Source organism: Phoxinus phoxinus, assembly GCF_949152265.1.
Source record: "Phoxinus phoxinus genome assembly, chromosome: 8".
Lineage (NCBI taxonomy): Eukaryota > Metazoa > Chordata > Actinopteri > Cypriniformes > Leuciscidae > Phoxinus > Phoxinus phoxinus.
Window position 1 is genome coordinate 21,791,183 of NC_136883.1, and position 144,179 is coordinate 21,935,361.

Below are 144,179 nucleotides of genomic sequence, written 5' to 3' on the forward strand. Positions count from 1 at the left end.
TAACTTTAAAAAAGAAAGATTACACTTGAAATATTGTTAAAATTGTAATTGTTGTTGATTTACATGTGAACACGTTTTAATAAAATAGCAAAAAATATATTTACAATGTAGATGTAAAATAATCTTTATAGGTCAATATAAGCATTCTCATTAAATTATTTATCATTGTTTTTTATCAGTGACACATTTGGGCAGAGGATGTATTCCAAAACTTTCTGAAAAAAAAACAGTATGAGAATTAACTGCACAATTACTAGAAATGTTTACCTTGGATATTATACAATTTGCATGTATACAAATATTGTGAGAAAAAAAATATTTGCCTACATATAGCCTATTTGAACAGGATTTGTTTCCAGGTATGACTATGTACTAAAAATGTGCTTTTGACTTTAATTTATATTTGGATTATATATATATATATTTTGTCCTCACATTCTTTCTTGTGTGACACACCTGAACAAAAGGCTCATTATGCAAGCTCATTATTGCGGGTCATTATGCGGGTCATTGTCTTCTCAGGTGTGAACGACTTACTATTCATGATGGTGTTGGATCATCCACGCCCCTGCGCATATTGCCTTCCCAAACAAAAAGTGTTTTACAAAATGTAAATCAATGTATTGTTTTATGTAAATGATTAGGCAGGATGATTTTCAGATCATTTTGAAGGAAAAACTCTAGGCGACAACTTCCATTACTCAAAAGTATTGTGAACACATATTTACTATGTGTTTTGTGGGTTATTTCAGACACTTTTGTTTTTTGAATAACCATGCATAAACATTATTCTCTCACAAATACAAACATGTACATGCATGTTGCTCACAAATTATGGTAGCCCTGTTTGTGATAAATAGAGTGTAATTACACCTTTGCCATTAATATGTTTATAAGCAATTGAAAAAAGCACAAATGTCAGAACATCTCAAGGACCCCAAAAACACCTTGGTCCCCAGAGGGTTAATGATTCACGGTCTGTGATTTGATTGGGATTTCAGACACCTGTCACGCCTGAGGCCTTCCCCGTTTTTTGTTTGGGTGAAGAGCACGCCCAGGCAGTTCTCGAGGGAGCTGCCTGTGCAAACTGTGAGCGTTTTCCCTTGAGAACGCTCCGCTCTCGTCTGGCCCTCTTCTCGATCGAAGAGGGCTCAGCATCTGGACCTCGTGCTTTGGGTCCTGCTCTTGCTGAGGCAGAGCGGCGACGCGCATCATGGGGTTCTCAGATGGAGCTCGCCGATTGCCTTGAGAAGGGGATAACTCTCTCAGATGATTCGGCGGCTGACGAGGGTGAGCTGCATTGGTAGTAATTGGCAGTAATTGGTTACGTATATGTGGGTGTGCCAAACCATGAGAAAGAGGAGCAGAAAAGTGGGATTATGTGTGTGTGCTCAAGGACAGAAAGTACTGTGGTTCTACTCCTAGAACCTTAAAGGAAATCAGCCATCTTGGTGGAGTTTACTGGAGTTCAAGGACATGAAGAGGTGGACAGCTTGCACCTGCACGGCCTTGAAAAGGATCTGGGAAACTTTGGGAAAGTCACAACCTAACGCCTGTTGTAAACAACAGGAGTATAAAAGCCTGATGAGCTGATTTCCTCTTGGGATACTGATACGTCAGTACCCCCGACGCCTAGAAGCCCAAAGCTGAGGACAAGAAACCCCAAGCAGAAGACAAGAAGCCCAGAGCTTACTACACATTTGATTCAAAACGTGATTATTGTATTTTATACTTTAATGATGAGGTTTTATTTGCTTTTACATTTTTGTTTATTATAAAAAGAAAAGTAACCAATTAAAATTAATTCAATTGATTACAAAAACTGCCTAATGAGACTTAGATTTATGATGCCGTAAGACTTTTAATAAGAACATACCACAGAGAAGTCTTCTGACCAAATTATAAGTGATTTTAAAATGCTTATAATTTAGGCCAGACTCGACTTACTTTACCTAACCTGCGAATAATAAATTAATATGTTAAAGGTGTCAAGATCAAAGTACACACCATAAAACACCACTGGGCGAGAAGGGAGGGAATTTCTAACCTTTACTTCGTCATGGTCTACGAAATACTCTCCCTTGAATCCAGAGCATTGCCATGACCTGACGTCCATGCATATAGATGGTAGGTCCCTGGATCTGGGGCCTCCACTGAGGCAGAGTTGCGTATGTTGTAGTCCTGACGTTGTGGGACATTGTGGAACATACATTATTGCTGTGACCAGGTAGCTCACCTTGTTAGGCTTCCTGTGGTTGGCCTCAATATTTGTGTTGGTGTAGTATGTTTCCCAGCGATATATGTTTGTAGCAGATTAGACTGGCTATCAGCTATTAAGCCTCCCTGAAGGGGAGTCCCCAACAGTATGGGTAAATTGTCTGACAGCATGGGCTCTCAGGCCTAGTAGGCCATTCGATCCTCCAAGTGGGTTTCGAGTGTCGGGGTACACAGCCAGCAGTGTTGTTGGTCAGGCGGTGGCCTTAGCAGGCCTCCCTGAACCTGAGTAGCCCAACATGGGGTGATTGGCCTTTTAATGAAGTACCAGGACAAGCATCAGTCTGTGAAAAGGACAAGAGCGTGCAAGTGTTTTTTTTCTTAATATTCAGTTCTCTTGTTGTTCAGTGTATTATTTTCCAGAAAGTCTGGAAAAGACAGAAAGGCTATTTTCGATTATTTGGTTATTTGTACATGTTTACCTTCAAACAAATCTGTATTTTAATTAGACGCGTTACTACTTTAAATAACACCCGCGTCTGAAAAGTATTGCAGTTTGAATTTTATAGCACTTAAGTGTAGCGCTGTCCAACAGGCAGTTTCGATTTCTCCCATTTTCGGATTATTTGCTTGGAGAGACAGCTGTCCTCACTCAGGCATTTAAAAGCACTATATTTCTGTAGTGTGCCCGCTGTAGAGACTGACTCGGTTAAAGACCATCGACTCTACCTGCGCGACTCCACCGAGCAAGGACACCTAAAAGGCACTTAAGTATCCTCTTCTCCCTCTTCCTTTCACATTGGTATAGTATTTCCCTTACTAAATATGTGCTTTCAATACATTCCTGTTGTCTCTCGACAACGCTCTCTCATCACGTACAGAAGGCAGCGCAATACTGCTAATCTGAGTCACATTCTCACATCCTCACACACACCTCTCTCTCTTTCTGTGGGTCTATGGAATTGTCAGTCAGCAGTCAACAAAGCTGATTTAATTCCAGCCTTTGCATCTCATTCTACTTTTAATATGTTAGGCTTGACTGAGACCTGGATTCGTCCAGAAGACTCAGCAACCCCTGCTGCTCTCTCAAACAACTTCTCTTTCTATCACACTCCTCGCCAGTCTGGGAGGGGTGGGGGCACAGGTCTTCTCATTTCTAACAATTTGAAATACTCAACCCTCTCCTCTCTATGCAATAACTACTCGTTTGAATATCATGCGATTACACTTACAATTCCCATTAAGATCCATATTGTAGTCATATATCGCCCCCCAGGTCAACTGGGAAGCTTTGTAGAGGAGCTGGATGTGCTTCTTTCCCTGAGGATGGCACCCCACTTGCAGTCTTTGGTGATTTCAACATTCATCTAGAGAAGTCGAATGCAACAGACTTCATCTCTCTCCTAGCCTCATTCGATCTCAAACAGCTCATCACTACAGGTACTCACAAATCAGGCAACCAACTGGACCTGGTTTACAGACGCAACTGCATCACAGACAACATTTTGGTGAAACCTCTCCACGTTTCTGATCATTTCCTCATTACTTTCAATCTACAACTCTCAACACATGCTCCACCAACCCCCCTACCAGTTACTTTCAGACGAAACCTGCGCTCACTCTCTCCCTCCCATCTTTCCTCTGCTGTGTCATCTTCTCTTCCCTCACCCTCACAATTCTCATCTCTGGGTGTTAATACCGCAACAGATACTTTATGCTCCACTTTAACTTCTTCTTTAGACAATATCTGCCCTATCTCCTCCAGACCAGCACGCACTTCTCCCTCTAACCCCTGGTTATCTGAGGTTCTTCGTGAACACCGGACCAAACTCAGGGCAACAGAGAGGAAATGGCGCAAATCAAAAGACACAACTGACCTTAGTATGTATCAATCTCTGCTCTCTTCCTTTTCTGTTGATGTTCATGCTGCAAAATCTTCTTATTTCCACAACAAGATCAACAGCACCGCTAACACACAAACACTTTTTTAAAGACATTCAACTCTCTCCTCTGTCCACCTTCACCACCACCCACCTCCTCTTTAACTGCTGATGATTTTGCTAACTTCTTCACCAACAAAACAACAACCATCAGCAGTCACACACAGCAGTTCTCAGCTCCACACACACAGGAACCCAGTCCAACCCCTCCCACTCCCAAAAACCTTCTCTCCTCCTCCTCCTCTCCACTAACCGAGGAAGAAGTATCTAAACTTCTCCTCTCCAGTCACCCTACCACCTGCCCTCTAGATCCCATCCCCTCACACCTTCTACAAGCCATCTCTCCTACACTTCTACCAGCACTCACACACATCATCAACTCATCCCTCCACACTGGCACTTTTCCTACAGCATTCAAGCAGGGTCGGGTAACTCCACTGCTTAAGAAACCGACATTAAACACATCACTCTTAGAGAATTACAGACCTGTCTCTCTTCTACCATTCATTGCGAAAACACTTGAACAAGTTGCCTTCAACCAAGTATAATCTTTCCTCACTCTGACCAACCAACTAGATGTAAACCAATCTGGCTTTAAGAAAGGTAAATTTAACCGAGACTGCATTGCTGTCAGTCACAGAAGCCCTAAGGATCGCAAAAGCTGCCTCCAAATCATCAGTTCTCATTCTCCTGGATCTGTCTGCTGCCTTCGACACTGTGAATCATCAGATCCTTCTGTCCACCCTCCCATCACTGGGCATCACAGGAACTCCTCTCCACTGGTTTGAGTCCTATCTCACAGGTAGGTCCTTCAGGATCGCTTGGAGCGGCGAGTGACTACAGGGGTTCCTCAGGGTTCAGTTCTTGGACCGCTCCTCTTCTCCATTTACACCACATCACTAGGACCCATCATACAGGCACATGGCTTCTCTTACCATTGCTAGGCTGATGACACCCAGCTCTACCTCTCATTTCAACCTGATGATCCCACAGTAGCAGCACGTATCTCAAACTGCCTGGCAGACATCTCGGCATGGGTGAAGGAACATCACCTGCAGCTCAACCTGGCAAAGACTGAGCTTCTCGTCCTCCCTGCCAATCCGTCTCTACAGCACAACTTCAGTATCCAGCTAGATTCAACTTTAATCACCCAATCAAGGTCGGTCAGAAACCTTGGAGTAACATTTGATTAGCATCTGACCTTCACAGACCACATCACAAAGACAGCTCGATCATGCAGGTTTGCACTGCACAACATCAGGAAGATCAGGCCCTTCCTAACGGAGCATGCAACACAACTTCTCGCCCAGGCTTTGGTTATCTCTAGGCTTGATTACTGCAATGCTCTTCTGGCTGGTCTTCCATCATGTGCAACTAAACCTCTACAAATGATCCAGAATGCTGCAGCCCAGGCGGCTGACGGTCTTCAACGAGCCCAAAAGGGCCCACGTCACTCCTCAGTTCATCTCTCTGCACTGGCTACCACTCGCTGCTCGCATCGAGTTCAAGGCATTGACACTTGCTTACAGATCGACCACAGGCTCAGCTCCCTCCTACTTTCACTCGCTCCTACAAGTCTACATACCTACCAGAAGCATGCGATCGGTCAATGAGCGACGGCTCGTGGTACCATCACAGAGAGCTACAAAATCACTCTCCAGAATATTCTCATTCACGGTTCCATGCTGGTGGAATGATCTCCCTACCCTCGTCCGGAATGCAGAATCCCTGACTACATTCAAAAGACAACTGAAAACTCATCTCTTCCGTGAGCACTAGACATAAAAAAAATAAACTTAATCCTCCCTTGTTTGGCTTATGCTACTCTGAGCAATGCCTGAACTTTGTATTCTGAGCACTTCTTGCGTTATTTTTGCCTCTTCACGATGACTCGCTTGCTGTAGTCCTCAGTTGTAAGTCGCTTTGGATTAAAGCGTCTGCTAAATGACTAAATGTAAATGTAATTCTCACTGGCCAATCAGACAGTTGGCTTCAGTGGGCCTCTCTGGGGCTAGCCCCAATTTTGATCAGCCAAATAAGATTTTTCAATGATTGGCCGCTTCATGCCTCCCCAGTAGGCAAACCACCAACAGCGTGGGCAATTTTTGCCAGCTAGCAAGACCACTGTCAGGCGGTTGGCATTGAAATTAGGCCACCATGAAAGCTCATTCGTTAAACAACTGGACAGCTAGCCTTACCAGCTACCAGGTTGTATACCTAACCTGGCCTCCCTGAGGGCGAGTTCTCAAGGATGGGCAACTGAACAACTAACCTGACTGTTCAAGCAGCCTGGCCTCCCTGTAAGTGGTTTCCCAGTGGTACTGGGTTCTGGCAACTGTGGCCGCTTTGCTTTCAGTTCAGCTGGCCTTAGCAGACAGCTTCTGAAGGCGAGCTTGCGCAGAGGCATGACTAAAAGTGTTTCTGCAAATGGTTCCTTCTCTATCTAGCCTATAGCCTGGTTTACCTACCAGGCAGGCCTTGTGCTCCCCTCACTGAGGGTCACTATGAGTACTCAGCCTCCTGTGTCTGGTCAGACGGTCGTAGGCATCTTGTGAAGCCTCCCAGTTAGATCAGTCCTTAGGCCTTTTTCAGGCCTCCTCAGTGCATTGAAACATAAGCGCTGGGTAGATCCGTGGATCGAGCAGAGAAACTAGCAACGGTTGTAAGTACTATGCTGAGTCATGATCTCCAGGATACCCCGTCTCTGAGATCCAGGCCGAGTGGTTCACTGCCAGCTTTGTAGTCCCTCGGGTTGGATGCCTTACCTAAGGGCAAGTGTCCAGAGGCTTGGTCTCCGGACAGACAGGAACTGGACTGAAGTGTCCAATGTAAGTAATATCAGGTCAGGCCTTCCTGATGGCATTTCGTGTGAGTATGTTCCCCTGAATAGTGACTACAAGGGAACCCTTCTAATTTGAAGCTGTGGTTCTAAGCAATTGAGCAGGCCCAGGTAGGAGTTACATTAAACAATGTTTATGGAGGTTTTCCTGTGGAACTTATAGCTTGGGTTATGACCGTAGGGAATGCTGTCACTGACAGCCCAGTGTGACCTGAAGGTAAGTGGTTCTGGCATTCGAAAGCGTCATCGATAATCATTCACGTTAATGATTCATGGGCTATCGCCGGTCAATGTGATTGCCGTGATTTCAGACACCTCACGCCTGAGGCGTTCCCTAAAGCGTCATCAATGCAGACTCTCATAGGTTACAGTCGTAACCTAGACGTTTTCTTAATAATGTTTTATTAAAGGTGGGGAGGAGAACGTTCAGATAACCACTTACATACAGGGGGAGTACTCTAGGTACTCTGGGTAAAGAGGAGAAGACAAAACAGGTTTTAACAAAGACACATGAAAAGTAGGGTTAATTCTAAGGGAACAAGGAAGGTACAAACGGTAAGACACAGTGTTTACTTTCCTGGCAATACGGAAAGGGCTAATGAACTTCTGGGCAAGTTTCTTAGACTCAACCCGAAGAGGTAAGTTCTTAATAGCCAGCCAGACCCGTTGGCCGGCCCGGAAGCTGGGAGCCCTTTGTCGATGACGGTTAGCCTGATGCTGGTACCTCATGCAGGTCTGGAGAAGCGCATGTCTAGCCTTCTTCCAGGTTGACTGGCAGCGTCGGACGAAGTGTTGGGTGGATGGGACAACAACCTGTGCCTCATCCTCAGGAAACAGTGGAGGGAGATAGCCAAACTGACACTCAAAGGGGGACAGTCCCGTGGCAGATGATCGGAGGGTGTTGTGGGCATATTCTGCCCACACGATTAAGGTGGACCATGAGGTGGGGTTGTTGGCCACCATGCAGCGCAGTGTGGTCTTGAGGTCCTGGTTGACCCATTCTGTCTGGCCATTAGACTCAAGATGGAACCCAGATGACAAGCTGGCAGACAACCTTACCAATTTACAAAAGGCCCCCCAGAATCGAGATGAAAACTGGGGGCCTCGATCGGAGACGACATCCTGAGGAATTCCAAAGACTCTGAAGACGTGATTCATCAGGAGCGCGACAGTTTCCTTGGCTGAAGGCAGTTTGGGTAAAGGAATGAAGCGGGCGGCCTTCGAGAACCGTTCCACAATGACCAGGATGACAGAGTTGCCCTGGGATGGAGGAAGGCCTGTGATGAAATCCAGAGATATGTGCGACCACGGTCTATGGGGAACAGGCAAGGGGTGCAGGAGTCCTAAAGGCCGCTGACGCCTCGACTTCCCTTGGCAGCACACTGGACAGGTCTCCACAAAGCTCCTTACGTCCTCCTTGATGGAAGGCTACCAGAACCGCCGTTGGAGGAAGTCCAGAGTACGTGCAATACCAGGGTGGCAGGTCAGGGGAGAGTCATGACCCACTGTAGAACCCAGGCTCGGACGGATCGAGGAACGTAAAGGCGACCTGGGAATCACCTCCTGGGTTTGGTTCTTGAGCCTCACGTATCTCCCTCTCCAGTTCCCAGCACAGTGGTGCGACGATCCTAGCCTTAGGGATGACCAATTCTAGTGACTTGTCTTGTGACTCAGGAGAGTAAGCTCAGGACAAGGCATCCGGCTTGACGTTCTTGGTGTCAGACCTGTAGGACAGAAGGAACTGAAAACGATTAAAAAATAAAGACAATTGAGCTTGGCGAGGGTTGAGTCGCTTAGCCTACTGTAGGTACTCAAGGTTCTTGTGGTCTGTGAGAACCTGGAAGGGGTGTTGAGCCCCCTCAAGCCAGTGGCGCCACTTCTCCAAGGTGAGCTTCACCGCAAGAAGTTCCCGATCCCCGACGTGGCAGTTGCGTTCCACTTCCGACAGGCGACGAGACATGAAGGCGCAAGGTTGCATCCTACCATCCTCCCCTCTCTGAGAAAGAATGGCCCCAACTCCCACGTCCGACGCATCTACCTCTACCACAGAAAGTATTTCAGGATCGGGAACTGAGAGTATAGGTGCCGATGTGAAGCAACGCTTGAGGTCATGGAAGGCTCCTGCCTCAGAGGACCAGCAGATCTTGGTAAACCCTCCCTTAGTCAGTGCAGTTAAGGGTGCAGCCACCGAGCTGAAGTTTTTGATAAACCTCCTATAGAAGTTAGCAAAGCCGATGAAGTGTTGAACTTCCTTGACTGTCGTAGGGGTAGGCCATTTCAGGACTGCCGCAACCTTCTTGGGATCAATCTCAACATGACCTGAGGTGATGATAAAACCGAGAAACTGATCATGAGTGACGTGGAACTCACATTTCTCAGGTTTCACATAGAGATGGTTATTAAGGAGGCGTTGGAGAACAGCACTGACATGCCCTTCATGCTCCTCGAGAGACCTCGAAAAGATTAAAATGTCATCCAAGTAGACGAAAACAAACTTGTTTAGCATGTCCCGGAGTACGTCATTTATAAGGGCCTGGAAGACTGCTGGAGCGTTGGTGAGCCCGAACAGCATCACCAGGTACTCATAGTGACTGTTGTGTTGAAGGCCGTCTTCCATTCATCCCCTTGCTGAATCCGCACAAATGGTAGGCATTGCGTAGATCCAGTTTGGAGAAAATTGAAGCCCCTTGCAGCAGCTCAATGGCGGATGCCATCAGAGGAAGGGGGTAGCGATTCCGAACCGTGATTTTATTAAGTGCCCGGTAATCGATACAGCAGCGATTCTCCTTAATGCGGCGATCCCTCTCGGCAGGGGAGAGTCTGGAACGCCCCAACTGCATGTCCTCCGGGGGCTCGAGTCTCTCAGAACTGGGTGAGGAGATGCGTTCAGGATAGGGTTTCCTGTTTCCAGACGAATTGCCATGGTGATCAAGGACTCGAGATCAGTCGCGGGTTCGCGAGTAACTAGCTCATCCAGAATGGGTCCGGACAATCCTCCCTGGAAGCAGCCCATTAGAGCTTCACCGTTCCATCTACTACCGGACGCCATGGTCCGGAACTCTATAGCGAAGTCTGCAGTGCTACGTGATCCCTGCTTAAGGGTGAATAATTGCCTGGAAGACTCCCGACCACTCACTGGATGGTCGAACACCCACTTGAATTCTTCCACAAATAGAGCATATGTGCCACAACATACATTTTGAGATTCCCACACCGCAGAGGCCCAGGACAGTGCCTTATCTGCAAGGAGAGTGATGATGTAGGCAATCTTAGAGCGGTCAGTAGTGAAGCTTGACAGCTGGAGTTCAAATGTCAGGGAACACTGAGTCAGGAATCCTCCACATGAATTGGTATTCCCCGAAAAGGGCTTAGGAGGTGGAAGCCGAGGCTCAGCAAATAGTTGGGCTCCATCAATGGGAGGCGGATGTGGTGCTGGAGGAGGTGAACTCCCTGGAATCCGTTGAAAAAGCTGTCCAATGGATTTCATTACATCAGCGAGAAGGTCAGAGTGCTTGGCCATCAGTTCCTCCTGACGGTTGAGAACTGCTTCATGGCGTTGATACACTACCTCATGCTGAGCCATCACTGCCACCAGGTCCTTATAGGTGAGTGTTTCTGGATCCATGTCTGACTTGGTCTTTCTGTCACAACCCAGCCTAGAATTCGGGTCTCTGGTGTAAGAGCTAGGTGGTAATACCACTAAGCCACCAGAAAGCAGGGATCCATTGAAACACAGGATACGAGGTCTCAGGTAAGATGGTTTAATAACCAAAAGAATATGTCAAAAACTCCAAAAAAGGTTCTTCTCAAAATGGAGGTAGGAAACAAAAGGAAGAAAACAAAAACAAAAACAAAACTCCACGAGGGGAGAAAAATAAACAGATGCAAAATAATTGATTTAAATAACTTAAACAAAAAGTCTTACTATTTCGCAGGGTCTCAATAAATCCTAAGAAACTCAGGGCGCCAATCAGACATCTCATACAAAGACCAAGTAACAAGGGAGAACAAAGACAGAGCTAAAATACACAGAGGGAAACAAGGTGCAGGTGAAAATGATTACACAAACGAGAGACCACAGGTGAGTGACATGACATCTAGTGGCAGAACTAAGGAAACAGCAGTCCCAAATGCTGACAATTATGCATGTTTATTTTTGGTTTTAATTGTTTTCTCTGTAAGCACATAGAGACGTTTACTGTTATGGTGCTATATAAAATAAAGTTGTTATGGTCACACTTTAGTCTAGGGTCTAATTCTCACTATCATGCATTGTCATATTATGTCATAGTTATAATCACTATTATAACAACCTATGACATGAGGGCGAATTAATTCTGAATCAGACCAATTGCAGTAAACCCTTCACAACAGCTCAGTTACTAAGAGAAGGCCAACTATCTTACTGTAACTTCTACTTTGACAACAAAAGACAACATAAGCTCAAACTCTGTTGAGTTTCCTCCCATCTCTTTGTGTTGTATCTGACTGACTTAGAGCAGTTTAGATTAATAAGTAATTAAGTTGTCAAAAGAGGCCTTTTCTTTTGAATTGCACTAGTGTGTATATTTCTGTCTCTTTACTCTCTAAACTCATCATTTTTGGCTATTAGCTTAATTCTTATTACGCAAAGTGAGCACAGATCCTTGCATTGTTTTTATTACAGACCCAAAACCCCTTTAATGTGCAAGATCACTGCTCTGATGTGTGGAGAAACAATTAGCTGTGATCCGCGCCAGTCTCCATTCAGTAATGGGCATGTAGATTTGATTGACAGGCTAAAAGCAGGAATAATGTCATCAGAGAGGAAATAAGTAAACATGAGAGGATTGTGATGAAGGGAAGACAAGAAGGTGGAGACGAAGTGTCTGGACAAATGGAGCCAAGCTGTGATGATGATTTTTTTATAAATGGTTAGCAATTAGAGTGTAACATGTTGATTGTTGTTTTGTTTTTTTCATCAGTTTTAGCTCAAAGTGAAAGATTAGTTTGGTTTATTTTATCATGCTGAAGCCCAGTTCCTCATTGTGCTGGTCACTGAACCTTGCAGCTCAGGACAATGGTTCTTTGATTTAAATTTCATGAACCATTTCTTATACAACATTCTGACCTTTCACTACACCATTTATGACATTTGCTTGATATACAATAGCAGATTTTATTGTACATTGTTCTCTTTTTCATCATCAGTGGCCTGTGTAGAAAGTCTTCATTGCTAGTTCTGTATTCTGTGTGCAATGTTTATAGTGGTGCACTGGAAAACCTCACTCTTCCCTTGCAACGTGTGTGTGTGTGTGTGTTCCTGGTAAACCCTGTATGTTATAGGACAAGATGTCCCCATAAAGATGGCAATATATGTAATCCTTGTGGGGAAATTGTTTGATCATCATGAGGGAAACAGCTTATAAATCATACTAAGTCAAGTTTTTTTGAAAATGTAAAAATACAGAACTTTTCTGGAATAGAATATAGAGTTTTTCAGTTTAAAAATCTATGGAATATGGAATAATATATATTATATATGCTAAATGTATGTACTAATTTTAATTTTGTATTCATGATTGTTTACTTTATTGTCTACTGATTTTTTGTTTACTATATTTTTATTTACTTATATTCACAACTCTGCTTGTAATTCTGGTTAATTCTGAAATAATGAAAAATAGGATCCGAGTGCAGAACACTGAGTGTATGAACAAAAGTACATCCAAGCACAGGGAAACATTTAGGCAAAACAAAATTATTTCATCCATTCATCCATGAAGGACAACACCAAACACTGAACAAGGGAAACATGGGTTTATATAGGGGTAATTTGCAAAACAAGACACACCTAGGAATAATCAGGGAACTAATCAACAAGAAAGCTACAAATACAAAAAAAAGAGGAAAAAAAAGAGAATAACATAAAAGTCCAAACAACCTGGAAACATCTAACAGTTCTAAATTAAATTGTATTTAATTTTATTATCATCATTATTTTTATTATTTATTTGAACATTGATTGTAATGTAGCAACTTATGAACATTTTGACATTTTACATAACTGAACCACTGACGAAAAAATAAGTAGACAACTTCTTGGCGTCAAGGCCTGATATATTTTTTTATTTATTTGTACATATTTTGCTGTTTTGTTTTTATTTAATTTATAATTCAATCATGCTGGCAGAGACAATTATTTTTCATTATACATTCACAGCTAAATTAAGTTTCCTTTTGCTGTGGCACTGGTCACAACACACAACATAGACTGTACTCAAAAATGTATACCGTTTGACAGATTTCTATATTGCCAACCCAAATCTCTGAGGGTTAGAGCACATGAGCGAAACATCATTTCCTGCAGCAGCTGTTACTTTGAGTTATTGTAATGTGTGAAGAAGTAGATTAGTCCACTGTTTAACAAAACCATGGCAACAGCCTGCAAATAGCCCTCACGCTGGTTTGTCGATTGACTTGCTAAGTTCAGCATGTGGTGGGAAAATGAAGTGTGCTACACACACCTCCTTGCCAACCCGGTTCACCCCTGCCAGAACAATCTAAGAGCTTGGTTTCCCCCGAGTTCATTTTCCTGGAGGCATTTTCGTCTCAGCGAGGTGGATGTCGGCAGGTGAAACAATCAGTGGTTGGTGGATGGACAGGATTTAAATGAGATGACAAAGCAATTTTTCAATTCCTTCCCGCAAGCTGTCAAAGTAAGTGGAGATGGAGTTGCTACCAATCTGCACAAATGACACATCTGAGCGGGGGTCAAAAGTCAGTGTCTTGTTCTAACCCAAGAACTGTTTATCTTAAAAAAATAAAACATTTATGTTCTTAATAATATTAACGTAAGCATATAAGTGAAGCAGGACTGACAGACAGAGAAGAAAAAAAAACGTAATGAAAGATGTTGAAGGCAAAACATTTTAGAATATTACTTATATTTGTGCATTTTAATAAATACATTATAAAATTATATATATAAATATATATATATATATATATATATATATATATATATATATATATATATATATATATACACAGTGGGGAAAACAAGTATTTGATACACTGCCGATTTTACACTGCTTACAAAGCATGTATAAGTCTGTAATTTTTATCATAGGTACTCTTCAACTGTGAGTGATGTATGTATGTATATGTATGTAACAAAAATCCAGAAAATCACATTGTATGATTTTTAAGTAATTAATTTAGATTTTATTGCCTGACATAAGTATTTGATACATCAGAAAAGCAAAACCAATATTTGGTATAGAAACCTTTGTTTGCAATTACAGAGATAATACGTTTCCTGTAGTTCTTGACCAGGTTTGCACACACAGGGATTTTGACCCACTCCTCCATACAGGCCTTCTCCAGATCCTTCAGGTTTCGGGGCTGTCGCTGGGCAATACGGGCGTTCAGCTCCCTCCAAAGATTTTCTATTGGGTTCAGGTCTGGAGACTGGCTAGGCCACTCCAGGACCTTGAGATGCTTCTTACGGGGCCACTCCTTAGTTGCCCTGGCTGTGTGTTTCGGGTCGTTGTCCTGCTGGACCCAGCCACGACCCATCTTCAATGCTCTTACTGAGGGAAGGAGGTTGTTGGCCAAGATCTCGCGATACATGGCCCCATCCATCCTCCCCTCAATATGGTGCGGTCCTGTAGCATTTCCCAGCCTTGTGCAGGTCTACAATTTTATCCCTGATGTCCTTACACAGCTCTCTGGTCTTGGCCATTTTGGAGAGGTTGGAGTCTGTTTGATTGAGTGTCTTTTATACAGGTAACGAGTTCAAACAGGTGCAGTAAATACAGGTAAGGAGTTAGGAGTTAAATACTGGTTGGTAGGTGATCAAATACTTATGTCATCCAATAGAATGCAAATTAATTATTTAAAAATCATACAATGTGATTTTCTGGATTTTTGTTTTTTATTTTAAATTTTTTAAATGTTCTGTGTATTTTTTTATTTGGATGACATCACATTTGAAGTGTAAACACAACCATCCAAAATAACTTCCACTTAAGTTCATTTTAGCATGTTAATTTCAGGTGTGAAAAACACTGACCACTTCTGACCTTAACCTGAGATTAATGTAAACAGGGTGAATAAGACCAGAAACGTATAATAATAAAAGTAAATAGAGTCAGTATTGATTTCTTGTTAACAACAGAGAAATACTAAACACCACTCCAAGTCTCCAGCTGGGAAAGCCACCTGTTTCAAAACATGTTTTCTTTTTAAATCTGCACCCAGTTAGATGGTTAGTAATTTTAGCATGTTTTATGCCTCAGTGAGTACTATGCAAAGAACTTCACAGCAACATAAATAATACAAAATGCTTAGAAAAGATCTCACGCAGGATTTGGCAAAGGCTCACGATTCTCACACCTTTTGTTTTTGGCAGGTTGGCACCTTGGTGATGCGTAGGACAACCAGTATGGCACAGTAATTGGCTGTGTGTCGTGACATCGACTCGGCTGGTACCCAAAGAGAGAGCCAAACCACCCACATGATTTCTCAAATCAAAAACAGAGCACGGTGGTGATTGAGTAAGGATTATTTCATTAAACCCATAATCCCATCCGAAGCATCTAGGAGGTCAATTCCATTAGCACGTCTATTGTCATTTTTCCATGCGCCTCAGGGTCGGAAGTCACCTTTAGTTATATTTATTTATAAAATTATAAACTTTACAGTGATAAACAGGAAAATAACATAATAAATAGATGCAAACATAATTTTAAAAAAAATGACAAAAGTGTCATTATTCAGCTCAGTGCAAGTTCATGTTTTGTTCTTATCCAATAGTGTCAGTGCAGTAAAATTAATATATTACTGGATATTAAATGTCCTTAACCAAGCCAGCAAAGTGACAATGGCAAGGAACCCAAAATCCATCAGGTCACATAGAAAAAGAAAAAAAAAAACTTGGGAGAAAACAAGCTCAGTCGGGGGGCCAGTTCTCCTCTGAATGTGACCAGTGTCTGAAGGAGGTATACAGCAATTGAGGAGGCACAAAATAAGATTTTTTTTAAGAAAATGACACAGCAAGACAACTAATATAATTTCCCTCACCTATCACTTGAAGCAAAAATCCCTCCTTCTCATCCAAAAATCCAAACCCGCTTTCAGAATATTGTGCTTCATATTATTATATTACTTTCTAACCCGTGGGGTATTTAGCAAATCTGCTAAAGTGATTACAATTTAGTGATTAATTACAAACTCTTATCCCGTCTAAAAACAATCTCGGGAATATGTATGTATGTCAAGGTCAAGGTCACTTTTATTTATATAGCACCTTAGAACAACATTACTGCTGACCAAGGTGCTTCACAAAAACACAAAAATACAAAATTAACTCACTAAGACTACATATCCACAATTATGAATAGGCCTGAGAAAGAAAGAAAAAATATATGTTTTCCGAGATGACTTAAATGCATATGGAAGAAGATAAATTGAGGTAACAAATTCCACAGCTTAGGACCAAATACAGAAAGCGCTCTGTCACCTTTAGATTTCAAGCGAGACAGTGGGATGCTTAATAATTTGTCAGAGGATGATCTAAGAGATTTTCAGGGAAGAGTATGTAAGGTCTGAGATATAAACTGGAGCCAGACCGTGAAATGCTTTAAATACAAAAGTCAAAAACCTTGTACTCAATTCTGCATTTGACCGGAAGCCAATATAAATGTGATAAAATAGGGGTGATATGCTCACGTTTTTTCTTTCCCATTAAGAAGCGAGCAGCAGCATTTTGAATCAGTTGCATACGCAATAGTGAAAACTGGTTTATACCAGCATATAGAGTGTTGATATAATCAAGCCTTGTTGAAATGAAGGCATGAATGATAGAAAATATTTTAATTTCCGTAAACCCCTAAGCTGGAAAAAACTGGCTCTAACAACAGAGTTTATTTGCTTTTCAAATTTTAACTCAGAATCGACAACAAAACATAGGTTATTTACATGAGTGCGGGTATTCGCTTGCAGAGGTCCTAAACTAGAGGTCAGGCCATCTACCAAATGGGGGGAGCCAAATAAAATGACTTCAGTCTTGTTTTCATTTAACTGAAGAAAATTATCACCCATCCAACTCTTAATGTCAATTACATAGGCTAATAAATCAGATAAGGACTTAGACCTAGGTTTTATTGACATGTACAACTGGGTATCATCCGCATAAATGTGATACGGACCCTTGTTTAAAAATGTAAAGAAGAGGGAGCATAAGGAAAATAAAATCGGGTCCAAAATATAGCCTTGAGGTACTCCACCCACGGGGAATAGGACTCAAACCACTTTACGGCTTAATCACAGATACCAGCCTCAGATTTTTACCTTTAACAGATTTAAGGAATGCAGTGATCCACTGTATCAAAAGCTGTACTTAAATCCAACAATACCATAACTGCACAATTTCCAGAATCCACAAATAACAAGTCGATCTATGCTTAAATCTAAAACCAGACTGAAACGGATAGAATATATTATTCTCAATTGAGTAAGGGATAACTGATTTAAAACCGCTTTCTCCAATACTTTCGATAAGAATGGCAGTTTGAAATAGGTCTGTAGTTATTAAGATCAGATGGAACCAGGTTTGCTTTTTTAAGCAGCGGATGAACTACTGCACGTTTAAAACAAGATGGAACAGAACTTGTTTGTAAGAAACTGTTGATAACAGAGTCCAAGACTTCCTTTAGTAATGTAGTTGGTATAATGTCAAGTGAACAAGTGGTCGATATTAAACTGGACACTATATTCAACAGATCAGAATGTGAGATCGGATGGAAGTGTGACAATTTAGCTCTACTTGAAGGCAAACGCCAGACCTTCTGGGATGAATTCAGCACAATCTGGGATTTAATGCAAATTATTTTGTTTATGAAAAAGCTGCAAAACTTCTCGCACAACTCTGGGCTCTGAGCAACACCAATCTCGGTGGAAGGGTTTAATACTGAATTTATAATAGAAAACAAAAACGTTGGACAGTGGGAATTTTGAGAAATCAAATTTGAACAATATTTAGACCTTTGCAAGGCAACCTCCTCTTGAAATTTGGGCAACAAACGTGTACATTGAAATCACATAGAAGTAGAACATTGTCAACTTTTGTGGCCAAATTAGATAGAAAATCAGAGAACTGTTAAAAATCCTTATTGGATTTTGGCGTTCTATATATTAAGGCACAAAGCACAGGTTTTGGTAAATCAACTTTACAAACTAAAGCCTCAAAACTGGAATAAGAATCTATGTAAAGAGGCTGACATGAAAACAAGTTCTTAAAAATCACAGCGACACACATTTACAGATATTTCGTAGGGTAGAGTACAGACAGAGAAATTCGATCATTTGGAGCAACCCATGTTTCAGTGATAAACAAAAAAATCCAAGTTATTTGATGAGAAAAGGTCATTCAACAGAAAAGTTTTGTTTGTAACAGATCTGGTGTTTATCAAAGCCATTTTAAGTGGCATCACATTGTTTCCCAGTAAAAAGGTGTCATGAAGGCAAGTTTTTGATACGAATTGGGAGTAAAAATTTACACCACGCTGTCATTTTTTCCAAAATGGGAAATGCCGCTTTGTAGACCATATGACAGGTATCAGCACAGGATTTGTAGTGGAAGCTGGACAACTTGACCGGGAACCCCGATGAACATATTTCGGATGATGAAGGATCCCCAACTCAACACACCGAAGATGAGTGCTTGGCGTCAGATCAGATCGGATCATTAGCCAATCAGGACACGGTGCGTTTACATTTGTTCATATTCAGTAGACTCTGTATCTGGATAACCGATCGGATTTCTGTTTCCTGCATAATATTTAAATGAGGTGTTAAGCAATGTCCCAATTGCTTTCACTCACTCACTTTACTTTCCTATGCAATCTCTAGTCTTGGATCAAATTACGTTTTTTGAATGAAGGAATACTTCCAGAGTTGATCATACAGAAATAACTGGGTTGATCATGTTAAACAAGTAACATCACCGATCATCGGGGTTTAAGGTTAAAGCGTGCAATGACTATATGTGAGATTAATAAACATGCTGAAACTATAAAAACATTCAACATTTAAAACATTAAAAAATAAAAAGTTTATTCCCATTATTCCTCTGGCAAAGCAGCGCACGCTCTTCATTAAGATCTCATGACTGATCACAGCTGTGATTGTACAGACGATCGCCTCGTTTAGATAATGTTGCACTATTAAAATGAAAAATGACACACAGTATGTAAGTCTAAATAAACTATTTTAAATATTGACGTTTATTGTAAGGTTCAAATAAGTTTCATGTCTTGTCTAAACTGCGTCTGGCCATTATTTTCTGACAGCCACGTGGGGAGACTGGGCGGGGATTTATATGACGTCCACCTGTGAATGTAGACACGACGGCTGGATTGCGTTTACATTACACTGAGATCCGATCACAATACGTCCTCGACTACCTCTGGACCAGGACACGCTGATCGGATAACATTCCGATCAGAAACGCGTTTACACTTGTCTTTTCAATGTGTATGTGGACAACATCCGTATATATACAGGTCGCATGTTAATGCCAAGTGTAAACACAGCCTAATACAAATCCAATGACAGTCAATGATATGAATCCAATTCACATATGACACGTTATTGATTCTGCCAGTATTAATCTTCTATATTGGTTAGAGGTTTCTTTTTCCAGGGAAATAATATAATCAGGTCTTTACTAAAATTCACTATTCACAAAAAAAATTTAATGATTTATTCCCACATCATGTCTGCATTGTTTTAGTGCCCAATTCACTAAAATCAGGAAATCGCACAAATTAGTTTGCAAGTTCAGAGCTGAAATAAATGTACACTGTGCAATTTTGTATCTTGAAGGTCGGCTCTGATTGCTTGGTTGTGGAGGATCCGCTATCTGACGACTTTACTGGGGCCATAACGCATTACTCAGTCTGCTATCCAGACACTTGAATCGGCTCTTTAAAATGGCAAAAGCGCACTCGTCTACACGGCGTGTCTGGATGTGTGCCTGGACTGGTTATAATGCTGTTCTCCATCATTTGATCATCAGCAGAATTACTGCTGGCATGATCAATAGAAAATGTGCACAAACATCTCTTTTAAACATAATTTTGTTTACAGCCTGATTTCCATTGGTGGAGTTACAGCAATGCTAATTGGGAAAATAGTGTGTGTTTATTAAGGCACAATCTACAGTGAAACAGAAATGTGACAATTTTTTACATGTACAAGCAGATGCTTTACAGACAAATTACAGCATTTCAATCTCCTATATATAATATATGATTTTAATTACACCAAAATGTTTATACATCTTTATTCCACATGTCTGTATTAGTATACATCTATATACATTTCATAATGAACAATTCTACCAAAATTGTAAGTCTAATTTTGCTCATATATGGCATTCACTATACTGAAAGGGAAATGAGTGAACAATTTTGGACAGAGAACATACATTAATGTGCAAATATTTGTAGAAGACAACACATACTTTGATGCTTACGGTAAGTCATTACTATGGAAACCACAGTAGATATACCTGATATTAACTACACATTGTCATTAGTTTTGTATCCTAGTATCCAATATAATTGCACCAATATATATACAAGCAACATCAATGGAAACTTTTGTCTCTGACCTATTTCCCGTTGCTGCAGTTTTATGAAAGCAATAAACCACTCGAAGCCGTGTAGAATGATTTTACGTGTTGGAACTAATAATGTCCAGTTTGTCAGGGAGTGAAAAAAAAATCTGACATGGTGCACAGGATGTAGGATGAGTTTTTTTGTGAGTGAATGATTGTGTTCTTTTTTTCTCTCTAGGGGATGAGAACAGAAGGAAAGAAACACACATATAACAAGCGCATTTTGCCCAGCACACAGCATTGTTTTGGATGTTTGGTAAGTTCCGTCGCAAAATCATTTTTGTTGTTGTTTGTTTGTTTGTATCTTTAGGTTCGGTCTTAACAATGACTGTGAGAATGCTGTAAGTGAACTAAATGCATTATTTTATTTTTTTGGTCTGGACCGAAAGAACCAAGAGAACCGAACTACAAGTATGTGCACACCCTTATACAGTATATTGGGAGTGAAGGCAAACCAAAAACCTAACCATCCATGTTCAATTAATGCTTGCTCGGGACATTGTGTTAATGACAGCAGAGCAGGACAGGCAAGGAACTCCATGCAAAAGCCAAAAATATATATTTTAGGTTTTTAATTCAGATTTCAAATGCAGTTTGCACGCCTTTATAGTGGCTGAGCCTTGGCTGGGTTAGAGCTATTTCTGTATTACTTATATATTATTATAGTATTTATTAATTTTTTGAATGAGCTTTTATTTTTAAGTTTTCAGTTTTGATTTCAAATTTGTATTTCTAAAAAGTTGAAGTTTTTCATCTAATACTATTCATAATATTTTAGTTGGCTTTGTTACCATACTTTGGGCAAATCCAGTTTACATTTGTCCAGCTATAATCTTCCATAAATGATTTAGTGTGTGTGTATTCAACCCGTTCACACTAAATGCGTCTCTATAGCACGCAGTGTGTTTATCGTGTAATTTTTACATGGAAATTTGTTTTTAACGTGCATAGGATACGGATGGGTTGGTTAGGGTAGGTTTAGTAGTGGTGTGGGGTGCGTGTGTATTATACGTTTGGGTCGAATTAGTGGTGTGGGATGCGTGTGTATTACACGCAATGAAGTGCGAATCAAAATCAACGCGAAAACTGCGTATCTTATGCAAGTAAAAACTAATTTTCGCGTATAAATTGCACGATAAACACACTGCGTGCTGTAGAGACTCATTTACGTGAGAACAGGCTGGTGTATTGCAAACAATCATAGACCATACTGGAGACAGTAACCGCTAACAGTAAATTTTTCAGCATCTCAAACCAGCTACTGTTTAAAATGTATACAAATCAAGACCCTGCGTCCTGTCTCATTCTTTTGCTGTCTTTTACTGTTTTTGAATGCAAGATGTTCAGTGTAAACATACTTGTTTGAGGTGTCTTTTTATGCATTTACTGTATGTACTGTATCAACTAAACTACATCTAGGATATAAGGTATTGTGAGGATCTGTCTTGCCTCAAAACATTGTTGTTCTCACCACTGTGTCAGCAGCTCAGGTCCAGACTCATTAGACGACTGCTGACAGATCATGATTACACACATGAATTCTCCATGTGCTTCGTCACCCAAAAATCCATGTCTTTCCTGAGCTGAGACTGCTCTACTCATGCTGTAGAAACCTGAACAATGCAGAATATACTGTACCATGAAAAGTTTGGCCTGCCGTAGTGCAGTAAAACTTTTGTAAGTGGAAATCACTTAAGTGCACCTTTAAGTTAATCACCCCAGAATCTAAATTAAAGAAATTAAACATGGTTTAGAAGAACAACTTTTTTTCATGACAAATAAGTATTTTATATAAATTCTCATTTTACAGGCTATTCACATTACCGTAGTGTAAAAAGAAGAAGCTGCATTTACATTGTAGTTAAAAGTACTAATTGATGTACTGCTAATAATTTATGCTGATTTAAAATAACAATAATAATTGGAAATACAAAACAAACTCTAGACTAGAATCAAGACGCATTAAGAGGGAAAATATGCTTAATTATCATAATGTCAGTAAAAAAAAAGAAAAAATGCTCCCAAAGGCTTCATTCTCTATCTAAAATGTAATTGCTTGTTTTCATTTTTCAATTGCTTAATTGCCAATTCTTTCATTTTGATTGTGGAGTTAAATTTGACCTGGACATGTTTTTGTGAGACTCGGCCTTGTTTTTCTCTCAGTAGGTCATTCTATTATCGTGTTCAGCTCTATTTACCAACAGATGGTCTCCTTAAGATCCAAAATGGATCTTATCCAGTGGTTATTTCCATCCTGCTCACATCAACAAGGTCAAAGCAATTCATCCCCCCCCCTCACTAATACACATTGGAGCATATTGTTCAAAATGCTATTGGAAATTTTCAAGAACAAATTGCAACATGCAATATAACTATGGAAATCAAGTGCCCTGCAATATTTTTCTCAGAAAAGTAGAAATATTTTGCCGGTTAAAGGAATAGACAAATATTAAAATGAACTTTTAATGGTTGTTCAAAGCATTGATAGTGGACAAATCCAAGGCATATCATGAAATCAATAACACAAATGTATGCATTCTACAACAGCATGTAAATACACATTGGATTAAATATCACCATGTTGCTATCCACCATTGTGCAAGCAATGTCAAGGTTATTAATTCAATTCCCAGACGAGCATTAAAGGGTTAGTTCACCCAAAAATGAAAATAACTTCATTAATGACTCACCCTCATGTCGTTCTAAGCCCGTAAGACCTCCGTTCATCTTCGGAACACAGTTTAAGATATTTTAGATTTAGTCCGAGAGCTTTCTGTCCCTCCATTGAAACTGTATATACAGTCTACTGGCCATGTCCATAAAGGTAATAAAAAGATAATCAAAGTAGTCCATGTGACATCAGTGGGTTAGTTAGAATTTTTTGAAGCATCGAAAATACTTTTTGGTCCAAAAATAAAACAAAATAAGACTTTATTCCGCATTGTATTCTCTCCCGGGTCTGTTGTGAATCTACGTTCAGGACTCCACAGTGACGCTGCTGACGGAAGACGCTGATGACGTGTTATCTGGTGCGCCCGAGCTTCGTTTACAGTCTGAGGGAGACGCACGCTATATTCAAGCTATTCTACATTGTTTGCGTGGATATAATTTTTTTAATGGTGCGTAAATGTGCATGTCGCGGATGAGACACTTTTACAGCGTGCGTTTCCCTCAGACTGTAAACGAAGCTCGGGCGCACCAGAAATACACGTCATCAGCGTCTTACGCCATCAACGTAACTGTGAAGGATTGACAACAGACAAGGGAGAGAATACAATGCTGAATAAAGTCTTATTTTGTGTTATTTTTGGACCAAAAAGTATTTTCGATGCTTCAAAAAATTCTAACTAACCCACTGATGTCACATGGACTACTTTGATGATCTTTTTATTACCTTTATGGACATGGCCAGTAGACTGTATATACAGTTTCAATGGAGGGACAGAAAGCTCTCGGACTAAATCTAAAATATCTTAAACTGTGTTCCGAAGATGAACGGAGGTCTTACGGGCTTAGAACGACATGAGGGTGAGTCATTAATGACATTATTTTCATTTTTGGGTGAACTAACCCTTTAACTTTTAAAATGTGTAACCTGAATGCAATTTACTATAAGGTGTTATGGATAAAAGTGTCTGCCGCAGGCCCGCATACATACATGTAAATGCTTATCAAACATATCCCAACAGTGCTCAAGCCTGGCACCAGTTATCTAATGATGGTGATGTTTACACTTATGACTGCAGACTTTATTTCAGTTTTCACCTTTCACCTAGTATATTTCAGCAAGTATATTTCGGCTCATGTTGATTATGAGGGATAGTGAGTGTCAATAATATTTTGAACAGCAAACCTTGAGCCAGATAATAGAGAATTTTCTGACAATTAAACCTCAAAAGTTTTGACAGAAATGATTTAGAAGACCAAACTGAATATTTAACAGCTCAATAAAACCTTTATTCTGCGGTGACGTGTCTGATCCATCAAAGTGTTTCAAGGGTTGAGTGACATTTGCCAGAACTCCATTTAACATCATAAAGCGTCTCGCTTTAATGTCGCTCTCATTTTCCTATCTCACATTTAGTCTCTCTCTCTATCTCTCTATCTCTCTCTCTCTCTCTCTCTCTCTCTCTCTCTCTCTCTCTCTCTCTCTCTCTCTCTCTCTCTCTTCCTGTCTCGACATTTTTGATGCAGTCTCAAACGCTTCAGTGTAATTTGCCCCTCAATTATTTTGTCTCTCTCTTTTCTTTTCTTTTTGGCAGAGGCTGTTGGTTTGCATGTGTACAGTTACAAAAAGACCCTGTCAAATAAATAAGTGAGATGCTTTGGATAGATGAGTCTAATCAGAAGAAATTATCTGCAAATGCTAATGACATACAGAGTTAATGAATGGTACTTTACTTAAGACCTCGAGTAACTTGAATCATTTTACTGCATCAGAGGACCAATCTCATTTAACTCAATATGGTTATTCTTTTAATCAGTGTTGAAGCCACTCTGTATGTGTGTCTCTGGTGCCAAGATACACTGGCATTTACACTGGAGATTATTTGGCGGGGGCGATGGGTTTAGTGAATCAAGATGATCATCAACAGATATGACCAAAAATATTTCCTACACCAGTTAATTTTACTTTTTGTTTTGTACTGACTCTAAGGCAAGCACCACTATGATTGTTACTAACCCTCTTCAAATCTCCAAGTCTGTTTAATGGCTCATGTAACTCACTAATTACTCAAGTTGCGTGCCATGTTGATAATTTGCTATTCAAGATCTATCTAGAAACCAGAATATCAGGATGACAGCAGTAAGAAACCACCTTCACTGTAAAAATGTTGATAAAAAATATTTTGACTTGGAGAGGTAAAACATGTTTTACAGTGTTGCAACCACTGAGAACTCTCTAGCATCTGAATAAAAACATAATAAAAACTTCAGAGGGGTCATTTAGTCATCCTGGTTATCTTTCTTTGAATGCATCAGAGCGATCACCTCCCACGGTCTTGCTTCCTCTTCTTTGCAGCGCACCGCTACTGCCACCCTTCTCATTAGGCATTGGTTTGAATATCATTTGAAGTTTAACGATTTTGATTCCAATTCTGCTTATCGATTGTGATTCTTATCTTATTGATTCGATTCCAATAAGGTGAAAAAAAAATGTTGATGTCATTCACATTTATTCTAACGCCAGTTTCACCCCGCAAGCGTCAGCGGCGCGTGAGCAGCACGTATTTTTTTCAGCGTGCATGTTAATTAATCAATGAATGCATTCACACCGGAATTTCGGCGCCAAGTGTATTTTTGCTGCGCTGCTCCTGCTCAATTAAAGTGAAAGCACACTTTTGATGGACAAAATAAATATGATTTCATTTCACACAAAAAGTGCCTAAAATGCACAGAATTTGCATGTCTAGTGTATTTTTAACAAGAACTGGAGTAGGCTACGTCAGAAAAGAAAATGAGTCTTAAGACTCAAAAGTATAGGCTATAGAAAATTTACCCCTTTAAACTTGTTTTTATTTCAGATTGGGTGAAAGTAGGCTATGGTTATGATAATAAAAATAAATAAAGTACACTAGCCAGAAAATATGATAAACTTTCTTTTAGTTTATTATGTAATACTCGGACAGGTAGGCTCTAGCAATACCCAAATAAAACCCGAGTTTGCTGTCTTTTTCCCCCGCCGATCGAGTTTACTGTCCAGTTCAGTCCATTTTTATACATGAAACATGAACAAGTGATTTTAATGAAGAATATATTTACTATACAATCACAATAAAAAAAAATGACATAGAAAACATGCATTTCTCAAAAGAGCACTATTTACAAAGTTGTAATGAAAAATGTTTAATACTGGTTTATTTATTTTTATATTTCATGGTTTTAAATGGTTCTTCTGTCGGCGTTTAGTAGAGAAAACACGCTTTGGAGCTGCTGCTGTGACGCTGCACAAACGCTTCCAGAGTGAATACTTGTGCGCGTCTGCAGCAGCAGTGACGATGTAGTTACGCTGACGCGCTGCTCGCACACCGCTGATGCTTGCAGTGTGAAACCGGCGTAAGTCTTATTGCAAAATATTTCATTGCTGAATACCATCAACAAAAATCAACAGGCTAAAGAACACTTACACTTTTGCCTATGGTTTAAAAATACCATGGCAAAACCAACACTCAGTAATTAAAAGATGCAACCACACAAATAAATACAACTGAACAAAGATACGGTTGAAACAAAAAGTGTTTTAAGATTGTCAGGTACTTTTCAGGTACAGAAACATAATCAAATGTAAAATAACATTGCACTTTATAAATAAAATATATGTTACAAATATAGTTACAAAAGTTATTCGTTCAAGAACAGTGAGTGAATTTTCGGTTTGTCTTTTGTTGTTTGATTAACATTATTATTGAGATGGCGGCAGGAATATTGGGCTGATGTCACTTTAAGAATTCCCCAGATCCAATATACTGCTACACGTGCATTTTCTTTGTCAGCTGTTTACGTTCACTTAAGACATAACCGACTGAGTTTACGAGGATATTTGTACATATTTTTTGTGTGTATGTGTCCATTCAAGTGCAAAGAAACGCAGAAGAGAACCCAGTTTAGTATCGTACACTATAGGTATGAGAGGTGGCTTAATGTGCATGCACTTAGGATGTGTGTGCAGCACAGAAAACAACATGTGAGTCTTCTTTCACTTGAATGGTTTAATATCACATTAAAGTCTTTTTTTCCTGTGGACGCGCTTTAGATGTGTGTGCAGCACAGAATATAGCGTGCAGGGTTTTTTTGCGCTTGAATGGTTTTAAGTCATTAAAATGCACACAAAGGAATCTAAATTGTATTACAAATTTCAGATTCCTGACTATAAGAGTCCAGAATTTGAATTGATTTACAAGCAACCACGCAGGCTTTCTGACCCTATCTCTCGATTTTTTTTCAGAGGACGAGTCAGAAAGTTTAGAAGTTTAGTATGAAGCCTCAGAAGGTAACCTTGCAGCTGACTGAGCTCTCGTCTCCCTGGATCTCCCCACAGATGCCTCGAAAGATGTGCATAGAGTCCAGACGACGAGATCAGGGCATCAAGGAGAAAAGTTTCCTTGATTCCCGACAGATTAAGCCACAGGTGCTTCTACGTGACAAACATCGCCACTATCAAATGACCAATGGAAGTAGTGGTCAACAGATATATCGCCAAGGCCGATATATCGGCCAATGTTTGGCATTTTTAAAATAACGGCCAATAAGTTTTTCTGATTGGCCGATGTGTTGGAAGCGGGACTTTTATTTTGATGGACGACGCTGAGAACACCAGTGCCTGAGAAGATAACGGCAGTGCCTGATCACACACCACTCCCTTACATTCTCCGTCTTCATTCCTTTACGATCTATGTAACTCACTAATTTCCTGAATCTTGATGGTAAATGAGAAAGTATTTTGATTGTTTGCGCTTTCTGTTACAAATACTATAAAAGCAAATGCTTTATTTTTTTACATACCATTTACTTTCTTTGATTACTAGTTCTGTCTAACAAAATATTAGATATGATTGATTATTTTGTGGAAATGGATTAAAATAAAAGATGGATCATTGATGAATATACTCCCACCAATGCAGTTTGTTGTTTACATTACATTTATTTTATCCAAAGCGACTTAAATTATTTGATAACATAAAATATATTCTGCAGAGACAACAGGGGAAGCAAGAACTGATAATAATGTAAACGTGTACCTTGTAATTCAATGTGAGACCATATATGCCACATTTTAATTATGGATGTCCTGTAAAGAGCACATTCAAGACTTTTCAGAACTGGAGGGTTCACCATGACAACTCCCTCTCATTGGTCTTTTAAATATGACTGACATTGACTAAAATATGCACTCTTATCGGAATATGATAATATTTTGTAATTATCATATAAATCTGACTCATTTTCATATTTTTGTCATAAATTAACGTCTCAAGACAACTTTAGTGAGGTTTCAGATCAGAATATGACTTTATGTTATGAGACACGCATCAGTTTCATACATGTCCACTGTAGAAGACACCAGGACTTACAGTATGCTTATCAGGCATTTTAGGGAAACATAAGTGACCTAAAGTGTATAGGGAAGAAATTATATATCAATATTTCTATGAAATATGAGATAGAATGAACATGTTGCCAAGTCATTAATCATTATTTATAGCTACTTCTTTTTTCATTACATGTTGCCCAAAGAATACATTAATATGCAAATTAGAGACAATGAATAGATGCATTGCATTTAATGGGAAAATGTCTCAGGTTACGACTGTAACCCTAGTTCCCTGAGAAGGGAACAAGACGCTGTGTCGATGGGGCTTTGGGAACGCCCCTGCGTGATTGTGTCTGAAGCACTTGTGTCAACATGTCCAATGGCGAGATTGAGCGTCATGGGCGGGTGACGCAACCAAGAAAGGACAAAACAATGGTCTGACTGGCGTTAGCTCCAGATTTAGACGATTTTTTCAATCACAGGAATGCAGAGAGTATGGCGAAGTGACACAGCATCTCGTTCCCTTCTCAGGGAACTAGGGTTACAGTTGTACCGTCGATGACGCTTTGGGAATGATAATCCCTAAAAACCATACCACCCAGAGCCTGTCTGTGTGAATACGGAGAGCACAACTAAGACAAGAGCACCTGTGATCTTGGGGTATCTCCCAGGTTGAAATTGTAAAACCTTACGAAAGTGAGCGGAGAGGACCAGCCTGCCGCACACCACATCCTACAGGGATACCTCCTTATATAATAAGGCTTTCTATGCCACCATACTCCTGCCCTGGCCTACAAACACCATGGTAGTAAAGTGCATCAACGGGTTTCCCCGCAGGGATACACCACCAAAAGGGACATGGTAGGCAGCTAAGACCGCCACGTACACCTTCAATGTGGAAGGGGATAACCCTGCGGAAAACAAACCTGCAGTAACTCCAACACTGTACCAACACTGTTTTGATTAACTGGGCCCCACTGTCCAAGTTCCGCACTATGAAGTGAAAACCCATCACTACATACAGTTTTCTCGTGGAGGGAGCTCTGGAGTGAAGTATGGTCTCCACAACCTCAGTTGAGAGAAACTCCTCAGAGGCCAAACCCACAGGTTCCATATCTCTCGGCCGGGGTGAAGAGTCACCCCTCCCAATTGAGAGCAAAGGTCCCTCCTGACTGGAATCACAGAGGGACCTTTTTCAGAACTCCTGGGAGCAGAGTAATCGGGGAAAACCGTACAGACGTAGCCTCGTTACCAAGGTTTCCTCCATATAACCAAGGCACGGAGACACTGCCGCGTTATCTTGATCATACCAAGTGGTCCTGAGCCACCAATGCAAGGGTCTATCATATTGGACGCTGCCGCCATGAGGCCCAACAGTCTCTGAAACTTTTTCACAGTGAGTGACTGGCCTAGCATTAACTCTTTTGTGGCTGTGAGGATAGCAGCTACATGAGTGGGCGATAGAACGGCTTGCATTATGACTGAATCCCAAACCACACCAAGGAAAGTGGTTCTCTGTAGTGGAGAAAGCACACTTTTTTTGGCATTGAATCCCAACCCCAATTTCTGCATGTGTGCGAGAACGACATCTCGATGCCGAATCACCAACTGCTCTGACTCTGCTAGAATCAGCCAGTCATCTATGTAGTTCCAAATGTGTATGCCCTGTAGCCTGAGCGGGGCCAGAGCTATATCTACGCATTTGCAGGGTGCAACGTGCAGGGTTATAGAGCTAGACCGAATGTAACCGTATTCTTTGCCCCCGAAAGAAAACCTTAGGAACTTCCTGTGCTGAGGAAGGATGGAGACATGGAAGTATGCGTCTTTTAGATCTATCGTGACAAACCACTCCTTGAATCTGATTTGAGTCACGATCTGTTTGAGTGTCAACATTTTGAACTTGAGTTTCATGACTGCACGATTCAACTGACGAAGATCTAGTACAGGTCGCAACTTCCCATCCTTTTTCGGAACAATGAAGTAACGGCTGTAAAAACCCGATTCTCTGTTGGGTGAATACACCTGCTCTGTAGCTTTCTTCGCTAATAAAAAAAAATTAAGAATCCTGAAAAAAAATATCACAGGTTGTAAAAAATACTAAGCAACACAACGGTTTTCAACACTGATTAAAAAAAATAAAAATCATCATATCTGAATGATTTCTGAAGGATCATGTGACTCTGAAGACTGAAATAATGATGAACAGACGACGAACGGCTGCATTTTCAAGAGCAAATTGATTCCGCCGAGGATACAAGTTTGGAGTAAGTTGTTTAGGGTTATATAATTCTTTTTCTGATTATATTGAACTCACATGAATTTTCAGACTATGTTTTGCTTAGTTTTGGTTAGCTTTTGACATTTTACAGTAAAGATTGCCTTACAAAATCCCTAACATTCGTGTTTATGGTCAAGTGTGAAAACTGTTTCTATGTGATATTACTCTCTAAACATATTTGTATATGAAATATATTTCACTCCGTTTTGATTAGCTTATGACACTGATTATCATGCTAAAAATACTGCCTTATGCGTAATGTAGCTTATTTGCGAATATCTGCTTAGGTGTAAATATAATGTGATGTAGTGCAAATATATTTCAGTCTCCGGTAAAATTTGATACTGTCTGAATGATATTTGTATATATAAATGTTCGGTTTTGGTTATCTATTCATTGCCTCAGCCAATCGATTCATATTGCATAGTCTTTCTTTTTCTTTTTCTTCTTTTGTTGAGAAAAAAGTTTACAACAGCGGGGGAAAAACTCCCGATAGTGCACATACATGTCGGGAAATTTTATGAATGAACACAGCCTTATTTAAATATTTATATAGAACTACATGACTGTGCATGCTCTTCATAGTTCTTATTCCCCCTCATCAATCATCAGCACCTCTACCTCATCAGAGATAGACTGCTGAAACACTGAGCTCTTTACCAGGGCGGAAGAAGCCGCAGCGCGGGCTTCCAATCCCAGAGAGAGAGTGGATCCGTCGAGTGAAGGCAGAGAAAAGGCGGAGCCTGTCTCTAACCCCTCCACAAAATCCATTTACAAACCCCACAATACCAGCTTCCGTGCTGCCTAGGCAACAACGGGGGCGGTACTGCAAGGAACGTGAACCTGAACACCCTGGAGTGACAGGCGGAAACGGAGTGAGTAAAGCGAAGGTAAACAACACAACAAACAAACAACATATAAATCATGTGTATCCCCACCCGTAATGAAATGATGGCAGATAGGAACACACAATCTAAAGTTTTTTTGCTCGCCATAATATCTATGCTTGTGACTGATATAATAGACACAATTATATCACGCAGGGGCGTTCCCAAAGCGTCATCGACGCAGCGCGAGTTCCCTTGAAAGGGAACCGCATTTTTGGGCATATTTTCAGATATATTATGAAAAGTAAAATAGTATGCCAAATCATTCTCTAATTTATTTTATACAATAGTTGAGAATCTTTGTACAAATCATTGTGAATAGTTTGGTTCAGGTGGAAGTTTGGAAGGGGGGGGGGATATTTTTTCAACATTATTCTCATTATTCTGTTTTAAGGAGGACAAGTTATAGAAAAAAATTGACTGGAACCTAAAAATTGACTGGTATACTGAATATAAATATTTTACATAAAAAACATTGTTCTGGTGTCATCTAAACATATCATAAAATATTAGTAAAAACTTTTTTTTTTCAGATTTTTCCCAGTGCCATTTAATTCTTAAACTCCAATACAACATAGGGGGGAAATCTTTTTCTTTTTTTTCAATGGGTCTCAGTAGGCTAAAAAGTTAAAAACAAAATATGTGATGTGTCCTTGCTAAATAAAACAAACCAACAAACATAAAATCTAACTGACCCTACACTTGGTAGTATATATGGAAAATAAACTCCTACAAAAGTGTAAAAAGTTCTAATTTGTTATGTATTGCATTAAGTTAAAATATTTAACCAAGCCCACATGAATTTTATTCTTCTGAATAGACATACCCTGCTCCTATAAAGAGTTTGTGTATCAAACATTTTAGCTAATGAGATTACAGTGTTATCAGCTACCAATAAGAGTGCAATTTTACATTGTAACACTTACCATGTTTAAATACATTCTGCTGAATAATGCAGAGTTGTGAAAAGTGAATTTGCAGAAATGTGGTGTTGGCACTTTTAGCCTGGTTGAAGCAATGCAGTTGATAGGGAATCTAATTTTAAATGCATGCAAATGCTTTCACGTCTCTTCCGACATCTTTCTTTTGTAACTAGTCATGTCCTTCCGCATTTCACTTCACACGGACTGACCCCAGAATTTTGGCAGTGTGTGTTGACAGAATGGCTGTATGATAGCTGGCTTCTGGGCTGTCGTCCAGAGGTATTCTCTTATTAATTAAAGTGGCTGTATAGTCACACTCACACACATACACTCACACACACCTTGCAGCCCGAATGAACAACTGTTCACCACTGTTCAGACTACAGGACCGTGTCCTAAATGGGTTATGATGGGTTGTTTTCCATGTAAAGCAGTAAATTATCTCATTCTCTGTCATTGCACATCACTCCTGTAGGAACGGATTTCACACGGAATGTAAATCTGAAATATGATGTCAGAAGCTGAAGTGTGCAAATCGGTCGATTTTAATTTTAATACATTTCTTGCTGAAAGAGCTCTATATGATTTGCAAGTTGAGCATATGGAATGTTCTATGCTTAAAGGAGACATATCATACTTTTAAATTGTTCCTTTTTACATTTAAATCATACATTTGTGGTCTATATAAAGCGGAACTGCAATGCTTGGGTCTGAATTCCTCATTATTATAGCTCCACAGGCCTCTTTTCTACCCCTTTTCTGATGTGCGTCTGAGAGCAACTCGTTTTGGTGCGGTCTCTTTAAATGCAAATGAGACGCTTCATACCCCGCCCCCTCTCCAGGTTGCAGAGCTGACACTCGGTTCAACTCCACCCCGTTCGGCCATTTTTGTAGTCTGATAGCAGAGATACACTTATTTAGCGGCACAGAAACGTTTTATTCACACGTTATTAACAAAATGTCAACAACGGAAGACTTGTCCATCCAGCCTTACATGTTCTCATAGAAAGCTGTGTCCCAACTGAGCACATCTGGGATTTTGTTGGACAGCCTTTGTCAGCAGATGTTGGTTTGTGCCTTGTTGGGTTAGCCCTCTAAATAAAGTGAAAGTCGATTATTTCTCTTGTTAAAACAAGCACACTAACAATGACTCCGGCCTAATCTTACCACTAAAAATCTGTATTGATAATATGCTACGTTTAGAAAAGCATCAGAAAACACAGCAGCTAAATGACCATTGTGATCATGACACTCAACAACAGTAATACTGCTACAGACGTGTACTTAAAAAACAACAACAGCAAACAAAAAAAAAGATACTGCTAAACCATGACCACCGTGTGTTTTAAGAAAGTAAAGTACTTAACTTTTTTAACGTTATTTACAGCTTACCGAAGTGCTCTGTTCGTCGTACCCCTCAATCAGACGAAGTCTATCGGCAAATCCTTCTTTATACTGGCGGAGGTTGCTGAAGTAACGTTAGGTATCCTTGAAGTGCTTCGCCCACACAAAAATGACTTTACCCACAGATGTGGGTACATTTCCGTGAAAAATAAAACTCAACCAGGCACTTCGAAGAGGTTCTGATGCTGGACCTTTTGACTTACTCTCTCGTAACTTCTGCATCCTTGAGCTTGGACTACAAAATCGCAGCGAGAAATAAAAATGCCGGATTGCTCGAAATGTTGGGCCGGGAGTCGATGAACTTATTTGGCAGTTCCGCTGCAAATACTGTGACGTTATTGTTCAAAAAACTCTCGTAATAGAGAACAGAAAAATCGGAATAGGTTGAAAAATATGACCAAAACAGAATATAAAGATATCAACGAAGCACCTGAAGAGACTAATTTCAACTTTTCTGTACTTCTAAACACTCCAAATATACAACAAAATGCATTTAAGGGCTACAAAAGTGGATTTAACATGATATGTCCCCTTTAAAAGGGACCAATACATTTTTGCATTATTATTGTTTTCCTGATGTCCACTGTGGTGAGCAGGATGAGGTCGAGAGCCGTGGGAACGGTACCTGTATATTTTTGATTCACGAAAAAGAACCAGCTTAAATAGAGTTTCTGTAATTCTCCTCAAATTCACTCTGGTGATGTCTAAACTTCTCTCTTCTTTATTTAAAAAAAAGCATTTTGGTCTGAAATGAACAGCTGCACACATACAACAGGGTCATCAAATCCGACAAGCCAGTATTACAGGTTACCGAAATCTGTTACCCCTCTCTATTCCACATACACTGTCTTTTCTGTGATGTTTGCTGACAGCTGCAGATACAGCAGTCATCAAATCGACAAGGCAGCATTAGAGTTTATTAAAATATGTTACCCCTCTCTAATTCACAATGGCTTCAATGTTACCCACATTCACTCTAGAACATGGTGACGTCTAGAATTCATTATCTTATATCCTAAAAAAATATATATCCTAAAAAAAAAAAAAAGTGCTTTGATGTGAACAGCTACAGATAATTCAGCTTCAGAAATCTTTAGTCAGATGCGTTTACATTGTGACTGTGCTTCTGATACAATCAACTGATTTTTTTAAGTATTACAGAAATATAATACATTGGTGAGCCACCCAAACAACTACTCAGCCAAATACAGCCAAATCGAACAGCAGGGTCCATTTAAAGCAGCATTAGATGTTACCAAAAAATTGTACCCCTCTCTCACACAATGTCTTTCATTTTACCCAAATTCCCTCTGGTGATGTCTAATCTTTTTTGTTTCATACCCCAAAAGGCATTTTGTACTATAATATGAACATAGCAGTGTCCCCACATTTGATAAGGCTGCACTAGTGATCACCGAAATTCATTCTTTCACACACTGTTACCCAAATTCAGCATATTCATGTTTAACCGCCTGGTTCTCATCGTATATATTTTTTGCAGGACCATTTAACCTTTTCGAATCTTGTCCGTGTGTGTGTGTGTGTGTGTGTGCGTTCACATGTAAGTGGCAAAACATTTACCAAGTTTCATACCAAGGTTTCAGATTAAGTATAACAAAATAGGGTCACAAAATATTAAATTTGGTGACCAGTTGTATGTGTACAACTGCTGCATCACTTTTGCTCCAGTATTTATTCTCAATTATGGTATTTTCTTCATGTCAACTTGTTCAGAAGATGGTGAATGACATTTGTGTGACTAGTAGCTGAAAGTGCATCAAAACAGAAATGGGATTCTTATATCTGAAAAAAAAAAATAGACTACAAACATACAGCAGTCTCTGTTGGCACTGTATCCTCCAGTAATTTCTCTTTCTCTCTGACAAACAATTGGATGTATGGCAAAAAAAAAAAAAAAAAAACTATCTGTCATACATTTATTTCATCCTCAGAGGCAGGAAATTTCCTCTCTAAATTCCCATCTGGTATCTATAAAGAAAGCCGTCTGGCCACATTGGGCCTGTGTCTTTCAGGATCAGGCGAATGAGTTTTCTTGCTACTAGCTTCCACGGACAATTGTTGAAGCGTCTGAATAATCCATTTCCCCTAATATCAGATAAACTGGGAACAATCAGTCACTCCCTCAGATGCAATCTCCGTAATACTTTAGCAAAAGGGGGGGGCTGATTATTTGTGTTGCCTCTGATCATCGCTGACTTCAAAATCGACGACCAACCTGGCATCCGTAATACAGATAGCAGCGATAACATACACAGCATTAAAGGCTTTCTGTCACTGCAATGCAAATAGTTGGAGACGATACAGCACATCAGCTACTTCATCTAAAAAAAGCAATTACACCCACTTGTGAGGAGAAACAGAACAGGTGGTTCAGAATACAGGTCTATTGGGGCTGAAATATGAAATGATTTGAGAATGTAGTTCAGTCATGACAACTCTTGAAGTGGATTATTTCAACCAGCATTTATTGGCATGGGGTATGGAATATACTGTACATAGGCTTGATTTTGGTGGACAAGATTTGCTATGCTGCTGCTAAGCAAGAGCAAATACAGGCTTCTGAAAGGAAATGGTAGAACCCCTGTAGCAGATCTCTACAGGTGGTGCTGTGGAGGAGGAGGGATAATAGAAGCTTTCATAATCTCTAAGCATGCCGATCGCAGGCTAGTATATACGTCAAAGTTCTTCTGATTGACTGGTGCCTCAGCGTTGGAAGAACCTATCAGCGTTCGGTTAGAGTTGTATGCCTGAACTATGTATTTCTCTTCACTGCGTGAGAACATTGTGTGGCATGAGAGCGGCGTATAGCTTGTCGGGCATAGCGACAGTAACTAAGGGGGGCGGGTCTTTGCGAACGGTCAATTGGGGGAGCGGTGGACCACGGATGCTGCCTGTCATTGACTTACATAGGCATCACTTCCGTGGGCCCATCACAAAATTTTCGGCGATTCCGTGAAACTGCCACCGATTTTGAGTTAAGGGGCCGTGTTCATTTCACGGAATTCTTTGAGACCAGGTTGCGAAGAGGCCAAGAAAGAAGTTGCTTAGTCGTGATGTGAAGAGAGACTGACACAGATCCACTTGGGCGGATTCAGGCCTGATAAAGATTCCAACCAAATGCAAGAGATCTGGAGAAGACTTCTTTACAGAGGTACTTAACAAATCACTCACGAGAGCCTCTGATATTCTTTGGAGCTTTCATAACTAAAACTTTCTCAGAAACACAGACAATAAGTGTAAAGAGGCTGATCCCACTGAGTGTGTGGACTGGGTATTTTTTCTTTTGATGTGAAGAACTGGGACAACATTGCAGAACCGGCCCAGATGTAGTGTCTATGCATGCTTGAGAAAATGCAAGTTGGCATAACTGTGTTCGTGTACAGGCAAGAACAACTCAAGAGATTTCTTTATTTGGGTTTAGCTGAAAGATATCAAAAATGGATATCAAACCCCATTTGCTCAAGTCAGGGGAGATCAAGACAGTCAGTGAAATCAGCATTGGCACTTTAAGTGTGTATCCCTGGTTTTCCACGGGGCATTGAATAGCATTAAAAAATCATTTTGGATTTTGCAAAAATTAAGGCCTTAAATGAAATTAAAAAGCATTACATTTGATTCCAACACACATTAAAAAAATATGAGATAGTTTAAAAATTATATTACCAATTTATTTTGGATATAGCTTTTATAATTGATAACTTTGATTTGATGTCACAAAATATGTACATTGGTGTACATAAGGGCCAAGTCCACCGTTTTCCCACGGAATTGGGCTACTTTTACACTGTTGCCATGGTTTGAAGCGATCACCCCCAACCCCCAAAACACAATTGAGGTAGTGTTGGCTGTAATAGGGCCAGTTTTGACTTTAATAAGCAAAAATATTTTTGTTGATAAGGTATCCTATGTTGAATTGTGGAGCAGATAAAACACATAGGCCTATAATTAATAGGTATGAGTTATGTTTTATTTATATTTTATATATGTATATTATTATTATTATTTTATTTTTATTTTATTTATTTATTTTTGTGTGTGTGTGTGGGGGGGGGGGGATATTAATGTGTTCTGATATTCTTCACAGAAAATGAGCCAAGGCCAATGAGTCTGAGTTTGAAAAAAAATATTAATCGTATCATTTTTCTTTTGATAAAAAATAAAAATGGGTCCAACAGACCCGAACACCCTACAAGGGTTAAAAGAGGTCACATGTATTTGATGGCAGTAGAAATGACACAAACAGAAACGTAATTGTAAAATCAATTTTGAAATATCTGCAAATAAGTTTTCATCCTGAGCCATTTCTAATTCAGTTCAGAGTGAAGGTTTATTTAAATGATGTAGATTTTCTCCAATATCCAATATTATCATAATTTCATCACTATCAAATTGAATGGTTACAATTCATATAATATTGTCTCGTTAACTGGTGTATCCTTCGTTTCCTGAAAGAGGGAACGGAGACGTTACGTCAACGGACTGACACAGTGGGATCTCACCTGGGAGCCCAATCACCTTCAAGTGGTAACAAAACAAGCCAATGGACATTGGCGAGTGAGATTTGCATGGCAAGCTACTCCCCCAAACATACGGGTATATAAGCTTGCGGGGGTCCCGGTTATTCATTGGTGGTACAGGGTTGTGGCGGGGAATGAGAATTACAAAATTAACCGAGATGTTCCCTATCAGTCAGTCACGTTCAACGTTACGTCAGTGGGGTCCCTATGTAAAGCGCCACAACCTCTGACCCTTCTCAGCGCCCTGTGTCGCTGGGACCTCCAAAACTGATGGGACGAAAGGGCAGAACTATAGCTCGATAGCTTCTGTTCCTTACTGTTTACCGTATACAGCCACGACTGTTTGGACTAAGGAAGTGTGCTGACTCCAGATGGAAAGTTCCGTAACGAGACCACATCCTGCCCGTAGGGAGATGAAATGTGCATACACACATATGGACTGACCCGTGGGGAAGTGATGTGACTCCACAAAAGCAATTCCAAATATCTGTACTCACTTTATAGAGAATGATTTGACAGTCCAGCGCAGCTGTAAATACAAAAAAAGCACTATAATTTACATTTATTTAACCGATTGTTACAAGCTGGTAATTTTTCAAAACTCAATGTGTCCAGTGTCTTCTGGGCTGAGAGCTACTGGTGGGCTCTTTGTAGCATGCAGCTGTGGGGAATGGCAGATGAAGCCATCTCTCTGACAGTTTGGCAGGACCGTATGTAAAAGGGGCTGTTTTTCATTGTGTTCCTGTCAGTGTACCACCCTCCTACACAGAACCTATACATCAGACTCCCACTATGAGCCACAGATCTCACAGCCCGGCTGATGAACATCTGTGCGTGCCTCAGTTTAAAGAGAATACTGACTTCCTGCTGAGGAACCCTGACTAGCTGCACATCATCTGTTAGTTTCTCCAACAACTGTCTCATGAAAAGGACTCCAGCTCAGGCTGAACATATACATGGTATATCTAGTAAAATATTAAAGATTCAAAGACAAGACGTTGAGATTTCTAGTAAAACTGTCTATATAGAAGTCACATTAAACCTTTTTTGAAAACTTTTTTCAATGCACTTTCAACTTCTACTACTTTTCAAATTACTTTTGTGTATAGATGTGTTTCTTTTTGGTCCCAGGCCCAGGTTTTCAAGGTAAACCTCGCTCCCCTGATCTCAAGAGGTGCTCTAGCGACTGATGCTAGAATATATATATATATATATATATATATATATATATATATTATATATATATATTAGGGCTGTCAAACGATTAAAATATTTAATCGCGATTAATCGCATTAATGTCATAGTGTCATGAAACACCCAACACAGAGGGATCCAAGTGCAGCGTGAGTTTAATACAGGGTAGTCAGACAGGCAAGGGTCACAGACAGCAAACACAGCAATGGAGACAAGGCAATACTCAAGAGTCCGATAACCAGGCGAGAAGACAGAGGCAGGCGGCAGACGAAACGGAATCCAGGAAACAGGCGATGGGTCAGATACACAGACAGGACTAGACTCGGAAAAGCTTGGTGATGTCCACAACAGTAAAACAAGACTACGCAAGGGGTAATAGTGTGAGTGGGGTATAAATGTGTGTGGAGCTGTGAGTGGAACTAGATGCCAAATGTGAGAGTGATCAGTGGAAACAGGTGTAATAAATCAGTCCAGGGTGTGTGTGTGAACAGTCCAAGGGAAGGTAGTGCAGAGGTGGAGCGCCCTCTCATGGCACTCGAGGGCAATCCAGCCGAACATGGTCACACATAGTTAACTCGCGATTAATCACACATTTTTATCTATTCTAAATGTCTCTTGATTTCTTTTTGTTCCATTATTTTTTCTCATTTTAATGCTCTTATCAACATGGAAAAGTGGATCGGCTTGCTTTGTGCAAATGTTTTTTATTGAAAACTGCATTGGCATACTGTGTTCAATTTCACACTAACATTCTCACTTGGAGCAAATAATCTCTCACACGATGTAACACTGTCCATCAATAAAAGGGTGAAAGAAATACTGACGAGGTAACGTTACTTGACGAGTGGGCGTAGAAACGCATCAGTGTGTGTGTGCTTGACCACCAAGTGGTATTTCCGACTGGACGTGCTGCGATGATTGCTCAGTTCACAACGACACAACACACAGATCACTTTGGTCTTGTCAACTAAACCATTTGGCATCTTTTTAAAAGTAAACTTTCCATTCAGAATCTTATTGGCATCCATTTTGGCATCTCGCGCTCATCATTCATCCACTCAAAACGTAATGTTAAAGGGGGTCGCACATCCGGACGAGAAGCGCAGCGCTGCGTATTTAAAATTCAAACACATTATTCTCTCTGAGTGTACACACACCAGCGCCGCCATTCAGCGTTTTTATTGCTGGCCATAAACTGAGAAAGTGCGTGTCCGATGTGCGAAAGAAGTTGTCCTAGACGCGGCTCGGCGCTGCGCTTCTCGTCCTCTCTTTGGCCGGTTCGCACATCTATGGGTTCGCAAGCCCAATCAAGTGTGTGCCTGTGGTTTTGTGTCTGGTCTAGCTAGATCCGGTGTGGTGTTGTAGTTTTATTAACGTTACTAGTTGTTGCAAAAGCATGTGAAAAAAATTACAAAGTTTGCTAGGCGTTAATCTCGCGATAAAAAAATTGACGCCGTTAACATGGGTTTGCGTTAACGCCGTTAATAACGCATTTAACGGACAGCCCTAATATATATATATATATATATATTGCATCAGCATACGAGAGTCAAATTGTACGACTACAGTAGCCTGGGTTTCCCCATACTGCCTTTGTGCAGCGCGATTTTATTCACGCTGAAAGGCAGTCTGGATACCATGGACCAGATTTTCGCCTCATCTAGGGAACCAATCACAGAACGGGGAGGGAGCAGCAAGACGATGACGACATCTATGCGACACAACTAAGCAGTTTGTTTATATCTATGGATTCAACATGGCAGCAGACGCGAAGAGCGACCCTCATGTTTATCTTGCACAAACGGCAATAGTCGCTGAACATCATTGTTTACACAAAAATATCTTACCCATCGTCTTCTTCCTCGTCTAATTTATGTCGCTCTACATACGTCATCTGGTATAATGGAAACGATTGGCTATGAGCTACGTACAGACGCATTTGATAGACATTCTTAGCACCCAATAAACGGCGCTGGGCATTCGTAAACCACTCCTCAAATACGAGAAAATGTACATGTGGTTTGTAGCCAGGCTACGATTACAGGGTCTCATCTCAAGATCCCTCATTTAACAGTTCAAATAGATCAGTCAAGAATACAAAACTACTGAAAATATTCAAATCAGAAATGTCAGAATCAGAATGCTTAGTTCGTGCATAAAAAAGTCAGTCAAAACCACACGTTGAACAATGTTCACTAACCTGGCAACGTTTTTCAATTGGATTGCCGTTTATTCACTTTAGCATGCAGTGTGAAGAATTTCACTCAGTTCCATGATCATTCCGCTTCAATTTCAGCGAGTGAAGAACAAATTTATACTCATGTGCATTGTGTATTTTGTACGTTATCATCTCTGATGGACAGCATGTTGAAGCCGTCAAATTTTTTTGGAAAGTGATGATGCATTCAAATATCCGCTAGTGTGGGTTTCCAAGGAAATGGGCATACTCGCTGGATATCTGCTTTTTGTAAATAGTACTGTGTATTGTGCTTGTTATTTTTTGACAGACACTTTTGACAGATCATAAGGTAATAATTATGTATTTCATATGATGCCCATTAGTGTGTTATGTCAATGTTTTTAGTTCTAATACTCCAACCGACAGCCAGCTTAAGTTTTAACGGACATGATAACATTTTTATTTTATTTTATTTTTATTTTTTATTTTATTTAATGCTTTATTTCGAACATAACCATAAAACAAGTAACAAAAGAAAGTAAATTGAAAAATCAAAAAAACAAACAAACCAAACAATTTATGTTAATAATATGAAACAAACATGTCCGAAAAGGAGTAGGATGAAGCATAAGCTTATTAAAACCTACCCCTTCTCCACTATTCAATAAACAATCAGTTTTCCATAATAAACATAATTACATAATGCCCATCTACAAAAAATAGAAAATAAATAAATTAAGAAATGTGTAAGTTGAGAACTATTATTGATTTTTGGGTAGTTAAAAAACGTGCTGAAGACGTTCTAAATGCTTTTTGCATAGTTATTGTACCTATTTTACGGAATTCATTTATTACTTAAATAAATTACATGTTACTCAGAGGCTGACATGTTTGGCTTGTCAAAAATGTTACATTCAGCTGTAGCAAATTAGTTGAATTTTGACAATTAAAATGTTTAACATTTCTTGATCTTGAGTAAATATGGAAACGGCATTGCCTGACATGCTGCATGATTTCAATATAGAATTTAATCTTCCCAGTTTAATAACCTGCTAGACTACTGACTTGAAATGAAACTCACCCTATTTGACACATTGTATCTGGTACTGTATGTGAATGGTGGAGCATTATGGTTATGAATGGCTTGTGGCTCATAAAGCTCCTCTAGGTCACACTGTGTGAGACAGGAAGTTAGCTGTCATATGAATAGCGGCGTGATGGATTGCTTTGTAGATTGTTCTGAACCTTTTTGAAGGAGTCTATGAGACCCAAACAGCTCTGAGAGTCTTTTTAGCGATCGAGAGTTGTGATGTGACCTCTTACTGTACATCTTATGCTACCAGTATTTTGACCTTGGAAAAAGTGACATTAAAGCTGTATTTGACAGAAAGCTGAGAGCAGATTAGGCGTGCACTTGAGCCTAAATTATCTAGCATAGCTCAGGCCATGAGGACGGCCAGTAAATTATTAATAAACTTTATCTCATTTGAACTCTGTTGCGAAGGCTTATTGAAATGCGCTGACCGTAACAAAAGAAAACTTGCAGACTCAGTGTGTCGGCTGCCTGAAGTTCAATATTTAGTAAAGTTTGATTAACTCTATAGGACAGTCAGAATATTAAGAAGCGAAATAGATTAAAACTGTATCTGTAGAAACTGTAGATTGTTGATCATGGACTTCAAGAACAATCAGATTCATGCAAAATGTTGTTCCTGTCTCAACTTGTAGAACATAGTGCTAGCAATGGGAATTTTTATCTTTGCATGGAACACAGAAAAGTACCTGAGAGAATTGATTGTAAAATACAGCAATTTAAGGTTTTAATATCCTGCAAAAGAGAAAGTCTAGGTGGAGAGGACCATAACAAGGCCATCCTTTCAGAGATGGAATCATTTCATAGGCTTATGGAGTTTTGATCATGATCTAAGAGTAATTGGATTAACTAAAGTGTCATTTGTGTTGCAGTGAAGGTTGGACCCGGACAAATCCACTTGAGACCTCATTAGCCCCTTTGCTCCTCTTTACTTTGTGTTAGACATGAAATGCATGAGTTCTTCGGGCTTCTGAGGACAAATGAATATGTAAATTGTTAAAACAAAAGGAGAACAGAGGACAAGGATTGACTAAGAATTTGAACCTCTGTCAAGGACAATCCATCATCTGACACTGTTGTTTATACATTTTATTGTATTCAATATTCACTAAAATGCTACAGATATGTAGGTTTGTGCACAATTATAGAAAATAATTTAAATATCTTCAAAATAATATCAGGTGGGGTAATACAATTCGACAATTAGCATAAAAGTGTCACTTTCATTATATTATTTATTATTTATACACATTAATTGTTTGATTTATTGTATTTGAATATAAATATAATACATATTAACAAATCATTTATTTGAATTCAAGTACTTTAAATCTTCATGCTGAAGTCTGAAAGACAAATATTGTAAATGTTATTTATTGGTTACACTTTATTTTAAGGTGTCTTTATTACACTGTAATTATAAATGTAATTACTGAGTAAAATCAAGTAACTATGTACTTACTATAGGGTTAGGATTAGTGTTTGGTTTAGGGTTAGTTGTGTTGGCATGTAATTACAGTATGCATTATTTATGACGTAGGAAGGGGGATCCCTAAAGTGGCATAGATGTTTAGTGAAACCATTTCACTTTGAAATATCAACTGGTTTCAGCGAAGCACTTGGGTCTGCGTTTGAGAGATGTGCTAGACTCCCACCTGCACACGCATAAACACCCATACACATGCTCATTAGCATGTTCTTTGTTGCTCTTGACATGTCAGCCGCAGCTCAGTGACTGTCTGAGCACCTGAAACAATCCATCAATTGCCGCTCTCCAGTGATCTTACCGTAAGACCTTGTCAGCCACAGATATAAAGCACTGAGCATGCTAACTAGCTCTGAATGGAATCAACCGCATCCCACAATTTCTCAGTGACAGATACACCGCTTTAATCCCTCTCTCTGCCACCTGTCTCCCTGAAGCCTGTCACTTTTCCTTTCCACCACCATCATCACTGGAGTGAACTGGAATCTGTTGCACACAGGTGTGTGTACTGTCAACCGTTTTTTTTTTTTTTTTGTCTTTTTTTGTTTAGGCATTCAAATAGAAACATATGCGGCGGAATTATATACTGTATACACTACTGTTCAAATGTTTGTTGTCAGTAATTCATTTATTTTTTTAAAGAAATTAATACTTTTATTTAGCAAGAACACATTCAATTGATCATAAATGACAGTAAAGACATTAATTATAATTATTTTCCAGGACAGCAGTTTTCTGTCATCTTTGCAGGACTGTGCATATGAAGACAAAGATAAAAACTTTAGCAACAGTGTGCAAGTGAATAGCACATAACAGGCACAATAAATATACATGTCGGTACAATATGAGTCACATGACAAAAAATGACCCATCATTTTCGAATGCCTTCATTTTCACAGTTCTCACCACAAAGTAAAAAAAGAAAAAAGTTTTCACATTTATCCACTTGGGAGTGCGTTCTCAAAAAGCTTTGTCTTTGTTGACAAAAACTCTGGCTACGTCAACATTAATCCGGATAGATTTGAAAATGAGTTTTGGTTTCAAAATGCTTTCCATCCACATTAGCGTTTTCTCATCACACTGAAACGTCGGAAAACGCAAAATTAATCCTACAGCGCATGCGTAACCCCATAAAAGCTCACTGAGATGATACAGACAGAACAAGACATAATCAAGTTATCACGCAATTCTTCTGGCAAGATCCTTTTGTTTAGCAAAATATCTCCCCATTCACCATGTTTTGCCGCAGTACAGCAAATGCGAGTGAATTTTTCTGTTGTCTTTGCAGGACTGTGATATGAAGAGTGTACAAAGTAACACATTTTAGCAACTTGGCACAATACGGTATAAACATGAATATCTACGGGTTCAATATGCGTCACATGACTAAACTTACATCATCTTTTGCAAATACCTCATTTTCACAGTCTACACTACAACGCGAAAACAGCGTTTTCAAATGTATCCAGTTTGGAGAGCGTTTTCAAAATCTTCGTTTCCGTTGTTAAAAACGCCGTCTCAATGTGGATGGAAGGCCAAAAAAAAGAGAGAAAAATATGTGTTTTCCAAATAAAACGTATTAGTGTGGAGTCGGACAAGGGCAAAAAAGAGTCTAAAGACGCCATACGTTAACTTTTCTCTGACCTGGTTTAGTTAAATGGTCATATGACAGATACAAATAATTGTATTGTTTTCTGTAGTGTTTTAGAGAAAGTATAGTTTGCTAACCATCTTGTTTCTGCCACTGTTGTTAAAATCGCAGCGTCGCCTGCAGCTCTTAATGTGGCGCTTTACGTTTTTAGCGAGGGAGAGAGAGAGGCGACGAATGCTGAATGCTTGAATGAAGCACTTTTGGCTCTAGATAAAAATATTATAGATATAGCTCCAAAAGATCATTACCTACCATAATCAACCCTAAGTGCTTGTGGTGTGAACCGCTCTGTTTTTTTGATGCACTGCGCACTTTAATATGTAGAAACAGTAAGATGGCGCAATTATGTCCCGCGGTCCGGATTGCACTAAGCAGGTTCGCCATTTGAATAACACTGGCGTAAAGTATTGATGTGTGTAGTTTTTTTTTTAAAGTTCAGTATGCATCAGACAGTCAATGGTTAAAGCTATCTCTATCATTACTGTCAGATATAGATGTATTAAGTTATGCTCACAGGCCCACTGGTGATTTTGTGATTTTGGATCTTTCATGTCGCTGTAGGGGAGTCTGGCTGTTCAGTTCTGCAAAGATGAACTCATGGAGAGTTGTGATGCCCATTACATCTTAATCTCTGAGTGTGTGTGGGACTTTTTTTTTTTCCATGTACAGAGGGCACAGAAAAAGCTGAATAAAAACAAATCCACGGTGAAGAAAACATCGCTCTCAGCCATTCAACATTTTAATTGTGAATAATCCAATGCTCAATAGCTGCGTTGAGGGGTTTCAGCTTTTCTTAGTAGGTGAGAGCTGCTGGGAAACCTTCTCTTGTGAACAAGAAGTCTTCTTAATTGTATTGAAAGTGTACTGTTTGTGTACTTCAAATCTTAAAAGTATATTTTACAAACAGATAATATGATGTAATTAAAATGAATGGCCACTTAAGTGTACTTAAAGAGAATACACTTTAATTACAATATTTCTTAACACATGTAAGTACACTTTTCAAAAATGCACTTTGTAATAATGTCTAAATATTTTCTAAATGAGCGTTAAATAAGGAATAATTGATGACAGGCCGTTGAATTATTAGAAAAATAATGCACACCTGAAGTGTAACGGCCACTCCGCTTCGCGTTGTGACCGCATTACCACCTCAGGTGTGCATTATTTTTCTAATAATTCAACTGGAGTCAATTATTCCACTTATACTACAGTTACCACACCTCGAAATATTGTTCAGATGATGTATTTCAAGACGTTTGTAAAGTTTTTGTCATTAAAACGCTCTTGTATGACTAATTCCTTGCACATCTAAACTCATGCTCCGTTGCTAATTCCAAAACGTAATTTTAGAGTTAGTAACGGAGGTTTGAGCCACTGATAGCAGAGTGATGCTGGGGACACACTTAATGACTAGAAACATTCTCTGACTGTGAATGCAGCAGATTTTAAACACCGCTGGTGTGAACACAGACTGAACGCGCTGAAAACGCGTGCATGATCAGTCATAAGTATCAAATTACATTCATAACCGGCCTTACAGTAAGTGTGTCTCTGGCTTTATGCAGTTATTAATGCAGTTATGAGAGAGAGAGAGAAAGAAGCATGTGCGTCAATATTATTATTTATTTATTAATTCAATTCGTTTTAATTAATTAGTTAATTATTTTTTTCTATTAGTGACAGTAGACTAGCCTAATGAAACACAAAGCCCTTTTAACAAGTATAGGCCTATCAATAATTATTTATTTGTTATATTATCTTCAATAATTAGGAAAACCCGTAGAACAGGACTATACATTTATTTAAATATTCAGTTTAATTTTATATTGATTATATTTAGGACTATATACTTTATTTATTAAAATTAAACTGCATGTTTCCATTGATTGTGAAGTTAGACATTGAAAATTGCAGATCAAGCGGATGGGGCTGCAATTTTTCTTGTTATGAATTGTACATAACTACGTATTTAACTACGAAGTGATATGGAACTGTAATGCGGCCAAGACCTGCTGGAACTACTTTAGCCGTGCGGTTCCCTGAAAATAATTGCACACCGTAGAACGTTTGTCAACCAATCAGATTCAAGCTTTCAACGGCCCTGCAGTATAAAGTGTTGTAACTGTTTGTTTAGTATTACTTGTTACTTATAGTGTATTTGTTTTTTTAGATTGTTGTGTTAATAAGAGGGTTTTAATTTTCATTTGTGTTGATTGTAACTAGGTAATTAATAGATTTGTTTTAATAAAATGTGAAATATAATAAATTGCAACTTAATTATTAGAAAAATTTAATTACACATGTTTTGAGAATATTTCAGTGTACATGTAAATTACTGTAACATGTATGTTCTGTGTTCCCCCCTTCATTGTTTCATTTTGGTTTAGTCCTGTGACCTATTTTTCCCCAGTCTGTTTGATTAGTCCATTCACCTGTTCCTTGTTATTCACTCAGCTCCCTTTGTTTCCCCATGCATTTATACTGTATTCTCCCTGTCTTCGTCAGTTTTAAAGTCCCACTTAATTGGTTTAAAGATATCACTCAAAGTTCAACTAATTGCATTTAATATTAACTTAATCTGTGATACATGTGAAATTAATTACACATACAATACACTTTGTAAAAGTATACTAAAGTGCACTTATTTTTCACATGGGTTGTGTTTTCCATTCTATTCATGTGATGATTACAGTCTCTTCAGTGAGATGAGAGGGACGAGGGAATGATTGTCTGTAAATATCAAATGTGCCACAAATGGTGACGCCACTGGCTCTGTGCAGTGTCGTCATGTGCTGAGCTATTACTAAAGGAAGTGGAGCCATTACAATTCATCTGCATTACAATTCATGGGCACTTCATGCATAAAACATTGTACTTTAATAATGTGACATATTTCAGAGTGAAATAGTATTTCACAAGAAAAAAAAAAGGATGGGACTTTATTGGATTGTGTAAAGTAGGTGTTTGCACTTCAAGAGAGTTCATCCTTGTTCAGACAGTCAGTCCAAATCTGATATTTGTATCCGATTGATTTAGCAAGTGTGAACGGCAAAAAAATCACATGAAATGCTATTTTTTTACAAATCAGTTTTGGACTACATTCATATGTGGTTTGAAATCCTATTAAAATCGCTAAATATTTTAAAAGGTTCTATACAAGGAATATAATTTAGTTCTCTAAATTGTTGCATAATACTTTTACAGTATATATAACAGGCTTATTTTGTCTAGTGATAAATATATATTTACGAGCTTAATTCATAAAATTTTATTAAAATGAAAAATAAATTACAACTAATTTATTTATTTATTTATTTAAAACTAAATCCATAAAATTATCCCAAGATGGGAACCCCTAACATTTTCTAATCTTCATAATATGAAGACCCTGACAGAACTGTTTAAGATTCTATGTAGAACATTTGCTTCTGCAGTTGCAATGTTATGAAGGATTGTTGTGTTCTTCAAATCTTTCTCCTGGCAGTTGCAATGTTAAATAGATGCTTTGGATTCTGGGCACTGAAGCATCATCAGCTGACAGTAGAGAGGTCATCAAGAGGTCGAAGAAAGTTCGCCTTTGGTCCAATTTTGTGAAATTGCTTTGACAGCGCAGAGCTCTTTTGCTAAAAACAGCATTCGCTTGGATGTTTTAATGTTATGCATTTCCAAATTTGTCAAAGAACATTAACTACACATATAAAGGTCTGATGTGGAAAATGACACGTCTGCTGAGTGGACACCTGATGGATTTTGCTCTGCGATGTGTTTTACTGCTGCTTGTAAAACACACACTGCAAATTTCTGTTGTTGGTCATAACATGATAAACTTGTAATTTGTGGTGTGTTATATCGGCACTCGTAAACAGTACAGCTGTTTCTCTCGGACTACAGAGATATGGGACCAATGTGTTTGCTGTGTTTTAGATCTTTGGAAAAGATACCCCCAAACGAAGGCACAGATCTTCGGATGTTTTACATCCCTCGTGTTTAATATCTAGGAAATTCATAGAACATGATTTTAAACTAAGTATACACTCCATGTAATGCTTTCAAGTGAGGAATCAAGAATCACACCAATGGAGCAAAACACTGAATGTCCCCTCACATAAAGTCAATACTACACTTTCAAACCATATACACAGATAAGCCAAAACATTATGACCACCACATCCCTAATATACTGTTGAACCTCCGTGTTCTGCCAAAACAGCTCCGACCCGCAGAGGCATGGACTCTACAAGACCCCTGAAGGTGTCTGGCCCCAAGATGTTAGTAGCAGACACTTCAAGTCCTGTAGGTTGTGAGGTGGAGCTGCCATGAATCAAGCTTGTTGGTCCAACACATCCCACATATGTTTAATTGGATTGAGATCAAGGGAATGTAGGCCAGGGCGAGACATTGAACTCTTCATCATCTTCCTCAAACCATTACTGAACAATATGTGCAGTGCGGCATTATTCTGCTGAAAGAGGACACTTCAAACAGAGAACACTGTTGTAATGAAGGGGTGTTCCTGGTCTGCAACAATGTTTAGGTAGGTAGAACATCTCAAATGTATGTCCACGTCCAAGGGATTCCTAGCAAAACATTGTCCAGAGCATCACATTCCCTCCACCGGCTTGTCATCATCCCACAGTGCATCCTGGTGCCATCACTTCCCCAGGTGAACGGAGCAGACGTACACGGTTGCGTGCCCATTGTAGGTGCTTTCGACGGTGTACAGGGGTCATCATTGACATTGTGTGCCGCTATACGTATCCCCATATGCAGCAGAGTGTGTTATGTCACATTCCTCCCATAACCATCATTAATATTGTGTGTGAATTGTGCCACAGTAGAGCTTCTGTTGGCTCGGACTAGACAGGATATAGCATTTGTTACACTCATGCATTGATGAGTGTAAGACATCGGGCCATCGGAGGATGTCAATACTAGCAGTGATGTAAGGTGTAAACAAAGTAACAAAGAAAAAAAGTGCAATAACAGAAGTAAAGAATTGCTCATGGCACCACAACTGTATGCTGTCCTGCCAGGTTAAATGACAACCTTATGGTTTGAGGCTCCCTTTTAAAGGCCAAGGCCCTCCCCTTTGTCTAAACCATTTTGAGGTATGTACATATTTACAATAAGACATAAATATATATGTATATATATATATATAACATAAAATCTAATACATAAATAAATATTCACAATACAATAAATATAAATGTATACAAAAATAGCGAAAATTGGTACAATAATATAACATTTCTGACATCCCCTTTTAAGACAAAAAATAGACTCGTCGGCTTCCGGTTGCTTCGCACCAACGCAGCACGACACTGGCACTATATAGCCAGGCCGCGGTGTGGCACTCGGGTTTGGCAGGCAAATGGAGACAATGTTTTCACTTTTGACAATTTAATGCATCTTTGCTGAATAAAAGTATGTTTTTTATCTGATAAAATATATATATATATTTTTCTATATTTTTTTATCTATACATAAAGTAAATGACAACTGTCAATGAGTTCACAGTCTGCATCGTATCATCATTAGCAATGCTTGGATAAAGATGTTAAGTTCACACGCACAAGATAATTCATCTTAAGCAGGAAAATGACCCAGCAAAAGTCACACTGGACTAATGGGCTTATGTTCTGGAGTGGAGCATTCAATCGGACATCTCTATAATGACTTAAAAAGTGCTGTTCACAAGTGGTCTCTGTCCAAACTCATGAAGCAGGAGCAATTTTGCCAAGAAGAATGGGAAAAAATCCAGTTTGAAAATGTGAACACACACTAGGAAATCTAAGCTGTACTTTCTCCTATTAGCTAACAAACATTGCTGCTTTATTTTGAATTTAGTAAAACATTTTGTACCCCTTTACCTTTGTCAGTTTTACACTTTTTAGAGTATTTGTATAAGTAAATCATGAAATCATCTTTAAAAAGTTAAAAACCGAGGTAATTGCTTTTATACGCAGGCCTACCCATTTTAGATGATGTGTGAAGATGTGGAAGAGAGATAGATTCAAAGTATGCATTTATATTTTTATGTTAAATATCATCTTGTACAGAAGTATAAAATCAGACCATGTCAATCTAGTCAACAATCTTTCAGATCTTAATTAAATCTCTTATATTAAAATAGCAGTGACCCATAAAACGGTCCATTTAAATTAAACACTAAAAATGGCAGATTTCTCTTTTTTATCTTCAGAATTCACAGCATTTCGTGACATGCATAATTAAAAGACAGATTTCATACTTTTTTTTTTGCATTTTTGGAAACCTCTTGGTGCCCCCCGACTTTAAAAAGGCATGACACTCCTGGCCATAAGCCTGATACGCTTGTGTTAGACAAAGAAAAACACTTGTTTTAGAACAAAACAAAAATAAATGTGCTTTCTGTAATTGGATGTGATGAATACGGATTGCCTTTAATGTAAGCCAGTTCTTTGTACTTTTCAAAAGAAGTAATTCAAACATTTAGAGATGTTGAAGCTTGTTCAGGATGTTGAAGCTCATCCAGGATGTTCTCGGAAAGTTTAGGGGACCATCATTTATTTGGAAATGTGATGGTTTCAAGGTGTCAAGGACCTTGGCTGGTAACTTTCCCAGAACATTCCGAGATGGTCACGTTGAGGGTTATTTGGCAGACCTTCAGGGAAACATTCAGGAAGTTGAATGTTTAGGGGGCCATTAGGATGTTCCCTCTAGGTCTCTACTAGGGTTGTCAAACCTACCAGTACTTCGGAACCAACCCATACAGCAACATAGTGTCGGCCCAGATTCAGGCCACATCTTGAACATGTGGATTCAAGGCGTAACAGATGTGAGCCTGATCTAGGCCGACACTATGTTGCTCTCTGTGAAGTCCAGACTAACTCTTTTTACTAGGAGCACTGTAGCTGAATATTCTGTGAATATTAAACCACAAAAAGACTATTTAAATTTGAATCCTGCATCTTCTGCTTGTCTTTGTGTGAATGAATACCGCAGACGTGCAGTTTCGTTTACCACACACACGCTGAAGCACGCAGTGACGCAGTATTTCAATCTCTGCCGTCTCACTATGAAGACATGAATGCATGAACTTCATCTCCAGAGCTGCTCTGAGAGTCACTTCCATGGTAATCTGATTGTGTGTCTGGCTTCTAAGAGATGTTTTTTTCTCAATATACCTGACAACGAAGTCTATCATAACTTTGTTATAGTTTAAAATAGTACTACAATAAGCATTTCTGAATTTGAGACAGTTTCACATTTATCAGCTAGTAATCCGCAAGTACATTTCCACAATTTTTATTTAATGTTTTATGAACAGCCATTTTTTTCAATGGGTCTTTTATTGTGGTACCAACTATTTGATACTAATCCACCCTTAAATTATACCTGACAAAAAAAAAAAAGCTGTGGTTGGTCATTTTACATGTCAGTCATGGTCTTGACCTGTTTATGTGGTCTGTTCAGTCACCTTCATTGATATGCATAACACTTTGTATAATACAGATTGTTTCAAACAGCTTTACAGTAATACACAGGAAAGTAATGATCAGTGATGCAAACCGAATTAATTTCTGATGTAAAGCAACTCTAAAAAAAAAACAGAGCCATTGTTCAGCTGAAGTCAGTTCAGTTTTGATTCAGTTCAGTTCAATGATTACGGTAGTTAATCAATAATGCAATGAGTTCAATGACTCTATGCACCAGAGAAATAAGAGCACAGCCTTCTTTAGAATTTTGTGTTTCAACTTCCGTTTTGGGATGACTCTGTATATTTCTATGGCATCGCTGTCGAAGAGTAATTAGCTGGTAAAGTGGAATTACTTATTGTAGAGTTACAGTATCTAAAGTTATTATGAGCATTGTAATGTTTGAAGCAGATGTCATAAATGTCAGGTGAACGGGAGGATTTCAAAACAAGCGGTTCATTCATAAATCCATTAGATCTTACCTTCATGCTGTGGAAATACAAAACGGAAGACAAAACACAACGAGTGCAGCGCTGAAAAGGGGCGGGACTACATAAGGTCTATAAAGCAGCTGGAGAAAACAGTGAGGTCATCATCCAGCAGCTCAGATCAGTTCACATCCAATATTGTCAGTGCAGTCAAATCAATATTGCTAAATATTAAGTTTTCTTAGTCATAATAAGTTGCACAGTCGGCCAGGCGGTAAATCTAAAGTTGTTGTTTTTTTTAGCCAGAATGGTGAAGACATTGGACTTCCCTGACTGGACACTGTATGGTCTTGACAACATAATACAATGAGGATGATGGAATGAGAAGGGCAAACCGGACAGCACAACTCACCTGCTCGTCACACTAGCGTTAGCCTTCTCTTTCTGTCACTTCTGGGTTCAGTGTTTTGTCAAGCTCCTCTGGAGGTGGCACACTGTGAAGTTTTCCAGTCCCAGAGCACCCTGGAGCTGCGGAGGAGACTTGATCTCTGATCAGAGCTGAAGCCTGAGTCGCTCGCTTGCTTTTGTCGTATCCTGTCAAGCCTATGAACTTCTTTCATGTGCCTCTGCGTGGAAAGAGAGAGGTCCTATTTTGGAATTTGATGATACTGTGCGTGTTAAAGTGGAAGAGGGAGTGTGGGTGTGTATGCGATCCTAAAATTGTTCGGGAGTCAGTTGCCGTTTTCCTTCATACCCTACGATAATAATGAGAGGGGGGGCTAGAAAGAGAGCAGGGATGGTGAAGAGAAAAGAAAGAGCAAAACTTTGATGATGGGGAGAGAGTTGCGTACAGGGTGGGGGAAAAGGAAAGAAAAGTGAAAGCCGTGACTCGGGGGAGGAGGGAGTAGATGAAAGAAGAGGTGCCTGGTGGTCAGATGATGCAATTTAACAACAGTCATATGGCATTTTCTGCTGCCTGCCTAAAATAGACCAGGTAAACAGATACAATCAAACTGTCCGAAAATCAATTACTTCACTGGGATTGCTCTTGCCCAAAGACATGCGTTAGATGTCTAGAGGTCCCGGAAGGAGTAGGAGGACCCTTTTTAGAGTGATACCCTGCCAGGAGTGACCTTTCTCACAAAGGGCACTTCCAGTGAAGTGCAAATCATGGATCTCAAGCGTCAAAAGCCCGGACGATTTTATTTACATGGAAATCATTTCATCAATTCAAACTTCCAAACTCATTATCAGTATGCTTATAGTCATGCCTAATGTCAATTTAATTAGTAACTCAATACATAAACACATAAAAGGTTAGGTATAAAATATTTTAATATTTTATATAAAATGTATATTTTCATTATTGTAAGGCTCTTTGTATCTCTATCATACTTTATAAAATGTAATGTATGGCTTGATTTTTATGGTGATTTTTTATAATTATATAAACAATATATATGGCCAGTTTCACAAACAAGGCTTAAGCCATTCCCAAACTGAAATGCATGTTTAAGCTGAACTTAAAGCAACTGTCACTGATATATCTTAAAATATGTCAGTGCCATTGTTTTGTCTCAAGACACCAGTAATGTGTGTGTGCGCCCCCCACCAAAAAAAAATTTAATTTAAAAATGTAACCCAACAGCTGGGTTTGTCCATATTTTACCCACAGTTGGGTTGAAACAACCAAGTATATTTTAGAGTGTAATATACATAATATTATATTTAATAATGAAATCTCTAAAATGTGTTTATATAGAGGTGAAGAATTACTGTATTTGACTAAAGAAACAGTGCTCAGAAACATTGTTATAAATACACATATAGTGCAATCAATCCAGACAGTGCCAGACAAAACACAGCGAGTACAACGGCATTGCTTGAATGCATTGGCGGGGTCCACAAAAGAAAGAAAACTCATTACTCCTTGCTGATGTAACAGCAAAGAATAATGTGGTTGGGCACAGCAGGAAGAGCAGGAGGCAACGTTTTATTTTCTACTGGCAGCAGGGAAAGGTAAATGTCTAACGGGGCTTCTTTGAACACTGTGGTAGAATAAATGAGGGTTTAAAGGAGCTCCAATATTACAGAAAGGAATTGCCCATTATGATTTTTCCTCTATTCTCTACTCTCCCAAGGAGTCCAGAGTGAATCTAATGGCTCTGATCTTCCTGATCAGATGTGCAGAGGCTTGGTGTTGGTCTGTCTTACTGTTCAAATAGACTTCAAATAGATGGACTGCATCACCAGTGAAACCTCTGCCAGTGGTTATCCTCACATTTAAAAAAAATCCACTGTTCAAAGAAATTTACAGGGTTTTTCAACAAATTATTAGTACTGCATCCATGGCGTGCTGATACACTGTGTAAACAAATGAGACCAATTTTTCTAAATCACCTTTAAATGGGTCTAATTTTGCAGGTCGCAGAACTTAGATATACGTTATTGAAGTTATTATTGTCAGAACATCAACTTTTACATTTATGAATTTGGCAGAAACTCCTCCAATGTACTGTACATTGTATTGAAGGCATACATTTATTTATGAGTTAATGCTTGCCTGTGAATCAAATCCAAGACATTTGTGCTGCAAGAAGCATGCTGTATTGTTTGAATTACAGGAAAGTGCATGCAAACAAAGTCATTCATATTTCATCTATTCTTTCCTAGATCTGTATGTGGTTACTAAATGAAAGTAACAAGGTTTATTATTATATATATTTTTTAAAGCTGATCATGACAAGTCCAAAAATGAATACATGAATATCACACCATGTTATTGTTATACTTTCAAAATATATTGTTGCATAATCAAAATCATTGTCTATGCTAACTGACAGTATGCAATATCGTCGCTGTCAGGCGGAAACCTTGCATGTTCAAAACCTTATTTTTTATATATAAAACACTGTGTTGTCAAAGTTGATATTGTGGCTTTATGTAACGGAGGCCAACTAGTTGGCGCCGTGCAGGTAAACCTCACTCCTCTGATCTCAAGAGGTGGTCTGGCGATTGATGCTAGAGGATGCAGTCTTTAGCCTTCTTGGTAAAGCGCTTGACTCCCCCGTCAGAGCCCGGGGTTCGAGGCCCGCGCAGAGCGGGGCAAGTAGGACCTGGGTGAGGATTACATATATACAGTCAGAAAATTGCATGTGTCATTATTATAAAAATGACCAAAATCCATTTGTTTTCGCCAGAGACCTGGGTTCGAGGCCTGTGCAGAGCGGGGCGAGTAGGACCTGGATGAGGGTTGCATATAGTCAGAAACCTGCATGAGCAATGGATTTTGGTAACATTTTGTTATAATGACTATAAGTATAGTTTCTGACTATATATACTGTATGTAACCCTCACCCAGGTCCTACTTGCGGGCCTTGAACCCCGGTCTCCGACGTTGAAGTCAAGCACTTTAACAAGGAGGCTAAAGACTGCATCCTCTAGCATCAATCACTAGAGTGCCTCTTGAGATCAGATGAGTGAGGTTTACCTGCACAGCACCTACTAGCTGACCTCCGTTACAAGTTTTTGGACCATTCAATTTCAGAGAATTCCGGAATATGTTTTGTCCGTCATTAGAACGCCTTCATATGTGGCAGTAGGTGCATCGCATTACATTTTCATCAACGTTCACTTTTATTGTAGCTATGTAGTCGCTCAGTTTTTTCTGTAATTTGTCCAAAATTTCATGTCATAAAAGATGAAGTGTTGCGCAGAGGCTATGTAAGACAGTATTGGCTATGACTCGACGACATGCTGTACTTATTAAAACAAACAGTTCTTTATTTACCCTTGCATTGCAAACAAGTAGATGTGGTCCAAACAGCGTGCGGCCACGATAAAGGCTGGGTGGAGTTATAAGGTTTTACCGACAGTCTGAGGATCCAACAATGTTAGGTTTTGTCACAAGCATTTTTAATTAGTTAAATAATTGCAAAAGTGACAGATAGATGTAAAGGGTTACCAATAGTAAAAATGTATGAATATAAATGACGAAACATGGAGATGCCAGACAGTGGCGATACACAGATTATTAAATAAATGTTAACAAACTGATTATTCCTTATCTTAATCTTGCAGATGTTCAGCTGCGAGTAAGTTTGTGACTTAACTTTTGCAAGTAAAACAAGTGTAAAGGATGAGGACGTTTCATTGATGTACAAGTGTTGCCATATTGTTTGACACATTGTCTTGTAGCCTCACAAACTTCCGGCTGTCAGTAAGTAAGGTCATGAACTAGGAGGCTTGTTTCCAAGTTGGATAGGTTGGCGTTGAAGGCACTGGAGGAGTCAAAGAACACAACACTGTGGAACCAAGCTTGCCGGCTGCTTAGTGATCCGAGTCTAGAAAGCAAAATGTAGTCCCATGGGGAGCGAGGCGCTCCGTCATTGACACCAGGACCATGCAGGGAGTCTTCCAGAGGCAAGGCTCCTTCATCAAACTCAGAGAGAGAGAAAACAAGTAATGAAGAGCCCCACAGCACAGCTGGCACATGTCCTGGGGCCTTTCCGGGGCCTCCATCAAGCCTCTGGGTTTTATTTCTGCAGTCTCCTCACCTTTCTCAGCACCTAATCAAGACAGATAATCTCGAGCAAGTCTGGAGACTTCAGAATGACGTGAACAAGGAGGTGAAAAGGTAAATAATACATATTTCACATTTCACCTCTATATGTGTCATAAATGATAGATTTATATAAATTAACTTACATAAATTAAGACAGATTTTCAACATTCTTTGATTAAAAAAAATTAAATACACTCTTTTGTAACATTATAAATGTCTTTACTCGGTCAATTTAACGCATCCTTCATGAATAAAAGTGATTTCCCAAATTTTTGGGGTAATCGTATTGATCCCAAACTTTTTTGTTGCCATTCCTAAGGCCACAGACCAGCTGGCCATTAATCATATCACCAGTAAATGTTATGCACATTTTGGTGCATGATGTGTTTTCCTTTTTGGATCTTTCCATTTATACAGCTGAGCTCAGTATATGACAACAGCATGGGAAAACTCCTTTGACAGTTAATATGTAGTTTAACAGCAAAGTACTTTTACTTTTAAAACACAAATCTACTTTAACTTCAGTATTGAGATCACCATTACTTCAAGTGAACTATGTAGGACCTTTCCCACAGAGGCCAATTTCTCCTCAGCACTACATTGTTCCACTCTACCATCCCTGAAATTATCTGTCCTTTCAGTCTTCCTTCATGGAAAGTCCTGTGGTGAATAGCAGAGGATGTCTGCAGCAATTAGTGGCTGTCAAAGTGGTACTTTTGTGCTTAGATTAAATGTAATTTCCAATTAATGACATGCATTTACAGCATTCAGAACGCAGCAGCAGAGTGATTTGTTCAGTTCAGAGTGAATGGGCTGATGGTGTCTGTGAGGTGCATTTGAAAGTTCAGCGAGGGGATGGTGTGATCCTCGGAAAAAAGAGTGAAAGTGGAAACATTAAGTGGATAAATGAAGATATTGTTCAGTCTTCAACAAGGTGCATTTAATTTCTACAAAATTATTATTAAATATTTATCATTTTTGAAGGGAACAAATTCTGACCATGCCATTATCAACATTTTAGATTTGTGAATTTCACAATAACAATGTGTAATGTGTTTTTTTTTGTGTGTTTTTTATGTGTACATGTGTGGTATGTATCTTTCAAGAATACAACAGCATTTATTTGACATTATAGATGTCTTTACTGTCACTTTGGATAGTTATAGATTTTGTAAGAGTTTTGCAAAAAACAATATATCAATAATGATGTAGTCAATGTATGCTTTTTCCTGAGCTTTTTAATTGTCACAATGCATTTTTAATTTACAGTAAACTAAAACCTGTAGCTATAGTTCGCCTTTTTACCAAATCTCTTACTAAAGTTTCATGTTTTAAATATGTAATAGTGCATCATATTGTCACAGGTCGAGGTGGGCCAAGCCAGACTGCACCCACCCCTAGACCAGGATCACCCTGAGGAGCGTGTCAAAGGAGGAGGCAGGAGACAGGAATAAAAAGAATGACAGGCTTTATTAAATATAAAAACAATTTGAAAATCCTAATCTAAAATTCCTCTTCCTTCCTCTTCCCAGGAATCCAAGGCAAGTGGGGGGTCAGGCTCACTTCCTTCTGGCGCTGGTGCCAACTCGCAGTGGTAGGTACTGAACAGGTGGGTATCGCAGGTGAGTAATTGAGTCAAGCTTACTTCCTTCTGGCGCTGGTGCCAACTCACAGTGGTAGATACTGAACAGGTGGGTATCACAGGTGAGTAATTGAGTCAAGCTTACTTCCTTCTGGCGCTGGTGCCAACTCACAGTGGTAGATACTGAACAGGTGGGTATCACAGGTGAGTGGGGGGTCAGGCTTACTTCCTTCTAGCACTGGTGCCAACTCCCAGTGGTAGGTACTAAACAGGTGGGTATCGCAGGTAAGTAAATGAGTCAGGCTTACTTCATTCTGGCTCTGGTGCCAACTCACTGAACAGGTGAGTATCACAGGTGAGTATCGCAGGGGAGTAGGTGGATCAGGGCTCACAGGAGTTGTAAAGGGTGGGCACTTCGCACCATACAGGTGGGTTTCAGGGCTACAGCAGACTCAAGTCGCAAGCGGAGCGGGGCTTTGGCTGGCCCAGACAGAATCAACGCTTCAAATAGAGGTGAATAGCTCTCACATGGGTGGCAGGAGACAGAGTCATAAGCTGAGCAGGGCTTTCACTGGGGCAGACAGCACACAGACTTCAAGCAGAGGTAAACAGTTCTCACGTGTGTTGCAGGGGACAAAGTCACAAGCTGAGCGACGTTCGCTGGAACAGACGGAATCAACACTTCAAAATAGAGGTGAACAGCTCTCACATTGGTGGTAGGAGACAGAGTCATAAGCTGAGCAGGGCTTTCACTGGGGCAGGCAGCACACAGACTTCAAGCAGAGGTAAACAGTTCTCACGTGTGTTGCAGGGGACAAAGTCACAAGCTGAGCGGGCGTTCACTGGAACAGACGGAGTCGACACTTCAAATAGTGGTCAACCGCTCTCACAAGGGTGGCAGGAGACAGAGTCATAAGCTGAGCCGGGCTCTCACTGGGACAGGCAGCATAAACTTCAAACAGAGGTAAGCAGTTCTCACGTGTGTGGCAGGGGACAAAGTCATAAGCTGAGCAGGGTTCTCACTGGGACAGACAGCATAAACTTCAAGCAGAGGAAAACAGTTCTCACGGGTAGTGTGCGCACGGGGGCTTTTCCTTCTGACATCCAACAGGTGACTGCAATCGATCTTGCTAGACTCTTATGATGGACGGTAGACCAGCATAACACATGGGGAGTGCACGGCGATAAAAGGTAAATCTTCCACACACACACGACAGTCCAATTCCAAACATGCAACGTGATGGGAAACGTCAATTTCAGCACTACAAATCCACTCTTCAAGTGCAAAGTAAGGCCAACACTCACCCAGAGGTCTCGATCTGAAGAGCCGATGATAGTCAGAGTTGGGACAGATGCGGTGAATAATTTCCTCACCACTACAAGCGGCTTCACTTCGCTGGTTTCAATGGCCGAGGGGGAGGCTAGAGATCGACAAGGAATCAGTCTATTTCACTCAGTGCGATGTATACAACGTGATCCAAGCACTTCAAACCAGTATCCAATTTAGTGTAGAAAACATGCGTTTATGAGATTCAATTTGTCAATCACTCATCTCACTCTTTCCCAGTCCGGACGACGAATTCCACTCTTCAAAACTGCCCTCGGATCCCACAAGCAACACTCCGCTTCTTTCACGATGGTCCTTCAGCTGCAACACTCCACAAACATTCCCCAACAGGAGAGAACCACACCAGATCGCCGGGGGAAGACAAAGAACAACCACACAACGCGGAGGGAGAACACCCAGCCTTCTCTTTCTCTTGTGTTTTATCCTCTCCAAACACTGGTGCCACCTCAATCAGGTAATCAAAGTGAAGTCCCCGCACCTGTTGTCAATCTGCCGTTTAGTTGTCATGACGACAGACACACACAAGCCCGGGGACAGTGTTACACTAAAAGTGTCCCGGCGGGAACACTTCTCTGATGGGATTAGTTCCGGGGATTATTTGTCACCCCGTGACATACCCCCCTGCCAAACCGTTCTAGTCCCGAGAACGGTCTCCAGACACCCAGTCTCCATACCTGGCTGGAGGCTGACCCCGATTCTCTCGTTGCGAACGCCGGGGTGGAGAGATGGGTGCTTCAGGTCGTGGTCCTAGGCCTAGGCCCCTCGGGATCACTGCCCATCCTACCAGCGGGGGCATCCAAGGTGTCTCGGCCGGTGGGTCCTCTACCACTGGCTTTGGGTAATTCGGGCAAGGGCGGATCAGGTTACGATGTAACACCCGTTCGGGGCCCGTCTTCCCTTCGGGCCGTAGGGCATATACCGGTTGGTCCGGATGGGGTTGTCGCTGAACGACATATGGCTGGGCCTCCCATCGGTTGCTCAATTTTCCCTTCCCTTGTCGGCGATTGTCCCGTACCAGCACCCTCTCCCCTGGCAGTAGCGGTGCCTCTCGAGCCGTCCGGTCATACAACCTCTTGTTCTTTAACGCTGCTCGGTTAATCTGGCCAGAGACTCGTTCGTACGCCGACTGGAGGCGTTGATGGTGTCCCGTCACCCAATCTGTCAAACTACTCCCCTCTTCCCCTGTAGTGGTCCCCAGAAGCATATCCATCGGAAGTCTCACATGTCTGCCGAACATCAGGTAAGTGGGGGCGTAACCAGTGATACTGTGCACACTATTATTGTAGGCCTGTATCATCGCCGGGAGTCTGTCGACCCAATGGCCTTGCTGTTCCTCCTCTAAGGTTCCTAATAAACTCAGCAAGGTCTGATTAAATCTTTCACACCCCCCGTTCCCTTGGGGGTGGTAGGGAGTCGTATGGGTCTTCTTGCATCCGTACAGTTGGCACAGCTCATGGATCACCCTGGACTCAAAGTTGGTCCCTTGGTCCGAGTGGAAAATTTCTGGGCATCCAAATGGTTGGATCACATACCTCCAGAGGGCGTTGGCAGTCGTGATGGCGGTTTGGTCCACAGTTGGGATGGCCCAAGCATACTTGGTAAACAGATCGGTTACCACAAGGATATTCTGGATCTGATCCGCTGGCCGTCCCAAAGTCAGATAATCCATGGCCACCATATGCAGCGGTGCCTTGGCCTGAATCGGAACCAGCGGTGCCCGTGCCTCCTTCTTGGTTTTAAACAACATGCAGCGTGGGCACCTCCGAAGGTAAGTCCTTGTGCTACCCTCCATTCCGGGCCAGTAGAAATGTCGCCTCACCAGTGCCAATGTCCTCTCCTGTCCCTGATGTCCCATCCTGGCGTGATATGCCTCCAGTAAAGCCTGACAACGCCCTTCAGGGACCACGATTTGGCAGACCCCATCGCCCCGACCTGGGTCCTGGAGGGCCCTACAGAGCACGCCTTCCTTCAAATGGAGTCTCCCCCTCTGTCCCAGCAGGCCCCGCACAATCCGAGTCTGAGCTCGGCGTCCCGCACCCTCAGGCCAAGCCTTCTGTTCTAGCCACGTTCGGACCAACGCTACATCTGCATCCTCGCCCTGCCACAGCCTCCATCGTTGTGGGTCCCACCCCCAACAAGGGGGGGGTTCCTCCGGCGTTTGCCCCGGTGCCTCTACCACTCCCACCATCAGTCCCTCGTCGGACCCCGCTTCTGGTGCCGGTACCTGGCCTGCCGATCCTTCACCGGGTAGCCTGGAGAGTACATCGGCATTAGTGTGTTCTCTTCCTGGCCGGTACTGGAGCTGGTAGTCAAAATTGGCCATTTGTGCTGCCCAGCGCTGTTCCACCGCCCCCAGTTTAGCAGTCTGCAAATGTACCAACGGGTTATTGTCCGTGACGACCCGTACCTTGGCTCCCCACAAATAGTCCTTGAATTTTTCACACAACGCCCACTTCACAGCCAGCAACTCAAGCTTAAAAGAACTGTAGTTGGCGTCGTTCTTCTCCGTTGGATGTAGACTTCGGCTTGCATAGGCAATTACCTTTTCCTCTCCCTGCTGCTTCTGTGCCAAAACGGCCCCCAAGCCCAGGTGGCTAGCGTCGGTGTACAGGATGAAGGGTTGTGTGAAGTCGGCGTAGGCCAGGATCGGGGCCTGTAGTAGTTCCTGCTTGAGCCTCTGGAAGGCGGCTTCACAGGCCGGATCCCATTGGATTGAAGGGGACCCTCGGCCCCGGACTCGTCCCGTACCTCCCAGCAACTGGTTGATCGGTTTGGCGATTTTAGAGAAGTCTTTAATAAATCGCCTATAGTACCCCACAAAGCCCAGGAACGAACGAACCTGACGCACCGTCTTGGGCGCAGCCCATTCCTGCACTGCCACCACCTTCTCTGGATCAACTGAAATCCCCGCCGCACTCACCACATGCCCCAAGAATTTAACCTCTTTGCAGAAGAGCTGGCACTTGTCTGGCTGGAGCTTCAACCCATAGCGCTCCAGGGAGCGGAAGACTTGCTCTAGGTGCTCGAGATGGGACTTGAAATCTGGAGAGTAGACGATGACGTCGTCTAGATAGACGAGGGTGGTGTCCATCAGTTGGTTGCCTAAACAACGTTGCATCAGCCGTTGGAACGTGGCTGGAGCGTTGCAGAGGCCGAACGGCATCCGGTCCCATTCATATAGGCCGAAGGGGGTAGTGAATGCGGTCTTCTCCCGGTCATGCTCATCCATCTGCACCTGCCAGTAGCCGCTGGCCAAGTCAAGAGTGGAATACCAGGTGGCTTGTGTGAGGCTCGTGAGGGAGTCTTCAACTCGAGGCAACGGGAAAGCATCTCTTTTGGTTACTTGGTTCAGCCTTCGGTAATCCACACAAAACCTCCAGGAACCCGTTTTCTTTCGAACCAGTACTATCGGGGCGGCCCAAGGGCTACTGCTCTCTCGAATAATTCCCTTGTCAAGCATCCCTCGCAAAAGGGTGCGGACCTCCGAGTACAGGGTCGGGGGCACGGGTCGATAGCGCTCTCGGCTGGGTGCAGCGTACCCAGTTGGGATTTGATGTCGTACTACATCCGTGCGGCCGTAGTCCTCATCGTGAGTGGAAAACAAGTGCTGCCATTCCCTCAGGAACTCTTGGAGTTGTCCCAATTGCTCTTCCCCCAGTCCTTCACCCCGTAATGACTCCCCCGTCAGGTGGGCAGGCAATCCTCTTCCTGCCTCTCCTACCCCCGGGCTCGCTCGTGCCAGGGCCACCTCGACCACTGTTGGGCTCACTTGATTGAAGTTAACTTCACCCTGTTCACGAATCTGTTGGGGCCTCACTGAGGTCACTCGGGCCAAACGCTGATGACGGTACAAGGGAACAGGGAAGGGGTTCGTGTTCCTGACTCGCACTAATACCCGGCCTCCCTGAGCAGTCGCCAATCCCCGTGCGACTTCCACCTTGGGACCATCCTCATGGGGTTCCACCATGACCCAATCTTCCGGACTATAAAGTCGAGGAGGCAACCTAACCCAGACCACCGCCTCACTCTGAGCTGGGATGGACAAGGCGTAACGGCAGACTACTCTTCCCGTGCTTTCCCGGTCCCCCTGTTGTTCAGCCAGACATACCCGGCGGCAATCGGCCCTGATGCGATCCCACTCCTGTCCGGCCGAGGTTGCAGCTGCTCGAGCCGGTCTACCCCGGAATAGCTCTTCCCAACAGTCCGAAATGACATTCATCCCAAGCAGGGCACGATGAGACCCCAGGCATGTATCTCGTACGACCACCACTCCTTTCTGAGGCACTACGACTCCATGAATCTTGAGATCGGTCACCAGATATCCCACATACGGGATGTCGAGACCATTCGCCCCACGTAGCGTCAACCAGGGGGCTTCCGCAGGCGGTCGACCTTCGGCGCCAAACAACTCATGGGCCAAGCTTTCGGAAAATAGGGTCACTTGGGAGCCTGTATCCAAAAGGCACTGCACTTCCTGTTCATTGACCTGAACCACCACCACCGGGCAACAGCCCACCAGGCGGCTCCTAGAAGATGTAAGCAGGGAGGGGTCTGACAAGGGGGTCCCGACCACTTGACCCACAGTGGCCGGAAACTCTAAAAACCCCCTTGCGATGCACGTCGAGCAGGACACTGACGGAAGTAATGTCCCGGCTCTCCACAGCCGTTGCAGATGGGACGCCCATGCTCATCCCACTGGAATCGAGAGCCCGAAGGTCGGGATGGGCGGCGGTCGGGGGGACGATTCCCATCGGAGTAAGCCCGCTCCCGGGGTAAAGAGGACAACTGGAGGCGTTCTCGACGAAGCTCCTCCATAAAAGATTTCGACAGGTCAGACATTTGTTCCCGCACATCTCTCTTCAGCTCTTCCCGGAGGGCCTCCTTCCAATCGGGTGCCGTAGTAGCCGAAGGGGTGCCAACAACATTCGTGGCTAAACAGCTGGGAGGATCCACACTCTCCGTGAGATCATGCTCAAGGGCCAGTGCTTCTCGTCGAAGCTCTTCAAAGGTCAGATTCGGAGTTCGTCGAAATTGCACCCGCAGACTCTGACGCACAGGGCCTTCCCGTAGCCCCAATAAGAATTGATCTCGTAGTAGAACCTCTCCTTCCTCCAGGCCATGATCCTGTCTCCCCGAAAGTCTAGAAAACTGCTCTCGTAGTTGCAAGGTAAATGCTCGAACAGATTGGCGAGGGCCTTGCCGAGAATTGAAGAACTGCGTCCTCAGAACAGCTACCGGGGTGGTGTCTCCATATTGTCCCGTGAGAAAGTCAAAAATGGCCTGGACAGTCGCTCGAGTTGCTTCCGGTGCTGCCTGAACTTCTCTTCCCGCTTCCCCTTCCAAGGAGTTTAGAACAAACTGAACCTTCTGCAGGGCACTCAGACCTTGGAGCCCTGCCAAGTACTCCACCTGGATCTTCCACATCGACAAGCTCATTTCAGATCCCGGGCCTCCATACTTCGGAGCCCACGGGGAACCCATGAAAATCGGCATGACAGGTTGCCGAGCCCCAGGCTCTTCCTCCTCCGCCATCTCAACCTCTGATCGCTCAACTCAAGGTGAACCCTGCCGACTATGCCAAAATATGTCACAGGTCGAGGTGGGCCAAGCCAGACTGCACCCACCCCTAGACCAGGATCACCCTGAGGAGCGTGTCAAAGGAGGAGGCAGGAGACAGGAATAAAAAGAATGACAGGCTTTATTAAATATAAAAACAATTTGAAAATCCTAATCTAAAATTCCTCTTCCTTCCTCTTCCCAGGAATCCAAGGCAAGTGGGGGGTCAGGCTCACTTCCTTCTGGCGCTGGTGCCAACTCGCAGTGGTAGGTACTGAACAGGTGGGTATCGCAGGTGAGTAATTGAGTCAAGCTTACTTCCTTCTGGCGCTGGTGCCAACTCACAGTGGTAGATACTGAACAGGTGGGTATCACAGGTGAGTAATTGAGTCAAGCTTACTTCCTTCTGGCGCTGGTGCCAACTCACAGTGGTAGATACTGAACAGGTGGGTATCACAGGTGAGTGGGGGGTCAGGCTTACTTCCTTCTAGCACTGGTGCCAACTCCCAGTGGTAGGTACTAAACAGGTGGGTATCGCAGGTAAGTAAATGAGTCAGGCTTACTTCATTCTGGCTCTGGTGCCAACTCACTGAACAGGTGAGTATCACAGGTGAGTATCGCAGGGGAGTAGGTGGATCAGGGCTCACAGGAGTTGTAAAGGGTGGGCACTTCGCACCATACAGGTGGGTTTCAGGGCTACAGCAGACTCAAGTCGCAAGCGGAGCGGGGCTTTGGCTGGCCCAGACAGAATCAACGCTTCAAATAGAGGTGAATAGCTCTCACATGGGTGGCAGGAGACAGAGTCATAAGCTGAGCAGGGCTTTCACTGGGGCAGACAGCACACAGACTTCAAGCAGAGGTAAACAGTTCTCACGTGTGTTGCAGGGGACAAAGTCACAAGCTGAGCGACGTTCGCTGGAACAGACGGAATCAACACTTCAAAATAGAGGTGAACAGCTCTCACATTGGTGGTAGGAGACAGAGTCATAAGCTGAGCAGGGCTTTCACTGGGGCAGGCAGCACACAGACTTCAAGCAGAGGTAAACAGTTCTCACGTGTGTTGCAGGGGACAAAGTCACAAGCTGAGCGGGCGTTCACTGGAACAGACGGAGTCGACACTTCAAATAGTGGTCAACCGCTCTCACAAGGGTGGCAGGAGACAGAGTCATAAGCTGAGCCGGGCTCTCACTGGGACAGGCAGCATAAACTTCAAACAGAGGTAAGCAGTTCTCACGTGTGTGGCAGGGGACAAAGTCATAAGCTGAGCAGGGTTCTCACTGGGACAGACAGCATAAACTTCAAGCAGAGGAAAACAGTTCTCACGGGTAGTGTGCGCACGGGGGCTTTTCCTTCTGACATCCAACAGGTGACTGCAATCGATCTTGCTAGACTCTTATGATGGACGGTAGACCAGCATAACACATGGGGAGTGCACGGCGATAAAAGGTAAATCTTCCACACACACACGACAGTCCAATTCCAAACATGCAACGTGATGGGAAACGTCAATTTCAGCACTACAAATCCACTCTTCAAGTGCAAAGTAAGGCCAACACTCACCCAGAGGTCTCGATCTGAAGAGCCGATGATAGTCAGAGTTGGGACAGATGCGGTGAATAATTTCCTCACCACTACAAGCGGCTTCACTTCGCTGGTTTCAATGGCCGAGGGGGAGGCTAGAGATCGACAAGGAATCAGTCTATTTCACTCAGTGCGATGTATACAACGTGATCCAAGCACTTCAAACCAGTATCCAATTTAGTGTAGAAAACATGCGTTTATGAGATTCAATTTGTCAATCACTCATCTCACTCTTTCCCAGTCCGGACGACGAATTCCACTCTTCAAAACTGCCCTCGGATCCCACAAGCAACACTCCGCTTCTTTCACGATGGTCCTTCAGCTGCAACACTCCACAAACATTCCCCAACAGGAGAGAACCACACCAGATCGCCGGGGGAAGACAAAGAACAACCACACAACGCGGAGGGAGAACACCCAGCCTTCTCTTTCTCTTGTGTTTTATCCTCTCCAAACACTGGTGCCACCTCAATCAGGTAATCAAAGTGAAGTCCCCGCACCTGTTGTCAATCTGCCGTTTAGTTGTCATGACGACAGACACACACAAGCCCGGGGACAGTGTTACACTAAAAGTGTCCCGGCGGGAACACTTCTCTGATGGGATTAGTTCCGGGGATTATTTGTCACCCCGTGACAATATTTTGATAGTTTTAATATAACTTATAGGGTCAGTCAAAACAAATATCTCCTTTTGGACATCACTGTATATATTTACATTACAATTTGAACCTTCCGTATAAACATACATTAATTTATATTTTTTACAAGAATAATATATTATTAAAAATGATAGTTATAACTTGAAAAATACAATTCATATATAAACAACAATAATAATAACAATAATAATAATAATAATAGAGGGGAAGGACAATTCTTATTTAACCTTTCAACAGGAAAAATGAAAAGTGAACGGATATGAAAAAGTATACATTATTATTTGTCCTTGAAAACTACAATGCGTATAATAATAAACTTTAATGTCTTTTTAGGGAATAGTAAATTTCCCTCCTAAAAAGTTCACATACAGACAGACAGAGTGAAAGACGCTCTGACGGAAAGGAAGGCGAGCACAGAACAGTATAGCGGTCTGTCATCTGAAGATGACGCCATTTGCATTAACATGCCTTCACAGCGCTGGCAGAGGGCGGTCGCTAATGGAAACCCTTTAAGGTGGAATTTTGGCTGCCCACTCCGTGCCATCCTTCAGTGATCATAAGATTCATGTTGACAGGCTATTAGAGCACAACCCACCCCCAGATAGAGGAGGCGGTGGCGGATCAGGTCGGAGCGAGGGGGAGGACGGCTTATGAGATGTAAAGATGCCGTAGGGAATGATTGTTTATGGAGGATTGACCTTCTTCACCTCTATGTATGCCCTCCTCTTATCAGTAGCAAGAAATTATCTTCTTTTTTGGTCGTTATTAATTAAGAGGCGTGACATGCTCTGCTGGAACGGAGGGATCATAGTCATGCTGTATTTAATATCAGATGTTATCAACTTTGACTTAAGATGTCATCAACAGCAATATAGCAATGCAAATGTTGCGTGTCTGTTCGGAAAATAATTGTAAATGGTACTTAACATGGCATGATGCGATATGCGATCACCACTGAAGGGCATCACAGCCAATAAAGAACATTGCTGCCAGCTGCCCACTATCATGCCAACATATATTGCACATTGTTTATTGAGCAGGCTGAAAAATAAATGATTGGACATGGGGCTTTAAAACGTGACATAATCAAGACTGATGCATTCTGGGCTGCAGATTTAACTGCCACAGGCCTCGACCACATGGCACCTTGAGGCCCGACCTAAAGATGAATCATCCACATGCGCATGTTCTTACTGGCACTCGTTCATGGCATAGCCTACTGTACCAGCTAAAACTCTGTAACAGGATTATTCAAAGTGCTGTTTTAATACATATGTAATGCAGAAAGATGCATTCAATTGATCAAAAGTGACAGAAATCTTTTGTAGCATTCTAAATGCCTTTACTATTTCAAATAAATGCTGTTCTTTTCGACTTTCTATTTATCAAAGAATCCTGAATTTATCAAAGAATTCTTAAGCTGCAAATTAGCATAGTATAATGATTTCTAAAGGACCATGTGACACTGAAGACTGGAGTAATGATGCTGAAAATTCAGCTTTGCATTACAAATGTAGGACATTTGAAAAGATCTTTAACTAGAAATAAGTTAAATGGTAACAACATTTCACAATATTACTGTTTTTACTGTAGTTTTGATCGAATAAGTGCAGCCTTGGTTAGAATAAGAGATGTATTTTGTCCCATCTCCAAACTTTTGAATGGTATTGTATATTTTTTTACTGTAAATAGTATTAATGGTAAACTATAGCGGACAAAAGTTTGGAAACATTACTATGTTTTTGTTTTGAAAGTGTCTTATGCTCACAAGCCTGCATTTATTTGATCAAAAATACAGAAAAAAATATATAGTTTTTTGAAAAAACAAATTTTTTCAGCATTTTTGATCAAATAAATGCAGGCTTAATGAGCATAAGATTCTCCTTTCAAAAAAAAAAAAAATATTGTTTCCAAACTGTTTACCGGTTATATGATAAAAACAACATGTAGATTAATGCATGTTATATGCATGCATACTATATTATAATGTCTTCTTTTGGTTTTGGAGTGGTATATAGCCCCGACAGACTTGTTTTCGTGGCATTCATTCAGGCAGAGCTCGGTATAACACAGGAAGATCCTAAATCAAACGTGGCCTCTTTCTATCCTAATCATGCGAGATCAGCCTCTTGTTTCCACACGTTCGGCCCCCGTGCCCTCCTGGACCGTCAGTCGCAGCCTGACCGAATGACCCTCCTCTTTCTGCTGGATGACAAAGACCCAGCCCAGGGACAGCCGATGACTCTGAGCGTGTCAGACAGATGGGGTGGCTGTGCAGCTGCTCACCCTGCCTATGTTGAATAAGGAATAGAGAGATGAGAGAATAATGACATGAAAAATAATGAAAAACACTATTATGACTTCTCCTTTTCTTCTCAAGATATCAACTTTCCTCTACACTGGTTTGTACTTGCATGCAATGTGCAAGCACCTCTTGTGGCGACTTTGAGAACACAATGTGTGAAATGAAGCCTAAAGCATCTGCATTGATGTACTTGTGTATGTATACAGATATCATTTTCAGATCATTTTGTTTCCACAGAGTGGCAGCACAATGACTTGTGAAAGAGTCACGCTGTCTCCTGTCTCATGAGGTTAATCCCAATGACCCTGTTTAAACATCCATCTCGGATGATCCCATCACAAGCAGTCAGCTGAGACCGACTACCTGGTATTAACTTGTCTCAGGTGACTACTTGCGATTAGATTTTGTCAATATTTTCAGGGTTGGGGGTGGCATGTGTTTTTGCATGTGTCGAGTAAAGGTCTAAGACTCACACTCACATGTTTCATGTTTAGAATGTTACTGCGACAATAATTTCATATAATTTGAGTAAATATACAGTACAAATCTAAAGAGGAATTTGTAGCCCAAACTCGTGAAAAAAGAAGTAGAATTTAGATAATGATTAAAATATTTTTGCGGAAATAATGTACTTTACATTCAGTTAGCACTTACGTTCATTATTTTAATGCTTCCTGCACTTAATTGCAATCATATGCAGATGTATTAAAATTTAGATACAATTAGTTGAACTTAAATGGGTATATTGTCACGGGTGGTTGCTGGCAGACCGATGAGGAAGACGTATACAAAAAAAGTATATTTTGAAGACGAAATACGATATGGCCAGCAGCCATGTCACCCTGTAGCCCAAGACTGGTTGCCCACTGAAGCGAAGCAGGGCTGAGTCTGGTTAGTACTTGGATGGGAGACCTTCTGGGAAAACCAGGTTGCTGCTGGAAGAGGTGTTAGTGAGGGGGTGTTCACCCTGTGGTCTGTGTGGGTCCTAATACTCCAGTATAGTGACGGGGACACTATACTGTCAAAGAGCACTGTCCTTCGGATGAGACGTTAAACTGAGGTCCTGACTCTCTGTGGTCACAAAAAATCCCAGGATGTCTTACGAAAGAGTAGGGGTGTAACCCCGGCATCCTGGCCAAAATTGCCCAGTGGCCTCTGTCCATGGCTGCGTTTACACTTGGCATTAACATGCGACCTGTATCTGGATGTTGTCCACATACACATTGAAAAGACGAGTGTAAACGCGCTTCTGATCGGAATGTTATCCGATCAGCGTGTCCAGTTTCGGAGGTAGTCGAGGACGCATTGTGATCGGATCTCAGTGTAATGTAAATGCGATCCAGCCATCGTGTCTGCATTCACAGGTGGACGTCATTTAAATCCCCGCCCAGTCTCCCCACGTGCTGTCAGAAAATAATGGCCAGATGCAGTTTAGACAAGACATGAAACTTATTTGAACCTTACAATAAACATCAATATTTAAAACAGTTTATTTAGACTTACATGATACTGTGTGTGTCATTTTTATTTTAATTGTGCAACATTATCTAAACGAGGCGATCGCCTGTACAATCACAGCTGTGATCATGAGATCTTAATGAAGAGCGTGCGCTGCTTTGCCAGAGGAATAATAGGAACAAACTTTTTATTTTTTTATGTTTTAAATGTTGAATGTTTTTATTGTTTCAGCATGTTTATTAATCTCCCATTTCTGTTAATATATAGTTATTGCATGCTATAACCTTAAACCGCGATGATCGATGATGTTATTTTTGTATGATCAACTCTGGAAATATTCCTTCATTCAAAAAACGTAATTTGATTGCGCAGGAAAGTAAAGTGAGTGAGTGAAAGCAATTGGGACATTGCTTTATTTGTATAGTCTTTACTCTTAATTGGTGTCGTGCTACAGAGCTCATTTAAATATTATGCAGGAAACAGAAATCCGATCGGTTATCCTAACACAGTCTCACCCCAAAACGTCACATACTGACGGGTCTTGACCATACGGCAACATACAACGAAAAGGGTACCCTTTAACGTCCATGTGTGACGATTCGGGTATGGTTGGGTTTAGGTATGCGTTAGGGTACCGCTAGGAGGCGCTGCTGGTGCGCTTATGTCTGCGTCTCATATTGACGTTATAGGGGTACCCTTTTCGTCGTATGTTGACGTATAGTCAAGACCCGTCAGTATATGACGTTTTGGGGTGAGAGAGGCTACTTACAGTTTTTCTCGATTGCTTAAACACTATAACCAGGCTTTTGAACTAAAATTTCAAAACCATAATGCCATTTATCAAAAAGCACACCCACTTAACTATAAACACTATTCCCTGGTTTTGACACACGAGTCAGATTTGTTGAACTGTCACGGCAAAACTGTACACACAAATCCCTTTATTTCTCATTGCCTACACAATGTGATCATTTAGAAAGCACTAGTATTCAATATTGTTCACTCAAGTCAGCACAGCTTCAGCTCAGTTAGCCCACAATTACCCAGGTGAAAACACTAAGTGTCAAAATTTAACACACATCAATCAGATCCTTCAATAGATAGATAAAAGGGCCCGAATCAGTTTGTTGAGTTTTGGAACAATGGATCCAGAAAGTCATGAAGGAAGAGGTCGAGGAGGGATAGGAGAAGAAAGAGAAGGAGGAAGGTCAAGGGCAAGAGCAAGAAGACAAGCAGTCTCGGATGAAATTCAAACCACTTTAGTTGACCATGTCTTTGTCAATGGTATGATTATGAGGGAGTCTGGGCAACGAGTACAGACAAATTTGAGTCACTTCACCGTTGCCTCCATCATCAGAAGCTTCAGGGAGGTGTGCTGGCAAACAAAATTCTATCACTGAATAAGAGACAAACATTTCCAATTGTCTTTGATGAGGTTTTTTTTCTTGCAAGAAAAGGTCAGCAGTCGTACAGCACACAGAGTGTCTGCAGAGTGTGACAGTGAAGGGAGATCCTTCCTCCTTTATAGACTTGACTCCCAGAATGTTCTTTCTAGGCCAATGATGGTATTTCAACCATACGTGGAACTCTTAGACTTGTTCATCATATTGTATCCTTGAGTGGAGGCCCTCCTGACACGTACCAACACTCTTTACCATTCCAATACAATTCCATATTAGAATAAGGTTTGTGTGTGCTCTTTTACTGTAATATGATGGATGGTCACACACATCTTACGTAAGTAAATATAAAAAAAATATTAGAGGAGAGAGTAAAAAAAAGAAAAAAAAGCGTAAAACAGTGAAAACATTTTTTTTGTGTGTGTGTGTGTTGTATTCTGTAGTACAGGAATGTATAAAAATGTACCAATGTATCCATTGGTTGTGTCTTTTGTGTTCATCAAGTGAAAAAGGTTTGTGAGGGGGAGAACCACAAGCAACTTACCAGTTTTTAAAATGTTGTTTTGAATTTATTGCACCAGTGTGTAAGACTATGTTGTAGTGTGTGTGATTTTTATGGCTTGTGTGTCCAGTCTGAGGGCAAAGTTTGGTTTTTCAGCAAGAGTGAATGCTTTTGAGTGTAGAGCTTCATTTTGACCTGAAAATAGGATGTTTGGGGAATTGGGTGAGACGTTATGGATTTGTGTTTACTGTTTTGAGAATACGAGGCATAGTTTCAAGAAATGTGTTTAAGCAATCGAGAAAAACTGTAATATGAACAAATGTAAACGCACGGTGTCCTGATTGGCTAATGATCCGATCTGCTTGATCGGATCATGGTGATCGCATGTTAATGCCAAGTGTAAACGCAGCCACAGTCTCCTCTTCACCAGTAAGCTGGTGTGTGGTGGGCGTTCTGGCGCAATATGGCTGCCGTCGCATCATCCAGGTGGATAATGCACATTGGTGGTGGTTGAGAAGATTCCCCCCTTCTATGTAAAGCGCTTTGAGTGCCGAGAAAATGTAATGTATGAATGTAATTTTTTTTTTTTTATTATTATACAATCCAATACAAAAGTTTATTTGTAAAGGCGAACAGAGAGCAATACACACACTTAACACAGACAACACCGAACACTCAACTGAAAAAGACTGAAAATATACAGGTGGTAATGATGGTGACCGATGAGTGCACATCTGAACAAAATTAGTGTCCGTGACAACAAATGAGTGACAAAGGCAGGTGATGACAAAACATAACGAGTCCAAACTAACGTAAATGTGACTTTTACAAAGTCTTAATTTTGTTTTTGGGGTATACTAGAATATGTTTTCATGCTTGAAAAGTAAAAAAAAAAAAAAATCATTATATATATTATCACAGCTCTTCTCTCCCCAGTTTGGCTCGAACACGCCGATTTTGATTAAGCCCCTCCTTCCGAAATACGAAATGTACTGTGATAGGTTAGCTGGCCCAGTGTGTTGTGATTGGCACCGCTTGGCACGTGTTCGGGAAATGTCCAGTACCTCCATAACTGCTAGTTCTTCTCTAGTGTTAATAATAAGGTTATTTCAAACCAATTCGAGCCAATTCAGACCCTGACAATTTGAAAGAACAAGAGAAATGTGCAGAACAGATTTTGCAAACACGGATTTCAGGACATTTTGTAATTTTCTTATACATTATGTTATCCACCATTTAATCGTGATATTTGACATAGCGAATATGATATTTGACATAGCGACAACAACACTGTCTTCTCTAATGAGCCGTTTTTGTAGTTCCTGAAAAGGGGATTCTGTTAAAAAAAAATATCTCCCTTTGGAGCGGACTTTGAGCTTTGTAACCTTGAAGATATTTTTTATGTTCAAACAGCAACATTACACTAACTAAAGTTTAGCATAATACGACCCTTTTTAAGAGTTTTTTTTTCTTTTTCTTTAATGGGTACATGTTTATATATGTAATTTCATAATTATGTTATTGAAACATTTTTTAAATGTACCGACAAACATTTTTGGAAAACCTAAATATATATATTAGGGCCGGGACTCGATTAAAAAAATGTATCTAATTAATTAGAGGCTTTGTAATTAATTAATCGAAATTAATCGCATTTTAATCGCATATAAATATTTGACCTGAGAACAGTGAGAAGTAATTTTTTTCACATGGATTTTTAGTATACCATTGAATAATGACTGAATACATAAGCTTAAGCAACAAAATATTGTTTATTTTTGTTTAACCAAGTCCAGCAGATCAGTGCTATTTTTGCCATTAAGTGTAACGTTAGCAATAGCCGTTCCGAATTCCTTGTTGCACAGCTTGCACACAACCATGCTCTTATAGGTTGTAAATAGTTTTTTCTTTGACACTGTTGGCTCATCCGATTTTGTTGTGTTATCCTCCTCGTCCGTCTCCCAATTTCACACAATAGATGTAAATAGAACGTTTTTTAAAGCTAGCTAGCAACTGCTCACGCTGTTTTAGTCCTGGATGTGTGTTGATGCGCGCGCGCGACCAACCGACCGACCGACAGCGCAGGCAGTTGCTAGGCGATAAGTTGAGCTTCCAATCAAATAAAAGTAAACGCCTGGCATTGGCCAATTCACTGTTTTACCCGTTTACGGACACAGGATTGGATGTACACAACCATGAAGAAAACAAAGTAACAGTAGACGGAAACGGTTTAATTTGAAACCAGGAAATTCTACTTTAGAAGTACATTTTCACAAAAAAAAACCGGGACAATTCGTGTCCCGGGAAAGAATATACATTTTCCGTGACTGTCGCTCAAAAAAGAGAACAATCCCTGGAAAACCGGGACGGGTGGCAACGCTAGAAGTTATCGTTTAAGTTGTGAACGCTAGTTGGTGCTCCAGTATAATCGGTCCGCCTAAACTCATCCAGTGAGAAACGTTCCGCGGTGCAAAAATAAGTGTGATTAAAATGCGTTAAAAATGTTTAACGTGTTATTTTTTGTGTAATTAATTAATCTTAATTAACGCGTTAAAGTCCCGGCCCTAATATATATATAAAAAATGCTGGGTTGTTTTAACCCAATTTTGGGTCAAATATGGACAAACCCAGCCATTGGGTTACATTTTTTAATTGCTTTTTTGATCCAACGTTTGGGTTTGTCCATATTTGACCTAAAATTGGGTTAAAACAACCCAGCATTTTTTAGAGTGTACCAATACTCTAATGAGAGTTAGTTGACATTTAGTTTGCAAAGTTAAAAGAATGTTCAAAAGAGACCATCAAAAACAAAGTATTACCAAACTATATTAATGTAAACTTTGGTTAAAAGTACTTAAGAAAACCTGACTACGCCACCTAGGTTCTCATCACCCAGGAAAATAAAGTAAAAAATAAATAAATATAGATGAAACCAAATTTGGTCACAATAACATGAAGAACCCTGTTGGTTCGAATTGGATTTAAAGACTTCCAAACAATACAAATTTCACAAAAATAATCTTTATTCCACTAAAAGCTTTCAGAATTAGAGAAAAATAACCTTGACTTGTACCTGTTAAATACCAACAGTTAATCAGACACCATAATAGATCTAACATTAACAGAAGGGACAAAAAATAACATTAAATCAGTGCATCACGACTCTTAAAGCAAGTAACAACTCCAAAAGAAAAGAAAAAGAATCCATACAAAACACAAAATATAAACTCCCCGTTCAGTTAAGCTTCAGTATCATACATTAACATGTGGATTATACAAACAGATATTTAAACCAAAAAACAAATAAACACATGAAAAAAAGAACAAAAAAAAAGTCTAAAACTGTGGATTAGAGGTTAAAAACAGCGGCATCCTTATCCGCCTACAACAGTCAGTGAACATGCTTTGAAACAGCAGTATGAAACGGGCATATCAGGAGCTAGCGCTCAGGCCGCACCTAAGATAGCCTACAAAAAGGTGATAAGAGCACAAATAAACATTCATAAATTTTCCAGATTACAAAAACCCACAATAAACGTTTTACCTCCCAGATGAAATCTATACTAAGTGTGCTTGAGTGTGCTAAAAACAAAGTGTATTCTCTTTAAGTATAATTAAGTGGACTTTTATTTCATTAACATTATATTATCTGCAAGTAGTTTTTTAATATACTTTTTAAGATACACTACAAGTGCACATTCAACAATTATTCAGTAAAAGCATGCACATCCACAGAAATACTGATAGATACCAATTTCTTCATTCATTTGAGCTTAGCTGGTAAATGTAAAAGCCTTTTTTTTAGATGCATAATTATGTTTTATGTGAGTAGATAGTTCTCTGAACACATTAGAGTTCACAGTACAAATGAAATATGGCCGTATGCATCCCTACACACTTGCCAAGACACACTGGACCCTGTTAACACATGCTTTTACACTGTACATAACTAAAATACTATGAGTAAATGTGGTGAAGTGTGCTCTCAACCATGGCTAGTCAACAGATATCTGAGCAGTTAGTAGACATACAGTGAAATGAATAGAGCAAATAAAGGCCGACATTTAGGCAGCAAGTTGGTGAATGGAACGGAACGTGAGTCAATCAAAACATCGGTTATCTCAGCAGGTGTGCATATATGCCTTAAAACATGCCTGCCTTCAGCTTTCATAACTCTTCACATTTGAGGAACCCTTCACATCTTCTGATCTGAGAGTTTTTAAACAGCCGTGATCACTAGCAGGTTTCCGGCTTTAGAAATGTTGCTGTTCTGTAAACAGTGAGTCGCTGTAATTTGACTTAATTCAGTGGTAATTCATTCCAGGGTTTCATCAAACATCACAAGAGGCAGTAAAACGAAGGAGGGAAAAAATGCGTGCAAAGACGCCCGGTGCTGCTCTCCCTGTAATTACAGCTATTGATGAAAGGCAAAAAGCACTTGTAATTATGAATCTTTTGGAAACAGCTGTTGTCACGATGATGCCTGAATTACATACAGAATTGGAACGATGCATGGAAAGGAACAAACCACCACAATGATGAGTTTTATCATTCAGCTATGGTGTTTCATTGGGGGGGGGAAAGTACTTTTTTTTTCCCTCTCTGACACTTCAATCGTTGCTCATTTTGAACTGCAGGGGGCCGAATGAAGGAATCTTAAATATCTGGAACAATAACAACAACAACAACAAAAAAACTCAATGTTTTAGTAATAGTGTATTGATGTCTAATAACTATTGATACGTCTCCAGATATAGTAAGACCTGGAGGCTTTGCTCACAAGCGAACACCCCTCTGAAACCTAAATTGACGAATGGTATGACCCTATGATATTGTGAAAGAGTGCAAGATCACATGAAGTGTACCATTTGGAACAGGGCTGAAGCATAGTACTGATCTGCAATTCAAAGAAATTAACAGCAAATAACAGCCATCTGGGAAATGGAACGTTTCCTTCCTTCCTTCCTTCCTTCATTACTTGCATCAAAAATAAAAATGAACCAAATGTTTTGAAAAAATAAATAAGAAATATTCTGCACGTAGGTCACAAATCAATATATTTGCACCAATGTAAATTTGTGGTAAATTTTAGACTTTTTAACTCAACATTTTATTATTAATTTCATCTAATGTTTCTAGAAATAGGCCATATGTTGTGTGTACTGTATGATTACAAGTTTAATGGTAATTCATAGCCAAAACTGCACATACATACATGGCACAGTGGTATTACAGTATTTTCACTACAGGAAATAAAAAAATGAGAGAGTTTAATTATTTTTTGTATTGTAAGAATAAAGCATACACAAGTTATATATATATATAACTTGTGTATGCTTTATTACAATACAAAAAAAATGTATTCAGTATATATTCAGTACAGTACAGTGTCAGTATTCAGTATATATGTGTGCATATATATATATATATATATATATATATATATATCATTCGGCGGTCACTCGAAACGAGTATGACTGTCCTCCTGTTAGGTTGTCTTATTTCTTATTTGTGGATCCTCAGGTGGCTGTAAAGGCCGATCCGTGATCCACAGATTCTGCTGCAATGTGGGCATTGAAAGGTTGAAGCGGTGTGTGGTGGTGGTGGTGGAGCCTGTCTCTGTTTGTCCTTGCGGTGTTGCCGCTTTGCTTCTGCGGCACGGCGGAGTTCTATTTCATAGTGTGCTGCACCTTCCTGCACAGCTTTTTTCCAGTAGTCCCTGTTCAATGCTAGATTCTCCCAGTCGCCGGACGCGATGTTAAACTTTTTCAGGCTGGTCTTAATATTGTCCTTGAAGCGTTTCTTTGGCCCACCAGGGGCTCGCTGTCCTTCTTTTAGCTGGGAGTAGAAGATCTGTTTTGGGAGACGGTTGTTGGGCATGCGGATGACATGACCTGTCCATCGGAGTTGGTACTGCATTATGAGGGTAGTGATGCTGGGCATATTTGTTTCCTCTAGAATGCTGGAATTTGTGCGTCTGTCTTCCCAGTTGATCCTCAAGATTTTTCGTAAGGCTCTTTGATGGAATAGTTACAGGGCTCTTAGGTGTCTGCTGTAGGTGGTCCAGGATTCCGCTCCATACAACAGAGGGAGAATCTATGGTCTATAGAGCTGTGATTGGGAGAATCACAGCTCTATAGACCAGGAGCCTGGTTTGAGCCCTCAGGTCTCGGTCATCAAAGACTCTTGTCCTGAGTTTGGCATAGGCTCCGCTGGCACAGCTCAGGCGATGGTTAACCTCAGAGTCTATATCAGCTTTGGACGAGAGAATGCTGCCAAGGTAGGGGAAGTGTTCCACGCTTTCCAGAGTGGTATTATCCACTTTGATGATGGGCTGGTGTGATGGCTGGTTGGGTGGTGGTTGATACAAAACCTGCGTTTTCTTGATGTTCAAGGCCAAACCCAGGGCTCTGTAGGCCTTGGCAAAGGCATTTAGAATACCCTGGAGGTCTTCAGGGGAGAGTGCTACAATGGCGTTATCATCGGCATATTGCAGCTCCATAATGGTGGTATTTCTGACTTTGCTCTTGGCTTTTAACCTGTTAAGGTTGAATAGCCTGCCGTCAGTCCTGTAAAGGATTGTAATCCCCTGTGGTAACTCTTGACCAGTAAGGTGAAGTATGGCTGCAATGAAGATGGAAAATAGGGTGGGAGCAATGATACAACCCTGTTTGACCCCAGTTTCTACAATAAAGGGCTCAGATTCAAAGCCACTGTTGAGCACTGTGGCTGACATGCCGTCATGCAGTAGCCTCAGTACACGGATGTATTTATCATGACATCCATACTTTGATAGTATGCTCCACAGTGCCTGACGATCCACGGAGTCAAAGGCCTTTGTCAAGTCTATGAAGGCCATATACAGAGGCAGTCCTTGTTCCCGACACTTTTCTTGTAGTTGGCGAACAGAGAAGATCATGTCAGTTGTTCCCCTAGATGGGCGGAAGCCGCACTGTGATTCAGGGAGTACCTCCTCAGATAGTGGTAGCAGGCGGTTGGCAAGGACACGAGCGAGGATTTTGCCTGTTGTTGTCAAGAGCGAGATGCCCCTGTAGTTACCACACTCAGCCTTGTCCCCTTTCTTGAATATTGTGACAATTTGGGCATCCCGGAGCTCTGAAGGGAGCTCTTCCCTTTACCAGACCTTGATGAGTAGATTGTGGATGTGGTGCCAGAGCCTTTGTCCTCCTTCCTTTAAGATCTCCGCAGGGATCCCATCAGGGCCGGCGGCCTTGTTGTTCCTGAGATTCCTGATGGCATTGTGAACCTCAGTTAGGGTAGGAGATTCCCCCATGTCTTCTTTGATGGGACTCTGCGGGATATGGTCGGCGATGTCTGGTTCGGCTGAGCTGTCACTGTTCAAAAGTTCCTGAAAGTGCTCCTTCCAACGTGTTTTGATGGAGTCATTGTCTTTTATAAGAGTCTGTCCATCTTTTGAGCGCAGGGGATTTAAGCCGCGATGGCTAGGGCCATAGACGGCTTTAGTAGCAGTGAAAAAACCTCTGGTATCACCTGCATCTGCCAGTCTTTGGAGTTTTAGAGACTTTTCTGTCCACCAGTTGTTCTTGAGCTCCCTCATCAATCTCTGAACGTCAGCCTTGGCTCTGGAGTGTGCTGCCCTTTTGGCCACACATGTGATATCATTTTGCCACACTCGGAAGGCTTTTCGTTTTCTAGAGATGAGTTGTTCTATCTCGGTGTCATTTTCATCAAACCAGTCCTGATGTTTCCTGGACTGATACCCAAGGGTGGATTCACATGAGTCATGGATGGTGGATTTGAGAAGGCCCCAGTGCTCTTCAATGTCATCAGGATATTCTTGCTGAAGACTTTCCTCGAGGGTGTCCTGAAGTAGCTGCTGGATGGCAGTATCATTCAGGCTGTCTAGGTTCAGTCTTCGCCGGGTCTGCTTCTTCTGAATCCTCCTCCTCTTTTTAAGTTTGATGGACATTGTGGATCGGATGAGGCGGTGGTCTGTCCAGCAGTTATCAGAGTCTATCATGGCCCTTGTGATGTTCACATCTTCAGCCCTTGCTCTTACAATGACATAGTCAATGAGGTGCCATTGCTTGGAGCGAGGGTGCCTCCAGGATACCTTGAATTTGTTTTTCTGTCGATAGATAGTGTTGGTGATGACGAGATTGTGCTGAGCGCACTTACTCAGAAGCAGCACTCCGTTGGAGTTGATGTTACCAATGCCCTCCTTGCCAATAGTGCCCTTCCAGAGGTGTTGGTCCCGGCCTACCCTAGCATTGAAATCTCCAAGGATGATGATCTTGTCCTCCCTGGGGATTTTTGACAGGGTTTCTTCCAGACAGGCGTAGAAGGCTTCTTTTTCCTCCACATTGGAGTCTAGGGTAGGGGCATAGGCACTCATTACTGTCGCTGTCTGGTTGTTGGCCAACACCAGACGGAGAGTCATGAGGCGCTCACTGATCCCCACAGGGAGTTCGGAGAGGTGGTTAACAAGCTGGTTTTTGATGGCAAGTCCAACTCCATGGTTTCTAGCCTCATCGGCTGGCTTTCCTTTCCAGAAGAAAGTGTAGCCACCTTTCTCCTCCTTCAGCTGCCCTTTACCTGCCCGTCGGGTTTCTGAAAGAGCAGCTATATCAATCCGGCATCTCTGCAGTTCTCTGGCAATGATGGCGGCTCGTCTCTCAGGTCTGTCACTGGAGATGTTATCCATCAGAGTGCGCACATTCCAGGCTCCAAAATTAAATTTAAATTTCCTTTGTTTCTGACCGCAAAAGAGGTGTTCCCTCTGGACGCGGTAATCTAGTCGGGAGATTGTAAGGCAGGCTATTTTTAGGGCACCTTTTCTAGCCCCTTCCCCATGTGGGGTAAGCAGAGCGGGTCCTAAATAGGACTGCTTAGTCATGGGTGTAGCTGCCGAAGAGCTCTTCTGCCTCATTCCAAGAGCCCAGCGACTGACTCTAACACCCATCGCCTAATGTGCCAGCTCATGACTAGGGACTTCCAGACTACACAAACCTGCCCCCGTCGCCACTTGCTGGTCGCCATAGGACTTTGGAGTGGTAAGGTAGATCCTTTGTGGAGGACGCCTGTGCGTGGCGTTGTTTAACGTGGGGAGGCTGGTGCACAGACATCCACCACACGGTCCTTGGCAGGTCTGGGTCAGGGTCCAGTGGCATGGAGTCCAAGACGACTGGGGACCCATCCCTGCTGCAGCCTTCATCCGCCTTCTCAGCCGTTGTGATGCTACACTTAAGTGGCCATCATCCTCCGCCTGTTCCGCCGTTGAGGTCTTTTGTCTTTTTTTTCAGGGTGTGCTCCCTTAGCCTTTGCCTCTATAGGCTACCCACAAGGCAGTGGGACTATTTACCCATAGCTGGGACAGTGATTGGCGGTTGCCAGGGCGTGTCCACTACTTGGTGGGCCTGCACAGCGCGCCTCTGGGGCCCACTGCTGCTCCGAGATCCCCTACAGTTCAGCCTGGGTCCGCTAGGGCCCAGTTACCGTGTGTGGCCACAAGGAGGCACTGTAGGAGTCTTGGCGGTGGAGAGGCTATGTACCAACAGGAGGAGACTTACGATTTCTGCTCCTCTTTTTGCCCTTACACAAGGCTAGTCGGTGGCAGTGGCTGTAAGCAGACTGTAGCAAGCAGAGGCAGCATGCAACATGCAATAACTACTAAACTACAGACACTGCTATCCCAGTACTACTGCACTGACGCATCACACACGCCCTGTGTATACACACACATATATACTGAATACTTACACTATGTCAGTGAACGGAAACTACTTCAGCTCATGTCTAGCGAGATGTGTCTGACATAATAATAATAATAATAATAATAATAATACATTTTATTTATTTGGCGCCTTTCTGGGCACTCAAGGTCGCCTAACTTAATTCATGACCAAACAGACATGACCAAACCATTTCCCGAACGCATGTTCAATGCTGTGACAGTCAAAATCATTTGGCATGTGTTTGAGCTTCAAGTTTTCCATAAGTATTTCTTGTCAGGAGCTCCTAACTGCACAGGTGAATGACAAGTGAAATTGAATCACTTCACTACGGCCCATACATTACTGCACACTCTATCACATTTACTTTCATTCCACTTCCTCACCTCATTTTATTCCTTCCTTCATCCAAGTGTCCCTCTCCTCGGTCCACGTGCTGAGCATCCGAGACCTTGTTTGCCTGGTTTGATTAAGTTGAAAATCAATCACCCTGCACTGGTGGATAATACAACCAAAGAATGTTATATAAGGGTCATACTTTGCATTAAACCATTTTTCTACTTTGGATACATCCAACATATTTCTTACTTATCTCTTATTGTATCTGGCTCAGGATGTACATTTGTAACAGTTAAAAATTAAGTACGAAACTGACCAGAATCAACCATGTTTAGGGGGTTGCTATGGTGTTATGTGTTGCCAGCTTGGCATTGTTCACTCCTGGAACCTTAAAAAAAAAATCAGCTTTAATATTGTATCATCCTTAAGTGTATAAATATAAAGTATGTTAACACAACATTACCATGGAAGAAAATGGGACAAGTCTTAAATAATGTGTGCGCTAGCATGCACTGGTCTAGTGATAAAAAATGTTAAAAGTTATGTCCAATATTTAAATGACAATGTTAAACTGGTAAACACAGTAACTTCTGACGATGCACATCATTTAAAAAGGAAGACAATCACCCACAGGACTATAATGTATAACCAGAAATGTGGCAACAATTTTAACTCAGAAATTGCTAGTAAATCTCACAAATAACCACAAAGAAACAGCAAGTAACACACTGAATGAAACATGACATTTTAAAGTAGAAAGACTGAAACAGTATTTTCTTGTAAAACGTACTCCAATAATATTTGTTTTATTTACAACTTAGATTTTTCTTTTGGAGGAATAAAAAAATGTATAAAGGAACTAAAATTAAATATAAGAAATCATATAACACAACAAAAATATAAGATGCTCATTTCTGCTTTAAAACTGAGATACTTTTGGACAGCATGTTATTGACAGTTTGGCATTTATTTTTTTAATGTACTGTACCTCTACTCTTGGTTAGTATTTTGTTAATGAAAACCATCATATAATCTACATTTACACTCCTGTTCTAAGCAGCTCACAAAAAGTGTTTAATCTATACACTGCTTTGAGATTAATTGAATAAAAAAGGGAAGGAACAGTCACGAGACACGAAAAAAAAATGCTGAGAGAAGAAATAGCTTCGTGACAGATCGAGAACACAAAATGCTTAGTATATACAACTATCTATAGGATTTGGTGCTGTGTACTTTGGATATATCAGAGGAAAACTGCATTGTTATCCTAACAAATGTCCAAAGACAAAGCAGAAATGCACACACAGCTGAACATTCACCGGAGATTACGGACACTGTTCTGGGACTGTCTGCCACGCTCACAGAGAGGGGGGCAAAGCGCTTTCCCTGTGATCTCTTTCCAAAACAAAATCATGTCCAAGAGTCTGGAAAGGCTTCGAATTTTTACACTTCATGTTTGCTTGTCATTAATCACTTTGATCGTAAATCCAAGCTTAAATCAAAAAGGACAAGACGGAAATAAATGCAAAGGAGGGAGAATATTTTATGAAGCATCCGTTTGGAATATGCTGCGCGTTGTGTTGTCCTCACGCACGCTCTCATGCACGTTCCACTAGCGTTGAAGACCTGAGCACCGATCAGACACCTGACACGTATCAGCTCATCCCATCGATTTGTGATTGATGGATACAGGACTGATGGATCTATATGGGGAGGTTCTGACAGTCCTGCAGATCAGGGCTGTCAGAGGGATTCGAAGAATCCTCCATCTCATCCTACCATGGAGGTACGGAGTTATCCATTCATCCATCCATCCATCCATCCATCCATCCATCCATCTATCTATCTATCTATCTATCTATCTATCTATCTATCTATCTATCTATCTATCTATCTATCTATCTATCTATCTATCTGATAAACACACACACACACACAACACACACACACACACACACGGTTATAAAAGTAGCAGTTACACATCACATCAGTCATTCAACTCAACATTATCTATTCAAATCGTATATTCAAATAGCATTACGTCTTTATCAGATGGGCAGTTCTATCAAATTGGTGTTTAAGTGAATTTAGAGAAGATCTGCTGAGGAAACATGACAACTTTATTAGACTTATTGGGCCCTATTTTAATGATCTGAAACGCAAGTATCAAATGCGAAACGTAAGAAACTTTGTGGGCGGATCTCGGGCGCAAATCTAAAATGGGTTGGTCTGAAGTAGCTACATTATTCATAGGTGTGGTTTGGGCGTAACGTGCAATAAACCAATCAGAGCGTCCACTCACATTCTCTTTAAGAGCAGATGCGCTTGTTCCATGGCGGATTGCTGTTATAACGGCGGATTTGCCAGGCGCACGCAACTTACATGATGGTAAAGATGATTTTGCAGTCTTCAGAATTTTGTTTCCTGGTTCTTGACAGACAACCCACTTTGTCAGGTGTCCTTATGTGTCTTGCCACTATTTATCAAACAGTTTGATCCATCATTACTACAATTAGCCTGAATAATTTGGGTAAATGTGTAAGCTAGATTTATGCCTATTTTTTTCACATATTCATGGACACCACAATGATTTCCCTCATGTGGTTATATTTTTCATTGTTATTATGTATCGTATGGTTTGCAAAAATGGGAACTGCTGCGTCTGTGTAGATGAGAGAAGCAAAGTGTATGCGCGTTGTGCTACATTATGGCCATGCATGTGTAGCCCATGGTAGTAATTTCCTTTGCAGATTGATGGGGCGTGCCTTATTTCACATGTTTTATTTGGCCGATAAAGGCAGCTTTAGGTGTCTTAGTAATGTGCGTCTCATAGGCACGGGTGACGTCATCTATTTCCAGCATGTCGCGGAAGTGTTTGTCTGTGTGGACTGAGGAATCCTGTGGTACATTGTTGCAACACGTATTGTATTGTTTTAACGTCCTGGAGTTTAAATCCCCTGTGTACCGCAAGCAGTTCGAACTATTAAAAGACATAGAGGGAGAGACGTTGCAGTGGGTTTCTCGTCGGGAATTTGGCGGCTATATTCCCGTCTGCTGACGCTCATATTTGTACAACATTGGGCCACAGCTTGTCCCGTTATGCGGCGCTGGCCAGACTACTAGAGTGGATGTATAGTATGCGTGAACTAGATCAGCGTGCTGCCGTATTGTACTCGTTTTATGCTACCATGGGTGCTAAGTAGTGTGTTTATGGGGCGGCAGTGGCTCAGTTGTTCATGTAGGTTGTCTACAAACCGGAAGGTTGGTGGTTCAATCCCCGGTTCCACTTGACCAAGTGTCGAGGTGTCCATGAGCAAGACACCTAACCCCAGCTGCTCCCGACGAGCTGGATGGCGCCTTGCATGGCTGACACCGCTGTCGGTGTGTGAATGGGTGAATGTGAGGCTAAATGTAAAGCGCTTTGGTGGCCATTGGGTCTGTGAAAGCACTATATAAATGCAGTCCATTACCATTTACCAGGGTGTTAATTCTGCGCTAGACGCTCTGAATACCAGCCGAACGGTCCGCAATTCGTCGGGTGCAAAATAGGAATGATACATGCGTTGGTGTACAAAGTCATTTGCACTGGGTGCAAGATAAGGCCCATAATGTTCATAACCACATTGTTAATTGAAAATGCATGAACAAATCTAAATATGACAATGTGTACTAGGAGTTATTTGGCTTAAAACTCTTCACACAGTGATCACATCAGCATATGGGCTAAACTGTGGATCATGTATCATTGCTTTGGCATAAAATGCATTCAGTAACTACTATTTTTAAATTACATCAATTATTTTATTACTTACACACAAACACAGCAACATCTTGATGTGGCATGCAGGCCAATTTGCACGTTTACATACTATTTTCAAAACTGTTAAAGTAAAGTCAAAACCTAGCACAACACAAAAATGAATAAGACAGAAATTTGAAACATTCTACAGTAAAACCATATTGAAACATATTCTGAATCTAAAACAAACAAATACTATCAAAACTATTAGATGTAACTGCACAGACACAAGTGTTCAATTGCCATCCATTCAAAAGGGGACACATTTTGTACTGTAATGTAAACATTGTGTCGTTCTTGTTTTGTAAGGAATATTTACGAAAGAAAACATTGTATAATGCTACCTGTTGTTAAAGGGGTCATGACATGAGAAACCAAATTTGCCTTGATCTTTTAGTATAAAAGAGGTCTTTGTACCATTAAAACGTCCTGCAAGTTTCATAGCTTAAGACTTCCTTCCCATTATAAACGAATAATTTATTTAATCAAGCTCTAAATACAGCTCGTTCTGGATCCATGGTAAGAAGTGACGTCACGGTACGAAGTGACGTACCAGCGTTTGCATATGACCGCCTCCAGGACAAGACAACTACGCTTTAAGCGCAAGACAACTACGCTCATTTCGTATCGTTGTCGCGCCCGTGCGCTGCGCGCCTCACAAGTGTTCAGTCGATGGACAGCGAGTGGGTCTGACTCTGTGACTGTGTACAGGGAAATTACGATGCCGCAGATGTGCTGTTCCTGGCTGTGGACAAACAACATCTTTGAATATGCTGCGAAAGATCCAGTCGTCAGGGAAAATGGATGCACTTTATTTTTTGCGGACGTCTCAGTCACGGCAGTGTTAGTTTAAGCGTTTGTTCTATACATTTGAAGGATGACTGTTTTGAGAACAAATCCCATAATGATTCTGGCTTTGCCAGAAAACTGTTGCTCAAAGATAAGTCCGTGCCGACTATTCTGGGCTCAACAACGACGACGCAAACTGTAAGTAATGTGTTTAAAACTTTAAACTACTTTTTAAATACGCTGAATCCGCAAATTTTCTGGCTGGGGGCGTTAATAATTGATGCATAGCACTGACGTTAGCCAATCATAACAGTGGGCATTAACACTGAACTCTTAAAGGGGAAACACCCCCAAAACAGACTGTTTGAATCAGAGGATGAGAAACAGGGTGGGGAAAGGTCATAAATCACTACATTTTAAAAGTTTTTTGAAAAAAAAACTATAGTAATACTATATTTGCACCTAAGGGAACATAATAATAAAATAAAAAAACCCATGTCATGACCCCTTTAATGTGTTTTTTAGGTATGTGTTTTATGAGTGACAGTGTGTTTGCTGGGTGAAAACCTAGTTTACGTGATAGGCGTCGTATTCTATAGGTAGACGTTGATCAGGTGAGAGTCAGCTGATGCGAGCTTGACTAACGTGACCTGCCAGAACTGATGCTACGCTTGATTTTGGTAGTTTTAGTGCATTTTGAATATGAAATGAACTGCTGTGCCAAGCTTAAAGTTGTTTTGGAGAGCTGTGTGAAGAGTTTTGAAAATGTATTAAGTAATGAGAAATAAACTTTGAATTGGACCAATAAGCAACAACCCAGAATTGTCACGAGTGGGAGACGAGAGACGTGGATTCAATAGCAGAGATTTAATAGGAAGACAACACGGGTAAGGTACAAACTCCAACACTGGGAAACAAACGGGAAGGTACACACGGAACACGTAACATGTACAACGAACCAGCACAGGACAGCAAACACAGGAAGACTAAATAGGGAGGCAAACAAGGAGGGTAACGAGCAGGACAGGTGGGACAACTAAACCAATAATCAGATAACAAGGGGGAGGGACCAGACAATGACAAGAGCACATGGCCCCAAAATAACAAAACACCCATGTGCATCACCAGACAGGACAGACATGTGACATTACCCCCTCCCTACGGAGCGGCTAAAGACGACCACTCGGGCAGCCATGGCGGTGAAGACCCTTGCTCAGGAACAGTCACAGACACCACCGGCTCAGGAACTGCAACAGCAACAGACACCACCGGCTCAGGAACAACAACAGCAACCGGCTCAGGAACAGCAAAAGACACCGGCTCAGGAACAGCAACAGACACCACCGGCTCAGGAACTGCAACAGACACCACCGGCTCAGGAACTGGAACAGACACCACCGGCTCAGGAACTGGAACAGACACCACCGGCTCAGGAACAACAACAGCAACCGGCTCAGGAACAGCAAAAGACACCGGCTCAGGAACAGCAACAGACACCACCGGCTCAGGAACTGCAACAGGCACCACCGGCTCAGGAACTGCAACAGGCACCACCGGCTCAGGAACTGCAACAGGCACCACCGGCTCAGGAACTGCAACAGGCACCACCGGCTCAGGAACTGCAACAGGCACCACCGGCTCAGGAACTGCAACAGGCGCCACCGGCTCAGGAACTGCAACAGGCGCCACCGGCTCAGGAACTGCAACAGGCGCCACCGGCTCAGGAACTGCAACAGGCGCCACCGGCTCAGGAACTGCAACAGGCGCCACCGGCTCAGGAACAGCAACAGGCGCCACCGGCTCAGGAACTGCAACAGGCGCCACCGGCTCAGGAACTGCAACAGGCGCCACCGGCTCAGGAACTGCAACAGGCGCCACCGGCTCAGGAACTGCAACAGGCGCCACCGGCTCAGGAACTGCAACAGGCGCCACCGGCTCAGGAACTGCAACAGGCGCCACCGGCTCAGGAACTGCAACAGGCACCACCGGCTCAGGAACTGCAACAGGCACCACCGGCTCAGGAACTGCAACAGGCACCACCGGCTCAGGAACTGCAACAGGCACCACCGGCTCAGGAACTGCAACAGGCACCACCGGCTCAGGAACTGCAACAGGCACCACCGGCTCAGGGGCCGGCAGGGCGAGCAGCTCGGGCGGGGCCGGCAGGGCGAGCAGCTCGGGCGGGGCCGGCAGGGCGAGCAGCTCGGGCGGGGCCGGCAGGGCGAGCAGCTCGGGCGGGGCCGGCAGGGCGAGCAGCTCGGGCGGGGCCGGCAGGGCGAGCAGCTCGGGCGGGGCCGGCAGGGCGAGCAGCTCGGGCGGGGCCGGCAGGGCGAGCAGCTCGGGCGGGGCCGGCAGGGCGAGCAGCTCGGGCGGGGCCGGCAGGGCGAGCAGCTCGGGCGGGGCCGGCAGGGCGAGCAGCTCGGGCGGCGCGGCAGGGATGGCAGTTACCTCCGGGCTGGTCTCTGGGTTAGAACCCACCAGACGACCCGATGAAGAGGTTGCTCTCCTTCTCCTCCTCCGTCTCCGGACCACCGAAATCGGAACAGCAGACACTGGCTCCGACTCAGGAACAGCAGACACTGGCTCCGACTCAGGAACAGCAGACACTGGCTCCGACTCAGGAACAGCAGACACTGGCTCCGACTCAGGAACAGCAGACACTGGCTCCGACTCAGGAACAGCAGACACTGAAGGACTGAAGGGCGTCTCCAGGATCCGAGCTAAACGCTCTAAATAACCGATCAGTGCCCCCCCGGCCATGAGAATGGGCATCTCCCGATCGGTCTCCGACAGGGCAGACGTGGGTTGAACCCTCTCTGGCTGGGCAGACGTGACCTGAACAGTCTCTGACTGGGCAGACGTGACGCGAACAGTCTCTGACTGGGCAGACGGGACGTGAACGGTCTCTGACTGGGCAGACGGAACGTGCATGGCCTCTGACTGGGCAGACGGAACGTGCACGGTCTCTGACTGGGCAGACGGGACGTGCACGGTCTCTGACTGGGCCGGCGCAGATCTCCTCCTCCTCCTCCGTCCTCCCTGACGGATGCCTGAAGACTCGAGGCTGGCCGAAACCACCGATGACGTCCCAACGCTGGACGGATCCAGTGACGAGGAATTACCCTCCAAATTCCTTTGGGCGCACATAAAAAAATACTTCGCCAAGGAAATCCCATTCACCCTCTCAGCAGGAGAAAGTTCACTCCGCTGAATCCACATTTAGGCTGGTTCGTTCTGTCACGCGGGGGAGACGAGAGACGTGGATTCAATAGCAGAGATTTAATAGGAAGACAACACGGGTAAGGTACAAACTCCAACACTGGGAAACAAACGGGAAGGTACACACGGAACACGTAACATGTACAACGAACCAGCACAGGACAGCAAACACAGGAAGACTAAATAGGGAGGCAAACAAGGAGGGTAACGAGCAGGACAGGTGGGACAACTAAACCAATAATCAGATAACAAGGGGGAGGGACCAGACAATGACAAGAGCACATGGCCCCAAAATAACAAAACACCCATGTGCATCACCAGACAGGACAGACATGTGACAAGAATACCCTAAACAGTTTAATGAATCCCAACCCACAGTATTTTGCATGGTCTCACATTTCTAGTATTATTTGACAAATGCAAACACTTAAAACTATGCTATGCATATTTATTAATGTACTACATAAACCTGAAATGTTTAAAAGTTTGGACTACAGTCAATATTAGTGATTTTTTTTTTTTTTTTTTTTTTTTTTTTTTTTGATATGTTGAGTTATTCTCTGTGTTCATCGCATTGATTTAGGGGCTGTGCGCTGCTTTATGATGACTTTCAAACATTGATCTCCCAAAATCATTTTGCATTAGCTTTAAATTAGGTTTTAACCCCATAGGCATTTCCCATATGATGGCTGTGCTTTCAAAAAGTTAAACTTTCAAGATCCTGAGAGAGGTCGCCGCAGAGGTCAGTACTTGAGAAAAGCGGCCGTATATTTTGAAAATGTTCCATTTGGAGTCATTGCTTTTAAAAGACGCCCTGTTTAAAGCTATTGCCTTTCAAACACAGTTTGAGCTATTGTTCTTGGGAAGGATTTATTCAGTTTTAGAGATACTGTGGAACATTTATTCTCTGCGGGTTATCGAGTGGCCCATTTTGACAAATGCATTAAAATCAGTTCACGTCGCATTGGATTCAGTTAATCTTTTCATTACCTTCATTCCTGTTAAATAAGTCTATTTTCTCCTGACTAATAGTGTATTTTCATTTGCTAAGTGTCTCATTTGCTGAACTTTATTGAATTTAAGAGGAACAGCTTAATTCCCGGCTTTGTGGGTTGATATTTTAAAATGGCCAATTGGGAAACCTGCAGAATGCAGCTGTGGACTTCCAATAAACTGGTCACTTTTTCCTCTCATTTTCACATTTGACAAGTAAGATTAATTTGTCTTTTTAATAAAAATGGGCATGTTTAATTAGACCGGCTGATTAGAGAAGATTACTATTTGGGTGAAACTCATAAAACCTGTTAAGAAAAAAAAAACATATTTCATCACTAAATTAAAATATATATATTTTGCATAAAGAAAATTAAAGATATTATTAAGGCCGTTCATATTTTTTGTTCATTATTTATAATTTCCTGAGGGAAAATGGGATTTTGACTGGTATGTTTTCATGCAACTTTTTCTGTACTGCTTCCGTACCCAAAAACGTACACATATCCTATAGAGCTCAGCTGGGACTTTTTGTTTACAATGCCTGTTTAGATGAGTTATATGAAAGCTCCTTTGTCCTTAAGCATCTGTCCTTGAGAATAAACTCAAACCCTTGAGTTTACTCGGCTGTATGTGCATCTACCTTTGACGTGCATATGGTTCTGTTTTTAATTCATCCTCCAAAGTGACAGTAATTGCTTGACTCATGTTTGTCTGGCCAAGCACAAATTCCAGCAGTGACCAGGCATCTGTCACATCATATCTGTGAAAAGCCAGAGTAAAAAATGAAAGCAGGCCATTGGGTGAGCTCACTAATTGGGATCGAGGAACATCTTGTTGAACCTCTAAGGAACGGGAACATGTGCTTTATTCCCTCACCTCATGCTCATGGAAGCAGCGGAGGATGTGTTATAGTTTCATCGGGGGCCACTCTCCCAAAACACTCCACGCAGCTGAAATAAAGAGAGAGAGACAGGAGGAGAGGACAAGAAATTTAAAAATGCATTTGAGAGAAAATCTGAGAGAACATTTAATCTCCCCAGAGTTGGTGGGCAGCCACATGTGTCTGAATCACATCACTTCCTGCTGTTTTTGACACACTGCTGGAGCTGAAAGATTTTAGGCCCAACATCTTATGAACTGTGTCAATTTGCAACAGACAGATTAAGCACTAATGTTATTAGAATTCTGGCGCATTAGCTTCATCAGCAGGAGAACCTAAATACTGCAATATCTTGTCAATAATATAGGCTATATAACATATATAAACATTATGTTTGGGCTGCCAGCTGGCCAATTTTTTTTTTTTAAACTGATCAAATGAGATGTATTAAGATGTTATTCTGTTTTCTTTCAGGTAAGGTAACATCTTGGAGGGAACATTGCCTATAAATTGCAGCAGTGCATAATGCATCATGAACAAGATCACCGCAAGTGTTTTCAATGGCCAGCAATATCTGAGGTGGATTTCCATCATACATCTCTGCAGACACAGACAGAATAAAATTATCTACTCATACTCTAATGAGAGTTAGTTGACATGTTGTAAAGTTAGTAAACAGTGTATTATTAGTAGCTAGTGTCTAAGTGAAACTGCATGCATTAACTTCCAACTGGGAAACTTGTTGAAGTAAGCTGTGGTCTTCCAATGAACCGGCTGATCCCCGTCCCAGCTCATTTTATGGATCGCTGCCCTTTTAAGCCAATAAAAAGGAAAAATATGCATTTGACTTGTATGATCGATCTGCCGTAGTACTTCTGATTTAAAAGGCAGGTTTGATTTGATGCATTTTTCAAGACTCTCTAAATAATACAAATAAATCAGGCTTCCTTGGAATACTGACGACTTCTAACTTCCCCCCGCATCATTTTTATTAACAAATCAAATTGCTTAGATTAACTTCTACTGCAAATTGCAGACACACAACTGCATCGTCTCAATAATCGTCCATCATAATCTAATGTACAATGTTAATTCAAAAATATGTGCATACCTCTTTTGCACATTATACATATCTCCTTGCCCTAAAATAACATGCATGGCTTTAATGTCCTATTGTGTATTTCTATTTACACTTTACAGACAAAAAGTAAAGAAAGGAGTACTTTTTAAAGCACTGGGATCAACATTTCACTCACAAGCAAACACATTCAAACAGTATATTCATAATTTATGCTTCTCTTCTGCCTTCTTTTATACATTAAATGACTGCTTAGTTTCTTATCATAAATTGCATACTCTTTATATAATCTCTTGTCTTTTCCCAATTTTGCATATTTCCCTTTTTTTCTTTGTAATTTGTTTAAGCACTGTAATTCTTAAAATTCTACAAAGATTTGTACCCTATTGCATTGGTAAATTGAAAATCAATACCCTTTATTTTTCATTTAAAAGTAACCATGAAATCAAAATGGACAATACTAAGTTTTTATGGAAGATTGCAGTACTTATTCTACATTATTTTCCCATGCGCATCAAAGCGGGACAATCTGTCACTGACATGAGATCGACCAATAGCAAACAACAACCATCCAACCAAATCCAGATGGAAAAAAAAGTCCTGCCCTACAATTTTTCTTTAAGACTCCGCTTCACTCACATATACATCACAATAGGGAAGAAAATACTATTGCAATTTCCATTTCATGCTGACTTCAAGGTTGATTTTGAAGAGCTGAAACATTTCTGAAGAGTGTACAAGCCTAGAATCTACATAGCTTTACTTTGAATATTTTGCATGTCCTAATGTTTGCACATACACATATTCATTTACATCTATTATCTTGCACTCTCCTGCACCCATGATGCTGTTTTGGGACTTTTGCGAATGTCTTACCTTCTCCCTCCTCGCCACCGCTTATTCTAAGGGGTAAACCAAATCTAATGATCGCTCCTTGGGCAATAATATTAGACCTGCCTGTGAGTGCTTGGATTCGTTTTGGAAAGGTCAAGTTTTGCATATACCGCCCCTTCTCTGTCGCCAGGGCATGCAAGTCTTCATCGTGGTAGGATTGCATAATTATGTGGCGGGCGCTGGCGGTACCTGTGTCACCGGTGAAGACACCTCTCTCAGATACGTCCTATCTGCCTCACACAGGAAGTGGTCAGGGTTAAGAGTTTAAAGACTGCTTGTCCCAAACTCCAAGATTAATTGACTGTGGTAGGACCGAGATAAAGAAGCACATTAAGACTTAAGAAATCTTCCCGTAACCAGATCCGCTCCAGGTTTTAAGCGCTATTTTAAAGTCTGTTTAAAAATTTTCTCTGAGCTGTCAAACAGAAGACCGTCAGACTCATGGAGCCTTATAAAATAATTCTAAATTCTCATTCTCAAAACAGCGAACTCGCCTCATGCAATAAAAATCACTGTTCTTCAATGTCTTATATTTAACAGAATCCTATTAAAAAGTAATCATTCTTTGCACTATTTCTCCTCAGATTCATCCCTTGGCTGTAATTATTACATACACATAAAGAGAATACTATGGTCAAGGGCAGTTCTTTCCATTTGGGTTTGTTGATGATGGTCAAGGCATGAACGATAATGACAAGATAAGGTTGGAGAGGCAGCCCTATCATGTGGAACAGCTTTGAAAAGCATGTCAGATCTTCTCTACTTTTCTTTTCACGTATGACACTGGAATGCATGATTTAAAAACTGCACATCTTCAATAAATCAACATGTAAAGTATTAATGGCAGGTGTTGAGAGACTCTCTATCTCCAAATGTCCATCATGAACTTTGCTTTGCCCAATACAGTGAAGAAAGCTGGTATTTGATCACTTATAAATAATGAATCACACTAGACATTATTATAATGTTAGACGTACACTACTCTTTAAAAGTTAGCGGTTAGTAAGATTTTTTTTTTTCCTATTATGCTATTTTAAAGTATCCTAATGTTGTTTTGGAGTCTCCTACAACAGGTTCACATGCATCAAAGACGAAAAAACGGTTAACAGTTTTGGTAAAACAAATATTGCTCCATGTTTAATTTTCCTCAAAGTAGTGAGAACGACAGACAATCTGCATTAATAGACACAGTTTTAGGTAATAGTGGTCCACAACTGATTAGCAGAAGTATTTCAGTTAGACAGTAATAATGTGAGTTTGCCAGTTAGCAGGAGACCAACACAATATAAAACTCAAAACTAGTATTTTGATCACAATCTTTCAAGAGCAAGCGGTTGGCGAATCCTGCATTGAACTCCGAGATTTGAGAAGCAGTCGTCAGTCAATATAAAGGGAACACAGCAAAAGTTTAGGATTATACTGCTGTGGTATCATGGTAAAGATTAACTATAACCACAGATTCTTCACAACTCGTCCAACCTTCACAGATTCTTCACAACCCTGCTCGTCCTTGGGCAGTGAAAAAAACTGTCTTTACCTTCACATTGTAGAGCACAGCGTCTCCTCGACATGATGCCATCCAGTGTCCACAGGAATCAGCCGCTGGTTTGAGGTCCAAGGTTTCCCTGGCACGCGTAATAAATGGGCGGGCAATATGCTAATGTTTCGTCTTGACGTCACAACGAAACGGCTTAGGATTCGTTTGAAAAACGATTAATTTCATTGACTCAGAGTCGACTCTTACTTTTAAAAGACAATAACTTTATATACGGTCACGGTGCACTTTCACGTTTAAAACTTTGCAGGATGTTTTCATTCACTTAGAGCTATGTTACACACTACATGAAAGGTCATTTTCAAAAATCCATAATAGGGGCCCTTTAAATAAATGAATACGTTTATTCAGCTATAGATGCATTAAATTGAACGAAAGTGTCACAATTTGGTTTTGTTTCATGTTCCTGTTTCATGTATGTCATATGATCCCTTGTTAGTCATGTGATCTTGCCATGTGTTCTGTGTTGTCATTGGTTCATTGTTCGCAGGTGTCAATTGTCTTGTCATTAGCATTGTGTGTATTTAAGCCCTCATGTTTGCCACGTGTCCTTGTCAAGTATTGTTTGTGTAACCACTGTTGGTAAGCGGTTTAGACTTGTCCACTGGTTTATGTTTGATATGTTTTGATTATTTTTAAATAAACTGCACTGGGGTTCTTACAACTTGCTTTCAGTGGACTAATCCTTACAGAAAGTGTCAGTAACTACATTTATAATGTTACAAAAATGTATATTCCAGGTGACATTTTGGATTACACATAATCAATATTAAGTTGCTTATTTGAATGTTTCTTAATAGCATATTGACTGTTTATTAGTACTTATAAAGCTCATATTAATGCCTTATTCTGCATGACTTTAGATCCCTTAACCCTACTCCATACCAAAAATAACCGTTGCAACTATCAATAAGCAGTAATTATGAGAAAAAAAGTCATTTTGAACTTTATCAACTATTAGAATAATTTCTGAAGAATCATGTGACAATGAAGACTGGAGTAATGAGGCTGAACATTCAGCTTTGCCATATCAGGAATATATTACATTTTTTAATATATTCAACTGAAAAATAGACATATTAAATTGTAAAAATATTTCACAATATTGCTGTTTTTAACTGTATTTTTGATCACATTGTGAAGCATAATAAGCCAAAAAACAAAACTAAAAATCCAAAACAAAACAACCAACAAAACAAAAAACATACCAACCCCAAATGTTTGAACAGTTTGAACATTGAACACATATGTTGATTGAATGGACATATTAAAAGGTGAAATATGCATCAGTAGACATCCATGTAAAATATCCATGCTTTCAAATATCATATTCTGTCAACACAGGATATTACTGAAGCATTATAAGAATAGTTAAATCAAAAAATAAAATTCTTTCATCATTTATTCACCTTCATGATGTCTAAAAACCCATGACTTTCTTTCTTCTGAGAAAATCCAAACAAAAATCAATCAAATATACATAATTGTCATTAGAGTCCTTCTACAGAACATGTATGTAAATGGATTAGAACATCTTGTCATGAATACATTTATTTCAAACATATAATTTTTAATGGAGGACATTTCATGCATGCTCTTAAGATGAAATTTATAATTTTATTTCTTTATTTTTATCCTTGCGCTATTAACAGACTTCAGTAATAGGGTTCAGCATTATACAGCATCATTGCACAACAGACGTCTCTTTGCCTATTACAGATGAGATGCAAACACATGACTCCCAGGAGAGTGAAACAAAGATCTCAATTATCTGTCAAATGTCATCTGCACTACTGCACAGCAGTGTACTTTAGGGAACAGTGCTCTTTAAAAGGCAAATTTAAAACATGGATTTAAATGCAGAGGCAGGATCATAGTGAGCACTCTGAGTATATTGGTTAATGCTCGACTTTATGAAGACAAATGTGGAAATGATATCCAGAGTTTGTTTAATGTGATGTGGATCCGTAAGTGTGTATCTCAGCTCATTAACAGACTAAGGGGGAGGCCAAATCCTCTTATACCAACATGTGCAAAGATTTATTCAAATACTCAATGGAGAGAGAGAGAGCTCCTTAATATGAGATAGCAGAACTGAGGAGAGTTCTTTGTCCATTTCACACCATTAAATTACATCTATGGTCACATCCTGGATTTTATTTTCCAGTTTACAATGTAAGAAATATTAGTGGATGATTTACTGTGTAGACACATTTCATTCTGTGTTCTTTTTCAATATCTTGTTTCACTCACAAACATCACTGTAATGGTGCGTTCACACCGGACGCGAATAGCGCGTCAGGCGCGAGTGATTTCAATGTTAAGTCAATGCAAAGACGCGTTACACGCGCGTAACGCGTCTTTGCATTGACTTAACATTGAAATCACTCGCGCCTGACGCGCTATTCGCGTCCGGTGTGAACGCACCATAAGTCAAATTGGTTGTAAATCCTGTTTCATGATGACTTTAATATGCCAGTCAATCTGCAAAACATGTAAAACAGACAATTACCAAACAAACATATCAATCAATGCATTGATTGAAGAAACATGAAAATTCAAATTCATTCACGGCAGGATCACATTCTCTCACAGATAGAAAAAACTTGTCATTATATGGGAATGGTTGTCTCAATACAACATGCAAAATATCGTTTTTTTGCACACACACAATATGTATATATGAAGACTTCAGATGCAAAAACCTCTTAGTGCCATCTGAAATTATATGTTTATCTTCAGTTATTTAACTTTAATGGCAATGAAAATGAATTGCCAAACAACAGACAAACTGGGAAAGGAAATACATGCAAAACAGGAACAGAACCAAGAGAAAACGGAACCAAAACAGACTACATGTAACACCTACCATTTCATGCTAGTTTATTACCATCGCTGCACCATTTTTTGTAAGTCCAACTCAATTTTGCTTCTTTCTCAAACACTCACACATGAAAAAATTCCATTGACATCTATGTTTTTTATGCAGTAAATATGATAATTCTGTCCTCTATTACTAAACCTAACACTCAAAAAAGACGAGTGTTTATTATCCACAGTCAATGCGACCTATGTGAGGTCAGCAGAAAAGGGAGAACAAGTTATTACATTTTGATTAAAGATAACATAAATTGTGCACAATCAGACCAAGTACATTTTGATTTCATGTTGACAGAGGGAAAGATCAGAACACAGCTACAGATTCTGGGGTGAAAAACAGACAAATAAATAAATAAAACCACCAAATGGTTTCAGATGAAACCCTTTACACTTGGGTGTGACGTTTGCTTTGAGGTATTAATGGCTTCTTTCACATATTCGCAGTTTAATCCAGACTGTGGGAATGGAGGAAACGCATTTCCATAGAATTGCACTAGCAGGCAAAATTGCATAAATGCAAGTTGGAGAAAACCCCCTTTTCATCACTCTGTGGGATTAAATCTCCCCGCTAAGCCGAGATCAAATATTGGATTGTTTAGGCTCCCTCAAGGTGAGATGGGAATGACGGGTAAAATATAAATATTGCATATCCTTCCTCCAAATGGGTCTGCACATTTTTTGGGGGGGTCAATTTGATTGCATATCTTTGTGTTTTTGTTTCTCATCATTGAAATGTTGAAATGTTTTGCTCACAAGTCTCCGATATGCCTCTAGAAATGTTAAGGCTTGCTTGCAAGGCATGTGTAATGTCAATTTTAAATAAAACACACTGAAATATGTCAATTTGTTTGCCCCAACAAAATCTTTTCATAACTTTCAGGTTCATCAACCTCTCTACAACAGCACCAAATAAGCGTCATTCAACGATAATAGACACAAACCATAGAAACAATTGAACACAGTCAAACAGGAACAGAACAGAAACAAACCAAAACACAAAGAAACTAACATACTTGTGACATATATGTCCATCCTTTAAACTATTTAAATTGTATATTATTTTAAATATAAAAGAAGGTTTAACATTTTTTTTTTTAAATGGCCTGTTTAATTCACTCTATACTGAAAGGCTGGAAGTTGTGATAGAACGCTCAAGTCATAGGTTATTAAGGAGGACTGACAGAAAAAGAACAGAGAAAAAAAGACAAATTGAGAGAGGCCAAGATAAGTGCACAGACCGCTTTGATGAATATAATTGAAAAACTGTTCACTGACTTCACTGAAACGAAAAGAAAAACGGAACAAATACACTGCCCTGATTTATTTAATGGGGAGACGTGTCTTAAAAAGCAACTTGTTTCACTAAATGATCTTTTGTTAGAGAAACTGCATAATGATAGGATGTCTACAGAGTGAAACTTTTAATGCCCTTAATAAACGATGTGTTTAATTCAATATATAGGCCACATTTGAGATTAAGCTTCTATTGGTTCGGTGTGACGATATCTGTAAATCTGATTGGGGTTATTCAGTTATTCAGTCACATCCTTTCAATGCGATCATTTTAAATTGAATAGTGCACGTTTCAAATTAACCACCGTTTGTTCAGCACACGACCCTGCTATAATTGGTTTATGGAACATTCCTCATCACTTATATTATAAGGTATTATTTGACCATGATAACTTCATCTCCTCTTTCATTTTAATCATAAGCATTTACGGGAGAGTTTAGTAAATAATTGTAATTTAAAATTTTACAGCAAAATACTTCTCTAAAAATACTCTTCTAAAATCATGGGAAATTACAAGATGTGAAACTCAAGATGTAAAAATGCAGATTTAAAGAAAAATAAATAATAAACTGCATAGGACTGAAGGCATAAATGCTAGTTCCTAAACTCATTTTTACCAAAATCAAATGTTAAACCATTGTAATGGTTTTGAGCATGTTCTGTGTAGACAGAGCTACTTCACATCTGTTTAGGAAATGTAATTGTCCTGTTGAAGGATTTCTTTAGTCTGGCCTGAGGGTAAAGGATACATCCAAATCCTGATTAAATAAAACATTCTGAGATGCTCCGTTTAAAAATGCCCAAATGTGAACTTTTGATCTGTAACAACCTGCAAATTGAGTTGTTAGAGATGTAATGTCGGATTAAACGGCATGATGTGCATCTGTATAAAAATAAGAACTAGTTACAAAACCACTAAGACTGTCACCAAATGTCATGTAATTCATAAATGTCATATTTAAATGTCATATTTAAAAGAACCCATGGACAATGTTTCTGATAAGTTAACTTAACTTAACCTCTTCTGCTTTATTCCATTTTAGGATTACAACTTTGAATGAATCTCTTGACTGAAAGATTCAATGACAAATACAATTTTAACAGTCACATGTGTTGCCACCTACTGGCGTAACAATGTAATTGATACAATCTTTAATTACAATACATGTGTCTCATTACCAGAAATGCAGGGTGTGTCTCAATCTGTGCCGAGCTCGTGAATCAGTATATTGGGTTCACGAATTTGAGCACTGTAATAGACAGTAAAGGACGCTGGCTCAAAACACTATACTGTTTTAAAACTATTTATTCATTACCTGTGTAGTGTTGTATGTTTATGCTGAAATATAATAAAATAATGGTTTGTATTTTTAAAAATGTCTAGTTAACACTACTTTATGTGTAGTGAGATGGCTAACATGAGCATCTATGCTCCCTGGTTTTCACGGTGCATTGTGGGACTTTTTAGGGAAAGTACGTTCCTCAAAAGGATTCTGCGATTGAGGCAGCATATAAAATGGCCGACTCCCTGATCAGTGCCCTGACTACTGAGCTAAGGAGCTGATTGAGACGCACATGCAGTCTCTTTTCAGGCTAGCGTTCATTATCAGACAGAGTTGAAATTAAATCTGATTAAACCTGGGAAATTTCCAGATAGGCTATGTAAACATTTTATCCACATCAAATTGTCTGTTATTAAAGTAACGGTTTCTGTTCAGATTTCTGGAAAAAAATCTCAGATCAGTTCTGTAAGGACACGGACTGATTGAGAAGCATGTCCATTGGATGCAACCTGCAGATAATATGGCCAATTCTGAAAGTCGATATACTAGTAGAAAGTAGAATACTGTGCTGAGTTTTTTTAATTATGTTTTTGTGCTAAATTCACATCACCTTCGTAGACTATCGAGTATGATTCCCTCCCCAGAATCCATTTCCCACCCCCATTTCTAACCTTTCCCGACTCCTCATCCTACAGATGGCTTACTTGTTGCCTCTACATATCAAGTTAAACAGGAAAAGGTATTTCAACACTACAAAAGTTACATGCTTTACATTTTCTGCATGGAGGTGCGCAATAAATTTTCCCTTACGACTTCCTGTGGACAGGAGACGCTCTTCAGTAGAGGAGGTATGCACAGACACATCAAGATGGCTGAACGGCATGCGACCACATCTCCTGTTGAGAGAGATAATGAACCACTGTCAGGCTAATAAGAGTTCAGGGCGAGAAGGGAACTACAGACGGAGGAAAAGCACTAATCTGACTGTGAGTGTATGTGTTTGAGAGCACACGCAGGAAAAAGAGAGTCCATGCTGCTTTGGAAGAGGGATGAATGAGTTCAAGCCCATGTTAGATGTCTTAAAAACTCACAGACAGAAGCTACGGAGCTCCCCTGGCGACGTAGAAACACATCAAGCTTCCTTATGCATGACGCGGTTTCCTTTTCATAATTAATCTAGTACCAGGATAACTTATTTGAGTGCTTCCTCTGATGTTTAAACGTAAAAGGAAAATATGGATATCAAGTACTGGGGAAGAAACCATATTGCTGTGCTACAAGCTTCTTACAATTTAACTCTTTCCCCGCCAACATAAAAAAAAATTTTTTGCCAGCCACAGGCAGTCTTGTTGATCATTTTCACAAAGATTGCATGGCCCTGAGAATATTTTGTTGTATGGATATCTGAACATGCAATATATCAAAAGAAAGAACAGACCCTCTGCTTTTAAACAAAAAACTGTTTTATTATAGCTTCATGCATTGTTTTTTTAATCAACACTTGAATATTGTCAAGTTTCATTTAAAAAAGCTGATAAAATCACATTTTAGTCAAAGACTATACATCTGGGTTAGATTCAGAATGATGATCAAAACATAGAGTAAAATGAGTCCAGCAACACCCCTAATGCTTGTAACATACCTTATATTACAGAATAGTCATAACACCATTCATGTCTCCTTTCATTTTGACAACTCCAGAGTGACAACCCTTAAACCAGTCACCATTCCTCGTCTAGAGTTAACTGCCCCAGCTCTAACTGTTCCCAGTGATAAAATGCTCAAAACAGACCTTCAACTGGATTTGAATGAATCATGTTTTTGGACTGATAGTACCTGTCCTGGAATAAGAACAAAAGTTGTACCTTTGTGGCAAATAGGGTATCTGTTATCAGAGAGGCTATGGATGTGACACAATGGAAGTACATCCATACTTCTCAATATCTGGCAGATGATGTGTCAAGAGGAATTACGGTACAGAAGCTTGTGGCCAGCAAGTGGTGGTTAAATGGTCCAGAGTTTCTGTGGAAACCAGAAGGAGTGGTTAAACCACAGCATTGAGACGTATTTCGGGTGATGATCCAGAAATTAAAAGGGAGCTCACAACAAATGTTGTGGATATGGATGCCAATAATGCCACTCATAGACTGATCACATACAGTACGTCTCAAAGTAGAAGTAGCATGGTTACTGAAATTAAAGAGCATTTTTCTGGGACAATGCTTGTCTACGGATGACCTCTTTGAAACAGAAAAAAACTATCATCCAATTCTGTCAGCGAGAAAGGTTCAGCATGGAAATTGCTTTATTATAATCTGAGTGATATAAAATCAGAAGGGATAATGTCTAGGCTAAACCCCATTCTTGAAGATGGACTGTTGAGAGTTGGTGGTCGACTATGCAAAATCGCAATGCGGGAAATAGTAAAGCTTCCTGTAATTCTCACCAAAGATCAACATGTTTCCAACCTTATACTTAACCAAGTCCATGAACTGACCATGCTGGAAGAAACCATATTCTTTCTACATTGAGAAGAAAGTACTTGATCACCCACACCAATGCAGCTTCCAGAAAAATAATTTCAAGTTGTATCTTTTGCAGATGTCAGAAAGGCAAATTGGGTGAACAAATAATGTCAGCCTTATCTTTAGAAAGGTTAATGGTAGATTTGCATCCGTTTACCAACGTAGGAGTGGAATACTTTGGTCCGATCGAAGTCAAATTATTTGTATTAATAAATAATAATAATAATAAGTTACCTTGTGAAACGCTATGGTGTGATATGCATGTGCATGGCCAGTAGAGCAGTCCATTTGGAGATAGCTTATTCTTTGGACACTGACCCTTGCATCAATGTATTGCGCAGGTTCATATGCAGAAGAGGACAAGTGTGTAATTTAAGATCTGACAAAGGAACCAATTTTATTGTTGTAGAAAAGGAACTGAGGAAAGCACTTGCAGATTTGAATCAAAGCAAGATTTTTTTTTAAAAACTAAGCAGACAGAGGAATTAACCCACCTGCAGCTTTACATTATGGAGGTGCATGGGAACACATCATAAAGATGGTAAGAAAAGTTGTGTCTTCAGTTCTACATCACAAACATTCGATGATGAGGGATTGCACACTTTTCAATGCCAAGTTGAGTCAAATCTAAATGATCGACCTATTACCAAGGTGTCTGTGGATCCAAATGATTTTGAGCCACTCACTCTCCACCATCTTCTTACTATGAAGAAAAAAACAATCCTGGCTCCTGGGCCGTTTGATGAAAAAGACCAGTAGGCAAGAAGAAGATGGAGGCAGGTTCAATACCTCTCGGACCTCTTTAAGATGTGGATAAAAGAGTACTTAACTCTAATACAAGAAAGACAAAAGTAGAATAAGGAAATACGTCATTTTCAACCAGGTGACATTGTTCTCATTGCAGACACGGCAGCCCCTTGCAATTCTTGGAAGCTTGGAAAAGTGTTAGAGACTTTCGCAGATCAGAAGGGTTTAGTTAGATCTGCATGAGTCCAAACTTAAATGAGTGTTATAGCAAGACCAATAACAATACTTTGTGTTTTAGTAGAAATGTAAAGTGTGAATGTTTGGAGAATCATTTATTTGGTTTGGATTGTTACACATAGTTGTAGAAGCAGACAATGACAAAGACGATGATGAAGAAGTTTAGGTTAGAAGTATTTAATAACAAACTCAGAAGGTAATCCAACAAAATCAGACATGATAGCTCAACTGATGCATTAATGAGAACGGACAACCAAACACTAAAAAGAGAACAACTTAAATACCTAGCAAATGAGGGAAATAATGATGAACGTGCAGATCAAATGAATTACCATGACAACTGATAGAGTGGCGGGAAACTGAACAAAGAAACACATGTGACTGAAACTAACTAACTAAAAGTTCTTGAAAATGAAACTAAGATCAAAATAACGTATTGTTCGTGACATGGATATTGTTGATTGTAAAAAAAAAAAAAAAATAAGATATTAAATATTAAAGAATAAAAAAATGTTGTACAGGTATTCATGATTGTGACTCATGACTCCTTATGTAAATATGTTTAAAAAAACTGAACTTTGTATAAAACTGAGCAACATTTTTAACAAATATTCATAATTACTTTTTTTACTTACCTTTAAATGGTCTCTAACTGCACCCACACACCGGACGCGAATAGCGCGTCAGGCGCGAGTGATTTCAATGTTAAGTCAATGCAAAGACGCGTTACACGCGTTTTACGCGCGTAACGCGTCTTTGCATTGACTTAACATTGAAATGACTCGCGCCTGACGCGCTATTCGCGTCCGGTGTGAACGCACCATAATGAACAGCACAACAACAATATAATTTATTATGTATTCAGTTATCATTTATTAACTTTTTACAGCCATTAATTCTCTAATGAGCAACTTCCATATTTTAAACAGAACAGTGCCCCAAAACAGAATAATAGAATGTTGTAGTTATTATTGTCAAAAACAGTAAAAACAAATGCAAAAATATGATAGCATAAATAACAATAATAAAACAAAAATGTAGTTATTGTTTCAATAAAACTGAAAAATAAAGCAGTAATTAATAATTGTCAGAATTGACAAAATAATCAGTATCATATTGATTATGAAAAGCAAAACAGTTTCTGCTTTTAAGCTTTAGGTTCAACACTGCAGTTTAATACTATCACTGCGGTGAGCTCAGAAAGTCTGGCATGTCACCACTGCTTCCGACAAACTACAGATGCTCCATTCAGCGTATATTCTGACCGGCTGCATGGTCTCCTGATACAGAATCTGCTCCGTAGCACGACTGCAAAGGCTGGTGAAAACAGCACAGTCCATCACAGGCCATGAGCTTTACGCAGCATTAAAGACATCTATTCAGATTGATGTCGTAGGAAAGACAGATCCATTTAAAAGACCCTATATTCCAATCATCATATGTTTTCCCCTTTATCATCTGGTACAGAAGTGACAAAGACCAACAGCTTCTACTGCAGGAAATAACACATCTAAACGCATCCTCACTTTACAAAAAATATCTTTGACAATATTCAAATGCAACAGTAATACTCATATTTGACACAATTTATGCTTCTCATTTACAATGCAATTATCAATTACAGTTTCATAGTTGCCGTATAGAGTATTTATATATTTTTAGTCATTACAAAATATGGTTGGTTTTCTTTTGGCTAAGAAATTAAAGCAACATTAAATAACTTTTCCTATTCGGACGCCCTACAGGTTGGAAGCAGAATTGTCCATTACCGCTATCGTAAATAATTTAACATACCGCAGCCTACTATCGCACGCAGGCCCGCTGTTTATCCAGCACCGGCTTTGGAATGAACGATGTCCACAGACAAGGTAGAGGATGTTGCATGATTTCATGCAAGTATGATGTATTGCGACTTCAGAAACGAAGAGAAAATAAATAATGACTATTGTAAGGCTTGACGTAAAGCAAGTCAAATTTTTAGTTTTCTTTGGTCTCATTCGAACTACAGAAACGTGACCCGGTCTGGAACTTACATAGTGTGGTTATAGCAGATATAGGGCTGCAAAGCGAATCCAGAAGTGCCTTTCACCCTGTTATGACTTGATGACACTGATACGGTTTTGGAAACATTACTTTAAGGTAAAACATTTTCCTTAGTGTTGCTTTAATACTTTAGGGGTGCATTAAATTGGTCAAAAGTTACAGTTAGGATATTTATAATGTTACAACATTTTTTTCAAATAAATGCTGTTCATTTGATCTGTCCATTCATCAGAGAATCCAGAATATAGAAAAATACTCACAGTTTCCACCAAAAATAAAATAAAATGAAGCAGTACTGCTTTTAACATTGATGATAATACTAATATATGTTTATTGAGGAGCAAATCGGCATATTAGAATGATTTCTGGAAGGATCATGTGACACTGAAGACTGGAGTAATGGTAGCCTACTGAAAATTCAGCTTTGCCATCACAGGAATAAATTACATTTTAAATATTAAAATAGAAAAAGTTATTTTAAATATTATATTATTTTCATTGTATTTGTGTTTAAAAAAATGAGCAGTCATGATTTTTATACTATCTTGTGTGGACTTTTATACTATCTTAACTAGTGTTGTCCTTAGTGGATGAATAGTGTTAGTTGTTTTTAATTCAGTTGTGCTCCATGTTTGGATTACACTGTGTTGGCTTTACTCTGCTTCTTTTGCCTGTTTCTCCCGTTGCGGTTTACTTTGGTTGCTTGTTTCTGAAACACTCATAGCCTCGGTGAGCATAGGAGACTTTTTGAAAAATCTACCAACCCCAAACGGTTTTAGAAATAGCCATGTACAACACTACTTGGAAAAAAGATGTTTGTGTGAGATACTGCATGCTTAGTTTGCATTTTATCTGGATCTCAAAGTTTCACCAAACTTCCCAAACTATAGAGTTGACAATTTCCCCATGTCAGCCTACCTGGGAGCTTGGAACACATGAATTACAAAAAGTCTGACGACACAGCAAAACCCAACACAAACAGCATCGCACACTGGAGATGGTGGGGTAAACGCCATCAGCATGAGCAGTGTTGTAGGCCTGCAGTGATTGATGGCCATTGCATTGCATTCATTTCCATATATTTTCCCACTCTGTGATTGGACTGGCCAGCACATGTTAATGGTTTATTGGACCTTTGGTTTGTCCTCCCACTCATGTACTGACAGGCTTCCAATGCACCACAGCAATCAAGCCACCGTTGCCCCTTAACAAATCAACATTGGCACATGTATCTGGGGTGAAACACTGAGGTGTTTGGCTTAAATATCAATAAAATAACAGAGCAAAGCCCCGTCCGTGCATAAACCTGAAGGTTAAATACACATTAGCTCTACTGCTCTATCTTAAATTACATAGTAATGAGTACATAGTATCTTGTTGTTGAATAAATTGACATTGCAATTGAAATGATTGCTTGATTCAGTTTTAAACAAACTATTACAAGTTATGCAATTACTCAAATATATGTAAACGTATACAGAGATTTGATGAACACACATACAGGATACATATAATACATATAATAAATTAATGATTAAAACGCCTAAAATTTGGATGTGATTTTATTTTATGCTATATGTGTTATAATGTATATCGCTAAATTGCTCAACGACAAACACACACACACACATCAAATGTTGGGGAAAACTATATAGACCTTATGCACTAGAGTGCGCAGCCATCTTTTGATTTTTTTACTTTGACCGTCCGTTTTTGCGGTAGGTCTTCATATTTCTATGGCCGGGAAGATTTTAGAACGAGTCTATACCTTTACAGTTTTGCTGAATGTTTGTCGAGTATAATAAAAATAAATAAATAGGCTCTTCTATGAAATACTTTTCTGTTTGTTTCTGTTCAGAGCTTTATTAAATTCCTTCTTGGCCCTTAAAACCTTTTGATCAGTTAAGTTAAATACTATACATCTAATATCTATAGTGTTTTGATCATAGTTCCCTTATGTATTGATTATAATCCACAGCAAATCATGATTGATGGATTATGTGTGTTTTGGGAGAATGCAACCCACTGCTGCTTACACTGGTTTAAATAAATTATATCTACGTTCTAAGCTGTGTGTTTATAGATATGATATTTATAGATTATAGATATTTTTGTGTTTTATGTTCTGTATGTTTGATGACATAACTTGTTAATAGAAATTTGTTTCTAATCTGTTATTTCTCACAGGACCTTTTAGTTTATTTATGAAAAAAGAAGAGGCGAGGTTATGACAGAACACTAAGGGCCCAATTTTAACGATCTGAAACGCAAGTAACTTTGTGGGTGGATTTCGGCGGGATAAATGACTCTTGCGCCCAACACAAATCTTTTGGGTTTGGGCATAACGTGCAATAACCCAAACAGAGCGTCATCTCACATTCCCTTTAAGAGCAGACACACTTGTGCCATGGCAGATTGCTATTATAATGGCAGACTTGGACTTGGACTTGGACTTGGACTTGGACTTGGACTTGGACTTGGACAACGACCCAGCACAGAATTGCAAACACAGGGAGAATAAATAGGGAGAGCAAACAAAGCAGGTAACAAGGGAGGAAAGGTGGGGCAAATTAATCAATAATCAGGTAACAAGATGGGCGGGGTTAGACAATCAACCGGAGAGCACATGGTACAAGGAAACACTAGAACACAAGTGCATGGCCAGTAAAACAAATCACCAGCCATGTGCTCACACAAAATGAGACCCGGGAAATCACTATAAGACATTATTTTAACATACTTGTGTAGGCCTGGTTATCCTGAGAAAATTGTTGCCATTTTCAGAGGAGAGTCACAGCAATCACAAGTAGCTTCATCCTGAAAAGAGAACAGCATGCAAACACTAAATGACAGTTTGACTGCTATAAGCCTGACCTTTGACTGTTCTCTACGGTCCAACAAAGGGTAGTAAATCAACCTCTTCTTTCAGCTCTAAGATCTGTGTGACCATCATGATGAAAGGAGCTTCATCCTGATGGTTTGTCCAATGAGACGTTAAATGCTGTTGTTAACGTGATAGGATGCTCATCAACACAGGGAATGGAAGTCGGTGAGAGCTGGAACAGATTTTAGGGGTTATGAGGTGAGTAAAACATATCTAGACTTCTGTCTGAAATTAAAGCTTTAGCATAAGTTCTGCCGGGAAGACTCAATTGTTACATCACTTATTACCTTCTCATCTATGCAATCGTGTTCTAATACTTGTAGTATAAAATATCAGTACTTGCACATGTCTGTGTTTTCATATGCTTCATATGCGTCAGTTTGCATATGCTGACGCCTCCATTTGCCTCCATCCTCCCCACCACCACCAGGATGGTCCCTTCCCCTCCGTTATTTTGCCTCCCTAGTCTTTCTGGTAGAAATGTTTTTCAAGCTTAAACCAGTGGCTTAATAATCCAGGATGGGCTAAAAACAGTAGCTAGCCATCCTCATTACAGAGACACTTTCACTAAATGTTATTAATGGGCTATATCTGAGTGTCACGCACCATGAGCACGGCGCTGCAATTCTGACACACATAAACACGGAATCACATTTCCCCATCTTTACGACAGTTAAACAAGTCAAAATCTATTGCATCAGTTTTTTTAATTTATTGAAAAAGTTTAAGGGAGGAATTTAATTTAAGACTTTCCGTGTCTGCTGCCTCATTTTAGAAATGTTTGGACATTGCAGGCATTACAAGAGATTATCTGTGCACTGCCGACCCTGCTGATATACTGCAAACAACAAATTTGAGTTAAAAATCATTATTTAAAAAATAATGCATATTTTAATCACAAAGAAAAAAAGATCATAGGACTATAATTTATACCCTATTTAATAAAATAAAAAAATACATAAAATAAAATTTAAAAAGTATATTAACACCCACTTATATTTAAATATTAAATATTAAAAAGTATATTTTAACCGATCTTATATATTCTGCAGGCCTTGGTAAACAGTAACACCTTGATTAATTTATTAACATTTGTTAACTACTTTAGTTAATTAAACTAACATGAATGTGAACATATATTAACTAATATTAACAAAGGTTAATAAATGCTGTAAACATATTTTGCTCGTTGTCAGTTCATGTTAGTTAATACATGAACTACTGTTAATAAATTATTAGACCTTTTTGTAAAGTGTTTCCAAAAAAGCATGCAATAAAAAAAACTTATACACTTATGAGTGTCACAAAATTCTCTTAACATTGAAGTTCAATGACTTGAAGTTACACAGAACTTGCAGTAGTTTGTATGTCCGCAGAGGTCTGGTCTCTCAAGAGCAAGTAAATGCATGGACTGCAATAGATGTGAGCCTGGTAAAGTTCTATAATGGCACTTGTAATGACTTTCTTCGAATGTCTCCACAGGTTTTGGCATGAAATCATTACTTAGACCTAGAAAAACTCTGAATTTATTCAAAACATTTCAGTCTCTGAGGGATGTAAGTAAGAGCTCATACTGAAGCTCCCTGGGGTACCAACAGGTCCATGTTTCAAAATGAATAAGAGGCTTTGCTAGCACGGCTTTCATTTCTGTCAGACTTTGTGACACTTTTGAATGTGCTTAGCAAAAATAAAAGAAAGAAATATGCCTAAACAAGTTTTATGAGAAGAATGAATGGTTCATTGAAATCTGCAATATCGCATAAAACATCTGCAGATAAAGCACCGTTTCCATCCCATGCGTTTTAGAAATCAAAATCTTTACTTCCTGAGAAATTGGTGCAAAATATTTGTAAAAAAAAAAAAAAGGAAGTTTCTGCAATCAGGGAAGCCACTATGGCTCTTTTTCCATACAGTACATCATGAATGCTGTCACATTATCCTGCATTCGGATGCCTAGTGTTTGAGAACGCAATCATATGAGAATGTTTTGGGAGGTTATTGTCCCTATTAACCATATTGATGACAGAGTTTGGCTCAGACATTTCAGAATGAACAAACCAACATTTGAGATGCTGTGCAATGCAATTGGTCCACTGTGAGATTTTTTTGTTGCACATTGAGGGATTTATTTGGTAAATGTGTTTCCATTGTAGTTTATGTGCATGTCTTGTTACCGGATTTAAAAAAAAAAAAAATCTTCAATTGAGCACAGACGTTTTTTTATGCAGATGCTTCCATCCAGCAGTAGGGCTCATAAAAAACGAAGACAATGCTTGTCACAAAACCAACCTATAAATTACAAATTTATATGTTGTCTCAACATATTAAAGAAAGTATTTTAACATGGAACATTTTACATACTTCAATGTTAAGCCACGCAGAAAATGGTAAATAATTATTGCCCCTTTCAAAAATCGCAAATAGATAACAAATAGATAAAATATATTGAGCAACCAGAGAAAGCGTATAAAAGGAGATATGCATACTGTATCTGTGAAGCCGATGATAGGAAAGTGTAGAAGTCAAAAAGGGAAGAAAGTGTTTGAGACAACGAAAGTAAGCCCAGGCCAGTTCCTGTCATCATCTGCCTCAGGTAAGGGGCTTTTTCTAGGAGACAGAAGGATAAAGAGATTAGAAGTAATTACATTCAGGAGAACTTGCAGAGTGAAAATGAACAAGTTTGGAGTTGAAGCTCTTAACCAGGGAAAGTTCAATGAGCCAGGGAAAGGTAAAAAGCATGTTTCTATATGACCTAACAGACATTTAGCAGGTCCACTGTTATCTAAAGTGATTTAAAGATAATTTTTTTTCCTTTTTATTGAGGTAAAAGAGGTGTTATGAAAACATGTAATAACCCTCAGCACTTAAATGCTCACAGTCCAAATAGACTATTTATTTAAACCAAACAACTTTTTCTGATTTTCTGAAGTCCACATGATATAAAAAATTGACCATATTTACTTTGTTTGCCTAAATTGATCGTTTTGTGGTGAACAATTCATCCATGCAAGTCAATCCACACACAAAAAAAATTTGGCTTCGTAATCTTTAATCAAAATCTGAAAATGCCCCTCCTCTCTGCATTGGAAGACCTTCCCTGTTGACGTAGGTTTGGCGGTTTTGGTGTCTGCTTAACATCCGTAACCACGCCTCTCCAACTGACAGTAGACAGGCTGAATGAAACACCTACTTTTCTAGATCCAATCAGGTGGTAGTTGGAAAAAAAGCCACGCCCACTATTTTTCCTCATTTAGTATTCCGTTTCTCCCGGAGACACTGAGACTTTAAATATTATCTGCAGAATGTTTAATTATCAAAAAAGAATCATCATTAACTGTAAATCATTTCAATGTCAAAAAAAAGAAAAGAAAGTAATGACCTTACCAAAAGCAATACATGCAATGTTAATAAAAATATATATTGTAAACAACATTGTAAAAAAAAATATTGTAAACGAGAAAAAGTTTTCTTAAGTAAAAAGTAGGGCATCACAAATTTCCCAATTCGATTTTGATTCACAAGCTTGCCGATCGATTATATTCCATTTCAATATGATTTGATTCGATATTGATTAATTTGGATTTATATTGGGTACAGTAAATAACACATTTTCTTTAATTCTGTGTAGTGTAAAAATCTCTGTAAAGTCAAAATTAAGTATGTGTTCTCTGAGTTTGTCACACCACCGAAAGCCACCCAGCCAATTTTGAATGATAAAAAGCCGTTCACACGCGCTCTGTGTGAACAATAGCTGCAATCAATGCCGTAAGTCGTAGTGATGACGCTGAAGTTGAGGCTAGCTAGTGAAACGGTACGTGATGCGCTAGTTTATGATCGAATCAGAAAAAATGCACAAGCGTGGTTTCTCGAGAGAGACATTACATGCCACATCAATGTCACGTGTCTTTTCGGGATGTGTGTGAATGCACCTATAGATTCCAGAAAATCACTGGCAGTGTGAATGAACCAAAATCAATCGAACCCTGGGACACATTATCCGTGTATTATCTCTGTGAAAAGGGCTCTATAGTACTGACAGTAACTCACGATTGAGCGGCGAACTGATGCGAATGTGCTCTAGTTATATTGTTAGGGGAGGGGCCAGCCTCAGTGCCTCTAGTGCGTCATCGACAGTAGGGGCGGGGCCAGGAGCTCAGTGCCTCCAGTGCGTCATCGACAGTAGGGGCGGGGCCAGGAGCTCAGTGCCTCCAGTGCGTCATCGACAGTAGGGGCGGGGCCAGGAGCTCAATGCCTCCAGTGCGTCAGACAGTAGGGGCGGGGCCAGGAGCTCAGTGCCTCCAGTGCGTCATTGACAGTAGGGGCGGGGCCAGGAGCTCAGTGCCTCCAGTGCGTCATCGACAGTAGGGGCGGGGCCAGGAGCTCAGTGCCTCCAGTGCGTCAGACAGTAGGGGCGGGGCCAGGAGCTCAGTGCCTCCAGTGCGTCATCGATCCACCGTTTTAGCCCCGCCCAAAAAATCCTGAACACAGCAATGGTGAAAAACTGTTTAACGGTCTAACAATTCAGTACTTCACAGTTCAGTCTTTGTAATGTGTTTTTCTATAGATTTCTAAACATTTATGTGTTTAGATTTTTTTTTTAGAATTGCCTTTACAGGGACTTTAAAGAAAAAAAATATCTCAACTAATTTTGTGAACTACAACTGACTAGTTGGTACTACATTACTATAATACTGAAGGTTAAAATGAACTGCTTTGTATATGTGGTGAAATGCAAAGTATTGCTGTTGTCCTTGTTCGACCACGCCCCCCCCCCGGGTAGCAATTGCGATGGAGAATATAAGGCGAGAGGTGCGGTAAACGGGTGTTGCGTCATATTCCGCTGATCGCACTTCCGGCGTCTCGTTGCGCTGCACGAGGGGTATGTATGAGTGTTTTCGCCGTGGGTTTCCATGTGGTCGACGCTAAAAGTCCTTTTTTCTTTAATGTTTGTTTGCTAACAGTACTTTGTCGCGCTGGCGTTTGGTTGAGTGTTTGTTGCACCCACGGATGATCCGCAACCGTTGCTTTGCCGATGCGCTCAGCTGTACTGGCGAACTGCATGTGATGCCTTTGTGGGTGATTTCGGCTGTCGGCATGCGATCAAATAGAGTGGTGGCTGCCGGATAGATGATGCGTTTCGCACGATTCGGTACGTACATCTCACTTCTGCCTCCCTTTGGCCTTCATAAAGGTAATTTGGTTTTAATCATTTTGTGTGTTTTAGGAGTGTAATACATTCTGTGAGTGGGCCTGGCCTGTTTTGCTCCAATCTGCATCTTGCAGCGTCTTGATTTCGGCATGGCTTGCACCTTCAACACTGCTGTTTTGCTTTGACATTTTTGTTTTGCTTTGACATTTTTGTTTTGCTTTAATATTTTGTTTTGCTTTAACTTTCTGTTGTGCTTTAATAATCTGAATTGCATTTATTACTGTCTCTTGTCTTTATTTTTTTGTTTTCTATTATTTTGCTTTTTCTCTCTATTATTTTTGGTCTTTAGTAAGTTAAACATTTGCTTTGTTTTCTTTAAATGCGGGTTTGGCGATCGCTTTGCGTTCGGTAACGCCTGCTTTCTGTCTTATTTAGTTTTCTTATATTAGTTTGTTTTGCAGTTATTGTTTGTTTTTGTTTTGGCTTCCTTTATTTTGCTTTATATTTGGTACAATTGGTGTTGCATTTATTAATGAGTCCTGTTATTTTGTTTTGCTTATTCTTTTATTGCAATCCGTACTTTTTGTTTGTACAGTTTTGTTTCTGTCTTCATTAATTGGTTGCAAACAGCAGAGCTTGTTGCAATAGCTCAGTGTGTTTTCCTGGATTTTGTTTAATTGATTATTTTTGGTAATTATAATTCGCTGGTTTTTGTATTTGACTGTTCGTTGATATTTCTTTTTGTATGTTGTAATCTTTCTTTTTTTTCATACTGGAGCTGGGGCCTGGAGAGGGCAGGCTGACCTTTCCCGTGTGGCTATCTCACTGTTCACCAGATTGGCGTGGAGTTGCCGTGAATCCTTTGGAGGGTGTGAGTGTGATTTGGGGCACGTGTGGTTATTCTCATTGTTACTGCGGGCATTTTTTGAAGCCCGGTCCAGCCTGCCGCCCTAGTGGTAAGCCCCAGCTCGTTTGTTGTGTGTTTTTCTTTTTGTTTGATAATTGTTTTGCAGCAGGTGGTGTTGCGTGCGGTGTGGAACCTCCTTGCTGTTATGTGTGCTTCCTTGACCGAGACAAATGTTTTTAACTATTTAATTGTTCAATAAAGATGTATACATTTTCTACAAGGTACCCATGCCTTTTGGTCATTTCCTGAGGAATCGAACCGGTGCCCCTTGGGCTTTTTCCCAGAGTTAGTTCTGGGTGGCGTAGTCGTTATCTTTTTTTTGAATCAGTAATATTATTTAGAAATTTAAGTTTCTATTACTGCTATTCGCCCTTGTAATATCTCTGATTGCCACATTTGGCGCAGTCGGCAGGGTTTTCTTTATTTTGACCTGAGGCGTGGATACCGTGTTTTTTTCTTTTTGTTTTTTTTTCTTCTTTCTTTCAGAAGCAAAACAGCAGTGTTCGTTCGTGAACTTGGAACATCTCCTTTGGGTAAGATCCATCACCTACCAGAACTTTGTAGAGTCTTTTTTATGATGGAAGAGGAAATGCAGGAACTCCGAGAGCTTGTGGCTCAATTAAGAGCTGATAATGCTAAATTGAGACAGGAGCGCACACAGATTGGGTCGCCTGGTCCTAGTAATGACTCTAGTTTACCTGGTCCGTCCGTGGTTGCACCTCAACCAGTTGGGGCGGGTGCTGCATTGACTGAGCGGTTTGTTTTTATACCAAGAGACCGAAAGTGTCCAAAATTTAGCGGTAGGTCTGGGATAGGGATTAATGAGTGGGTTGAAGAGGTAGAGGCTTGTATGCGTGCTCGTCATCTATCCGTTGCAGACCAATCCTTTTTTTTGTTTGATCACTTGGAGGGGGAGGCCCGGGAAGAGATAAAGTATCGGCCCTTAGAGGAACGGGAGGACCCTGCCAAAATTATTTTGGCCCTGAAAGAAGTATATGGGTGTTCTCAATCATATGTTGCGTTGCAGGAGGCTTTCTTCTCTAGGAGGCAGCAGGATGGGGAAACCCTATTGGAGTTTTCCCTTGCTCTTATGTGCCTCCTAGAGAAGGCTAAGCAGTGTTCGCCGGATGCGATTCCAAATGCTGAGGTATTGTTGCGCGACCAATTCGTTGAACATGTTCTTGATAGTACCCTTCGTCGTGAATTGAAGCAGCTGGTCCGTCGCCAACCCACCGTTACACTTCTAGATGTTCGTGGCGAGGCCATTAGGTGGGAACGCGAGGGTATGCCCGGAGGAGCGCGAGGACGTAGCCATTCTGTCCCATTGGCACTTGGGTTTCAATATGGGGTACAAAGTGATTCGCGTTCTGGAATAGACCGTTCACCTCGACATTCGGAGGTGAGTGAACTTAGGGAAATGTTGCATTCACAGCAGCAACAGCTAACTCAGCTTACGCAAAGTATCGCTCAATTTCGAGAACAGCCTCGTCGTGGCCGACCTTTCCGTAATAATTCCGTTATATGTAGAAGGTGCCAGAAATCTGGCCATTTTGCTGCGGAGTGTGATGGGGAGCGTGTTGCTGCTCCCTTGCTGCCTCGGTCGGACATTCGGGTGCCGGAACATAGACCGTCTCGTTCAGGCTCGTTGCCGGAAAACTGATTCCCGCCGAGTTGTTGGGCCACAGCTCGGTTGGGGAATATATTGGCTCTGATTTGTTGGGTAGTGGTGGCCCTGTGTCGCAACTGATGTCTTCCTGCCCGCATCTGGTTGTCATTATGAGTGGTGTTCCTGTATCCTGTTTGGTCGACACTGGCTCCATGGTATCTACGATTACGGAAAGTTGTTTTCGGGAATCTTTTGAGCCATGGGGCCAGGATCGCCTTATGTCTTGTCATTGGCTGCAGCTGAGGGCTGCCAATGGTTTGTCTATTCCTTACATAGGTTATGTGGAATTGGATGTGGAGCTTTGTGGTAGGGTGGTCCCGAAGTGTGGTGTTCTGGTTGTCCGGGATCCACCTGGTGGCATCGGTGCTCAAGCCCCTGGGGTGCTGGGGATGAACATATTGGGCCGATGCTACCAGGAACTCTTTGGACAACATGGATCCTCTTGGTTTAAATCTCCGGCAGTGTCGCACGCTCCCAAGTCAGTTTTTCAGGCTTTACAGTTTTGTCATCAGGTAGGCATTCAGCAGTCTTTTAATGGTATAGGCAAGGTTAAGGTGCGGGGTCCTCGAGCCGCCCGCATCCCTGCGGGTGCCCTCAAATTGGTAGAAGCCACCTGTTCTGACTATTTCTCTAGTGGGGTTGCGCTTCTTGAGCCCCCAGAGTTTGGACTCCCAGTGGGACTGTTGATCTCCCCGGCCCTTGTTAAGGTGGTCAGGGGTATGGTCTATGTGCCAGTGGTCAACGTTGGGACTACTGACGCTCTCCTGTTTCCTCGTCGAGTGATTGGTACATTGTCGAGTGTGCATATTGTTAGTTTGCCTCCAGGTGTGACAGAGGTCAGGCCTGGGCTAGGGATGATTTGTTCTACCAATTCCCAAGTAGGGTCCTTAACCGTGCCAGGGCAATTGGATGCTTTGGACTTGTCCCAGTTGTCTGAGGATGAGCAAGGTAAGGTTAGGGCCCTTCTTTCGAGGTATCAGTCCGTTTTCTCCACTTTTGAGGGAGATTTGGGGTGTACAGATCTCCTGTCCCATGACATCCCTCTCCTCGATGACACTCCCGTTCGACAGCGTTACCGGCGCATACCTCCATCCGAGTACGAAGTAGTTAGGGCACACATCAATCAGCTATTGGAGACGCAAGTAATTCGAGAAAGTTGTAGTCCGTATGCTTCTCCAATTGTTCTCGTTAAGAAGAAAGACGGTAGTCTGCGCATGTGCGTGGACTACCGTCAGTTGAACTCCAAGACTCGAAAAGATGCGTTTCCATTGCCACGCATCGAGGAGTCGCTGGATACGTTAACTGGTGCCCGCTGGTTTTCCACTTTGGATTTAACCAGCGGGTATAACCAAGTCCCGGTTGCTGAGGGGGACAGGCATAAGACTGCCTTCTGCACCCCATTCGGTTTATTTGAGTGGAACCGGATGCCGTTTGGGCTCTGCAATGCCCCCAGCACGTTCCAGCGATTGATGCAACGACTGTTTGGAGACCAACAATGTCAATCTCTTCTCCTCTACTTGGATGATATTATTGTGTTTTCTTCTTCTGTCGAGCAGCACTTGGAACGGTTGGAGGTTGTTCTGGGACGGCTGGAGCGGGAGGGTCTCAAGGCCAAGCTGGATAAGTGTGTGTTTTTGCAGTCACAGGTGAGGTACTTGGGCCATGTGATCTCTGCAGAGGGCGTGGCCACTGACCCGAGTAAAACGCAGGCAGTGTCACAGTGGCGTCGTCCATCTAATGCCACGGAGTTGCGTTCCTTCCTTGGCTTTGCCAGCTATTACCGCCGTTTTGTGGAGGGGTTTGCTAAAATTGCAGCCCCTCTACATAGGCTGGCCGCAGAGTTCTCTAGTAATAAGAGCAGGCCTAAGAGGGGTATCAGGTCTGAATTTATGGATGCTTGGAGCGAGCAGTGCCAGCATTGCTTTGAGGAGCTAAAGGCGAAACTCACTACTTCACCAATTCTTGCGTATGCAGACTTCTCTCAGCCCTTCATCCTGGAGGTGGATGCCAGTCATGGGGGACTGGGAGCGGTCCTTTCACAGGAGCAGGACGGTAAGGTTAGACCCATTGCATATGCTAGTCGTAGTCTTAGGCCCACTGAGCGCAATTTGTCTAACTATAGCTCCATGAAGTTGGAGTTTTTGGCGCTCAAGTGGGCCATGACCGAGAAATTTAGAGAGTACCTGTTAGGAGGTCGGTGTGTGGTTTTTACCGATAACAACCCACTTAGCCATCTCTCTACTGCCAAGCTCGGGGCTACGGAGCAGCGCTGGGCTGCCCAGCTGGCGGGATTTGATTTTGAAATCCGTTATAGATCTGGGAAAAGTAATAAAAACGCTGATGCCCTCTCCCGGCAGAACCCTCCGGAAGTGGGGGTACTGGGAGGACTAGTTCCAGGCACGGTAGTGCCTGCATCATTGCAGCAGGTTTTGGAGGCAGGACCAATTGTAGAAGTACAACAAGCAATGATAGCTGCTTTGCCGAGTCATTCATTAATTGAAGTTGGTGCTTTGCAGATGGCGGATCCCGTTATTTCAGAGATCTTGCCTTTTTGGAGGCGGAAGGTTCGCCCGGGGCCGGAAGAACGTCTGCCAATGTCTGCCTTGGCCTTGACGTTGCTTCGACAATGGGATCGTTTGGTAGAGAAAGATGGTGTACTTTATCGTAGGGTTTATTCCCCAAATGGGGGAGAGGAAGTCCTACAGTTGCTATTGCCTACTACCTTGAAGGTTGATGTCCTTACCCAGTTGCATCAACGGCATGGGCATCAGGGTATAGAGCGTACAGGGGAACTAGTTCGGCAGCGGTGCTACTGGCCTGGTATGTCTTCTGACATTGTTTCTTGGTGTCAGGAATGTGAACGATGCCAGTCTAGTAAGGATTTACAGCCACTGGCTCAAAGTTTTATGGGTCACCTTTTGGCTTCGAGGCCAAATGAAATCGTGGCCATGGACTTTACTCTGTTGGAGCCATCCAGTTCAGGAGTTGAGAATGTTCTGGTGATTACTGATGTGTTCAGCAAATATACTCTTGCTGTTCCTACGAGGGACCAGCGGGCGGAGACGGTGGCGCAGGCCTTGGTAACCGAGTGGTTTTATAAGTTTGGTGTGCCAGGTCGTCTCCATTCTGACCAGGGGCGAAATTTCGAGTCCCTGTTGATCCGTCAGCTTTGCTCCCTGTATGATGTACAAAAATCTCGCACGACACCATACCATCCGGCCGGAAATGGCCAGTGTGAGCGCTTCAACCGGACCTTGCACAATCTATTGCGCGCATTGCCGGCCTCTAGAAAGAGAGATTGGGTGGCCTGTTTGCCCCAGGTCCTCTTTTGTTACAACACCACCCCCCATCGAGCCACTGGGGAGTCACCCCATTTTTTAATGTTTGGGCAGGAACCACGGTTGCCAGTGGATTTTCTGTTGGGTAGGGTACGGGAGCCAGTGGCTGGTAAGGTGCACGAATGGGTCCAGGAACATAAGACCAGGTTGCAAGTGGCATTTGAAGGTGCACAAGAACGTTTAAAGATCGTGGCAGAAAAGCGGAAAGTAAAACATGATCAATCTGTCCATAGTGCCCCTTTGGCGGAAGGCCAGTTGGTGTACCTTCGGGACTATGGTAACAGAGGTCGCCACAAGATCCAGGATCTTTGGAGCCCGGTAGTCTACCAGGTTGTGCACGCTCCTCCAGCAGGGGGTGCAGTTTATTCCATTGCTCCCGTTGATGAGTTGAGTAAGGTGAAGACCGTACACCGCTCGTTGCTTAAGAGTCGGGCCCATAAAGACCCTCCGAGCAGTGTCCCTTCGGGGGAGCTGGTGGAAATCCCAGAGGACTCCTCGCAGGAGGAGGAAGAGGAGGTAGATTTGGTTAGTGTGATACCTGCTGGAGGTCGGGGTGGGGCGAGCGTCGTGTTGGGGGCTGTAGTTGTGCCTTTACAAACTAGCCCTCAGTTTTCGGATACACCCCCTGATTTGGTTAGAGGCCCAGTTAATTTTGGTGAGCCGGGGCTAGACGTACACCCGCTGGTTCCTGCGGTAGTAGAGGAGCTTGAGAGAGGCGATACTTCACTAAGACGAACAGGGCGAGTAACGGCCGGTCACCATCCTAATCCTCACCATCTCCCCCGTAGAGTAGGAGCGTCGCTTTCTATTCCTTCTGTATCTAATTCTGTAGCTGCTATCTTTAGGCCTTGGAATTGAGGTCGAGTCGTCAGTTATTTCATCGTCGGGGTCGACGAGGAAAAAAAAAAAGGGGGTAGATTGTGGTGAAATGCAAAGTATTGCTGTTGTCCTTGTTCGACCACGCCCCCCCCCCGGGTAGCAATTGCGATGGAGAATATAAGGCGAGAGGTGCGGTAAACGGGTGTTGCGTCATATTCCGCTGATCGCACTTCCGGCGTCTCGTTGCGCTGCACGAGGGGTATGTATGAGTGTTTTCGCCGTGGGTTTCCATGTGGTCGACGCTAAAAGTCCTTTTTTCTTTAATGTTTGTTTGCTAACAGTACTTTGTCGCGCTGGCGTTTGGTTGAGTGTTTGTTGCACCCACGGATGATCCGCAACCGTTGCTTTGCCGATGCGCTCAGCTGTACTGGCGAACTGCATGTGATGCCTTTGTGGGTGATTTCGGCTGTCGGCATGCGATCAAATAGAGTGGTGGCTGCCGGATAGATGATGCGTTTCGCACGATTCGGTACGTACATCTCACTTCTGCCTCCCTTTGGCCTTCATAAAGGTAATTTGGTTTTAATCATTTTGTGTGTTTTAGGAGTGTAATACATTCTGTGAGTGGGCCTGGCCTGTTTTGCTCCAATCTGCATCTTGCAGCGTCTTGATTTCGGCATGGCTTGCACCTTCAACACTGCTGTTTTGCTTTGACATTTTTGTTTTGCTTTGACATTTTTGTTTTGCTTTAATATTTTGTTTTGCTTTAACTTTCTGTTGTGCTTTAATAATCTGAATTGCATTTATTACTGTCTCTTGTCTTTATTTTTTTGTTTTCTATTATTTTGCTTTTTCTCTCTATTATTTTTGGTCTTTAGTAAGTTAAACATTTGCTTTGTTTTCTTTAAATGCGGGTTTGGCGATCGCTTTGCGTTCGGTAACGCCTGCTTTCTGTCTTATTTAGTTTTCTTATATTAGTTTGTTTTGCAGTTATTGTTTGTTTTTGTTTTGGCTTCCTTTATTTTGCTTTATATTTGGTACAATTGGTGTTGCATTTATTAATGAGTCCTGTTATTTTGTTTTGCTTATTCTTTTATTGCAATCCGTACTTTTTGTTTGTACAGTTTTGTTTCTGTCTTCATTAATTGGTTGCAAACAGCAGAGCTTGTTGCAATAGCTCAGTGTGTTTTCCTGGATTTTGTTTAATTGATTATTTTTGGTAATTATAATTCGCTGGTTTTTGTATTTGACTGTTCGTTGATATTTCTTTTTGTATGTTGTAATCTTTCTTTTTTTTCATACTGGAGCTGGGGCCTGGAGAGGGCAGGCTGACCTTTCCCGTGTGGCTATCTCACTGTTCACCAGATTGGCGTGGAGTTGCCGTGAATCCTTTGGAGGGTGTGAGTGTGATTTGGGGCACGTGTGGTTATTCTCATTGTTACTGCGGGCATTTTTTGAAGCCCGGTCCAGCCTGCCGCCCTAGTGGTAAGCCCCAGCTCGTTTGTTGTGTGTTTTTCTTTTTGTTTGATAATTGTTTTGCAGCAGGTGGTGTTGCGTGCGGTGTGGAACCTCCTTGCTGTTATGTGTGCTTCCTTGACCGAGACAAATGTTTTTAACTATTTAATTGTTCAATAAAGATGTATACATTTTCTACAAGGTACCCATGCCTTTTGGTCATTTCCTGAGGAATCGAACCGGTGCCCCTTGGGCTTTTTCCCAGAGTTAGTTCTGGGTGGCGTAGTCGTTATCTTTTTTTTGAATCAGTAATATTATTTAGAAATTTAAGTTTCTATTACTGCTATTCGCCCTTGTAATATCTCTGATTGCCACATATACAAATAAATTGCACTTTATAATTACATAACTATATTTCTCCAATTTTAATTTAAACATTTAAATGGTGGTTGTCATAAAATCTTGATGGATTTATTCAAACATACATTCAATATTGAAGAAAAACTATATTAATATGCAATGTCTGTCAACTGAGGTTATTGAGACCATTTTCCACTCCAGAGCTCTGTCCACATGGAAACTTTACGCCTTGAAGTGGAGATTATTTACTTTCTGGTGCTGGAGAGCACCAGCTAGACCCGGATAACTGCCCTGTGGGTGCAGTGCTGGACTTCCTGCAGGAGCGTTTCTCCGCTGGGTTATCCCCCTCCACACTAAAGGTGTACGTGGCGGCCTTAGCTGCTTACCACGTCCCTTTAAGTGGTGCATCCTTGGGGAGACACCCTCTAGTAACTTGTTTCCTTCGTGGAACTTTGAGGCAGAGGCCAGCAGTCCGCAAGAGGGTGCCAACTTGGGATTTGGCCATTACATTGGAAGGCCTCTTCCCTGGCTCCCTTTGAGCCCATCAATGAAATTTCTGAGAAGTTTTTCACTCTAAAGACTGTCTTTCTCTTCAAGATAATTGGAGACATTCAAGCTCTCTCGATATCTCCTTCGTGCCTGGAATTTGCGCCTGGTATGGTATAGGCCTTTCTTCACCCAAGGTGCGGTTTACATTCATATTAATACTGTAAGACGTATAGTACTGCAGGCTTTCTGTCCTCCTCTTTTTTTGACGTCAGACCAAGAGAAACTAAATCTGCTCTGTCCTGTTAGGGCCTTAGATGCCTACGTACACAGAGCTGCCCTGTGGAGGAAATCTGAACAGCTGTTTGTTTGCTTTGGGTCACCCAGGAAGGGGTGTCCTGCATGTAAGCAGAGAATGAGAAAATGAGTGGTCAAGGCTCATTCACTTGCTTATGAGTCGGCTGGTCAGGCTTCAGCTTGCTGGTCAGGCTCCAAGATGTATGTGATGCGGTCAGGCTGGTCCTCACCGCACACATTCGTGAGGTTCTACGACCTTGACTTCAGCTCCACTCCAGGGGCGCAGGTGCTTTCGTCTATATGTGTGGACTGGCTTCACAAAGACGGACACTTGCTCTTATGCTGGCATGCCCACATATACCGTCCCCACAGTGACTTGACGCAGCGCAAATTCCCTTGAAGGGAACGTCTCCGTTACGTGTGTAACCCTAGTTCCCTGAAGATGAAACGAGATGCTGCGTTCCCCTGACATACTTCCAGCATGCCCGTGATCGACTTGCTTCTGCCTATCAAAAGCTGACGATGTTTGGTTCAGGTGTGCTTTATAGTTTCCTGTGACGTTCCGTCACGCCATTGGAATGATTTTATACGTGCTTCACTACACAGTCACGAATGAGCGTTCCCACAGCGTTTCGATGCAGCGTCTCATTCCCTCTTCAGGGAACTAGGGTTACATACGTAACCGAGAGGTTTACTGGTCATTCAATTAAAACCTGAATAGGCTAAAATATCGATTCTTGGAAATTAAGAGTCGATGTCGGTCCATAAAAATGTGAATCGATTAAAATCAAGAAATCAATATTTTTTTTACCCAGCCCTGGTAAAAAGTATAAATTACCTAAAAAATGTATAATGAAAATGTATATTTCAGTTAACAAGACAATGTATTTTACTTAGGCTACCATAACATTAGATAAATACTTAGAATATTCAAATATTGTTATAATTATATTTTTAATTAGTAAACAAATAAGTAAAAAATAACTAATCGGTAAAAACCTTCAAATATATGTGACTAACACTGTGCACTGTATGTAATTATTAGCTTTCAATAAAATCAGCAGGCCTAAATTTAATGAATTCGGGTAGCAGCTGATATATGAACAGTAAAATATGCAGTTGAATTACCAAAGTGTTTTTGAAATGTGTAGTCAATAAAATACAATGAAAACAGATAAATACTTATAGAAAGTTTTAATTTATCTCCCTTACCTCAATGAAGAAGGAAAAAACCCAATAAAAACTTGGTGTGACCTGGTCATTTCTCAGCAAATATGAATGGGCACGAACATGGCAGGGTCTTCTCGCTAAGCAGTATGAGGGTAATGTAATTTGCTATTGTTTAACCTCGCGCCGCCAGGTCTCTTGTTTTAATGGAGTCTCAGATTAGTTTCCTCTAACACATGTAATTGGATAAGTGATGAAACATATTACTGCTATCCAACCACTAAACCACAAAGACACGTCATCTTTTTTTTCTCCCCTTCTCACCAATTCAGCTTCCATCTCCAGATCTAGATGTAATGTCAGACATCTTTTTATGAAAATGATTCAAAATTTGGAAGGCTGCTACTGTGGGAATACAATACAATTGTGAAAAGGAACATTGTGATAATATTATTCAGATGATGTGCCTAAATTACACTTTGCCAAGTAAATGTCTGTCATTGATGGTTCTAGGCCCTACATGCAACATCTTATTCTAAAATAGTGTCTTAAACAACTACCAAATAAATAAATCTTTAGTTATATATCAACCTAAATCTTAGAATTGCATCCCCTACCTTGCGGAGCAGAATTTGCATCTGGTGTTCTCTAAAACGTTGCATGCGCTGGCAACTCACTAGGTTTTGGAACTGAATTACTAAAAAGGCTGATATGGTTGGTATGGAAACAGATGGCATTCTTTTCCCTCTCTCTGTTTCACAGTTGTAGGGGTCAAATGTCAGCCTGTCAGCCTGAGAACCAAAGGTGAGGGTCTTTTACTTGTTCATCACTAAACCTGCTGAACAGATTGTGCTGCAGTGATCTATGCAACCTTTACCATGAGAAGCCTCTTTTTTTTTAGCTGTGAGAGGCTTTGGAAGGGGGTTTTGGGAAATTATTGGCACTGCTCTCACTTCCTGCTCTGACAAAACTGGAAATGAGCATTCCAACACACGTCAAGTGAGGCCATATATTCTAATTTTAGACATGAATGGAAAAAGAATTAGATGGATGACTGTCACTTTGTAATGCAGACAAGAGAGTGAATCGGCATAGTATTGAGTCTGGATAAGCAATTATGATGAACAAATCCACAAAAACAAAGACACTGGAACAATGGTGAATATAAATGTCAAGACCAATTTGATAGGATGGATATAATGAAAGAGAATAAGTGTGTGCTTGCGTGCGTTTGTGCGTGTGTGTGTCTAAAAAGCCATTATAATGGAACCAATAAATAAATAAATACAAAAATAAATAATCTAAAAAAAATTAACATGGCCAATAAAACCCAGTATCATGTCCAAAAGCCATGGTATTACTATGAAGAAAGAAAGAAAGAAAGAAAGAAAGAAAGAAAGAAAGAAAGAAAGAAAGAAAGAAAGGACAAGACACTTGGGGCCAGATGTACGTACATTTGCTAACACAGCGTTAATAGCACCATGGGCAAGACGCAGAAAGCGATTTATGTGAAACCGCAGTGTGCGTGTTATGTACCAAACCTGCAGATCATCAGGTAATCAGCACCTGTCCCCACCCACTATACTGTAAATATATGCGCAATTGACCGTTCGCAAAGACCCGCCCCCCTTAGTTACTGTCGCTATGTCCGTCAAGCTACGCCGCTCTCACGCCACACCATGTTCTCACAGATTGTGAAAAATACATCGCGGAGCAGAGAGGAGACTGACAACACGCTGACAGTACAGGACAGACCAGGTTACTTTTCGGTTACTTTTGTAAATAAACATATTAAACAAAATCTCACCTTTCAAATTTGGTCATTTTTTTAAATAAATGTAAATAATAAATACCGTTTTGTGGCTCTTTAATGTGTCGTGACAGATCACTGTAGAGCATCAGTTAAAGCTGCTCGTGAACGATCATCTCTTCCTTCTAGTTCATCAAATAAACATTAATGAACATAAGAAGGAATGTTGTTTTAACCGTGGAAAGGCATCAGTACACTCCGTTTTTCAAGTTCAAATCCTCCCATGTTAATCTACGAACTCTCCTGACTGTATTGTCGGACAAAATGGCGGATGGCGAAGTATGATTGGTCAGATCACCTGTCAATCTAGCTCTCTGCGAAGGGTCAATTAAATGGGCCTCCTCCTCTCTTTCCATCATGCTATGACTGTTTGAAATTATCCTGATGCCAATAATTGTTATGTAGTGAGTTGTACAACTGCTGGAATGGAATGTGCACGCTGCGTCGGAGATTCGATGTCATCTTTGATTTCTTCCAGTAACTGTAATATTGTGTAGCTGCTTAATCTGTAACGCTTAATGATTTTGTTTTCACTCAAGTGAAAAAATGTGATTCTTGTGGCAAAAAAAAAAAAACACATTTTGTGGCGAAAAGCACATTTTGCAATTTTCAGTTCCCGCGACAGGCAGTATGGTACAATAAATAAATAAACCTGATACAAAAAAAAAAAAATTATTACCATGTCAAAAATAATACAAGTATTGGAATAATACATGTTTAGAAAAACATGCATTTGTGTAAAAAACAAAAACAAAACATTTAGAGAGAAAATATGATGTGCAGGAAAGTGAACCATATATAGATGTTGTACATCTGAAAGACACTTTTGTATGTGATGTGGTGAGAGAGCAAAGTGTCACAGTGCCGTGACAGACAGGTGGATACTGCCCGTTCACATTGACTAACTCTCTAAACCTCGGATTTTACTTGCTCAGCAGATGAGAAAACACAGGTCTGGATGTCATTTCAAACTCCACTGCTGTCTATTCCCAGAAAGAAGAGGTGCCACTGTCTCTTACTTTGTGCTTTCAGTGTTTCTTCAAAGTTTTAACAGTTGATGATAATTGAAAAACACATTAGCTTAGTGTATTGTCATCATTCTAACACTATGTGTGCCAAACATGCAAATTGTGTCATCATATACTCACTCTCATGTCTTTCCTAACTTGTATGTGTTTTAATTCTGTGGGGTTAAAAAGACAGACATATAGACATGATGTTCACAAGACTCTTTACCATACAATGAAAACATGCAATACAGCGGCTGTTAAGCTAAGATAAGACAAATATAAACTGTGTGAAAAGACAAATTTAAGTCACTGTTCACTGAAAAACGTTGTATTTGCTTGAATATGCATAACATTTGAATGAATATGCATATTGCCAGATTGATTTCAATGATGACAAACACCATTGGGTGTCAAGTAATGGATGATGCTTGTTTCAATATGTCAAGTCACCTTTATTTATATAGCGCTTTATGCTATACAGATGGATTCAGATCAGCTTTACAGTGATAAACAGGAAAATAATGATGAATGATGCAAACGGAATTCAATTCTGCTCTAAAGCATCTCTAAACAAGACAATAATGTCATTCTTCATCTCAGGTCAGTTCAGTGCTGATTAAATTCAGTTCAATTTTGTCAATGTGCCAAAATCTCTGACTGAGATCTACAAGCATTGATGGGGAGGGAAGATTTTCAGTGAATAGTTTAAGTATAATATAAAAGCTGAAATAAATAATTCAATAATAATAAAAAAACATGAAAGACTTCTCACTTCACTAATTGTTAGTCCGGATTTTATATCTAATAAATAACTTAATTACAATTTAATTACAATATTTAAGTTTGATTGCATTTCTTATAAAATATAAGTAGATTCTACTAATTTGTGGACATAATTTAAATGTGTGAATAAATGTAAGTTAGATGGACTCAAATTATGTTGAAATTAAGTTTTTCTCCTGACCACGCCATCGGCACAGTGGTTTGATGCTGCGAACCAGGTAACACCATTTTGTCGTCGTGGTGTGTGTGAGAATTCAAGGAGCTGGTGATGACTAGTTGGAACATTGTTTTAGCAAGTTCTATGGACATTTTCCCGACATTTACCTTTCTATCATTTCTTTGTTTTCCTCGAGAGTCCGTTTGTGAGCAGTGAAAATCAGTGTTTTTTTTATTTTTCAGCTAGCTAGATTTCTCACTTGCGTGCAGCGGACATCGCCGCACTTGAACATCTGACTGTCGACGTACTTTTTTTTTGTCTTTTCCTTCCTATTGTTTCTTTTTCACTCGAGGAGCTGTTGTTGAGACTGAGAGTGTAACTTTTTTAACCTCCGGTCGGCGCCGAACAGCGCGAGGATTGGAGCGTGAATGTGTTGATGAGTGCAATAATTTAACGACTACATTTTATTTCGACACGGCTATTGATTGTAAGAGCAAGTTAAAGTTAATTAATGGGTTGTACATTGTACTCTTAACGGCAGACTATCTTGTTTTGTTTTGCAGGTCTAGAAGAGATGCTTTGGACCTGCAAGTATTGCCCTCATAACTGTGAAAAGAGACGAGCGCACATCTATTTAAACATTACAGGCTCAAACATGTAAGTTATACATTAACAGAACAATTAATTTTTTTACATCTGAAATGTATGTACATTCAAATCACTTAAATGCACAATGTTCAACTTATCCTGCCATTCAAACTAAAATTCCAGATTAGTATGTCATGTGGGTTTACTGAGACCTGTTCTGAGGCTGATTACAGTATTCATCTGCATACTGCACAGTGCACAATTACATGTAAACCATAAAGTCAGGTGCCATTATAAAGTGTTGCTCCTCACAGAAAAGTTGTCAACGACAAGCTTAACATCAGCCAGACGGTATTCCAATGGCCAGCTATTTCTACAGTAAACCAGGTATGTGTAGGAGCATTCACGCCATGTTGTAATTACCAGAATTTTGAGATTACAGCTTGTAAAAAAGCGCTCACGGTCTCGAAGAGCTTGATTTGCAACCTGTAAACTGGGAATTTTCTGAGAGCTCCTACTTTTACCACATGACCAGTGTACCACTCTACTGCTGCTGATTCATTTCTGCTGCTGATCATCTGCGTTGATCAAGAAAGTCCTCAGCTAAATCCATCTAGAGTGAGGATCGATTTGGTGATGGATGAACTGACCAACCTCAGGCCTTCTGTGTACTTTTTTCGGACTGATTTACGCCCTGCCCTGGACTACCCTAACTGTATGAAAAACAATTAATTTTATTCAGCAGGTAATGCTCAGGCTGGGAAAAGGTGAGCTGGCACCCAAAATGAAATACTGACAATATTGTGAACTCATGAGTGTAAAAAAAACATATAGTTTTGGTGCAATGTGTTGTGATTCTGAGATAGACTGTTCATATGCTTAACAATATGCTGATTTGTTAAAACAACCTAGTTTTTATTTTCTTTTTTTTTTTGAGGAAAATGATTTCAGGGCATGGGAAATTCATGTTTTGTTGTATTTCAACTGAAAATTTGGAATTGAATTTAAATAAAACAGAAAATTGTTTGAATGTATGTTTATTAGCTTTTTTCTTAATTTTCTAGTTAACAATTTAAAAATAAATAAATTGACAAAAAATGTACTTATTTAGTAGCCTAGAAATCTAGACGCACCCTAGTGGCAGCAAAATGTATTTTGCAGCCAGGGCAGTCTAGCAACTCTCCATAGACCTTCTAGCTGCAAAAAACTAAATTGGGTCAGGCCAATCACGTCGTGTATAGAGTAGGCGGGGGCGGGCTTAACATATGACGACAGAGAGATACAATTTGAGAGACAACCGTTTATCCCGCCCCTCAGATTGAGCCGCGTCTATGGAGAGTTGCCAGACTAAACATCTTGATGTAAGTCTGGCTTGTCAGGCTACTTATTTAGTACATTGAACTTAAATATACTATGTGTAATAACTGCAAAGTAATTGATATTACAACACATTTTAAGTTAACTTAACTCAAGTTTTTTTTAAGTTACCATTACTTAATTATTTTAGGACAATCAGTTTGCTCATATTTTTTAAGTAGATTCAACTTGTCCGGGCTAACATAATAAATTGTCTCAGGGTTATGTATAACGGAATGCAGCATCATGGTGTTGACGCCATGGGAACACCTTCAGCGTGAGCCGGTGTCAGAGTCACGTGTAGCACACACCAAGCAATTGGCCAAAGACCAAGTCAGGTTAAGTGACATTGTGCATGAACAAATATATAAATAGCACCTGCATGAGAGCATCACCATTCACTTGTCTGAGGAAGCCATGCAGGCATTCTGAAGTATGGCATCGCAACGTGGCTTTCTCATGGAACCCGGTTATACACATTACCCTTAGACTTTCCCTTTTCGAAGGGACTATCCGACGGCGCATCATGGTGTTGACACTATGGGAAAGAGAATACGCACAGCGCCATACTGAGCGGATGCCTACATCACAAGTTGTGAAAAGTCTCCACAAGCACAAATCTGTAAATACAGGAAGGACTTGACCTTAAAGGATCTGATATCCTGGAGTTGAGCCCACATCCGCATTATAAAAACTGTTGGATGAAGCCAGTTTCAATTGCTACCTAGGTAAGTTTGAGATTAGTTTGAGCAAACTGTGCTTTTTCGGGCTCAAGAAGAGCTGTACCAAACAGTAAATGATAAAAACAGGACAGATTCAGTCGTAGCCCTGTAAAATTTGCACAGAATTTCCCTTGACAGGTTCATCAATCGACGGAGGAAGTACATCCTCTGCTTCGGGACACCAGAACATGTTTCCCCATCGAAGCTCCTTCAACGTGGTTGTGGCTTGCCAAAATAGCGGCCACATACACCTTTAGGGTAGCGGGAGTCAGTCCAGCTTAAAGACACTCTTGTAGAAACTCCAGTAAACCAACCAGGCAGTCAACTGTTAAGATGGTGCTGTTGACACCATAGTGCAAAAACACGCCATTTAAGAGCATATGCTTTTTTTATTGAGGGAGCACTAGTGTTGAGAATGGTATCAATAACTTTAGTTGAGAGCAGCTCCTCATAAGATTTTGATGCAGAGAAATGCCCGCCGGCCACACTCGTTTCATAACCCCCATCTACATCTAACCCCTCAGAGCTTGACTCCTCAGGGAGCAGGTCCACATCCAGACTGGAAGAAATCGCAGATTGCTCTTTTAGAGTAATATGGTCTTTTAAAGGAAATTGCCTCTTCAAGATCGCCACTGAGCCACTCCGGGGAACTCTTTTTTAGCTGCTTAATATTTTTGTGGAAACCGTGATGCATTATTTGATGAAAATAAAACTTAAAAACTATTTGAAATAGAAATGTTTTGTAACATTATAAATGTCTTAACTGTCACTTTTGAAATAAATGCAACCTTGATGGCCATTGGTAGTGTGTGTTTATGTGTGTGCGTGTATATGTAAGTGGTGTGGAAAAAAAAGGAATGCTATTTAATGAGAGTGCAGAGCCATTAAATGATCCCGGATCCCTGGCAAGAGATCTGACCTTGTCTCGCTGAAGCTCAACTTCACTCAAGTGTGAGCAAATGCATTATTCAGCCAAACAGCGAGAGTGCCGTTGTGTTAGGAAAGATCAGATGCTTTCCCGAGTCAACACCAATGGTTTTCCTCACGTGTGTCCATGTGTCAATCTGTGGGATGGGGCGTTCATTCAGAATGAATAAATTGATGAGAATGACTCTCAGCATCAGAGATTTGTCTAAAGTGGGTTACTGCAGTACGCTGGGAGAGTAAGAGACAGCTTCGGCACAATGCACTCTGGGACTGCATATCCCTTGCTGCACGGCACAGTTAAACCTCTCTTTGAACATGTTTGAAAGAGTAACAGAACAGAGATTCTGCACAATACCATTCTTTCCCTTTTACACTCGGTACAATGACAATGTTTGAATGGGATTATGTCAGAAAATAATGAGGAAGCAGTTAAAAAAACGCAACTTTATTCAAACAATATGTAGACGAGATGAGGAGGGTGCAGGCCCTTCTTTAAAAACTAAATTAGATTTTAAACAAAAGTTCAAAGGTTGTTCATCTACTCCTGTCAATCAAATCTCAATGGTATATGAGTGACTGCTAACCTCAAGCCTGTTATACAACTATTCAGCTCCTCATCACCACTCTTATTTTTAAAATCATTAACTAATTTAAATAGAAAAGTCTGGAAGAAAGTTACCTCTCAGTCACAGACAACAAGCAAAACCTTTGGATTTTTATATACCGGTAACTAACTAGAGAAAAATGTCAGAGGTACTTACCTGTGCACAATTTTTCACCATTATGCTCAGGTGTTGTGGATGGTTGCCAGGGTGTTGCCATGCAGTTGATCTGAGTGGTTTCAAATGTTAGGGGTCAGTAAAAACACATGTTCAAAAATATTACTTTAAAAAGAAAAATCATGATCTTTTGAACTGTCTGTTACACACACGCACACACACACACACACACACACACAAATCAGCATCTTAGAATAATTTATGAATGATCATATTACTGAATACTGGAGTAATGATGCTGGAAATTCAGCTTTGACATCACATGAATAAGCACAATATTACTGGTTTTCCTGTATTTTTGAAAACTTTTTTTTTTTTAAATCTCCCTCACCCCAAACTAGTCATTCAATTAATTAATTAATTGAAACTACACCCACACACACAAATATATATATATATAGTTAGACTTCTTATCAATAAAGGCATGCACACAAACACATTAAAAACAGTTTTAACACACTACACTTAACAAAAAGAACACAGTGGTTGAGAAGATTTCATTGACTGGTGTGGTCACCATGCATGCCTGACAGCCCCAGCCAGCTGCATCTTGACAGAAAAGAAATGAATGAATTTTAAAGGAACGTCGGGGTGAAAGTGTGATAGAAAAGTACTATAAATACCCACCGGCATCTGGCCACTGTAAGATGACCTGCATCCCAAAGGCCCAGACCAGCCGAGGTGTCCATTATGTAATTTAGCAGTGCACCACGTGCACAGAGACCTATTGTGCTGTTTGTCCTTCAGTGATCCTTCTGAATCTTATGAGGCCTGACATCCGGTCTGATCTCTTTTGCACATGATTCATCGAGGTTGTCTTGAATAGATTTTTTTTTTTTTTTTTTTAAACACCTGTTGTAAATCTGAAGCATGTACGAATGGATATGGAAATCTCTTTAGATTTTTGTACAATATTTAAATATTTCAAAATATATGAATATATTTCCAAGATATTCAAAAAATATATTTTTATAGGTTCAATATATCAAGGTGCACTTGAAGTGGAAAGTAATGGAGAACTGTAACGTCCTTACATTGTTTTTTCCTCATAAATGCGAACACGAAAAATAAAATAAAATGAATATTTTATGTTCTGTGGAGAGCCAACCCTTCTTCATCCGGTGGGTAGTATTAGTTTTGATTTGCGCAGTGTAATTCACAGAATTACTAAAAAATATTTAGCCTCCTAAAAGTTTAAGATTTTTTTGTCACGCATGAATGCGTGTCTATTTCCCTCATTAAATATAAAACGCATGTGTAGACTGATATTTTTCTAATGTCTGGACTCCTTTAAGGGAGTAGCCACAGATGTTTCAATAAATTTGTATTAAATACATGTTCTAAGTTTTGACTGCAAATGTAATAATTATCATAAAAAATGTAAAAGTCTCATAATTTATCCCCAACTACTTTTGTGGTGTAGGTCTACGTATTTGATAATGTTAACTTCAAATAATACTAATAGTAATTTAAAGATGTGGTAGCATTGGATCTGGACGGGAAGGATAACTCTCGAGTTGGAAGGGGTGTGTTGCGATTTCGGTTTCATATTGCATATCGTTACAGCCCTAGTCATTTTAGAATGTTAAGCTCTTCTTCTGTATAGTTATTTTGGTGAAAGTAACTTAAAAGTAATACAGGAGTAATGTAATGCGTTACAATTCTGAGACAGTAAGCCTATAAAGTACTTACATGCAAGTAAGGGAACAATACGTTTGGGGAATAAAGGGGTAACAACCAGAAGAATAAAAAAAAACTATTTATACTGTAAGTATTATAAAACTAAGGGGTACTTATTATATACTATTATGATACAACAATCTGTTACAATTTATTTTGATAGTCCACTTTAGACATTCTACTAACTATAAGTAACTTGTCAACTAACTCTTAAAGTATTAGTAGACTGTAGTAGACTGTCAGTAGACTGTTAGGTTAGGGTTAGGTGTTAGAGTTCAGGTTAGGAGAATAAGTTGACATGTAGTTGCAAAATTACTTATAGTCAGTATAATGTCTAAAGTGGACTATCGAAATAAAGTGTTACCCAACAATCTTACATTTGGGAGCAATTTAGCAAGAACATACACTGCGTACCTTTTTGTAATAATGGTGTACAAATACATAATGTATAGGCTTTTTAAAAATTACAGGGTACATATCTATGCATTTATAAAGTGATCTTTTTAACAAAAGGGCACTGAATATTGGGGAAAGATACTCTTGTTTCATGTAGTGGTGCCTATTACCCTCTTGTTATGTAGTTACAGGGTAAGTACAACACAAATACATACACACAATCTTATATCACTGACTCGTAAACCTTTATTTGAAAAAACACCTTAATTCAAAACAGATTTACAATACTTCTTTTTAGTTTAAAACTGCTTTTTAAAACCAACAATTAATTTCAAATGCTTAAGTCTTGACAAAAAGTAGCATGTTTTGTCCCCGCTTTTTTATCATGCTTTGCTTCTTCCTTAAGTTTGTGTTTTTAGATTACCTCTGATGGCTGGCATATATATATATATATATCTCATAAATATCTCTCTGGGAACTCTGTTAGGATGCATGAGTAGTTTGATGGGACAACAGTATGTGCATAAACATTCAGAAGTAGCAGAAGATAAAACAGCCCAATGATAACAGTGAGGTACAAATCAGAGGAAGTTCAGCCGCCTCGTCTCTCTCATTTGCTGTCATTATTGCTATAAGTAATGGAGACAGGCGGAAAAGCTTGCACTGATGGATTCCAAATTAGATGGAGAAAGATTGTTTAAATGGACGTTAACAGCATATTGGTGACATTAACAGGCCCATCTCCTTCAATGGAGCCTCGATCGCACTTTGACAAATGTGCTTCATTTTAAAAGTTTAACAAAATAATTGGGAGGACACTCTTTGGATTTGTTTCATACATCTAGTGAAATATTCATACAGAGGATGTATTTCTCTGAGAAATAAATTCAGGTTACAGGACTTCTTATATATCTTGCCAATAGTTACGGAAGTGCAACCTTGAAAAGTTAAAGATATCTAAAATACAACAATTTCTCTTAAGCTGAAAGTCCTTAAAGGGATATTTCGCCCAAAAGTCAATCATTTACTCATCTCCATGTCGATCAAAACTTGTTTTTTCTTCTGCAGAACCCAATGGATGAAAGTGAAAACAGTCCAAAAAGGGCATGAATATAATAGTATATATAATTGTAATATATTATCATTACAATAATATATCATCAATACAAAATAAATGAACAAATCAATTAATTAGTTGTTGTTGTTTTTTTGTACATCTACATTTTACAACAAACAACAAAAACAAATATCTTTTTAGCACTAGATATTGCTTTTTGGGAAATCCTTTTGGGGGAAATCCTTTTTCAGATATCACAATTGACTGAAAAGTTATGAAAATGCATTGGTATATTATGGATGTATGGAGTGTGAACTAAAAATCAGCACCTTTGATATATTATTCTTAAAGAGTGTTGAAGAAAATGTGTTGCCTTTTTTAACATTCATTTCATTCAAACACAGAAGTAGTGGCGAATTCAAGGCAGCTGAGTGGTGTTTTGTCAGCGCCCAGTGCAATTGTCTCATTTCCTGTCAGGCTGCTGAATGATTGGATGATTGATTCTTCATCTCAGGGATTTTCTAGCACGACGTGGCACGCAGACACGTGGCTGATTAGACACCAGAGGGATCACGCTTAACGGCAGCAGGGGCCATTCTTTAAAGAACGCGGCACCTGAAGATTGTAATCAGAAATGACGGCTCTCACACAGTGGCCTGCGTGTCGCCTCCACCAATCAGATACTTGTCAGGGCAGATTTATTAAATCAGAATGTCCTTAACTACTTCTGATTGAAAATGAAGGGAAAGAAAATAAAATCTGATCATCAGTGATATTTTCATCATATCATCAGCAGCCCTCCATGATTTCTTCTATCAGCTCCACTGAACCACAAAAAAAAATCATTTTTCAATATTTCACCCCAAAATAATAATAAAGATAGATAGATAGATAGATAGATAGATAGATAGATAGATAGATAAATTGATAAATAGATTGATAGATTGATAGATAGATATCCGACTACATAAACTGCAATATAAACACTCACAGACACACACACACACACACATACAGGTATATTGATTTGAATTGCAATCATTTATGCATTGGGAATGTCTCTGTGTGATTTCAGGGAACCAGGGTTACAGTCGGAACCTCAAGGGGGAATTTGGACTGCGTCATCGTCATTGACGCTTTGGGAACGAGAATACTCAAATTGCTTGTATGTGTGAATCACTGTAAGCACACTAAGACGAAAGCACCTGTGAGCCTGGTGCAGCACCCAGGTCCAGGTTGTAGAATCTCATAAATGTGAGCAGAGAGGACCACCCTGCCACATCACAAACATCTTGAACTGAAGCCCCTGACCATAAGGCCTTAGAGGCCGCCATACTCATTGTTGAGTGTGCTCTGACAGCCAAAGGTGAGGGCTGAGATAGCCTCAACTATCAAATTTCTCAGAGTCTGCTTGGTTGCTGGCAGTCATTTCTTGGGCGAACCAAAGCACATACACAATTGACTCGATTTTCTCCACAGGGCAGCTCTGTGGATTTAGGCATCCAGCGCCTACACTGGACACACTCAATTAAGCTTTTTCTGGTCTGGCCTTCTGAAAGGAAGAGGACAGAAGGTGTGCTAAAAAACTGTGGCACATTAGTAAGTACCTTGGGCACATAACTCACCCTAGGGTACAATAATGCCTTCCCCGGTGCAAACTCTAGGCATGTAGGGGACACAGACAGGGCCTGAATTCTAGTGTGGCTTGCTGGCCTCAGCCTCAGTGTACCATGAGGAAGCATGTGTTGTAAACTTTGCCTTCTTCTAAGCAAAGACCAGGAGACGTTGGAATCACGTTCAAGCAGAAGTTATTCTTTATTGAGCGTTGCTGCAGTTTCGTCCAACAAAATCGAATCTAAACAGTATATACCTGGTATCTTATAGGCATTTTAGGAGGAGGGACTTCTGGGGGTGGAGACAAATTCAAACAAAGCATACAAAAGTAGGGAAACCGGTTTTGGCAGATTATCTGGCTTGCTCAAGAGAAACAGAGCCAATCAGCATAACACTCTAATCCAATCAGCATAACGATTCAACGTCTGGGCCAGGGGCTCCGAAAGCCATTTGCAGAACAAAAGGCAAATGGGCTTGGGCTCCGAAGGGCTTGGGCAAACGGGCTCCGAAAGTAATTTGCAGAACAAAAGGTGAGAGTCTCAATGATCTGACTCATTTACAGGTCTTGCAGGAAACTACTGCTGGAAACTCAATAATCATCATTGCAGGAATCTCTTGCTGGAAACTTATCTGAAATAGATTCTTAAAATGTGTTATTCTTCACATGTCACTGTTGGGTCTCTCCCTAACAATTCACCACCCAAAGGTGCCTGGTAGGCAGCTATAGCCGCCACGTATACCTTCAGCATGGAGGAAGATAACCCTGCAGATAACTGCTCTTGCAGATACTCCAGCAATGTACCACTCACTAATGAACACTCTCCTCTTCAGGGCATACAGCTTCCTCATGGAGGGAGCTCTGGAGTGAATTCAATTAACCCTCTGAGGTCGGCAATCACGGCGGTGTGATCTGCTCGCTTTTTTTCTTATCAGTGCAAAACAGATTCAAAATACTCTGTTGATTTTGATCTTACATATAAGTGTTACACATCATTCAAAACTGTTGAATGTCTTCTTTTATTTGTGTACACGACACAGACACAACAGTGAATGACCTGTAACTCAGCGAATGTTAGTCACGCACATTTTTACAATGACATGTGCAGTTTCTCAAACGCGTCCTAATTAACTCTAATGTGACCACACCCACGCGTGCACGAGCTGTTCACATGCAAATCTCAACGTGAAGGAACGCAGAGCTGTAAACGCCCTCGTTACCTCAAAACAAAGAATAAGAGACTTCAGTAACTTTTTATCGAGTTTGGAAGACTGTGTTTGTGCTGTGCTGTTTACCTTGGATTACCTCAGAAGAATTAGAAGAACGCAATTTGAAGATGAGAAAACATTTTTAAGGTAAGACATTCACTCATAATGGTAAGCATGTTATAGAAACTTTACATTGTAGCAACTAGTCAAACTGGTGCCATACTAAAATGTACGTTATGAAATGAGATTGGAGTAAAAACATGAAGCTTAATGCTACATCTATATACATGTGCAAAACGCACTAAACATTAGGCTTCATGTTTTTACTCCAATCTCATTTCATAACGTCATAACGAATGGAAACATTTGAAGTAACACATGTTAATCCATATATTTTTCTCTAGTGTAGTGTTTCTGAAGTGTTCATTTTTAATAATTTATAGGCCGCCTGCTATAGGCTATTGTTATTATTTTATGCAGCCCTACACGTGTGCCTACAAGACTTCACACACATGCTTCAGGCGCAATCACACAGAGGCGTTCCCAAAGTGTAAATGACGATGACGCAGCATGAATTCCCTTGAAAAGGAAGCGAATTTATATTAATATAAAAGCAGGGGAAATAATAAAATTCAATTGAAATGCAATTTACATATCTATCCATAATCATCACCACTGACAATGGGGAAAAAATGGAAAAGAAAATCTGAGAGGTGTAAATAAAATAAAAAGTGTGACGTGAACATTTTTTTCATCAGTTTCACTCTTAGACTTTTTTGTCACTTTTCTAGTGCCATGCATGCTGTCCTTTACAACAGTCTGGCAGGCAGCCATCATAACTGGATTGTCACAGTATTGTCACAGAGGATGAAGAGGGTTGAAATAACACAAACAAACAAACCAACCGACGCAACCAGCAAAATGTACAATGAGCAATCAATGGCTTGAGAATGAGCATTTAATATGATTTAAAACCTCTCTGCCTGGATTAATCCACCATACTGCACAGGAGAACAAGGGAAACATAGTATAGTCCCTACTGGAAAAGCCGATTAAAGAGAGTTTAAACAGAAACTGAAGTGGTTTGCAAAAAACAGAGAGAGAGAGAGAGAGAGAGAGAGAGAGAGAGAGAGAGAGAGAGAGAGAGAGAGAGAGAGAGAGAGACAGAGAGAGAGATAGAGATACAGAGAGAGAGAGAGAGAGAGACAGAGATAGAGATAGAGATACAGAGAGAGAGAGAGAGAGAGAGAGAATGGGAAGAATTATCCACAAGCGGAAACCTAGAAAAATGCATGATGGGTAAATTGAGAAATGGTGGTCCGTTGCGAGTTCTGTCATATAGGACGATATGGCAAGAGAAGTCTGTTGAGTTAATTGAGGAAGGCCTTCTATAATTCCCTCCACTCCACACATTACACACATTACACACACAAACACAGACTCATTTAAAACCCGCCAAACTGAGTTTGACATTGAAAGTATACGCATATCAAGTCATGTAAAGCATGACTGACACTAGGAATAAGACGCACACTTCATGTCTCCATATCTCATCAAGCATTATGAAAGTTAAGCCATCTATTGACATTTGACATCTATTCAGTCAAATAATGAAGAGATGACTAAAAACAGCAAACAAAACCAATAGGAAATAAACTAGGCCATAAGACGCCAATGGAAGAGGTTTAACGAAGATGTGAACTTTGTCCTGTTCCTGAACTATTGAGCATCATGTTCCTGGCTCATTTCATTTAAAATAATTTCAAGCATTAGAGGAACAATTAACATGTTTTTGTTGTGAGAACTATTAAAAATTTAGAAAAATATAAAAAATAATGATTTTGGCCTGAACTCTAATCATACATAAATGTCATAATTTTGACATAGTCTGTTAAATTGATAATCAACTACTTTATAATACAACTATTTTTAATAAAATTGTCCAAAAACATTTAAATTCTTTATTTAATGCATTTTCTTTTTTTTTCTTTTTTTTGTAAAGCTAAGAGTGAAACGCCAAACAAAACCTTGGTTTTCATAACCGCCCTCACCCCTCCAAACCTACTTTTCTATTTTAATGTATTAACATTAAATCACTTGATGAAATATAGATACAAGTTGTAAA